The sequence below is a fragment of the Sus scrofa genome, chromosome 1 (genome assembly GCF_054392235.1).
Source record: "Sus scrofa isolate SSC_HxYL_T2T_F1_AM1 chromosome 1, Sscrofa_HxYL_maternal_Yorkshire_Landrace_v2.0, whole genome shotgun sequence".
NCBI lineage: Eukaryota > Metazoa > Chordata > Mammalia > Artiodactyla > Suidae > Sus > Sus scrofa.
The window spans coordinates 212,466,260-212,610,438 of record NC_139383.1 but is presented as its reverse complement, the minus strand read 5'-3'; the positions used below and the strand labels follow the sequence as shown (position 1 = coordinate 212,610,438).

The 144,179-nt window shown below is 39.8% G+C and overlaps 11 protein-coding genes, 1 long non-coding RNA gene and 2 pseudogenes across 18 annotated transcripts; 1 reads left to right on the top strand and 13 right to left on the bottom strand.

Moving 5' to 3' along the window:
* Positions 1–15,374: 15,374 nt before the first annotated feature.
* LOC100155323 (interferon alpha-17-like) lies at positions 15,375–15,886 on the bottom strand. The gene is given in 3 exon segments (XM_003353506.3): positions 15,375–15,413; positions 15,415–15,853; positions 15,855–15,886. Coding segments are annotated over 3 exon segments (510 nt in total).
* Positions 15,887–38,858: 22,972 nt separating this feature from the next.
* IFN-OMEGA-5 (interferon omega 7) lies at positions 38,859–39,431 on the bottom strand. The gene has a single exon (NM_001130533.1). It carries the CDS (start codon positions 39,429–39,431, stop codon positions 38,859–38,861), a length of 573 nt encoding a protein of 190 aa, NP_001124005.1.
* A 9,753-nt stretch (positions 39,432–49,184) lies between these two features.
* Positions 49,185–49,754, bottom strand: IFN-ALPHA-13 (interferon-alpha-13). The gene is given in 1 exon segment (NM_001164843.1): positions 49,185–49,754. A coding segment is annotated over 1 exon segment (570 nt).
* Positions 49,755–62,620: 12,866 nt separating this feature from the next.
* On the bottom strand, positions 62,621–63,136 carry IFN-DELTA-4 (interferon-delta-4). The gene is given in 1 exon segment (NM_001164846.1): positions 62,621–63,136. A coding segment is annotated over 1 exon segment (516 nt).
* A 7,352-nt stretch (positions 63,137–70,488) lies between these two features.
* Positions 70,489–71,058, bottom strand: IFN-ALPHA-14 (interferon-alpha-14). Its single transcript, NM_001166318.1, is given in 1 exon segment — positions 70,489–71,058. A coding segment is annotated over 1 exon segment (570 nt).
* Positions 71,059–83,454: 12,396 nt separating this feature from the next.
* On the bottom strand, positions 83,455–84,024 carry LOC100153661 (interferon alpha-14). Its single transcript, NM_001130230.1, is given in 1 exon segment — positions 83,455–84,024. A coding segment is annotated over 1 exon segment (570 nt).
* Positions 84,025–87,110: 3,086 nt separating this feature from the next.
* LOC146406988 (uncharacterized) lies at positions 87,111–104,431 on the top strand. Of its 7 annotated transcripts, none has more exons than XR_014820853.1 (4): positions 87,111–87,241; positions 93,753–94,293; positions 95,435–95,509; positions 102,721–104,431. It is a non-coding gene; the product is annotated as an uncharacterized LOC146406988 (long non-coding RNA). The 7 variants fall into 7 exon arrangements; XR_014820854.1 differs by lacking the exon at positions 87,111–87,241 and adding an exon at positions 88,751–88,956 and having other exon boundaries at positions 94,124–94,293; XR_014820847.1 differs by lacking the exon at positions 87,111–87,241 and adding an exon at positions 88,751–88,956.
* IFN-DELTA-11 (interferon-delta-11) lies at positions 88,103–88,657 on the bottom strand. Its single transcript, NM_001164851.1, is given in 1 exon segment — positions 88,103–88,657. A coding segment is annotated over 1 exon segment (555 nt).
* Positions 104,432–104,733: 302 nt separating the features above from the next.
* Positions 104,734–105,306, bottom strand: IFN-OMEGA-6 (interferon omega 6). The gene has a single exon (NM_001164850.1). It carries the CDS (start codon positions 105,304–105,306, stop codon positions 104,734–104,736), a length of 573 nt encoding a protein of 190 aa, NP_001158322.1.
* A 7,611-nt stretch (positions 105,307–112,917) lies between these two features.
* On the bottom strand, positions 112,918–114,061 carry LOC110255451 (interferon alpha-1-like; annotated as a pseudogene).
* A 3,370-nt stretch (positions 114,062–117,431) lies between these two features.
* Positions 117,432–117,946, bottom strand: IFN-DELTA-10 (interferon-delta-10). Its single transcript, NM_001165907.1, is given in 2 exon segments — positions 117,432–117,873; positions 117,876–117,946. Coding segments are annotated over 2 exon segments (513 nt in total).
* A 7,989-nt stretch (positions 117,947–125,935) lies between these two features.
* Positions 125,936–126,502, bottom strand: IFN-ALPHA-15 (interferon-alpha-15). The gene has a single exon (NM_001164845.1). It carries the CDS (start codon positions 126,500–126,502, stop codon positions 125,936–125,938), a length of 567 nt encoding a protein of 188 aa, NP_001158317.1.
* Positions 126,503–130,944: 4,442 nt separating this feature from the next.
* On the bottom strand, positions 130,945–138,072 carry LOC106509149 (interferon alpha-8-like; annotated as a pseudogene).
* A 3,755-nt stretch (positions 138,073–141,827) lies between these two features.
* On the bottom strand, positions 141,828–142,397 carry IFN-ALPHA-16 (interferon-alpha-16). Its single transcript, NM_001164855.1, is given in 1 exon segment — positions 141,828–142,397. A coding segment is annotated over 1 exon segment (570 nt).
* Between the last annotated feature and the right edge of the window lie 1,782 nt (positions 142,398–144,179).

Here is a 144,179-nt window from a genome sequence, read left to right as displayed (position 1 = left end):
TTCATAGTTGGTTCATCAGGTTAAGGATCTGGCTTTATCACTGCTGTGGCTCCAGTCACTGCTGTGGTGTGAGATTGATTCCTGGCCCTGTAACTTCTGCATGCTGCTGTGTGGCAAAAAAGATACATCTTGATAGAAAGTTGCTGCTAGCCAGGTAGCCAGGAGTAGCTTTTTTAATGATTCTAGTGCTTTTCTAGTTATGAGAAGATGTTAAGAAAGAGGGTTCATAAAATCTTTCCCGTAAATTACCTGACTAAACTGAAGTCCTGTTCTGCCAGTTTTCCTGAAGCACAGAGTGCCTCATTCCTGATGTCCACCCTGAGCGCCTTTCAGGGTGTGTTCAAGGTCAGCGACCACAATGACTTCATTCTTGAGGAATCAGATGATGAGTGACATTTTTTCTGTTGTCACAAGAATCCCTTTAACTATCCCTCAGTTGATTTTACCATAGTCAGTGTTCCTTTTCAGGGAAGATAAAAAGCAAATAGTATTAGAAGGTACTTACTGTTTACCTTAAGACATATTTCTTCTGGACCTTTCCAGTGGGGGGGGGAGGTTCAGAATAGGGAAATGACTTCAGAGAAAAACTGGACCAAGCCTCTTATTTTCTCACACCCAGCCAACATCACATTGCTGAATTACATGAGACCATCAGGAGCTAAATATTTATAATAACCGAGGTCTGCCAGCCAGTTTTTTTTACACTACATCAGATTCCAATTTTCTCTTAACTAATTAAAATTTTTCCTTTCTTCCTTTGCAGGAAATGTATCTGACCAAAAATTAGAATTTGCCAAATACTACCTGAAACCCCAGCTCTATTCTTCTACCTCTCAATGTTTCCATTTAGAAGTTGAATCTGTACACTCAAAACAGTTCTCCTATCACTGAGAAGGGACAGGCAGATGTCAATTCTTAAAAAAAAAATCTCAATTAGTGTAGATTTGGCAGAATGTGTAAGAGGCAGTCTTTATGGCTTAGAACCTTAGTGAATGACATGTGTTTGCAAAGAAATGAGAAATTATGCTGTACAGTAGGCTGGAATTGTGTATAATAATCTGTGAGCACTTACTTTATACCATACGCTATGCTGTTGTTTTTTGAATTTTAATAAATACTAATCATTTCACAATAAAAATATTTATCAAATCTTTATGGTGTACACTTTTCTACAAAGTTAAATTATATGTTGATAAAACTGAGGGGGAAGGCATTCTCATTGTGGCACAGCAGAAATGAATCCAACTAGCAGATTAATCCCTGGCCTCACTCAGTGGGTTAAGGATCTGGGGCTGCTGTGAGCTGTGGTATTGCTAGGGATAGAGTAGGCACAGGTGGTTGTAGGAATCACAATAGGCTATCATAGATAAAAAGGGAAACCTGGGGGATGTTGGGAGACCACTCAAGAAAGCCATCAGAACAATGCAGGTTTACTGAACTAGTGGAGGTGTGAGAATTGCCTCAGGTCATTGGGTGGGGGATGGGATGAGGCCTGCATTCAGATTCAGACCAAGAGCAAGAGTTTCAAGACCACTCTTCAGCTGATTTGAATACACACCCTAAGGATACTAAGGAGGAACTACTACTTCCGGAAAGGAAGAGGCGGGCCTTTCCAACCCCCACTCCCCTGAGGAGGATAAAATTGTGGCCCACCAGCTACTCGGCCAGAGGTTTCTTGCCTGCATCTCTTATAAGCCTCCTATCTTAGTATAATCTGTTTCTTACGTATCACTTCGTCTCTTGCTGAATTCCTTCTGCGCAGAGGGATAAAGAACCTGAAACTTAGTGAGTCCAGACACAGGGTGAGTAATTCAAATTTAAAACAATGAGTTTAAGTCCCAATCTGGGTTTTGGCTGAGTTTGAGTCCTGTCACATGGGTTCAAGTCCCAATCTGTGTTTTGGCTAGGTTCAGGCGTTTAATGCTGTCAGTTTCAGTGTAGGTCACAGATGCAGCTTGGATCTGGCATTGCTGTGGCTGTGGCATAGGCTGGCAGCTGTGGCTCTGACTCTGATTTGACCCCTAGCCTGGGAACCTCCATATGCTGCACCTACAGCCCTAAAAAGCAAAAAACAAAACAAAACAAAAATCAACCAAACAAAAAACCGACAAAACTGAGGAGTTTGAATGCACTCAGATCTTGAATGCACTCATGCTAGTGACAGAAGATTTGCTCATGACCCAGATGGATGACTTAGGAGGTTGAGAGGAGAATCAGGGGAAGGAGTGAGTTACAGGGTGATCAGGGCAGAGGCTTTCTGAACATAGGGCTTCAGCAGAAGTGACTTGTGGGCAACTGACCTATCCTGAGAGCCACTGCCATTTGTAGGGAGGGAAGCATGACAGTCACTCAGTACTGCCAGAAATGTCTCCATCAGCACACCTCCAATTGTAGCCCTGCTGACTCACTAGCTATGCATCCTGGATGGGTCGCTTCATCTTTCAAGGTTATGCTTTATTTCTGAAATGGACTTGATCTTGATAGTATTACTGTTTCACCAAAGTGACAGAGGATTTAATAAGGTCATATAAAATTTACCTTGTGGATAGTACATCAGTGGACAGATATATTTTTGTTTCTCTTCCCTATGTTCTGTCTTTGCTGAACTCTCTTCTCCTTGATACTGATCTTGAGTAAGCATCAATGAGCTTAATCACTTGCAAAAGAGAAATGGACTGAAAAATAAAATTTCTTTTAAGTCTTATTAGTGTTGAGGGTCTTTATCAATCTTGCATGACTATGACAAGTTGGAATATAGATGGATTCAATATGGCAGAAAGAGAACTAGCTCTTTATTCAAAATGGGCTGTGAGTCTAGCTCTGCCACTCACCACAGGCTGGATGGAAGGTATCACTTCCCATCTCTGATTTCCGCATTGCTCCTTATATCGTCCCCAAAGAGATTCTGGATAAGGGAAAACTTTGCAAACTGCTGCCCAAGGACGAGTGGGATTTATAAGTAGGTAGTGGAAATGGGGATCCAGTGGCCTTGAGCAACTCACAACATAGAGGTTTGCTAACATTCTCTGCTAGCAGCTGACTACACTTCCCCCAAAGGATCCTATGTTGTCAGGATGCCACACAGCAATTTACTGAGATGCCCATCTTAGTTTAGCCCATGTGGAAGACCCATCCCTTGGTAGAATGAGACCTGGATGTCTGAGGCTGAAATGAGGGGAGTATGATGAATGAACAATTTACCCTTTGTCCATGGTTCTCCCAACTAGAGTACAGAGTCATCTCAGGATTTTATCAGACTTTTATTTCAGGTAAAAGATGGTGACCTGTTGCATAAGAGGGATACTGAGGGATAGCAGTGATATTTCCAGCTTGGAAGATGGTGGCAAGATGAAACCTTTGACCTACTGAGTGACCTCAACTGGAGAAACTCGATTAGGCTTTCATTTTGTCCCACCTGAGCCACATTCATGATTGCTGTTAAGCTGGAAGAATCAGGCATAATAAGCCCCATGTCAAGTATCTTCATTAGTTCTAAACCCCAGATCGGTCCCTGTTGTGACTCCAAGGCCACAGCTCACATTGAACAAGATGCCTGCACTGAAAGCTGTCATGCACATCATCCAAAGTACAGGAGATTTGCTTGTAACAGTGTTGTCCATTGTGGGAAGGCAGCAGATCAAGGGGCAAGATTGTTCTGGATTTGAAATCAGAAAGACCTGGATTCAATTCCAGGTATTCTTTGAGCCATTTGAGCTCTAAGAAAAAGTACTTATCCTGAGTCTGTATTTTCTTATCAGTAAAAATTTCCTACCCAGTTTTTACATTTCATCTCTTAGATACTATTGGTCCTGTTTTTTGAGATCAAAGGCAGATTAAGAACATACTCATAGCCCTAAAGATAAGAACACCAGCAAAAATTTCCATCAACCTTGTCCAGTTCCTAAAGCCCCCATCCTTTGGAACAACCAGAACAGGAACACTGGTGACACCAACTTTGGAAAGCTCCAAAAGTGTCCAAATTTCTATTTTCATTTCTCATCTGATTGTAAATTCATCTGCTCTTAAAGTATATGAAGTCAACTTCTGTAGTGTAAGTTTATCATTTTTATTGGGCACACTTTCCAGTAAGGACAGTGAGCTTTAGAAACACTAAATGATTTGTCCAAGGTCACCAGTTACCAAGTGATGAAGTCAAGATTTAAACCCAAAGTAGTAGAGCTTAGCTAACCCCTTCTACCCTACAAGCTACCCAAGGAGCAGAGTCAAATGAATAAGGTCTCTCAGCCCAAAGCTTCCAAGGAGTTAATAACAGGGCAGCAGCTCTCTGTCAGGGGCTTGCTGAGAGGAGGAATGGGGTAGGAGGGCATAGGCTAATCAACATGGCCCCAAGCAGGCAGAGAAGGATTTGTAAGAAGGCTCCAAATGTACCTCCAATCCGGAAGCAGGTGTGTTTTAACTTTAACCTCTGCCCTGGGAATCCATGTGAATCTCCCTTTGAAAGGGCCAGTTATGTTATGAACACCTGTGCACTCTCCTCTCACATTCCTTGTCTGGTTATAATGTGTGGAATCAGATTTGCAGTCAGAATTTTTTGGTTAAGATGTACGCAAGCAAGAAAATTGTTTCTTTGAAAAATAGTGCTCTAGAGCACATAGTTTAAAAATAAACAGTGTTTTTTTTAATATTTTTTTTTATTTTCCCACTGTACAGCAAGGGGGTCAGGTTATCCTTACATGTATACATTACATTTACATTTTTTCCCCCAGCCTTTCTTCTGTTGCAACTTGAGTATCTAGACAAAGTTCTCAATGCTATTCAGCAGGATCTCCTTGTAAATCTATTCTAAGTTGTGTCTGATAAGCCCAAGCTCCCGATCCCTCCCACTCCCTCCCCCTCCCATCAGGCAGCCACAAGTCTCTTCTCCAAGTCCATGATTTTCTTTTCTGAGGAGATGTCCATTTGTGCTGGCTATTAGATTCCAGTTATAAGTGATATCATATGGTATTTGTCTTTGTCTTTCTGGCTCATTTCACTTAGTATGAGATTCTCTAGTTCCATCCATGTTGCTGCAAATGGCACTATGTCATTCTTTTTTATGGCTGAGTAGTATTCCATTGTGTATATATACCACCTCTTCCGAATCCAATCATCTGTCGATGGACATTTGGATTGTTTCCATGTCCTGGCTATTGTGAATAGTGCTGCAATGAACATGCGGGTGCTCGTGCCTCTTTTAAGTAGAGTTTTGTCTGGATATATGCCCAAGAGTGGGATTGCAGGGTCATATGGAAGTTCTATATATAGATTTCTAAGGTATCTCCAAACTGTTCTCCATAGTGGCTGTACCAGTTTATATTCCCACCAACAGTGCAAGAGGGTTCCCTTTTCTCCACAGCCCCTCCAGCACTTGTTATTTGTGGATTTATTAATGATGGCCATTCTGACTGGTGTGAGGTGGTATCTTGTGGTAGTTTTGATTTGCATTTCTCTTATAATCAGTGATGTTGAGCATTTTTTCATGTGTTTGCTGGCCATCTGTATATCTTCTTTGGAGAAATGTCTATTCAGGTCTTTTGCCCATTTTTCTATTGATTGATTGGCTTTTTTGCTGTTGGGTTGTATAAGTTGTTTATATATTCTAGAGATTAAGCCCTTGTCAGTTGCATCATTTGAAACTATTTTCTCCCATTCTGTAAGTTGTCTTTTTGTTTTCTTTTGGGTTTCCTTTGCTGTGCAAAAGCTTTTCAGTTTGATGAGGTCCCATGCATTTATTTTTGCTCTAATTGCTATTGCTTTGGGAGACTGACCTGAGAAAATATTCATGATGTTGATGTCAGAGAGTGTTTTGCTTATGTTTTCTTCTATGAGTTTGATGGTGTCCTGTCTTATATTTAAGTCTTACAGCCATTTGGAGTTTATTTTTGTGCATGGTGTGAGAGTGTGTTCTAGTTTCATTGCTTTGCATGCAGCTGTCCAGGTTTCCCAGCAATGCTTGCTGAATAGACTTTCTTTTTCCCATTTTATGTTCTTGCCTTCCTTGTCAAAGATTAATTGACCATAGGTGTCAGGGTTTATTTCTGGATTCTCTATTCTGTTCCATTGGTCTGTCTGTCTGTTTTGGTACCAGTACCACACTGTTTTGATGACTGTGGCTTTGTAGTATTTCTTGAAGTCTGGGAGAAACAGTGGTTTTTTTCTTTAGCACTCTTGAATCTTCTTCCCAGTGGTCACAATCTAGACTCCCTTCCCAGACTCTTTATTGAGTTAGGTGTGGCCGTGTGAATGAAAGCTGGCTGGTTGATCATGGTTAGAGGTCATGTTTTCCCTGCACAGGTCTGGCCTGTGAAAATACGGCCATGTAATCCACCATGCTTTTCCTTTTACAACAAAAAGGGATAAACCCAAGCACCACAGTCACATTTATAGTCACATAGATGATGGCAAAGGCACTTTGCCAAAGGCACCTGGGTCCCTGAATCACCATTTGGGAGAGAACCATCTGATCAGGAATACTTGCCCTGAGGTGTTACATGTAGGGAGGAGACATTTTTGTCATGTTCAAAATACTGATATTTTCATGTGTATCTGTCTAAGATTACCTTGACAGAAGTCTCTAACAAAATAATATAATGAAGGTTTTCCATGAGAAGTTCTATCAGATTCTAGGGGCAGCTTATACCCTCAAAAAGTTGAAAAGATCAATAAAATATGTATGATCATAAGCTTATTTATTGAAGAAATGGAGATCATTTATTTTTCTGAACATTTTTGGGAAACTAGATACATTTTAAATATAAACCTTGATTTTGATTTCAGATATTTTATAGCCGGTGCAGAAAATACAATGCAGATTTCTTGTTTGGATTTGACAGACAACACTATAACTGACTAAAAAGTAGTGAGAATCATTTTCTTATTTCCTAATTTTTCTTTGGAATGTATTAAATGGGGGAAAGCACACTTCGCTCAAAATCCCTCTGACAATCTCCAAGGCAAGGCAGTCATACTCCTTCTCCTTCAGATAGCTGCCCCCTCCTTGGAGGTAGTTTTGGACAACATTCCCAAGTAGGGACAAACCAAAAGATTGCCTCCTTTCAGCTTCTGCTCCAGTTCCAGACTGGCTAGAGAGAAATTTAACCAGCAGATCTCACTCCAAGCTGTACTGTAGTTGTCTTTGTGGAATGGGTTGAAGATCTGTACTGCAGTCTTTTTTTTTTTTTTTTTTTTTTTGGTCTTATTGCCTTTTCTATGGCTGCTCACGCAGCATGTGGAGGTTCCCAGGCTAGGGGTCTAAATGGAGCTGTAGCCGCCGGCCTACACCAGAGCCACAGCAACGCGAGATCCGAGCCGCGTCTGCGACCTACACCACAGCTCATGGCAACGCCAGACCCTTAATCCACTGAGCAAGGTCAGGGATCGAACCCGCAACCTCATGGTTCCTAGTCGGATTCGTTACAGCTGCGCAATGGCGGAAACTCCTGTACTGTAGTCTTTGAGGAACATATTGAGAATCTGATGACAGAAAATGGTGGCTTGTGTCTTCTGGAGGTAAATATCTCCTTCATGTAACGAAGTTAAAGCAGCTCCTGTCATTCTGGCGTGACTGAAAAGAGATGTTTTTCAGATATCGCAAAAGCCTGAATATTTCCTGCTTTTCACAGCCTTGAGACCAGGAGGCGCAGGAGCAAAGCATCCCCAGCACCATTCTCCAACAGATCATGCCATTCAGTTCAATGAAGTACAGGACCACAGAGAAACTGTGAGTTGGTCCTCCACTCAGACGGTGTGCCCAAAGCTGCCTTCGTTGCGCCCCAGCGGCCGGCAGGGGATGGCCAACTCGCTGTCACGGAACCGCCCACCAGGTGGAACCCACTTCCTGGTCCAGCGTCCACGCGGAGAACCCGGGCGTCACGGTCAGAGGGACCTCTGGTTCGCGGAAGGGGCCGCTGCGACCTGGGGAGCCCCTGAGGTCTTGAGTGTGTCAACTTCCTTTTCTGACTTGACTTCCGCGGGGATCTCTGCTTCTGCTTCGCACAGAACCTTTCATTTTCTGCACCTGCCCTTGTGTCCATCCTTCCCTTTCTGGTGGGAGATTTCAGCCAGTTGACACCAGTGCCCACTTCTGCAGGAATTGACAGCTCGAAGTCAGAGCATGTTGTGCTGTGTTTTCAGATTCAGGGTTGTTTCTGAGGAAGAAGATGAATTTAGGGAAGGAGGTCTACAATCTGCAATCTGGACCGGGTTCTGCAGCTCTCCAAATGGAATGACTTTGGGACCCCGTGATCAGTGCCTGGCTGAAACTAACTGGAGGCATAAGGTAAAGTACATTCTCCTTTATGCTTGCGTTTATGATTTTGTTTTAATGGTTAAATTTTTCGAAGTAGTTGAAAAAAATTGGAAACACTGAAAAGCGGTTGTATTAAAATTTACAAGACTATTTTAAATTTAAATGCTTTCTTTATACCCAAATTAGAATTTGTTAGAATTTTACTTTCTTTGCTCTAAGAAAAGGAAACTAATCAATTTTCAAAATACACATCTGTGATTATCTTATTTTTCAGTGCAAGAATGGCTGTTTTGAACATTTTTGGTGGTCTTAAATAATTTCTAATTATTTTCAGCTCACCAAAATGTTTTTTTGCACTATGACTCATTTTTTTCTATAAAATTTTCAAAGCTACTTCCAATCTGGATGAGATTGCACTAAATCATATTGGTAAATCATTTTAGAACATCCAAAGACAAAGCGGATTTTGTATTACAAATTACTGTCATTGAATCTTGCTTAAAAACACTTAAATTGAATTTAAACAGTACTTAAATCATCAAAATATGTAAGCCAAGTCAGTGGCTGCTTTTTGCAATTCAATGTATTCACTGAAAATAAATATTCTCTTGTTAAATATTTAAAATTTGAATGCAATTGGTTTAAATTTGTATATCTCCATTTCATCATTGAAATTAGGATGTCTATAAACAGCTAATTCTAAAAATATGCTTGTATTATAGCCCATAACATTTTCATATTTTTATATGAATGTTTTGTGATTTTTCATATCATAAAATATGATTATAGCCCATAATCAAATGTAGTGATTCCTACATTTCCAGTTTTGTAACTTTGTTCCATTTATTTTCAAATTTGGGAAGTGCACGTATATCCATTCCTAGCATTTTACATCTATCAACTTACTTTCAAAGTTACTTTCTCCCATTGGCTGAAAGTAGAAGTGTAGGCCTTCTAGGAAGGAAGCTGCTTTATATCAAGATGGGTTTATGGGGCGATTGGTATAGCTTTGTTAACTTTTTACACTTGATTCAAAATATCATTTGCCAAATTAAATTGCCAAAAAATACATAATCTATTTGTGCCATAATGCTTTAGATTTCAGCATCATCATGTATGTTGTCACTTGATATTATATCTTTTCATGTGTGGTAGACATCTTGAGTTTGTGTATGAAGGGACGTGACTGCTTTTGACCTTGATACTCATCAGGTGTGTTTTTAGTGTAGTTTTGAGGGCAGGTAAAAGTTTTGTAAAAAAAAAATAAATTATTGTTTGTACAGTATTAAAAAATTATCAATTTTCAAGTCACAAAAGCAACATCGTTGCAGATTAAACTGACATGAGTTGAATTAGGCACAAATTCAGCATAATTATTTTTGAGGGAAATAATGGATTGTTCACCATTTAGGCACTTGCTATCTTTATTTTCATATCCTTGGCCATGAGTATTTTTATTTCAATATCATATTTATCCAATATATTAATTTTATATGTTAAGTATACCTGGTTTTTCTTCATTTCAATAAAGTCAATAAATAATTTTCCTACTGTTTGGTGGTTATTCTAGATGAAAACATTCCTGACTCTGATACATTTGTTCATGATGACCTCCAAATGGTATATGATCAAAAAATAAGGTAAAATATTTGTTTTATGTTCTTTGTAGTGTTTCAGATATAACATGGTTTCCTTGTAGCATTATAAATTCTTTTGAATTGTATTACACAAATAAGACACAGATTCCTTTTGATGATTATGTTTTAACTAAATTTAGAACATTTTAGCATTCAGACTTCCAGTGATGTTTTGTGATCTTCCAAAATGTCAATTTGTTTTTCACATGAAGCATAGCAACATATAAAATCACATGCCAAATTTCCAGTTTGGTTTCTCTGGTTTTATAGCTTTCTGCCTAGCTTCATCTATTAAATCCTAAGTTCAAATATAGTTCAGTTACTTCTGTTGTAGAGAAGCATTAACATGAAACATAGAATTTTTGTAGTCGCAAATTCTGTTTACATGTTCTAATCTTTGAAATTTTTGTAATATTTAAAATGTTTTATTCTGTGTTATTATTGTTTAAATTGTATGCATGGAAAACAAAATACAGACAAGGATTCTTTGGAATAAATATACCAATCTTAATCAATGGATTCTCCACTGGAATATTTATTTTAGGAGTTCCCATTGTGGCTCAGAAGTTTAAGAACCCAAATATTATCTATGAGGATTTGAGCATGATCCCTGGCCTTGCTAAGTGGGTCAAGGATCCAGCGTTGCTGCCAGACCCTAACCTGGGAACTTCCATGTGCCCTTAAAAAAAAAAGAATATTTATTTTGAAACTATAGATTTTGATATTATTCAGGGATCACGTGAAATAGATTCTCTAAAACTTCTGCCTTGTCCCTAGTCTAAGATCACCATCTATTTAGAGAACCAATGTGAGAGACGGCTACACCAAAAAAAAAAAAAAATACACACACACACATATTTATATGTACATACACACAGAGATGAAAAGTTCATTTTGAGGTGCTTCTCTGCTCTTATCAAATCCACATTATACTGATTTCTGGGGTCAGTCCCATGTGATGACACCCACCTAAATTTCCTCTTGAAAAAAAAAAAGTTTGAGCATGGAATATTTACAGCAGCATTCATTTCATTTCTACTGTTCACAGAGTGGCCATTTTTGGTCAGGCAGCTGTTCAGAGGCTAATTGCCCAGAAGAAAGCTTTCCTTTTGCTCTGCAATTTCTTTCTCTTCTGAGTCTGGCTGGACTTTAACCACATACCTGCTCCTGAGCTCTGCCCCTTCAGAGTCCTTCAGACAAACCCCTGTCCCAGAGTTTCCACCTGGGGGGCACCAGTGTGTCCAACTCTGAGAGTGTTAGGGGGGCTGCAATCATAGTTCTTCTTGGCATGACTTGGTTCCACATGGACCACACAGGTGATGTGCTTTGTATCATTAATATTAGGGCAGATATCTTGTACTATGTTCAGAGTCTCAGTAATGTACAAATATTTTTTTCTTTCATTGATAAATTTCCTATGTGATAGTTACTACAATAATCTTTTTTTTTTAAGGTGAGAAAGCAGAAAACTGTGATGATTTAGTTTCTTAAGAACCTCTACTTTTTTCTTCAAAAGGTAGGATTTTCTGCTGCCTCCAGATTCCCCATCTTAACTGGCATTAAGTACTTCCAGTTAGCTACACTGTCCATGCTGAGGTTTAATGAGACACAATTATTTGTTTAATGTCTGTCTTCCCTGCTACCTAGAAATGACCTTAAGTGCATGCAGGAAAATTTCAATATTCAAGAGAAGGCATGGGACAAAGCAGAAATGTCTGGGTTGCATGCAGACAGTCTGGTTTTCTAAACCTTACTTTTAATAATGATGACCTTTCTGGAAAATTACCTAACCAATTTAGTAATAATAATACAGAAAATATGATCTAACTTACAGGTTACAAATGCATTGAAAAGAAACAATCAGATACTGTATGTAAAGCATGAACAAACTTAAAATCATCAATGATAATAATAGCCAGAAATTCGAGAGTTTGTGGGGAAACACCACTGGTAAGTTTTTTCATTTAATTTAAAAAATTGTTTTGACTTATAACACTAAGTCTATATCTTACATTGTTACATATGTACAATATCCAGATAAATATAGAGCACATTTTTAGAATCTCAGAAATTTAGCTTGTGCCTCTTTTCCACTGAATAACCTCATGCCAAAGTAAACCATGCATCTAGGTTCTCTATCATCACAGGCCTGTTTATTAGTTTCCTACAAATTGCATTGTACATTAGGCATGTTAACCAAAATGTCAGAAATGGAGACCTGATAGAAATAAAGAGGCACTTGTTGGGGGTTCCTAAGAACTGCAGCCCAGGAGACAGAGATCCAAGAAGCAGTTGGATTGCATTCTGCTAGAATTCAGAATGAAAGAGGCTTATAAAGGCAAAAAGCCCCAAGGTTACAGACATTGTCACGAATTAGGATTGGAGCTGGCAAGAAGTAAGGCTGTTTATTAGGCAATGATTGGTTGGGGTTTAAAATGATTATGTAGTTGCAAAGTTGGGGGTAACTTTGAAATGACAAGTTTGCCACTCTCAACTGCTAGCAGGTATGTTTTTTGAATGGCTGCTGATGTCCTTGAATTTGACACAATTTAGAAAACTCCAAAAAAAAAAAAAAAATGGAGTTCCCATCGTAGCACAGTGGTTAATGAATCCGACTGGGAACCATGAGGTTGCGGGTTCGGTCCCTGCCCTTGCTCAGTGGGTTAACGATTCGGCGTTGCCGTGAGCTGTGGTGTAGGTCGCAGATGCGGCTTGGATCCCATGTTGCTGTGGTTCTGGCGTAGGCCAGTGGCTACAGCTCCGATTTGACCCCTAGCCTGGGAACCTCCATATGCCGCAGGAGCAGCCCGAGGAAATAGCAAAAAGACAAAAAAAAAAAAAAAAAAAAAAAAAAAAAAAAGAAAACTCAAGTTCTCTGCGATGCAAGAACTTGTCTGAAACCAGGTCCACAGTGGACACTGGACTCCAGTTTTGAAGCCTGAACCATACTTACTACATTTTTATTTTTAAATGACTTTAAATATGTCATTAGGTAACTCATTTATATCCACCTTTTTAATTTCATTGTTGTATCTGTAACCACTTGACTCTGATGAAAACTACGTGATTTCTGTTATCATACCTCTTAGCCAGAACTTCTTTTATATTTTATGCTGCTTGTTTTTGATTTGCATTTCCTCAGTAAATAATGATGGTGAAAACCCTTTTCATGTACTTATTAACCCCTTGGTGAAGAGTCTGTTAAAGTCTTTCTCCATTGTACTATTTTTAGATGTCTTTTCAATTAATGTTTTAGAAATCCTTAATGTATTTAGGATGTGAGTCTGTTAAGTTTATTTTATAGATTTCTTCTTGCACTCTATGGTGGGCCTTTCATTCCCTTAGTCATTCAATGAAGAGAAGCTCTTAATATTTCTTAGTAGAGATCAGTGTGTCAGTCTTTTCTGTAATCGTTGGGGCTTTTGTGTCCTGTAAAAGGAAATTGTTTGCTTACGCTAAGATCAAAAAGATATATTTATATGTACTCTTCTGAAATATTTATTATGTTAGCTTTTACATTTAGTTCTGTGGTCATCTCATTAATCTCTAGGTAAGCTTCATCAACTGAGAAAAAATGCACAACGTACCAGTTGTGAGTTAAGTGAGGGGGAGGTCAGGCTGTATGCAAATGACTGGGTTCATAAAGTCTTCCCCTGAAAATATCTAACTGGAAGGCTCATTCTGCCAGGTATTCCCAGAGCACAGAGTGCATCATGCCTGGTCTCTGCCCTGAAGTCCTTTCAGGGCATTTTGAAGGTCATTGCTGCTATGGTTAGTGATGTGCTTCCTGTAGAACCAGATGGTGGGTGATCATTTTTAGTCCACCAGTTCGTGGTATGACTCAAAGTTCTTTTTTGTTCTGTACTGGTAGAGATTTGTCCAAGCTCCATTTATTGAAAAGGCTATTCCAAATTCCGCTGCAATTAACTGACACAATAATAACGAATGGGTTGATAATACTTGGATAGGCCCATTCTCTATTCTGCACCATTATTCTCTATTTGTTATTCTCACATCACCACTGTTATATTATAGCTTTAAAGTAATTATTGCAGTTTGGCCTATACTTCTGATTGACAAAGAGGGGAGAGAGCAGAGTGCAATCTTTAAAAAAAAAATAACAAAGACAAAAAAAGCAAAGACAAAACCGGTCAGATCCAACTAGGTTCAAGACAGTGAAATGTTCAACTCCCAGCAGACCTTGATCCTCATTACATGCTCATTGTAATACATTAGCTAAGTGCATGTCTGCAGGTGCCATGACAGTTCTGAGGCCAACCATAAAAGACCTAAAAGTGGGCAGTGGCCCAATTCTTAGAATTCCCCACCCCTTCCTGCAATCATTGGAATAATCCCTCAACTCATTAGCCTATGAAATTACACAGGCATTAAACTAACCACCCCATATATTGGAACCATACTCTCACCTTTTGAGATGGGTGGTGATGTCTGTATGGAATGAGTATCTTCTAGGCCACCTGCCCTTCTGAGATGCCCCACACTCTCTCTCTGAATAAATATACTTCTTATCTATCACTGTGCCTCTTGCTGAATTCCTTCTGCACTGGGACTGAACTGCAGTAAGTCCTGAGTCCAGGTGTGTAATTTTAATTAAAAGACAGTGGGTTCAAGTCCCTATCTGAGTCTTGCCCGGGTTAGAGGAGCAGCCCCTTGGTTCAAGACCCAGACTGAGTTGTGCTGTTTCACAATGACTAGCTCTAAATTAGAGGTTCCCATGACCCCCTCCCAGGGTGGTGGTAATTTGCTAGAGCAGCTCACAGGACTTAGGGAAACATCTCACTTACTAGATCATTGATTTATTATAAAAGACTATACCTCAGGATCAGCCAGCTGGAAAGGATGCTGAGGGCCAAGTATGGGGAATGGGCCAGGAACTTCCATGCCCTCTCCAGGCTCCCTACTCTGCACAAATCTCAATATGTTCACCAAACTAGAAGTTCATTGACAAATGGAAGACAAATTGGGGATCACATGTCAATGATGTAAAAGTCCACAAAAGACAGGGTACCCCTGTCCTGAATCACTCTCTGGAGGAGAGGAAAGCAAAAGTTTCTCATGATCACAAATGCCTGCTTGGTGCTCTTAAAAGAAGGAAAGATAAATTTCTGTTAGGATCAAATTCCTGACAGTTTTCTTTTTACCTAGCATTAGGGTAACTGCCAAATATCTTTAACAGCAGACTGTCCTTTCCAAAAGAAAGAAACTTCATATGTTGAAAATAGCAAATAACCTTCCCAAACTTCCCCAGATCTTTTTAATTATGTTATGCAATTATTGATACCAGTAAAGAGGTTGCATTTTTCTATCTAAATGTATTTTGTAAAAGCAGAGATTTGAGAAATTTCTCAGCTTGTGAGGAAACATGGGTTGAGAATGCTTTGGAGAGCGAAGCAAACAGTAACACAATTGATTAGAGAGGGACATAATTATAAAAATATTTTTATTTGTTGACAGTTCTTTGAAGATTCTTACATGAGGGAAAGGCACCTTTTAATTTCCACTCTGACAAACCTCCCAGGCACAGGGGCTGTATTTCTTGTCTTTCAGATAGTCATGCATTCTTTGGAAATATCTTTGAACAACAATCGCCAAAGAGGGACAAGCCAGATTGTCTTCTTCCATTTGCTTCCCCAGTTGTTCCAGGCTGTGATCAAGGCTAGAGAGTAGTTGATCAAGGAGGGCGTTGTTCCAAGCGGTTCGGCTGCCCTCCGTTTTGAGGAGGTTGACCATCTGCTGGAACATAAGATGATGGTAACACGTCCCTTAAGTCATCTGGATTTGCGTGATATTCTCTCTTTTCCAAGGAAGTTGGAATTCAGTTCTGTCCTTTAGTCATGTCAGAGAGGGGATCCTTTTCATCTTCTTCAAATATGTGGAGATTTCTGTCTTTTCTTGGCTAGGGATCCCAGACAAGTTCTGGCTAAGAGAGTGAGCAGGGATGGAGCAGAACTCCTGCCACTAGCAAATAGATCTGGGCCATTGAGAATGTCAGTGGTTCTCTGGAAGGCCGCCAGGGGGCGCGCGGACACCCCCTAAACAATTAGCACAAAGTGGCTTCTCAGGGTGGTAAGACAGAGTGCTGCTGTAGGTGGCCTCAAGAGGGCACAGGATAGGTTCTTTGTTGGATAAAGGCTGACTGGAGTTGACCTCTTCAGTGATCCCTGCAGCAGGAGAACCAAGGCTCTGAGGCCTGAGCAACTTGGTGCTGCCTTTAATAGTGCGCTGAACTCCTGAGCGACTTAGGACATCACCGACTTCCCAGTTTGCAGGAGTGTGGAGCAAAGTGTCCTCCTCTCCTCACCAGGCAAGTTTATACTGATTTAAGCGTGCACGTAAAAAGACGCCAAGGCACCTGAAACCTTCCTTTTCTGGTTCTGAGTGTTGAGGGATTTTTTTTGTCTCACATTGGTCCGGGGCGTTTTTGCCTGGTAAGGGAGGGGAACCTTGGCATTCTCTGGGCTTTCCCCTGAGTTTTGTGCTGTAATTTCTCACAGAAACTTTAGCAAGGCCATTTTTAGGAAAGAATCTCTTTTCTGACGGGTCTGAGGCTGGGAATTAGAGCCAGATTATAGTGGATTTTACAGATTGGAGCAATGCAGGGACAGCTCAGAGAAAGGGGGTTGCAGCAGGAATGGGATGACTGGGCAGTGTTGGGGTTGTCCTGGGAATGAGTTGGGGTGTGGTCACCACTGGGGCCAGAGGACAGGGAAGCTGTGCTCCTGGATGCCCTGTGACTTCGTGGTGTCTTTCAAGGCTATAGCTTTAAAGTGGAGGAGAAAGAACTGAAGAACTGAAAAGTAGGAATATGATTCAAACTCACCTCATTTTATAATTTACATTTTACTTAACTTTATCTTTTATTTAATTCATATTCTATTCCACTTCAATGTTTTTAATATTTTATACTTTTACAATGTATTTGTTAAAATATTTGAAACATTAAGTGTAGAATATTAAGATATATCTTAATATTGAAACATAGTATTTTAATCAACTTTAACCTCTATTTTCTTTACATTAATACAGGTATTTCATATCATTTTTACATTTGTAACTTTAATGGAAGCAAAGCCAGTTATATTTTCAAGATTACTCCTTACTTGTTTTTAATTGAGGGAATTCCCATGTTTGATCATTTTCTAATGACTCTGTGACAGTCTTAAGTAATTTTTTACTCCCAGGCCTGCACTGTCACTCCCAGGACCACACCTTGAATTTTTTCTTAGAAATAAGAGTTGGCATGTACACAAAATTGAGGACATTTCGTAGGTCAGAGTTTTTCGTTTTCTCTAGTAAGAATTTTATAAACTCAGTAGAATTTGCCCTAATTTCCTTTGCATTGTGAAGGCTTCCTTTGTAAGATTCTTAGGAACAAGCAAATGTAGGGTGACTCCATTTCTTTATTGAAAATTTTGATATTTCATTCCTTGTGCATGTTTTGATATTCATTTTCAATATTACACTAAAACATTCTTTATCTTGACGACTTAGATTTGTACCTCCATCCATTCCTGCTTAAAGGAAATATTCCCTTCCTTTACCCTATTACTGAGGCAGGACCTAGGTGGGCTCCAGGATAGACATTTACGAAGAGCCACATCTCTATACTTTAAGATAGAAATCACATCAGGTGCAAAGAGAATAACTGGACTCTGTCTTGTGTGGACACATGAAGTAATGGTAATGACAAGAGCAGAGAGTGTCTCAGCCCTGCTTGGGCAAAAGACCAGGAGGTCCCATACTTCCCATCCTCAGGGAGAAGGAGGCCCTAACTTCACATGCCCAAAAAGACCCTCTGAGTCAAAAAAACGAGGGGGTGCCAGGCCATAATAAATCCTGATACCGTCACATAATACTTTGATCTGGAATCCCTCTTGGCCAAAAGATGTGAAGGCAAGATGGGAGGGCCCTGGGTCCAGACAGATATGAGAAATAACACAAGAGAATTGGCTAAAGGGAAACAAAGTCCTTGAAGAACTGCATTATATAAGTGATTTACATCACCTCTCTGGCATGCTCCTCATTTAGGGGGACACCCACACCCACATTCCTCCTTTGGGTGTGTATTACTGCTTTGCTTCTGCCTTAGGTAAATGGATGACTTCTCTGTGTCCTCTCCCACATGTTGTACTTACTGTGTTTCTAACAACTCTCTACCTGTTTTGACAGTCTTTGCCTCCTTGAAACATTCTTGCTTTCAGCAGGGGGTAAGAATCAGGAAGGTTCTGCTTTTAGCCTCTCTCTAGTCTAGTGCATAGGATTCCGGATTTTCACCCCGGCTACCCAGATTAAATTCCTGAGCAGAGATGTAGGTCTCCTTCAAGCTGTCCCTCACTGCTGTCTCTCTCAGGTCACTTGGTGCCGAAACCCAGAAACTTCAAGGTAAATGGCACATCTCACCCAGCTGCCTGTGGCCTGAGACCTCCTGGCTTTTCTCTAACTCTCTCTCTCTCTCCTTCTTTCTCCTGCTGTCACATGTACTCCTGCCTCTCACTCTCTGCTTCACTTTCATTCTAAGACTCACAAGGCATAATCTTGGTCTGCTCATTGTGTTATGGCTTCTTTAAAGTTTAAGGGGGGCAGAGTTATTCCCCCAGCCATACAGATTCAAATAACACTTGGGTGGCAGCCGATGCTGTCCTGGGGACTTAGTAGAAACACAATTTCCAAACATGAAGGAGCTGAAGCGGTCTTCTCTCATTCTCCCTCCTTCTCCTTCTGGGTCTGCTGTCTTACAATTAGATCTTTATTGCCACATTTATGAGAAAATGGAATGAGGCTCCCTATATTTAGGCCTTTCTGACCCTTTATCAGACTCTCACACTGTGTGGCTCCTATCATCAAATGCCAGAAGAATCAAAACTCTCCTGACATTCCAAACAAGGCCCGTCTACCTACCCCCAACTCTCAAGGGGATGGCTGATCTTCTCCTACACCTATGGTAACTCTTATTATGTCCCTAAAATATAAACACATAGCCTTCTTTGCTTGAGGCTTTGGCCTTGTGTTAGTTAATAGAACTTCAAGTTAAGAAGGAATAAATAGAAAGAGGCTTTTAAACTCAAGCAAGTACATGTAACTTACTCTGTTAATTTTGGTTTTGCATTTGTCTGGTAAATTGCCATGACAAGTGCATGACAGTGCAATTCTGATTCTCCCTCTTTCCTTTTACCTGTTGTGTGTTGTTAAAAAGAGAGTTCCGTGTCTAGAAAATTGGAAGGAAAGTTGTTGGACTTCACCCTTTTTTTCTCCTGCAGGAATCAGATTTTGTTCTTGTTATGTTATGTTCTCAGTTGTCTCATGTGTACATGTGCTGGGCTGTGGGAAACTCCAATTCGTTTCCTAAATACAGCCCCATTCTCCAGAGTTGGACTTCTTTCAATTATAAACCAATGAAATATTAAGATACTGAGATATCAGTTTATAACAGAGAAACTAAAAGTATTTGGGACTTTTGATGAATATGTTTGGTGCCACCTATATGAAAAGCACATGTTTTTAAAAAGTATTGGTGTTTATGTTTTGCCAGTCTGCGAAATGCTAGTGTAAAAGTCAATTCATGGTTTCTGAGGAAAGTAGGATGTGTGTTTGAATAAATGGTATGAGGAGTGATGTTGCATTTTATTAAAGGAAAAGAAAGTGAGTCTGTCCTCTTAAAGCTGGTTGTTTTGGATGGAAAAATAAGGGACAGTCTAATATGGATACAGAGAGTTGTAGAAAGTTTGTGGAAAAGGGAAGTTTGGTCGGGTACCTGGCTTTTTTTGGAAGTGGGCTGAGGAAAGACCTAGATTTGGTCTCTTTGTTAAGAAAATGAGGTTTTCTTAAAATGCTGTCTTTGGTGATTGCATGGGTTTCTTAGTTTTAAGTGATTTGCGTTTGCTTTTCAGATCTTTTGTTTATTTTGAGTGAATAAGTCATCTTTCGTAATGATCTCTAATTCTATTTGACAAGATATTTTATTTTCTATTTTAAAAACTAATAATTGTGGCATCACCATTTAATCACTCTATCTTTGTAAGCAATCCATTTATTTTTTGAATGATTTTTATTTTTTCCATTATAGCTGGTTTACAATGTTATGTCAATTTTCTACTGTACAGCAAAGACCCAGTTACAAGTACATATATGTATTCTTTTTATCACATTATCCTCTATCATGCTCCATTGTAAGTGACTACATATAGTTGCCAGTGGTATACAACCAGATCCCATTGCTTATCCATTCCAAAGGCAATAGTTTGCATCTATTAACCCCAAATTCCCAGTCCATCCCCCTCCCTCTCTCACCTGCTTGGCAACCACAAGTCTGTTCTCCATGAGTTTCTATTCTGTGGAAAGGTTCATCTGTGCCATATATTAGATTCCAGATATAAGTGATATCATATGGTACTTGTCTTTTTCTTTATGGCTTACTTCAGTTATTATGAGTCTCTAATTCCATCCATGTTGCTGGAAATGGCGTTAGTTCAACTTTTTTATGGCTCTGTAATATTCCATTATATATATGCACATCTTTTTTCTTTTTCTTTTTTTGTCTTTTTAGGGCCATACCCATGGCATATATAGGTTCCCAGAATAGGGGTCAAATCAGAGTTGTAGCTGCCAGCCTATGCCATAGCCACAGCACTGCTATATCTGAGCCATATCTGCAATCTACACCACAGCTCATGGCAATACCGGATCCTTAACCCACTGAGTGAGGCCGGGGATCAAACCCATGTCCTCATGTATTCTAGTTGAGTTCATTAACTGCTGAGCTATAATGGGAACTGCCCCACATATTCTTAATCCATTCATCTGTCAATGGACATTTATGTTGTTTTCATGCCTTGAATATTGTGAATAGTCCTGCTATGAACATAGGGGTGCAGGGTGTCTTTTTCAATGAAAGCTTTGTCTGGATATGCCCAGCAGTGGAATTGCAGGATCATATGATAGCTCTATGTTTAGTTTCCTGAGGTACCTCCATACTGTTTTCCATAGTGGTTGTACCAATTTACATCACCACCAAGAGTGAAGAATGGTACCTTTTTCTCCATGCCTCCAGCATTTATTATTTATTGTCTTGGTAATGATGGTCATTCTGACTGATGTGAGGTGGTACCTCATTGTACTTTTGATTTACATTTTTCTAATAATTAGGGATATTGAACATTTTTTCATATGCCTGTTGACCATCCAGATGTCTTCTTTGGAGAAATGTCTATTTAGGTCTTCTGCCCATTTTTCATTTGGGTTGTTTGTTTTTTTGTTGTTGAGTTGCATGAGTTTTTTGTATATTTTAGAGATTAGACCCTTGTCTGTTGCATCATTGGCAAAGATTTTCTCCCATTCTGTAGATTGTCTTTTTGTTTTTTTAATGATTTCCTTTGCTGTGAAAAAGGTTTTGAGTTTGATTAGGTCCCTTTGGTTTATTTGTGGCAAAGTTGCAGGCTACAAAATTAATACACAGAAATCAATTGCATTTCTATATACTAATAATGAAAGGTCAGAATGAGAAATCAGAGAAACCATCACATTTACAATTGCATCAAAAAAAAAAATAAAATACCTAGGAATAAACCTGCCTAAAGAGACAAAAGAACTATGCTCCAAAAACTGTAAAATGTTGATGAAAGAAATCAAAGACAACACAAACAGTTGGAAAGATATACCATGCTCTTGGATTGGAAGAATAAATATTGTTGAAAAGAGTATACTACCCAAGACAATCTACAGATTCAATGCAATCCCTATCAAAACACCAAAGACATTCTTCACAGAACTAGAACAGAATATTTTAAAATTCATATGGAAACACAAGAGACCCTTCAGGGGTTTCAATATAGCCAAAGCAATATTGAAAAAAAAAAATGAAAATGGAGGAATCAAAGCCTCCTGTTAGACAATACTACAAAGATACAGTCATTAAAACGATATGGTACTGGCACAAAAACAGAAATATAGAACAATAGACCAGGATAGAATAGGATAGAAAGCCCAGATATAAAGAGTAAAGAACATAAGTGGAAGAAAAATAGCCCCTTCAATAAACGGTGCTGGGTGGAGTTCCTGTTGTGGTGCAGAGGTTAACGAATCCGACTAGGAACCATGAGGTTTAGGGTTCAATCCCTGGTCTTGCTCAGTGGGTTAAGGATCTGGCATTGCCGTAAGCTGTGGTATGGGTCACAGACGTGGCTCGGATCCCGCATTGCTGTGGCTCTGGCGTAGGCCGGTGGCTACAGCTCTGATTAGACCCCTAGCCTGGGAATCTCCATACGCCACGGGAGTGCCTCAAGAAAAGGCAAAAAGACCAAAATAAATAAATAAATAAATGGTGCTGGGAAAACTGAAAAGCTACATGTAAAATAATGAACGTAGAGCACTGTCTAACATCTTATACAAAAATAAACTCAAAATGGATTAAAGACCTAAACATAAGGCCAGGCACTATAAAACTCTAGAGGAAACAATAGGCAGAATGTTCTTTGACATATATCATGGCAACATCTTGTTTGAGCCATCTCCTAGAATAATGACAATAAAGACACAAAGAAACCAAAGGGACCTAATCAAATTCAATTTTCAAAATATATTTCTATGATTATCTTGTTTTCATTGTTAAGAATTGCTATTTTGACATTTTTGGTGGTCTTAAGTAGCTTTTAATTTAGCTCACTGAAATTTCCTTTCATCATCCCACTGTGACTAATATGTTCTATAAAATTTTTGAGGTCACTTCAAAATTCAGATAAGATTTCACTAAACCAAATTTGTGAATCATTTTAGAATATCCAAAGACAAAGGTGATTTTATATATTACTCATATTACAAATTCAAGCAAGCTGCATCTTGCTTTAAACAACTTAATATGAATTTCTGCACAACTTAAATCATCAAAATACATAAGACCCAAGTCAATGGCTGCTTTTTGCAATTTGATATAGTCACTGAAAGTAAATTTTCTCTGTTAAATCTGAATGCACTTGGTTTAAACTTTACATTTTTATTTATTCAGTTGTCAGACCGTTCACCACCATCATTGCTTTAATCTGTGAACTACTTGGTATATATGATGAAAGGAACTTTAGCTTTTCTAATGCTTGAATTTACTTGGTTATAATGAACAATAGTCAAGTTGCTCACCATGTATTTTCTCCTAATATTTTATAAAATAGTGAAGGAAGAACTGAGTCCAGCTCAACCTGATGACAGGTTTCCATGTGTAAATCTGGTAGTTTTTGTTTCTTTTTGATTTGGCATTTACATTTTCCTAATATAGGCAAGCAGTAGTTACTGCTTTGTTGGTAAAAGTTGGCATTATTTCTGGAAAGCATACATGGGAATGGTGAACTCTAGAAGCTGTGGCCACAGGACTCTAGGATTTTATTATCTGTATTGAGATGTTCTTTGTTTCTATTGCTCATCACTGCACTTGCTTGTGTAAACTGTATGTCCAAGAAGCAGAAGAGGGCTCATGCTTTGATTCCTTTTCTGCAATGTGGAGTGTTTCAGATCTGAGGGATAATACTTCTGAGCTAGTAAAGCATGTTGGAAGGATAGCCATGGGACATCCTAGGAAAAAAATTTTTCCTGATGACCAAAATGAAAGTGAACATACAAGCTTGTTATCATCATCATCACAAGATGCAATTTCCAGCGCCTCTTCTGTGCCAATTTCACCCATGGGTCATCATCAAGGGTTTGGACACATTGTGACTCCCCACACTACACCTACTTGAGCTCGTGTGTCAGATGAAATATGTAATGATACTACAGGAGAAAAAAAGAACATTCAGAAAAGTCCATGGCCTCCTGAACAGTATGCAAAAACAAACCATGCTACAGCCATGTTATTTCATTACCTGGTATCCCATTGCTCAGGATTTTGTACCTGGGACAGCCATTAATGATGGAAAATTTCATTAAAATATAGGTAAAAACTAGGTACAACTACTAGATTTGTACAACTAAGTTTTGTATATCACAAATAATCAGTCTAAATATCCTAGACTTATGGGAGTTTTCTGGTGGCTCAGCAGGTTAAGGATCTGGTGTTGTCACTGCTATGTCTCAGGTTACTCATGTGGTGTGGGTTCATTTCCTGGCCTTAGAAATTCCACATGCCAATGGGTGTAGCCAAAAAAAAAAAAATTCTAGACTATGACTGACTTCTTTTTTTTTTTTTTGTCTTTGTCTTTTTGAGAGCTGCACCCATGACATATGGAGGTTCCCAGGCTAGGGGTCTAATCAGAACTGTAGCCTCTGGCCTACGCCACAGCCACAGCAACACCAGGTCCAAACTGCCTCTGTGACCTACACCACAGCTCATGGCAATGCTGTATCGTTAACCCACTGAGCGAGACCAGGGATGGAACCTGCAATCTCATGGTTCCTAGTTGGATTCGTTTCTGCTGCACCATGATGGGTACTCCTAGACTGACTTCTTAAAAACATAGAGTATCATATACTCAAATGGTAGGAAATGACTACTAAACATTCCTGATGTTACAATGTTTTATCATGAGGATGGGCATTAAAAAAAAAATCAATGCTTCCTACCACTGAATATATGGTACCACATATAATAATACCACATGAATGAGCATGAAAATAATGATCTGGAATTAGTAGAAAGTATAATTCAGAAATACAAATTAGTGGAAGAAAATCATAATCATGTGGCATATATGCTTATCTAACAAGTATTTCTCTATTTTTCAACTGAATGTCTTTCAATAAATAAGAATCATTTTAAAAAGGAAACCTAGGAGACAGGATTAAGATGGCAGAATAGAAGGACTGGAGCTCACCTTCTCTCATAAAAACAACAAAATTACAACCAAATGCTGAACAACCTTCAACCAAATAGACTGGAAACTTTTAAAAAGATATCCTAGTCCAGAAGACAAAGACAAAGCCACATCAAGATGGTAGGATGGATGATTACATGATATAAGCAACCCTATAGCTGCTGGGTAGGCAGCCCACAGACTGGAAAGTAACTATATCACAGAGACTCATCAACAGGAGCGAGAGTTCTGAGCCCCATGTCAGGTCCCCATGCCTGGGAATCTGGCATTGGGAGAAAGCCCTGGAGCATCCGGCATTGAAGGCCAGTAGGACTTGTGCACAGGAGCTCCATGAGACTGGGGGAAACAGAGACCCCATTCTAAAAGGTGCAAACAGGCTTTCATATGCACTGTGTACCAGGTCAAAGCAGAGAATCCATTGGAATCTGGGTTGTATCTGACTGCAGTTCTTGGAGGCTCTCCTGGGTAAATGGAATGACTGTGGCTCGTTGTGGGGGAAGGATATTGGAGGCAAAGTTCTCAGGAATATACATCAGCCTGTGTTCCTCTAGAGGTGGCCATTTTGGGAAAATCTGGCCCCACCCATCAGTGGTGAGAAGCTCCAGGCCAAACAATAATCCAGATGGGAACAAAGCTGCTTAAAGACACCCCCAGGCACACAACCACATCTAATCTCACCCAGATACAAAGCCCCACCCACCAGAGGGATAGGAATCAGCTCCACCTACCAGTGGGCAGGCACCAGTCCCTCCCAGCAGGAAGCCTACAGCAAGCCCCCATACCAAATTCAGTCAGAAGGGCGGGCAGACATCAGAAGTAAGAGAGACTACAACACTATTGTCTGCAAAATTGAGACCACACCAAAAACCTATAAAAATGAAAAGACAGAGAACTATAACTCCGAAAAGGGAGCAAGAAAAAAACCCCAGAAAAACAGTTAAGTGATCTGGAGATTAACAGCCTCCAGGAAAAAGACTTTAGACTGATGATGGTGAAGATGATGCAAGACATTGGAAATAAACTGGAGGCAAAGATTGATAATTTAAAGAAAACACTGAGCAAAGAAATACAAGATTTAAACCTTAAGCATGCAGAGATGCAAAATAAAATACCTGAAATAAAAAATTCATTAGAAGCAGCCAGCAGCTGAATACAGGAGAGAGAAGAATGAATAAGTGAGGTGGACGATAGACTAGTGGAAATCACAGATGTGGAATAGAATAGAGAAAAAAGATTGAAAATAAATGAAGACAGTCTCAGAGTAATCTGGGACAAAGTTAAACTCACCAACATGCATATTACAGGGGTACCAGAAGGAGAAGAGAGAGAGAAGGGGACAGAACAAATATTCAAAGAGATAATACCTGAAAACTTCCTTAACATGGGAAAGGACCCACTCATTCAAATCCAGGAAATACAACAAATACCACATAAAATAAACCCAAGGAGGAACACCCCGAGACACCTATTAATCACACTGACCAAAATTAGAGACAAAGAGAAAATCTTGAAAGCAGCCAGGGAAAAGAAACAAATAACATACAAGGGAACCCTGATAAGGCTATCGGCAGATTTTTCAGCAGAAACTCTGCAGGCCAGAAGGGAGTGGCATGACATACCTAACGTGATGAAAGGAAAAAACCTCCAACCAAGATTACTTTACCCAGCAAGGCTCTCATTCAGATTTGAAGGAGAAATCAAAAGCTTTACAGATAAGAAAAAGCTAAAAGAATTCAGCAACACTAGACCAGCTTTACAACAAATACAACTTTTCTAGGCAGAAAAAGCCACAACAGGAAACAAAAATACCACAAATGACAAGGATCACCAGGAAAGGCATACATACAGTAAAGGTAGGAAATCATCCGTGTACAAATATGCTACCGAAATCAGAAATCATGAGAAGAGTTGGGTACAAATGCAGGACACTGGAGATGCACTTGCAATTAAGAGACCAACAACTTAAAACAATCTCATTTGTATACAGACTCCATTATCAAAACTTAAGAGTAACTTCAAGCCAAAAATCTACAATTGATACACAAATAAGAAAAATCAACTCAACTACAACTAAAGATAGTCATCAAACCATAAGAGGAGAGAAAAAGAGAAGGGGAGGGGGAGAGCAACAAAACCAAATCCAAAACAGTTAATGAAATGGCAATAAAAACATACATATCAATGATTTCCTTAAATGCAAATGAACTAAATGCCCCAACCTAAAGGCACAGACTGGCTGAATGGATACAAAAACAAGATCCATAAATATGCTGTCTTCAAGAGACCCACTTTACTTCTAGGGACACATAGAAATTGAAAGTGAGAAGATGGAAGAAAATATTCCATGCAAACGGGAATCATAAGAAAGGTGCAGTAGCAATACTCATATCAGATAAAATTGACCTTAAAATTCAGAATATTATGAGAGAAAGAAAGATACTACATAATGATCAAAGGATCAAACCAAGAAGAAGATATAACAATTGTAAATATATATGCACCCAACATGGGATCACCTCAATATATAAGGCAACTGCTAACAACCTTAAGAGGTGAAATGGATAATAACACAAGAATAGCGGGAGACTTTAACACCCACTTAAAACATGGACAGATCATCCAGTGAGAAAATCAACAGGGAAACACAGCCTAAATGAAGCATTAGATCAGATGGACTTAATAGATATTTATAGGACATTCCATCCAAAAGCAGCAGAATGCACATTCTTCTTCTGTTTTGTTTTTGTTTGTCTTTTGTCTTTTTACAGCCACGCCCACAGCATATGGAGGTTCCCAGGCTATGGGTCTAATTGGAGCTGTTGCTGGCAGCCTATGCCAGAGCCACAGCAACTTGGGATCTGAGCCGCGTCTGTGAACTACATGAAAGCTCACAGCAACACCAGATCCTTAACCCACTGACTGAGGCCAGGGATCGAAGCTGCAACCTCATGGTTCCTAGTCATATTCATTTCTGCTGCACCACTATGGGAACTCCGCAGAATACACACTCATAAGTGCACATGAAATGTTTTCTAGGATTGATCACATTCTGGGCCACAAACCAAGCCTTGGTAACTTTAGGAAAATTGAAATCATATCAAGCATCTTTTCCAGCCACAATACTCTATGACTGGAAATCAACAATAAAAAAAAAGTTCAAAAAATACAAAAATGTGGAGACTAAACAACATGCTACTAAACAACCAATGAATCACTGAAGAAATCAAAGAGGAAATTTAAAAATACCTAGAAGCAAGTGACAACAAAGATATGACACTCCAGAAACCTATGGGATGCAGCAAAAGCCGTTCTAAGAGGGAGGGTTGTAACAGTAAAAGCCTACCTCAGGAAATAAGAAAAAGTTCAAATAACCTAATTTTGCATGTAAATCAGCTAGATAGAGAAGAATAAGCAAAACCCAAAGTTAGCAGAAGGAAAGGAATCATAAAGATCTGAGGAGAAATCAATTAAATAGAAATGAAGAAAACCATAGAAAAGATCAATGAAACCGAAACTGGTTCTTTGAAGACGGCAACAAAATTGATAAACCCTTAGCCAGACTCATCAAGAGAAAAAGAAGACTCAAATAAATAAAAATAGGAATGAAAAAGGAGAAGTTACACGGACATCACAGACATACAAAGAATCGTAAGAGACTACTACATGTAACTATATGCCTAGAAGAAATGGACACATTCTTAGAAAAGTACAATCTTCCAAGACTAAACCAAGATGAAATAGAAAAGATGAATGGACCAAGCACAAGTACTGAAATTGAGCTGTGGTTTAAAAACTTCCAACAAACAAAAGTTCAGGACCAGATGGCTTCACAGGTGAATTCTAGCAAACATTTAGAGAAGAGCTAACACCTATCCTTCTAAAACTATTTCAAAAAATTTCAGAGGAAGGGGCACTTCCAAACTCATTCTGTGAGGCCACCATCACCATGATACCAAAACCAGACAAAGATACCACAAAAAAATAAAACTACAGGCCAATTTCGCTGATGAACGTAGATGCAAAAATCCTCAACAAAACACTAACAAACCAAATCCAACAATATATTAAAAGGATTGTACATCATGATCAAGTGGGATTTATCCCAGGGATGCAAGGGTTGTTCAATATCTGCAAATCAATCAGTGTGATACACCACATTAACAGACTGAAAAATAAAAACCATATGATCCTCTCAATAGATGCAGAAAAAGCCTTTGACAAAATCCAACACCCATTTCTGATAAAAACCCTTCAGAAAGTGGGCATAGAGGGAACCTACTTCAACATAATAAAGGCCATATATGACAAACCCACAGCTGATGTCATTCTCAATGGTGAAAAGCTAAAAGAATTCCCACTGAGATCAGGAACAAGACAGGGATGTGTGCTCTCACCACTACTATTCAACATAGTTTTGGGGTCCTAGCTATGGCAATCAGAGAGGAAAAAGAAATAAAAGGAATCCAAATTGGAAAGGAAGAAGTAAAACTATCACTGTTTGCAGACGACATGATACTATACCTAGAGAATCCTAAAGACTCTACCAGAAAACTGTTAGAGCTCATCAATGAATCTGGCAAAGTTGGAGGATACAAAATTAATACACAGAAATAGACTGAATTTCTATATACTAACAATGAAAGATCAGAAAGATAAATTAGGGAAATGATGTCCTTTACCACCACATCAAAAAGAATAAAATACTGAGGAATAAACCTACATAAAGAGACAAAAGACCTTTACTCTGAAAACTATAAGACACTGATGAAAGAAATCAAAGATGACAGAAACAGATGGAAAGACATACCATGCTCTTGAATTGGAAGAGTCAATGTTATCAAAATGACTATACTACCTAAGGCAATCTACAGATTCAGTGCAATCCCTATCAAATTACCAAGGCAATTTTTTTCACAGAACTAGAACAAAATATTTTAAAGTTTGTTTGGAAGCACAAAAGACCCAGAATAGCCAAAGCCATCCTGAGAAAGAAAAATGACCTGGATGAATCAGGGTCCCTGACCTCAGACTATGCTACAAAGCTTACAGTCATCAAAACCATATGGTAGTGGCACAAAGACAGAAATATAGATCAGTGGAACAGGATAGAAAGCCCAGAATTAGATCCATGCACCTACAGCCAACTAATCTATGACAAAGGAGGCAAGAATATACAATGGAGAAAAGACAGCACCTTCAATAAGCAGTGCTGGGAAAACTGGACAGTCACATGTAAAATAATGAGATTAGAACACTTCCTATCACCAAACACAAAAATAAACTCAAAATGGATTAAAGACCTAGATATAAGACCAGACATTATAAAACTCTTAGAGGAAAACATAGGCCAAACACTCTCTGACATAAACCACAGCAATATCTTCTCAGATCCACCTCCTAGAGTAATGACAATAAAAACCAAAATAAACAAATGGGACTTAATTAAAAATGGGCAGAAGGTCTAAACAGACAGTTCTCCAAAGAAGACATACAGATGGCCAAAAAACACATGAAAAGATGTTCAACATCACTAATTTTTAGAGAAATGCAAATCAAAACCACTATGAGGTACCACCTTACACCAGCCAGAATGGCCATCATTGAAAAGTCTACAAACATAAATGCTGGAGAGGGTGTGGAGGAAAGGAAACCCTCTTACACTGTTGGTGGAATGTAAATTGGTGCAACCACTGTGGAAAACAGTATGGAGATTCCTCAGAAAACTAAAAATAGAATTACCATTTGATTCAGCAATCCCACTCCTGGGCATCTATCCAGAGAAAAGCATGACTCAAAAAGATGCATGTTCTCCAATGTTCTTTGCAGCACTATATACAACAGCCAAGAAATGGAAACAACCTAAATATCCATTGACAGAGGAGTGGATAAAGATGTGGTACCTGGGGAGTTCCCGCAGTGGTTAACGAACCCGACTAAGAACCATGAGGTTGCGTGTTCGATCCCTGGCCTTGCTCAGTGGGTTAAGGATCCGGCGTTGCTGTGAGCTGTAGAGTGTAGGTTGCAGACGCAGCTCGGATCCCGTGTTGCTGTGGCTCTGGCATAGACCGGTGGCTACAGCTCCGATTGGACCCCTAGCCTGGGAACCTCCGTATGCTGCAGGAGTGGCCCAAGAAATGGCAAAAAGACAAAAAAAAAAAAAAAAAAAAAAAAAAAAAAAGATGTGGTACCTAACACCATGAAATATTACTCCGCCAATAAAAGGAAAGAATAAAGTCCTTTGCAGCAACATGGATGGACCTAGAAATTATCACACTAAGTGAAATCAGTCAGACAGTGAGACACCAACATCATATGCTATCATTTTCATGTGGAATCTAAAAAAAGGACACAATGAACTTCTTTGCAGAACAGATACTGACTCACAGACTTTGAAAAACTTATGATTTCCGAAGGAGACAGGTTGGGAGTGGGGGGATGTGCTGGGGGTTTGGGATGGAAATGCTATAAAATTGGGTTGTGATGATTGTCGTACATGTGTAAATGTAATAAAATTTTTTAAAAAGGGGGACCTAAATACAGTAGGATTAAGCCACTGATTATCTATAGTTAATAAAAACAGTGACGTCTATCTTTTTGTTCTGTGATACAGTAGTACATTTTTATTCTTTTCCAGTAATATTTCCCTGAATGGCCTACCTTTTGAGGGACATGCTTCTTTTCTATTATGGAGTGGAAAATGGGAGAAAGTCAAATGCAAAGTTAATTCTGAGTTGCTGCTCTGCTATTGTCAAGTCCACATTATACTGATTTCCAGGGTCAATCTAATATGATGACATCAAGCTAAATTTCTTTCCCCAAAAATGTTTGAACATGGCCTATTTATAGCAGCATTTATTTATGCTGTTCACATAGCAGCCATTTTTGGTTAGATATCTGCTCAGGAGCTAATTGCCCAGGAACTTACATGTCTTCAATTACAGTTTAAATGTTCCTATGATACTAGTTCTAGCTATCAAGCAGTGGCTTGCCCTCTGTCCACAATTTTTGATGGATCTCAGAAGAGTTGTTGCTTTTCAGTTTATTCTGCATTTGGTTGTTTTGAGGTCAGGAATGATGACTTCCAAGCTGGTTACATGTTAAATCAGAAACCAGAAGTTCCCCCAATATGTGAATACATACACAACATCAGTGTAGCTCTCTCTTCAAGAGTGATGCCTGGAGAGACATTCATTTGAACAAAAGCATGTTAAAGACAATTTTGAACAGTTTAATTCAGTGGCTTTAATGACTAGAGCAGAAATGAGAGCCCTGAAAATGATTGGACATATGGGCATATGACTATATTAGGTAAACAGAATCATTTTTGGGTGCAATTCCTCACTTATGCATCTCTCCTTCCAATTTTAGGTGAAAAGAATGATCTCATGATTCTACTCTGATGATTTCCCAGAGGCATATTTCCTTTATTTCTTATCTTCAGATGGAGAGTGGTTGTTCACAGCCAGTGTAGGGCTCTCCAGTTCCAAGACACATTCTTCCTCTTCCATTACCTGCATCAGTTGTCCAGGTCTTCCAACTGCTGATGGGATCCAGTGAGAGTTTATGCAGGAGGGTTGTGTTTCAGGAGCACTCTGGGTGTAAGAGGTTGAAGATCAGCTGGAACATCTCATGGAGGGCAGAGGTATCCTGGTATTTTGAAACTTGCTGCCATCCATTATCTCCCAGAGGAGATGTCCTTGAGTTGGAATAAGAGAGAGATCCTTCTCACTTGACTCAGAAGCATCACGTCTTCCTGTGAACTAGTCCATGGCTCTGAGGCAGGTCCCAGCCCAGGGATCAGATAATGATGCAGCTAACTACAAGGAGGACCATTAGAGGTAGTGAGAATTATAAATCTTGGGGGTGCTGGTAGCCTGGAGGATGTGTGAGTCTGTCTGAGCGTTGACGTCTAGTTTCTTTGAAGTGCTTTTTATATATGTCTCTTAAATTCAGAATTCATTACTTTTAATTTCCTGGATGTTCCCATACACTTTTAATCTTTTTTCCTCTTTGTAAATGCTCTAGATTATAAGACATCAACATTTATATCATTATTTCATTTTCGTTGTTTACATTTAATATTCCCTAAGTTTTTGAGTGGCATCCATATGAGTATCTTGATAGGCAAGGGAGACAGAGGAATGCAGCCTGGATTTAAAGGTAAAATTTACATAGATAAACTTGAAAATGTGTGTGGAGGAAAGAGTTTTCACAATAATTAAAAGTCTTCTCACTCTTTCTTAGGGTCACTTTCAGCTGTAGCTTATAAAATGAACAGGAAAAATTTTCAGGGAAGTATCTTTTCCCACCTCAAATTTCACTGAAGTATAGTTGATTTACAGAGATTATACAATGTTGTAATAATTTCTGCCATACAACAAAGTGATTCAGTTATACACATACATGTGTCCATTCTTTCTCAGATTCTTTTCCCACATAGGTTATCACAGAATATTGGGTAGAGTTCCCTGAGCTGTATGGCAGGTCCTCATTGACTATCCATTCCATATACAATAGTATGTGCATGCCAATCCCAAATCCCCAGTCCATCCCTCCTCTCCACCTGTCCCCTTTGGTAACCATAAGTTTGCTTTTAAAGTCTGTGAGTCTGTTTCTGTTATATAAGTAAGTTCACTTGTATCCTTTTTATAATATGCTGTTTGTCTTTCTCTGACTTACTTCACTTAGTATGATAATCTTTAGGTCCATCCTTGTTGTTACAAATGATATGGTTTCATTATTTTTTATGGATCAATAATATTCCATTGTATATATACCATATAGTCTTTATCCAATACTCTGTTGATGGACATTTAGGTTACTTCCATGCCTTGGTTATTGTTAATGGTGCTGCAGTAAACATTGGGGTGAATGTATCTTTTCAAATTATAGTTTTCTCTAGATATATGCCCAGGAATGAGATTGCTGGGTCATATGGTAGTTCTATTTTCAGCTTTTGGAGGAACCTCTATACTGTTTTCCACAGTGGTTGCACCAAGTTACATTCCCACCAACAATGCTGGAGGCTTCTATTTTCTCTGCAACCTCTCTAGCATTTATTGTTTGTAGACTTTTTGATGATTGCCATTCTGACTAGTGTGACATAATACTTCATTGTAGTTTTGATTTGCATTTCTCTAATAATTAGTAAGGTTGAGCATATTTTCATTTGTTTTTTGTGGCCATCAGTATGTCTTCTATAGAGAAATGTCTATTTCTTATGCCCATTTTTTTTCTTTTTTTTCCTTTTTTTTTTTTATTTTCCCACTGTACAGCAAGGGGGTCAGGTTATCCTTACATGTATACATTACAATTACATTTTCCCCCCACCCTTTCTTCTGTTGCAACTTGAGTATCTAGACAAAGTTATCAATGCTATTCAGCAGGATCTCCTTGTAAATCTATTCTAAGTTGTGTCTGATAAGCCCAAGCTCCCGATCCCTCCCACTCCCTCCCCCTCCCATCAGGCAGCCACAAGTCTCTTCTCCAAGTCCATGATTTTCTTTTCTGAGGAGATGTCCATTTGTGCTGGCTATTAGATTCCAGTTATAAGTGATATCATATGGTATTTGTCTTTGTCTTTCTGGCTCATTTCACTTAGTATGAGATTCTCTAGCTCCATCCATGTTGCTGCAAATGGCATTATGTCATTCTTTTTTATGGCTGAGTAGTATTCCATTGTGTATATATACCACTTCTTCCGAATCCAATCATCTGTCGATGGACATTTGGATTGTTTCCATGTTCTGGCTATTGTGAATAGTGCTGCAATGAACATGCAGGTGCACATGTCTCTTTTAAGGAGAGTTTTATCCGGATAGATGCCCAAGAGTGGGATTGTGGGGTCATATGGAAGTTCTATGTATAGATTTCTAAGGTCTCTCCAAACTGTTCTCCATAGTGGCTGTACCAGTTTACATTCCCACCAGCAGTGCAGGAGGGTTCCTTTTTCTCCACAGCCCCTCCAGCACTTGTTATTTGTGGATTTATTAATGATGGCCATTCTGACTGGTGTGAGGTGATATCTCGTGGTAGTTTTGATTTGCATTTCTCTTATAGCCAGCGATGTTGAGCATTTTTTCATGTGTTTGTTGGCCATCTGTATATCTTCTCTGGAGAAATGTCTATTCAGGTCTTTTGCCCATTTTTCCATTGATTGATTGGCTTTTTTGCTGTTGGGTTGTATAAGTTGTTTATATATTCTAGAGATTAAGCCCATGTCAGTTGTTATGCCCATTTTTTGATTAGGTTGTTTGTTTTTTGATACTGAGCTGTATGAGTAGTATGTATATTTTGGAGATTAATCCCTTGTCAGTCACCTGATATGCAAATATTTTCTCCCATGCTGTGGGTTGTCTTTTTGTTTTGTTTATGGTTTCCTATATATGCAAAAGTTTTTAAGTTTAATTAGGTCCCATTTATTTATTTTTGTTTTTATTTTCATTTACTCTAGGAGGTGGATCAGAAAAGATACTGCTGTAATTTATGTCTAAGAGTGTTCTGCCTATGTTTTCGCCTAGGAGTTTTATAGTATCTGCTCTAGCATTTAGATCTTTGATCCATTTTGTGTTTATTTTTTCTGTGGTTTTAGAGTGTTCTGATTTCATTTTTTACCTGAAGCTGCCCAGTTTTCCCAGCACCACTTATTGAAGAGACTTTCTTTTCTCCTTTGTATATAATTGCCTCCTTTGTTATAGATTAGGTACTTGGGTTTATTTCTGAGCTTTCCATTCTGTTCCACTGATCTATATGGCTGTTTTTGTGCCAGTACCATACTGTTTTGGTGACTGTAACTTTGTAGTAGAGTCTGAAGTCAGGAAGCCTGATTCCTCTAGCTGTGTTTTGTTTTTGTTTTTGTTTTTTCTCCTAAGGATTGTTTTGGCTCTTCAGGGTGTTTTGTTTCCACACAAATTAAAAGTTTTTTGTTCTAGAACTATCTTAAAGAACTTTTAGAATATAAGTAGATCAGAAAACACTAGCAACTATATTTTAATATATTTATTAAAATATAGTTGATTTACAATGTTTTGCCAATTTCTGCTGTACAGCAAAATGCCCCATCATGCATATTAATACATTCCCTTTCTTATATTATCTTCTGTCATGGTCTGTCCCAAGAGACTGGATATAGTTCCCCGTGCTATAGAGTAGTATCACATTGCATATCCACTCTAAATATAATAATTTGCATCTATTAACCCCAAACTCCTCGTCTATCCCATACCCTTCCTCCTCCCTCATGGCAACAAGTCTGTTCTCTATGTCTGTGAATCTGTTTATGTTCTGTAGATAAGTTCATTTGCGCAATATCTTAGATTCCACATGTAAGTGATATGCAGTATTTGTCTTTCTATTTCTGACTTACTTCACCTAGTATGATAATGTCTCATTACTTCTGTGTTGCTGGTTAAAATTATTTTTAATACATCATGGGGGAAAAATGAAATGTCATCCACCTTCTTTTTTGAGAATAATAAACTTCAGGTTCCATATAATAAATAGGTTAAATATGAAAAAACTCAAGTTTTTTTTTTTAGAAAAATTTTGCAAGGAGCAAGTAAAATATCAGTTAAATAATCAAGAGGCATGTTAATGATTAATAAATCATATAAATGGAATTTGCCTAATAATTTAAGAATGCTAACAGCAGAGCTATTAATATAATTTAGTATATTGTGGAAGTCTTGTGCACATATTGAAGAATTTTGCCAAATTCTTGCATGAAAACCGCAAGGTGGTATAAAACTTTGCTTACATTCAAACTGGATGCAGAATGTGAGAGAGAGGAGTGGAGAATCACATCAGGTATTTTAACCTGAGAACCTGGAAATACAGAGTTGCCATTAACTGAATAGGGGACACAGAGGAAGGGCAGCTTTTTCCCAGTTAGTTTGATTTGGCCTTTTGGTTTTTTAAAAGGAGATTTTCATTTTGAATAACCTAAATTCAAGATGTTTAGTAGACTCCAACTATCAAATAGGCAGTTGAGTACTTGATTTCAGAATTTATCTTTGAAATACACTGGCATCAAGATTGTTTTTAAATCCCTGAAAACTAGATTAGGACAGAACACAAACTAGTTCATTAGCTTGAACTGAAAAGAGTTATGGGCCCTGAGCACAGGAAAACCACATTATATGTCACAAACGAAACTCAGAATGGACAGCCAGTGAGGTGGGAAAGATGCAGTGTAAGTGTGGGATCTGGAACCCAGTTGACACAGACTATGTGTCTTCTACCTGGATAACATGGAGTTTTATGAAAAATGATAATGGAGTTTTGTTTTTTTTTTTGTTTTGTTTTGTTTTTGACCAAACCTGAAGCATGTGGAAGTTTCTGGACCCATAATCAAAACTGCACAGCAGCAGTGTCAACACTGGATCCTTAACCCACTGAAGCCACAGGGAACTTTGGTAATGGAGTCTTAAGTAAGTATGAAAATGACAGCACAAGAGAAGTAGGAACATTCTGTATGGAGAGGAAATTCACAGGAGAAACTTGAATTTCCAAGGAATGTGATGGGAACAGCTTTCACCTGACCTAGAGTGCTTGTCTTAAAGCTTCAGTCTCAGCCCCGCATCTGATCTTCTCAGCTCTGCTCTGTGATACTGGGGCTCTGGTTCCACCACATTTCTCCTTTGCCAGAAGATTTATTTTATTTTAAGGTTCTTCCATACTGTTCACAAGAAGTGGACTAGAAAGCTAGAACACAATTAACTGTGTTCCTGACTGAACTGTGACTGAAAATAACCACTGTCAATTGGGAAAAGGATAACTAACGGGCCTCCTAGATGCTATTTGTCACTGTCAGTTTGGCAAAAACTAAAAAGAATGATAAGATTTTGCTTTTGTCAATGCTTGGAAACATTTAAACCTATACACTCTTGAATATGAATTAATATAGACATTTTTATTGTGGAAAGTTGGCAATATATATTGACAATGTGTATATATTTTGACCAAGAAATTTTACTTCATGGCACCTCTTCAGAGAAAGACTCTTTGTTGGATATAAGTCACCTGCTTATATCCAACAAAGACACTTATAGCAACATATTTTTTAAACTTAAAGACAGCCTAGAAGATGTCAAATTGTCAATGTTTGCAATGGTTAGAGAAAGGGAAACAGAATGAGAAGCAGAGCTAACATAGGAGTTCCTTCTGTGCCCACCTCATGTGGGGCAGATCTCTTAGCCCCTTCGTGTGTTCATTTTCTGTCTGATTGCCTTACCCCATGTGTGTCTCTGGAGAAAAGATCAGATCTGGGAGCCAGATATGACTTCTTATGTGACCAGTCATGTAGCTGTTCTAAGTCACTAGCTCCCTTAGGGTGAGCATAGTTGGCCATGGGAGCATAGGAAGGTCCCTGTCCTGAGAGTCACTCCTCTGGGTTCTCTAGTCCTAGATTTACACCTATTTGGTTATTCATCCTCTCTTAACCTAAAATCGAGAATCTCACATATAAAGATGACCATGCAGCTTATTATGAAATTTGTAATGAAAAGCAGCCAGGTGAGCCCATCGACACCATATGTCACCAGCCTCCCTGAAGAAGATGACTCCTTCCCTCAGATATTTTACACAGACCACTCTTTGCTGATGAATATAAGTCAGGTCCTCCTATGACAGAAGGACTAACAATTTTCCATAATTTCTAGAACTCCTATCAATTCCATGGAGTTCCACCTTTTGACAAGCATTTCCTGAAAAGTGGTAGAACTGTTTCATAGGACAAAATGGACAAATATCATCCTGAGACATATTTATATAGAGAAAATAAGGATTTAGGTTTTCAGAATAAAAAAACTCCAAAAGACTGCTTTCATAACGATTTAACAAATAAAATGAAAATTTAATGATATAAATAGGTTAATGTGTTTTCTAAATTTTAATACAATGTAAGCATATTTTATATTAAAATATAAATATATAGGAAAAATAAATATAAATAAGTAAACAATAAATAAATAACATCAGGGCAATCATTGCTTAGGGTCTGATGCCCCTGGAGTTGAATAATTTTAAAATATGAATGTTTATTGTTATTGACAATATAAAACCTGAATTAATTCAATAAATTTTGTGGTTAAAGCAGAAATAGGAGTTTTTTGAACAAAAGATGAGTGTGCAAAGGTGAGATGGCATCTTATTGAAATCATGTCAAGGTGACCCCAGGTGTTCATCCATAATTCTTAACCTTTCTTGCAAGTTGGTTGAGAAAGACAAGGCTCTCATGATTTCCACTCTGACAATCTCCCAGGCACAGTCACTGTATTTCTTTTCTTTCAGGTAGAGATGGATTCCCTGGAAGTACTTCTTCATGGCCATTCCCAGGGCAGATGCCTGCTCTCCCATCTCCTGCACCAAGCAGGGGTCCAGGTCTTCCAGCTGCTGATGGAGTCCAGAGTGGAGCTTGTCCAGGAGGATGGAGTCCCAGGCAGCAGAGGAGCGCTTTATGTGGAAGAGGAGGAAGGTCTGCTGGAGCATCTCGTGGAGGACAGAGATGGCTTGGGCCTTCTGCAGGTGGCTGCCGTCCACCATCTCCTGGGGGAGCCCGAAGTCTTTTCTGTCCTTCAGACAGAAAGAAGGAGAGATTCTCCTCATCTGATGCAGAAGCACCAGGTTCTTCCTGCTGATGTGCACGTGGTTCTGAGACAGGTCACAGCCTAGAGATCCCCCAGAGCTGTAGCTGAACACCACCAGGGCTGTCAGTAGAGAGAGCATGAAGGCCATGGGGAAATGAGGGTGCTGTTGGCCTGGCTGAGATGGGTGTCTAGGAGAACCTTGTGGGTAGGTTCTCTGATGCTATTCTTTCTAAGCAAGGCCATTAAATAGGGAACACAGTAATTTTCATTTTCTAAACATTTCTCTACACTTTCACTTCTTTTTTGGTTTTCATTTATGTATCCTCCCTATGGTCTTAGATGATGTCATCACTCTAAGCCATTAATTTTGGTTTTTTGGTTGTTTGTTTGTCTTGTCCCCCCCCCTTTTTTTTTTTTTTTTTTTAGGTCCACTCCCACTACATATGTAGATTCCCAAGCTAGGTGTCAAATTGGAGCTGTAGCTGTAGCTGCCAGCCTATACCACAGCCATAGCAATGCCAGATCTTTAACCCACTAAGTGAGGCCAGGGATGTTACCCGCATCCTCATGGATACTAATCAGATTTGTTTCTGCTGTGCCATGACGGGAACTCCGAAGCCATTAATTTTGTCACAGAAATTTAATTTTCCCAGTAAATTTCAGATATATCCATCCAAAAGGATATTTACCAATCACATGAGAAATGTCTTTGTCTCAAAGTCAGAAGTGATGTATATGTGTAAATATATCCTCTGTCTGTGCATATCCCACTTTCATGCATAGATGATGCTCTTCTCTGTTCTAGGAACAGAGTTCTAGTGACCTTAGGCTCCATTTTCCCCACTTTCTTTACATAGGAGGTAGGTTCCTTCAGTACTGTGGTTTCTGTATTTATTTATAGATTTACTAGACCACCTCTGGCAATTAAGCTCTTTAAAAGAAAAGAGGGGTTCCATGTAGTTTATATTTACAGGAGAGGCTGATGTTTATGACTGAATGAACTTCTATGTTTCTCTTTTTTCTAGAACACATTCATGCAGGTCCAAGTGGTTCTGCTTCAGAGGATCACGAGGTCAGGACTATTGCAGACATAGCTGTTTTTTCCACCATTTTCTTCCTGGGAACCTATCGTCCTGCACAGCCTGGGCTAATACCCCCACAAGGAATCTTGATTCTTTTTAAGAGAATATCAGTGTGGGATTCTAACTCACAGATAATTGTGTTTTCCCATCAGCATCTCACTCTACAAGGGGGATGTCACATCTGGTAACACCCTGTCCTCTAGAGGGACAGAGTCCCCTTCCTAAACTCTTGGACCCACTCCCTGAGGCAGGCTCACTACATCCTAAGGACTTTAAAATCTCCTCTCTGTGGAGGGGCTTGTTTATTTGTTGGGAAAAAAATTCGTCTCCTGGGACACCCACCCTTGTCCCCAGTGTTTGCCTAAAGGACTCTAGTTCTCAGTGGTGACCTCCTCCTCTCCTGACCCATGTCCTCAGATATCAAAGGTGTCAGCAGTCCTCGGATACTGAGAGCAAATGTTTGTTCTGTCTTAGGAAGTGGAGGAATTATCCAACTGATATCATTTCACCTTGAGAAGACAAATAATTTTTATGTTCCAAATACAAATTATATTATTGAATACTTTTACTTAAACAGTTGAACATAAGTTATGCTCTAAGTTTTGAAGCTGAGGCAGGAGATTCACTGATGTTGTCTCTCATGAGAAGCTCATATCACAGAAACTAGTGGCCTTCAGTTGTTCATTCACTTGGTTGATCCCACTGGGCTTTTCTCTCCCTCTGTCTCTGGGAGAAGTTGCCTTCTTTCCTTTATTTGTGTGTGATTCTTCACTTAAAGTTTTTTTAAATTATGTTCACTGAGGGGCTTATTGGGCAAGATTAGTCCTGCTGCTGCTACAGTAATTTGGATTCATGATGAGGTAAGAGCAATAAAGGGAAGTAAAAGAAAGGCAAAGGAACTACAATCACATTTTCAATACTTTAGACTTTTTTTTTCTTTCTTGTTGCTGCTTTCCTAGAAAGTAAAATCTTACACCTGTTTTTTTCTGGCAAAAAGAAAACAAACATAAGTCTGAATGTCATCAATGTGAAAGAAGGGAAGTGGTTTTCCCCTCACACGATGACATATTTGAAGTTAGCAGACTTCAGTGCAGCACAGATGGGGACAAGGCTATGCAGAGGGCAAGAGTGAGGCCAATAAGAATAACAGGAAGGCAGAAACTTGGCTCCTTCTGCTACAAACTCCAAGAAGACCCACTTCTCAGTCAGCTGACTGCCTTCAAATTTGCAAGACAAGCCACCTGATTTTTTAAAATATCTATCGCACATGTGATTAATTTTGAAGAGAGAAGGAAGCAGTCAGCTCACAAGAGACTAGAAACCAAAACCCTAGTTGGGAGAAAGCTAACCCACTTTGGCAGGATTTTGGAGATCAGGCTTGATGAGCATCTGTCTAGTTGATAAATCCACTTGGGCAATGAAAAGAGTGCTTAGAGAAAACTAGAATTATAAGGAAGGGAATTAGTTGATTCTGGAAGATCCCAATCTTAATCTGGATCAGAGTAATCGTGACATTAAAAACTAACTGAATTTCATTATTTCTTTGTCATGAACTAACCACTTTGTAAGTTATTTAAAATGTTAACTCACTCCTTTCAGTAATCCTATTTGGATCACACTTACTTTGACAGCTGGAAAGATGTATAAATCTAGGCAGATGAACCCTTTCTTGTGTACCAGAGAGGGGCAAACCTGAGTGAGGGCTTTACAATGATCTGTCTGGAAGAGCGCATTAAATAAAGTGAAGGGTGGAAAAGAACATGATCTTTAGGAACCAACAAAGTAATTAGAGGTGTTGCCAAAAAGTTGCTCTCTATTATTTTGTACGGCAACGGGGTGTGATCTAAGTCAACTGAATTGACTTTAATTTCTAATGAAAAATAAACAAAATATCTGTTAAATAGAAGGGAGTAGATATCTCTACCAATTTCAAAAAAAGTACTCTAAGATGTTATGAGTGATTTCATAAGTAAAACACAGTAAAATAACTTTATTAACCCTCCAACAGCAAACCTGTGGAATTTCTTTTTCTTCCTTCCTTCTGTCCTTCCTTCCTTCCTTCCTTCCTTCCTTCCTTCCTTCCTTCCACTGGAGTATTGTTGACTTACAATGTTGTATTTGTTTCAGGTGTACATCAGAGTGAATTGGTCATAGATACAAATATATCCATTCTTTTTTCCTATGTAGTTTATTACAAACTACTGAGCAGATTTTCCTGTGCTATTCAGTAGGTTCTCATTAATCATCTATCTTATACAGCAGTATGTTTATGTTGTTTCCAGCCTCCTAATTCTTCCCTCCCACTAATGGTTTCACCTCTGGTGACTATTAGATTGGCTTTGAAATCTGTGAGTTTTTTTCTGTTATAAACGGAATTTATTTATTTTTAACACTTTTTCTTGTGAATTTAAGAACAAAGAGGAAGCACCTAACAATTTCTACCTGTATGAGCTCTGATGTTTCTTCCTCAGGATGACCCTAGTCCTCAGTAGTCACTTTCCATGTGGTTCCACAGGGATGAAGTCACTGAACTTTAATACACCTGAAAGGAGGTCAGGGTGGGGATCAGGAAGGCGGCACTCTGTGCTCAGGGAAAATGGACAGATCAGGCCTTCAGATAGTAGATCATTTCAGGAGAAAATTTTATGAACCCAATTTTTTGCCTCTTCTTGTACCTAGAAAAGCGATAAAGTCAATAACAGAGACATTTGCTCCTCATGATGAGCAACAACCTTCTACCAAGGTTGTGTCCTTGATGACAGGTACCCCTTTTGCCAAAATTATATATATACTGACTGTCCCTACCTCCTGGAGCAGATCCTTACAGCTGTCTGAGAGGCTGTTCTCCAGGCTATAGTCCTCAGGAAGTCCTTCCAAATGACTGACTCCCAGCTCTCATGTTGTCCATTGTTTGTTCAGTCAACAAGGACCTCACTCTTCCCAGGGTACTCTTCAGGTCAGCCTGCTATTCTCATTCTCAAAGACGACAAGCCTGTCTCTAACCTCCAGCCTAGACTGGACCTTCTGTTGTCAATGGAGAGTCCAATGGAAAAGCCCTTCTCTTTGTTGTTCCAACTAGTGGTTAAGATGTGGGTTCTTATGAGGCTTTCATATGGCCATGGAGGAAGAGCATATGCGCTTCCTAGACAGAAGCAGTGGAGGTTTTTTTAAAAGGGCTACTTAGCAGAGAGAGTCTAGCTTGAATGCCCAATCAGCCACCTGCTTAAAATAGTTGTCTTGATTTATGTTTCTAGCCACAACCTATGAAGAAACATAAAACAATACTGGAGGATTGAAATAAAATGTTATTTAAAACAACATTCATTGGAGTTCCTCCCATTGTGGCATGGCAGAAATGAATCTGACTAGTAACCATGAGGTTTCAGGTTTGATCCCTGGCCTCACTTAGTGGGTTGAGGATCCAATATTGCTGTAAGCTGTGGTTTAGGTCACAGATGCAGCTCAGATCCTGCATTGCTGTGGCTGTGGTGTAGGCTGGCAGCTGTAGCTCCAATTCGACCCCTAGCCTGGGAACATCCATATGCCTCTGTTGTGGCCCTAAAAAGCAAAATAGTAGTAATAATAATAAATAAAATAACATTCATTGATAAATGACATTTTTAGCAGTAATATAGGACTGGTTTTTGCCTATTGTTTAGACCCTAATTTTCAGGAAGTTTTCTAAACATCTGAATATACTTAAAATGTCTCTCTCACTCTAAATGTACCTACTCAGTGTACTATGCACCAAGTGCAAAGAAAAGAGAGTTGGTTGATCCATTAATGTCCCCTTTCTAAGTTGCCTAAATTAAAGGAATGAATTTCCACCAAGGTCTTTGATGCTTTGAGAAGTTGTTATCTTCCAGAGTGCACATTGCTGATACATGTCCTGCTGGGAAGGCTCTATCCCAATTGGTTCCTAAATGGATCATAATCCCTGCCTGTGTCCCTTCTGTTCAGCTTTATTGCTTTATTTTGTTCATCTTTCGAAGAGGCCACATCATGATGGAATGTAAGAAATTCCTTGAATGGCATTGTTCCCAGGAATATCCTTCTCTGCTCTGTGACAACTTGCTGGATCCTAAGGAGGAAACAGCTTTGCAGCTGGCACTGGAAGACCCTCATCCATTTTGATGCTTTGCAGGCTGCTGTGATATCAGTGTCACCCATGCCTAGGACACGTATTTGTGTGATAACTCTGTGCTCTCAGCATCCATTTCAGTCTTCTAGTTCTCTGAAAAGATGTGCTTCCCTCAGTGCAGCTCTTCCATGTTGTTCATTGTCCGGAGAACCTGCTGCTGTTCCAGTGAAGGCTTTAAATGTCTCTGTTCTCATTCCAAGTTCTCCAGCTACTGCTGATTTTCACCTCCATATTTCCTAAGCTTTGGGCTTTTTGAGCCAATGAAGAGTCCTGAGCCAGGGGAGCACCTCCTGGTTCCATCAGCATGTGGGAGCACCCAGGAGAGGCACAGCTGATCTCCTGGGTTCCCCTGCAGTTCAGTGTTGGTCAGGGTTCCCTCTTACTTCCTGTATTTCTCTGAGAGGCTGGACAGTCTGGATCTGCAGTACTTGGCTCACAGAGAGCATGGAGTCATCTGAGAATTTCTGACAAAACTAGAACTTTCACTCAACAACTTCTGCTTCCAGTTGGTGGCTTTGTCATCTTAAGGGAAAACTGACAGACAGAAACCCTAATGAAAAAGGAAACAGTTGTATTAATGAGCAGTACCACTTAATGCAGAGTGAATGAGGATTTTCTACATGAAGGAAAGGATTGTAGTATTAGAGTGAAAGAATGGGGTACAGGAAAGCAGAGAGGAAGAGGGAAGTGTGCCAGGTATCAGAGTCATCAGATATATGTTATGTTACAAATGTAGTATAAATATATATGTGTAGTACATTTATATATGTGTGTACCATATATGCATATGTATTATATAAATACATGCAGTTGAGGAGACACTGTTTGCCAATTCTGTTTTGGAGATTGTTGGTGTTGTGCAGTCACAGACAGTAGTAGGACAATTCATTATTTCCATTTCTATTTATATGAAAACAAGAAATAGCCACTACCTGTTTTTTTGATCACACAGTGGATTATACATTTCTAAGTGTTCCTAAATGTTCTGCATTTTTTGCTACTCATGAGTCTAGAAATAATTTCACTTACTTTTTATATGAGGAAACTGAGGCTCAGAGAATTAAGTGATTCCCGAGATCACACATGTGTCCTGGCAGAATCTAGATTCAGTGAAGAATCCTATATCACATAGAAATAATTATATAAATTTCATCTTATGCAATTCTCCATCCTTTTGTTTTGTTTTCTTTTTTCTTTTTTGGCCACATTTGTGTTATATGGACATTCCTGTTTGAGGGGTCAAGTTGGAGATGTAGCTGCCACCCATGCCACAGCCATAACACTGTATCCAAGCCGCTATACCACAGCTTGTGACAGAACTGGATCTTAACCCACTGTGCGCGGTCAGGGATCAAATCTGCATCCTCACAGAGACCAACATCAGGTCCTTAACCCTCTGAGCCACAAAAGAAACACAATCTCTTTGTTTACTTCTTCAGTTCTTTCTGAAAGCTGTTCTTCTCTGGTTGACTCCTAACTGCACTAACTACTCCTTCTCTATGCCCTTTGCAGTATCTCCTTCTCTGTCTCAGGCTTAAAAGTTCAAGGTTCTCATAAGCTTCAGGTCTTCTTCTCATTATAAGGAACAGCATCTGTTACCATGTCCTTATTTCCACATATGCAGCAGTTGCAAATTAATATTTCCAGGATGTACATTTTGGCAGATCCAGATCAACATATTGTCTACCATTGGGAAGCCTGTCTTCAGATGTTTCTTGGGCACTTTTTGGAGCACATCTGCTCTATCCCCCTCTTGAGATGCCTCATTCAAGATGTTGGTGAGAGAATGCCTTTGCCTCTCATTGTAACAGGAAACTTAATTGAAATAATTTAACATAACTATTGCTTTTATATCTCTTTCTCTACCAACCCGAAATCTCCAAAAGAAGAGCTTTGCTTTATTCACCTCTGGGTTCTTGGAAATATCACATATCTGATGTAGTAATATGAAGTTCTAATATATAACCAACTGAAAGAAATGAATGATGAGTACAGTTCATCATCCAATTTTTAGTATGGGTTGCAAATTTCTTTTGTTAAAAAAAACCCTCCAAGATAGCTTCTGGGAAAAAATTTCATAAAGACAATTTGATAAAGGATAAATGTAATTATGTTTTGTTAGATTTCAATACATTATAAATTTGAAGGTGATGTTGTAAGAACAAAGGAAATTTAAATACCATACATATTATGACAGATGAAGTAGATGAATAAGCAGACAGATACCTTAGAGGTCTTTGCACATTAATCACTGTTATTTTAAACTCCTGATAATTCCTAACTCTCTACTCTGTCCAAGTCTAGTTTAATACTTGCTTTATCTCTTCAAACTGTGTGTTTCCCCTGTGAGTATGGTAAGTTTCTGTTGAGAGTTGAACATGGTGTATGGGGTAAAAAGAATTGAGGTAAATTGGCGTTTAAGGCAAGGATTAACATTTATCTTGTTAAAATTTGACTGTATTTACCCCTGGTCCTGGGCTCTGTTTCTTTCCTCTTTATTCTGCATATCAACCAAGCTGCCTCATCCTTCTGGACTGGTCTTCTTGAAAATGACTTTATTAGAACTGTTTGACAAGTAACCACCATAGGTGTATCTTGTGCACCATTGTATCATGAGCAAAGATTTCATTATAATTTCTCAAAATAATGATTAACAAAGAGTATTCTTAGGTTTTCCAGCAGACCTCACACCACAAGCTTCTATTAACCTCATATTAGAACCTTATATTGAGGAGTTCCCATTGTGGCTCAGTGATAATGAACCCAACTAATATCCATGAGGATGTGGGTTACATGCCTGGACTTACTCAGTGGGTCAGTGATCTAGCATTGACATGAGCTGTGGTGTAGGTCTCATGGGTTCCATCCCTGGACTTACTCAGTGGGTCGGTGATCTGGCATTGACATGAGCTGCTCAGATCTGGCCTTTCCGTGGCTGTGCGTAGGCCAACAGCTGCAGCTGCAGTTGGACCCAGCCTGGGAACCTCCATGTGCTCCAGGTATGGCCCTAAAAAAAAAAAAAAAAAAAAAAGAACCTTATATTTAAGTAATGAATACTAATGAATATGCATCATTAGATCATTCAGTACATTCCCATGGAGCCTCTTGATTCAAGATTCTCCATCTCACAGTCAAGGTGCGGGCAGGGAGGATGTAAGGCATGTGATGCTTGAAAACAATAGCTTTTTCACTACTGATTTCATAGTTTTAACTTTATATATGCTGTTTTTCAGTCAGTATTTTTCTGGGCAAGTGTTGTCTTGCAGCTTCTGAATTACTCTATGTTTCATCTTGAAACAAATCAAAATAGAGAAGTAAAAAGGGAAACACAGACGGTCCATATCATTAGTTTCCATAATTTTCAATATGTCATAGTTTTCTTTCCTCCCTCAACTTTCTTAGAAAGCTCTCATTGCCTTTGGATGCACTGAGGTCAGAGGAAAGCAAATGCAAATCTGACCAGGATGAGAGTGAAAGTAACAAAATGACTCCCCAAGTGAAAAAAACAAGGGGAGTTCTCATCTGTCATCACCCTTCCAGCTTCTCCAGGTTTGTTTCTGCTGATGAATCCCACCCCGTCAGCTCTCCCTAAGGTGACCAGTGCCATGTATTTTCTCAAGTAGGGGCAGTTTCCATCTCCAGTTTAAATGAACACATTGAGTCTTCTAAGAAGTTTCAGACTTTTAAACACAGTCTTCTCACTGTTCTCCTTTATCCTGTTAATCTATGGCCATTCCACCTCATTTTTCCCTTGCAACTCTTCCCTCCTTCTTAAAGTTAAGGTCATACAACTCAACTTTAAGTCCTTTTCTCATTCTATGCCCTTTTCCCATTTGATTACTTCTGTTCCCATGGTATACAGTTCAGGGAATTGCTTGGAAATTGCCAACTCCAGTACCCACTAGACACTGGCAGTTAGATGCCCACCAGGCAATGATAGAGAATAACTTCTTTGGTTTTTGAATCCTCAAATGGCTTGATTCACCTTCTCCTTGGAGCATTTCATGTTTTCTCCCTTATTCTTCTTATGGCATTAAATCTATATGATATTAATTTCTAATATTAGTATTAGTTTTAAACATAATTGGTATTTAATTTTCAATTAACTGCTTATTGTTTTCAGGTTACTTTCCCTACAAAAATCAAAGAAACAAGAAAGCAGGATTGGATTTCTTATGTTCACCTCAGGCAATATATAACCTGTCATAGGGGATGTTTAAATTTTCTTCAAAGTTTAATGTCATTGTGATGGGAAAATGAATTATACCATACATTTTAAAATTCAGGTCACACATTTGGCTTGGGTGTTTTCTTTTTTAAGAATAAACAAATACAAGAAGTTTCCTGTAGTAAAAATTTAATGAACAAAGAAAAATAATAAGCAGACTATATACAAAGTTGTTTTATAAGGTGCACATATCAAATGAACAAAAAATAAATCAAATCTTACAGATAAATATTTAAATAGATAAATAAATAGTTCAGCAAGTCCATCTATAAGGAACCAGTGCCTGTAGATCAGACATGATGTTGCTTAATACTTCTGAAAACCTTTGACAAATTGATTCAGTTCACGGCAGGATGACAGAAGAAATGAGGGGCTGTGACATGGCAGCACAGAAGGAAGTGTGGACTTGTTAGTCAGTGAGAAGCATTTCCGAGATGAACCAGGTGTCTGTCACTCCTTCCTCCTGAGTCTGTCTTGCAGGTTTGTGGAGGAAGAGAAGGCTCTCATGACTTCTGCCCTGACGATCTCCCAGGCACAGGGGCTGTAGCTCTTCTCTTGCAGATAGAGGGTGAGTCTGTGGAAGTATTTCCTCACAGCCAGGATGGAGTCCTCCTCCAGCAGGGGGGTGCCTTCCAGCCCCGCCTCCTGCATGACACAGGCTTCCAGGTCCCTGAGCTGCTGATCCAGTCCAGTGCAGAACTGGTGCAGGAGGCTCTCATCCCAGGCAGCAGCTGAGCCCTCTGTGCTGAAGAGCTGGAAGGTCTGCTGGAGCATCTCATGCACCAGAGCCATGGCTTGAGCCTTCTGGACCTGGTTGCCCCCAAAGGCCTCATGAGGGGATCCAAAGTCCCTTCTGTGGTCCAGGCAGGAGAAGGGAGAGATTCTCCTCATTTGTGCCAGGAGCCTCAGGGCCCTGGTGTGAGCCAGGCTGTGGGTCTGAGGCAGGTTGCAGCCCAGAGAGCAGATGGCATTGCAACTGAGCAGCACCAGGGCTGTGAGGAGGGCTGAGGATGGGGCCATTGGGGACCTTGCAGATGCTGCTGTCCTGGCTGAGGTGGGTGACTCTGTGACCCTGCTCTCTAGGATGTCTGAAGACCTTCCCTCAGGCCTGTGTCTTAAATAGGAACAAATTCATTTCCATTTTCTGAATGTTTCTTTCTAGTTCTGCTTCTGCTTTTCACTTTTCACTCCACAAATGGATTAGGCAGCATTTCTCAACTTTTTTTTTCATTATTACCTGCCTTTCTTCTGCCCCAGACTCTTTTAAAATGTCTTTTACTAATTACCCCAGCATCAAATTTTGATAACCAGATATACTATGTATCTATTTAGGTAATCATAAATTACTCTATACATAGAAAGTCTAAAGCTTACTCTTCATATTTAAAGCAGAGTTAACAATATCAAAAATTTTTAAACTATGAACTAAATGTAAAAGTTATTGAATTGAAATTTAAGTTCATAACTAAGGTGGCAGAATGACTTTTAATGTAATATACATTTACTTATATAGTTAAAAATGAATCAAATTGCATATACAAAGAAAATTTCTATTCATACCTTATAATAATATCAATTTATAGACATAATTTTCAAAATGGCTCAAAATCATTGCAAAACCAATTGTTTTATGAACATTTATTTTTAGGTATTTACCTTTTCATTGTACTTCATATCAGAAAATAGTTTTGTTTTTTTTGTTTTGTTTTGTTTTTTCCCACTGTACAGCAAGGGGATCAAGTTATCCTTACATGTATACATTACAATTACATTTTTTTCCCCACACTTTGTTCTGTTGCAACATGAGTATCTAGACATATTTCTCAATGCTATTCAGCAGGATCTCCTTGTAAATCTATTCTAAGATGTGTCTGATAAGCCCAAGCTCCCGATCCCTCCCACTCCCTCCCCCTCCCATCAGGCAGCCACAAGTCTTTTCTCCAAGTCCATGATTTTCTTTTCTGAGGAGATGTTCATTTGTGCTGGATATTAGATTCCAGTTATAAGTGATATCATATGGTGTTTGTCTCTTTCTGGCTCATTTCACTCAGTATGAGATTCTCTAGTTCCATCCATGTTGCTGCAAATGGCATTATGTCATTCTTTTTATGGCTGAGTAGTATTCCATTGTGTATATATACCACCTCTTCCGAATCCAATCATCTGTCGATGGACATTTGGATTGTTTCCATGTCCTGGCTATTGTGAATAGTGCTGCAATGAACATGCAGGTGCACATGTCTCTTTTAAGGAGAGTTTTGTCCGGATAGATGCCCAAGAGTGGGATTGTGGGGTCATATGGAAGTTCTATGTATAGATTTCTAAGGTATCTCCAAACTGTTCTCCATAGTGGCTGTACCAGTTTACATTCCCACCAACAGTGCAGGAGGGTTCCCTTTTCTCCACAGCCCCTCCAGCACTTGTTATTTGTGGATTTATTAATGATGGCCATTCTGACTGGTGTGAGGTGGTATCTTGTGGTAGTTTTGATTTGCATTTCTCTTATAATCAGTGATGTTGAGCATTTTTTCATGTGTTTGCTGGCCATCTGTATATCTTCTTTGGAGAAATGTCTGTTCAGGTCTTTTGCCCATTTTTCCATTGATTGATTGGCTTTTTTGCTGTTGGGTTGTGTAAGTTGTTTATATATTCTAGAGATTAAGCCCTTGTCAGTTGCATCATTTGAAACTGTTTTCTCCCATTCTGTAAGTTGTCTTTTTGTTTTCTTTTGGGTTTCCTTTGCTGTGCAAAAGCTTTTCAGTTTGATGAGGTCCCATGGGTTTATTTTTGCTCTAATTTCTATTGCTTTGGGAGACTGACCTGAGAAAATATTCATGATGTTGATGTCAGAGAGTGTTTTGCCTATGTTTTCTTCTAGGAGTTTGATGGTGTCCTGTCTTATATTTAAGTCTTTCAGCCATTTGGAGTTTATTTTTTTGCATGGTGTGAGAGTGTGTTCTAGTTTCATTGCTTTGCATGCAGCTGTCCAGGTTTCCCAGCAATGCTTGCTGAATAGACTTTCTTTTTCCCATGTTATGTTCTTGCCTCCCTTGTCAAAGATTAATTGACCATAGGTGTCAGGGTTTATTTCCGGGTTCTCTATTCTGTTCCATTGGTCTGTCTGTCTGTTTTGATACCAGTACCACACTGTTCTGATGACTGTGGCTTTGTAGTATTTCTTGAAGTCTGGAAGAGTTATGCCTCCTGCTTGGTTTTTGTTTCTCAAGATTGCTTTGGTGATTCTGGGTCTTTTGTGATTCCATATAAATGTTTGGATTGTTTGTTCTAGTTCTGTGAAAAATGTCATGGGTAATTTGATAGGGATTGCATTGAATCTGTAGATTGCTTTGGGTAGTATGGCCATTTTTACAATATTGATTTTTCCAACACAGGAACATGGAATATCTTTCCATTTCTTTACGTCTTCTTTGATTTCTTTGATTAAAGTTTTATAGTTCTCAGCATATAAGTCCTTTACCTCCTTGGTCAGGTGTATTCTGAGGTATTTGATTTTGTGAGGTGCAAGTTTAAAAGGTATTGTATTTTTGTATTCCTTTTCTAATCTTTCATTGCTGGTATACAGAAATGCAACTGACTTCTGAATGTTAATCTTATATCCTGCTACTTTGCTGAATTTATTAATCAGTTCAAGGAGTTTTGGGGTTGAGTCCTTAGGGTTTTCTATGTATAATATCATGCATACAGTGACAGTTTTATCTCTTCTCTTCCTATATGGATGCCTTTTATTTCTTTTGTTTGTCTAATTGCTGTGGCAGAAAATAGTTTTTAATTTCACTAGCTGCTAGGTATTCATATAGATTCTGGCCACATTTTTTTTTGTTTAGCACAACCATAATTATTAATGTGTTGAACAGCTTACTAGAATTAAATAATAAAATGTAATCTTATTTAATTTACAGATACAGTTTTCTATTTGTATTCAATTCCTATTGCCTGACTCACACTGAGGCTCAAACCTAAGCAACATCCACAAGACAGCCAATGGCAGCTTGTAAGTAAGTAAAGGACACCTCTCAGAATAGGAGTTTGAAATCAAGCACATGATGCAGAGAAGGTCCTCCAATGTAGCACTGATCATTTATAAAGTTTGCCTATCTTCCATAAAGTCAGTGTGAGTCTTTCCACGATACGCAAGAAAACCCAAAGAGAAAAATGAATACCAATAAATATTAAGAACTAAGATTTTGTTGGATAGGGTTGAGTTTGGAGTGTCACAAACCATGGTAATAGCCAAGATTTGTTCATAGCCCTAAAACTTCATGTTTGCACCCATGAGAGCAATATCATTTCCAATGAGAGTGTATCATTTAGGAATCATCATCAATTTACATCTTTCTCTGTATTTTTGCATTGAATTTCAAATTTTCCAAAGACCTTTAATTCTGTGATCATCTTGCAAATCAGTTCTGTAGTAACTGTATTCTGTTTTGGTTTTGTTTTTTTGTTTTGTTTTTTTTTTTTTACTTTTTTTTTGGTTACTCAATGAATTTCTTACATTTATAGTTGTACAATGATTATCACAACCCAATTTTATAGGATTTCCATCCCACATCCCCAGTGCATCTCCCCACCCCACAAACTGTCTCCTTTGGAAATAAGTTTTTCAAAGTCTGTGAGTCAGTATCTGTTCTGCAAAGAAGTTCATTGGAACCTTTTTTCAGCTTCCACATGTCAGTGATAGGATTTTATGTTGGTGTCTCATTGTCTGACTGACTTCATTTAACATGATAATTTCTAAATCCATCAATGTTGCTAAAAATGTCGGTATTTCGTTCCTTTTACTGGCTGAGTCATATTCCATGTGTATATGTACCACATCTTCTTGATCAACTCCTCTGTCGATGGACATTTAGGTTGTTTCCATGTCTTGGCTATTGCAAATAGTGCTGCAATGAACATTGGAGTACATGTGTCTTTGTGAGTCATGGTTTTCTCTGGATAGATGCCCAGGAGTGGGATTGCTGGATCAAATGGTAGTTCTATATTTAGTTTTCTGAGGAATTTCCATACTGTTTTCCACAGTGGTTGAACTAACTTGCAATCCTACCAACAGTGTAACAGGGTTCCTTTTTCTCCATACCCTCTCCAGCACTTATTGTTTATAGACTTTTTGTTGATGGCCATTCTGGCTAGTGTAAGATGGTACCTCATAGTGGTTTTGATTTGCATTTCTCTAAAAATTAGTGATGTTGAACATCTTTTCATGTGTTGAACATGTTTTCATGTGTTTCATGGCCAATCTGTTCTCTTCTTGGAGAATCATCTGCTTATATCTTCTGCCCATTTTTGGATGGGGTTGTTTGTTTGGTATTGAGGGGTAGGAGGTGTTTATAAATTTTGGAGATTAATCTCTTGTCAGTCGATTCATTTGCAAAGATTTTCTCCTATTCTGTGTGTTGTCTTTTCATTTTGTTTAGGGTTTCCTTTGCTGTGCAGAAACTTTTAAGTTTAATTAAGTCCCATTTGTTTATTTTTGTTTTTACTGTCATTACTTGAAGAGGTGGATCTGAGAAGATGTTGCTGTCATCATCAGAGAGTGTGAATGTTTGGCCTATGTTTTCCTCTAAGAGTTTTATAATGTCTGGTCTTATATCTGGGTCTTTAATCCATTTTGAGTTTATTTTTGTGTATGGTGTTAGGAAGTGTTCTAATCTCATTATTTTACATGTGACTGTCCAGTTTTCCCAGCACCATTTATTGAAAAGGCTGTCTTTTCTCCATTGTCTGTTCTTGGCTCCTTTGTCACAGATTAGTTGGCTGTAGGTTCATGGGTTTAATTCTGGGCTTTCTATCCTGTTCCACTGATCTATATTTCTGTCTTTGTGCCACTACCATATGGTTTTGATGATTATTGCTTTGTAGTATAGTTTGAAGTCCAGGAATCTGACTCCTCCAGTTCCATTTTTCTTTTTCAGGATGTCTTTGGCCATTCTGGGTCTTTTGTGCTTCCAAACAAACTTTAAAATATTTTGTTTTAGTTCTGTGAAAATTTGCCTTGGTAATTTGATAGGGATTGCATTGAATCTGTAGATTGCATTGGGTAGTATAGTCATTTTGAAAATGTTGACTCTTCCAATCCATGGTTTGTCTTTCCATCTGTTTCTGTCATCTTTGATTTCCTTCATCGGCATCTTATAGTTTTCAGAGTAAAGGTCTTTTGTCTCTTTATGTAGGTTTATTCCTCAGTATTTTATTCTTTTTGATGTGGTGGTAAAGGACATCATTTCCCTAATTTATCTTTCTGATCTTTCATTGTTAGTATATAGAAATGCAGTCTATTTCTGTGTATTAATTTCGTATCCTCCGACTTTGCCAAATTCATTGATGAACTCTAACAGTTTTCTGGTAGAGTCTTTAGGATTCTCTAGGTATAGTATCATGTCTCTGCAAATAGTGGTAGTTTTACTTCTTCCTTTACAATTTGGATTCCTTTTTTTTCTTTTTCTTTCCTTATTGCTGTGGCTAGGACTTCCAAAACTATGTTGAAGAGTAGTGGTGAGAGTGGACATCCTCGTCTTGTTCCTGATCTCAGTGGGAATTCTTTTAGCTTTTCACCATTGAGAATGATGTTCGCTGTGGGTTTGTCATATATGGCCTTTATTATGTTGAGGTAGGTTCCCTCTATGCCCACTTTCTGAAGGGCTTTTATCAGAAATGGGTGTTGGATTTTGTCAAAGGCTTTTTCTGCATCTATTGAGAAGATCATATGGTTTTTATTCTTCAGCCTGTTAATGTGGTGAATCACACTGATTGATTTTTGGATATTGAAGAACACTTGCATCCCTGGGATAAATCCCACTTTAGTGTAATTTGCAATCCTTTTAATGTATTATTGGATCATTTTGCTAATATTTTGTTGAGGATTTTTGTATCTACGTTCATCAACAAAACTGGCCTGTAGTTTTATTTTTTTGTGCTATCTTTGACTTTTTTGGTATCAGAGTGGTGGTGGCCTCATAGAAAGAGTTTAGGAGTATTCCTTCCTCTGTAATTTTTTGAAATAGTTTTAGAAGGATAGGTGTTAGCTCTTCTCTTAATGTTTGATAGATTTCACTCATGAAGCCATCTGGTCCTGAACTTTTGTTTGTTGGAAGTTTTTAAATCACAGTTTCAATTTCAGTACTTGTGCTTGGTCCATTTGTCTTTTCTATTTCATCTTGGTTTAGTCTTGGAAGATTGTACTTTTCTAAGAATTTGTCCATTTCTTCTAGGTTTTCTGTTTTATTAGCCTAAAGTTGCATGTAATAGTCTGTTATGATCCTTTCTATTTCTGTGATGTCTGTTGTTACTTCTCCTTTTTCATTTCTAATTTTATTGATTTGAGTCCTCTCTTTTTTTTGTTGATAAGTCTGGCTAAGGGTTTATCAGTTTTGTTGATCTTTTCAAAAAACCAGCTTTTCATTTCATTGATCTTTTCTATGGTTTTCTTCATTTCTTTTTTTTTTTTTTTTTTTTTGTCTTTTTGCTATTTCTTGGGCCGCTCCCACGGCATATGGAGATTCCCAGGCTAGGGGTCTAATCGGAGCTGTAGCCACCGGCCTACACCAGAGCCACAGCAACACGGGATCTGAGCCGCATCTGCAACCTACACTGCAGGTCACGGCAACGCCAGATCGTTAACCCACTGAGCAAGGGCAGGGACCGAACCCGAAACCTTATGGTTCCTAGTCGGATTCGTTAACCACTGCACCACGATGGGAACTCCGGTTTTCTTCATTTCTATTTCATTGATTTCTGCTCAGATCTCTATGATTTCTTTCCTTCTACTAACTTTAGATCTTGTCTGTTCTTCTCCCTAAAGCTGCTTTAGATGTAAGTTAGCTTGTTTATTTGAGCTTTTTCCTGTTTCCTGAGGTGGACTTGTGTTGCTATAAACTTTCCTCTTAAAACAGCTTTTTCTTCATCCCATAGGTTTTGGAGTGTTGTATCTTTGTTGTCATTTGCTTCTAGGTATTTTTTAATTTCCTCTTTGATTTCTTCAGTGATCCACTGGTTGTTTAGTAGCATGTTGTTGAGTCTCCAAGTGTTTGCGTTTTTTCAGTTTTTTTCTTGTTGTCAATTTCCTGTCATATAGCATTGTGGTTGCAAAAGATGCTTGATATGATTTCAATTTTCTTAAAGTTACCAAGTCTTGGAGTTCTTGTTGTGGCGCAGTGGTTAATGAATCCAACTAGGAACCATGAGGTTGCAGGTTCGATCCCTGGCCTTGCTGAGTGGGTTAAGGATCTGGCATTGCCATGAGCTGTGGTGTAGGTTGCAGATGTGGCTTGGATCCTGCATTGCTGTCACTGTGGCATAGGCTGGCAGCTACAACTCTGATTAGACCCCTAGCCTGGGAACCGCCATATGCCATGGGAAGTGGCCCTAGAAATGGCAAAAGACAAAAAAAAAAAAATTTACCAAGGCTTGATTTGTGGCCCAGGATGTGATCAATCCTAGAGAATGTTTCATGTGCGCTTGAGAAGAATGTGTATTCTGTTCCTTTTGGATGGAATGTCCTTAAATATCTATTAAGTCCATCTGGTCTAATGCTTTATTTAGGGCATGTATTTCCTTGTTGATTTTCTGTCTGGTTGACTGTCCATTGCTGTAAGTGGGGTGTTAAAGTCCCCCACTATTATTGTGTTGTTGTCAATCTGTCCTTTTAAGGTTGTTAGCAGTTTCCTTATATATTGAGGTGATCCCATGTTGGGTGCATAGATATTTAAAATTGTTACATCTTCTTGGATTGATCCTTTGATCATTATGTAGTGACCTTTTTGTCCCTTAAAATATTTTTCATTTTAAAGTCTATTTTGTCTGATATGAGTATTGCTACTCCAGGTTTCTTTTGATTCCCATTTGCATGGAATATTTTCTTCTACTCTCTCACTTTCAGTTTGTATGTGTCCCTAGAAGTGAAGTGAGTCTCTTGAAGACAACATATATATAGATTGTATTTTTGTATCCATTCAGCCAGTCTATGTCTTTTGGTTGGGGCGTTTAGTCCATTAATATTTAAGGTAATTATTGATATGTATGTTTTTATTGCCATTTTATTAATTGCTTTGGATTTGTTTTTGTTGCTCTGTTTTCTTCCCGTCTTCTCTTATTCTCTCCTCTTCTGGTTTGATGACTATCTTTAGTGTTGTATTTGAGTTGATTTTTCTTATTTATTTGTGTATCAATTGTAGATTTTTGGTTTGCAGTTATTCTGAAGTTTTGATATAGGAGTCTATATATATGCAAGATTGTTTTAAATTGTTGGTCTCTTAATTGCAAGTGCATCTCCAGTGTTCTGCATTTGTACCCAACTCTTCTCATGATTTCTGATTTCAGTAGCATATTTGTACATGGATGATTTTGTATCTCTACTGTATATATACCTTTACTGGTGAGCCTTGTCATTTGTGGTATTTTTGTTTTCTGTTGTGGCCTTTTCTTGTCTGTCTAGAGAAGTTCCTATAGTATGTGTTGTAAAGCTGGTCTAGTGTTGCTGAATTCTTTTAGCTTTTGCTTATCTGTAAAGCTTTTGATTTCTCCTTCAAATCTGAATGAGAGCCTTGCTGGGTAAAGTAATCTTGGTTGGAGGTTTTTTCCTTTCATCACGTTAGGTATGTCATGCTACTCCCTTCTGGCCTGCAGAGTTTCTGCTGAAAAATCTGCCGATAGCCTTATCAGGGTTCCCTCGTATGTTATTTGTTTCTTTTCCCTGGCTGCTTTCAAGATTTTCTCTTTGTCTCTAATTTTGGTCAGTGTGATTAATAGGTGTCTCGGGGTGTTCCTCCTTGGGTTTATTTTATGTGGTATTTGTTGTATTTCCTGGATTTGAATGAGCGGGTCCTTTCCCATGTTAAGGAAGTTTTCAGGTATTATCTCTTTGAATATTTGTTCTGTCCCCTTCTCTCTCTCTTCTCCTTCTGGTACCCCTGTAATATGCATGTTGGTGAGTTTAACTTTGTCCCAGATTTCTCTGAGACTGTCTTCATTTATTTTCAATCTTTTTTCTCCTTTCTTTTCCACATCTCTGATTTCCATTAATCTGTCCTCCACCTCGCTTATTCGTTCTTCTGCCTCCTGTATTCTGCTGTTAGCTGCTTCTAGTGAATTTTTTATTTCAGTTATTGTATTTTGCATCTCTTCTTAAGTTTTATATCTTGTATCTCTTTGGTCAGTGTTTCCTGTAAGTTATCCATCTTTGCCTCCAGTTTATTTCCAATGTCTTGCATCATCTTCAGCATCAACAATCTAAAGTCTTTTTCCTGGAGAAGTGAGAATCTCCTGATCACTTAACTGTTTTTCTGGGGTTTTTTTCTTGCTCCCTTTTCGGAGTCATAGTTCTCTGTCTTTTCATTTTTATAGGTTTTTGGTGTGGTGACCTTTTTACAGATAACAGAGTTGTAGCCTCTCTTACTTCTGATGTCTGCCCCACTTGTGTATGAACTTGGTACCAGGGCTTGCTGTAGGCTTCCTGCTGGGAGGGACTGATGCCTGCCCACTGGTAGGTGGAGCTGATTCCTATCCCTCTGGTGGGTGGGGCTTTGTATCTGGGTGAGATTAGAGGTGGCTGTGTGCCTGGGGGTCCTTAGGCATCCTGATGGGTGGGGCTTTGATCCCACCTGGATTGTTGTTTGGCCTGGGGCTTCTCACCACTGCTGGGGCCAGATTTTCCCAGAATGGCCACCTCCAGAGAAAGGCATGCTGATGAATATTTCCAAGAGCTTTTCTTCCAATGTCATTCCCCCACAACGAGCCACATTCACCCCTGTTTTCCCAGGAGGTCCTCCAAGAACTGCAGTCAGGTTTGACCCAGATTCCTATGGAGATTTTGCTTTGCCCTGGTACCCAGTGCAAGTGAAAGTCTGTGTGAGCCTTTTAAGAATGGGGTCTCCATTTCCTCCAGTCCTGTGGAGCTCCTGCACACAAGCTCCACTGGCCTTCAATACCAGATGCTCTGGGGACTCTTTCTCCCAGTGCCAGATCCCCACACTTGGGAGTTTGATGTGGGGCTAGTACTCTCACTCCTGTAGGTGAGTCTCTGTGATATAGTCACTTTCCAGTCTGTGGGGCTTCCCACTCGGGAGGTATGGGGTTGCTTATATCACGTAGTCACCCGTCATACCTCTTGATATGGCATCCTCTTTTTTTTTCTGGAGTAGGATATCTTTTTGAAAGTTTCTGGTCCATTTGGTTGATGATTGCTCAGTATTTGGTTTTAAGTTTTTTTGTTTTTAGGAGAGAAGTTGAACTCCAGTCCTTCTATTCCTCCATCCTAATCCAATCTCCAACTGGATTCTGTCTTATTCTCTGTGGTATCCTTGGCACCAGGCCCAGTGTACTCACTCAACAAGTAATTTTCATTAAAGCAGTTTCTCAGATTTTTCTTCTATGGGAAGGCATTTATGAATGACCAAATTATTTCCTTTTATCACAGCCATATTTGCTGTGACAATGGCTAATATTTCCATATTTCCTCTTCTGGTATTAATAATACCCACTGATTTTATTGCTCAAACCACCAGGATTCTCTTTCCTTTAAGCAGCATAGGGCTCTGGGGATTCAATTTGCAAGAACAGCACCATTTTCTGCCTTTGCTCAGCACCATATTAAACTCAGAAGAATGGCCTTATGTCCACCTTGCCCTCAGTTTGTCACAACAGAAAATTACTAGTCAGGTGTCTGTCATAAAGAGACACATACCTAGGCTCAAACTCCCCCTGATTCACACAGCTCACAGCCAGGAGACAATTTACTGCATAATCCTTGGTGGATCTTCAATGATGGAGAAGTTACTACCTTTATCAGGGAGCTACTTTGAAGACTCCTCATAAAGATGATGAATGATCATTTGCCTCCTGTATTATCTTTGTTCCATTCCATTTCAGTTTAATTTCCAAAAAATTGGCATGGAATAGAGCATTCCTTCAGTGAAAAGTGAGAATTTGGATTCTAGGTCCTTGGTCTGCTCTTTTGACATGCCAACCTGTTCTTTGTTCTTTATTTGCTCAGCCTGACTATATCCTCGCTTTCACGTGCTAGGCTTTTTTTTTTTTTTTTTTTTTTTTTTTAATGACCTTCATGCTATGAAGTTTTGAGTGCTCACAAAATTCATATGTTGAGGTCCAAACCACCAAAGTGGTGGTCATTGGAATCTGATTGTAGGATGAGGATGGAGGCCTTACAAGTGGATTTATTACCCTTATAAAAGAAGGCCAAGGTAAGCCCCTCACTCTTATGCCCTGTGACATTACAAGAGACTCTACAGTGTGAGATCTGGAGCAGGCTCTCACCAGAACCTGACCACGCTGACACCCTCATCTTGGATTTCCAGACTCTAGAACTGTGGTCAATGCATTTCTGCTCTTTACAAACTACCTAGTTCTTTGCTATTCTGTTGAAGAAGCAGGAGTAGTCTAAGACTTTACTTGGCCTATTGTTTCCTCAGAATACCTCCCAGGAGTCTGTAAAATAACCAAAGGCACAGAAACCATCTGACACAACCCTCTTTCCTAGTCTTCTAGTATAGTCCCTATCATTTCAGGACCTCAATAAATATTCATGAAGGGAACAATCAAGGTAATAATAGGAGAAGAAATAATACCAACATACATTAGTAGAAATGCTATAAGAGGACAATAAGTCAAAGATACTTTAGAAATTCTTCCTCCTTCTACTAGGGAAGTTATAATGTAATATTTGCGAGGGTTTTTTTTTTTTTTTTTTAAGATTATTTGCAGGACTATTTTCAAGTGTGAATATTGGGCGAGAATCAGGATTGGCCATAAATGGAGGTCTCACTCTCACGTTTAGTTCAATGATCCTCAAGTACCTGCAAGGAGCTGCCTGATCATACTTTTCTTGTCTCACTTAGGTAAGAAGGAAACAATTTTTAGTGTCTCCACACGTGTGGGTATTTTCCTCATTGGCCTATGCCTTTGGAAATCAACTTGAATGCTTCTTTCGAAGAGTCAATAATGCTGTTAACTCTGAATTACTTTCATCTCCCCTAAGCTGAAACCATGGAATCAGACTTTGGTTTAGATTGATTTTTTTAAAAAGTGTGTGCAAGCAAGAACATCGGTTAGTTTTTTTTTTTTTAATTCCAATCTAGAATTTCATTAGTGTAAATAGTGTAAAAGTGAAAGTTGGTCTTAGTCACTGAACTTGTGTCCTCTTCACAAGTTTGTCACTAAATAATTTCCCAACTTCTTTGCACTTGGATTCCCATGAGCATCAATTCAGACCAGCTAATGTGAGTAGAAGTGATATTGCCCTGTACTGTCTGTCCCTTGGAAACATCCCATGTGATCCACCATACTTTTACCATTTACCACAGACTGGAATAGACTGAACTACTACAGACAAATTTGAGTCATATGCTGAATATGCCAAAGCCACGCAACGGAGGGTACCTATGTCACTGAATCACTGTTTGGAAAAGAGCCAACTAGAAAAGTCATCTGATCAGTAATGCCAGCATTGTGCTCTGATGCAAAGGAAAGATAACGATATGTGTTATGATCAGAATCCTGACAGTTTTCTGTTACCTGTTGAGGAAGGTAGCATTAAGTTAACTAACAAATGTCTTTAACAACAGACTATTCTAATAACCTTTCCATTACAATAAACTTCACACATAGGAACAGCAAATGCCCCCATATGCTAACAAGATTTAAGATTAAATAAAATAGTTATCTAGGGAAATAGATCATATTCGTCTCTTTATATATATGTTTGTTAATTCATGATTTTCAGGTCAAATAGTTGTCAGCATTTGTGGAAATATGAGTCGGGGTTGCTTGGAGGCTAAAACAAGCAATCATATGACTCATTAGGGAGTGCCACAGTGTGATTTTTTTCTCTTTGGACATCTCTTTGAGGATTGTTACATGAGGGAGAGACACTCTCCAATTTTGACCCTGACAACCTCCCAGGCACAGAGGCTATATTCCTTTCCTTTCAGATAGCGATGGATGCCTTGGAAATATTTCCGGACAACAGTTTCCCAGTAGGGACAAGCCAGATTGTCTTTGTCCATTTGCTTCCACAGTTGTTCCAGGCTGTGATCAAGCCTAGAGAGCAGTTGATCAAGGAGAGTGTTGTTCCACGCAGCTCGGCTCTCCTCTGTGTTGAAGAGGTTGCTGATCTGCTGGAGTATCAGATGGTGGTAACAGGTGCCTTGAGTCATCTGGATTGGGGTGTTATTGTCTCGTTTCCAGGGAAATTTGAAATCAGTTCTTTCCTTTAGACACAACTGAGAGGGGATCCTTTTCATCCACCACAAATATGTGGAGATTTCCCTATTTTCTTGGCTAGGGATCCCAGACAAGTTCTGGCCAAGAGAGCAAGCAGGAGTGGAGCAGAGCATCACTCCTGCCACCAGCAAGTAGATTTGGGCCATTGAGAATTTCAGTGATTCTTCAAAAGGCCGCTGGGGAGCAAGCAGGCGCCGCTCAACAGTTAGCACAAATGTTCCTTCTCTGGAACCCCAGGCAAAGTGTTTCTCTGGGCGGCCGCCAGAGGGTGTAGGATGTCTTTTTATGGTATTAGGGAAACGCTGACTTGCCAGTTTTTGTTTTCAGTGTCCCTGGCAGCGGGAGAGAAGAGTCCCCAAGTCACTGAGCAATTTTGTGGTGATTTAATAGTGAGAAAAAAACCTGCGTTTTCGTGGTGCTGAGTGCTGAGAAGGGAGCCTTGTCACGGTCCTGCCAGCGAATTTTTTCTCCTATAGGGAGAACAGAAGCTTGGATTTTCTGGACTTTCCCCTGAGTTTTGTGCGTTGTTTTTGCCCAGAAATTTTAGCGGGGCCTTTTTAGGAAAGAATCCATCTTTTGATGGATCTGAGGCTCAGAATCAGAATAAATTGTAGCCAATTTTAGAGATTAGGACTCCTTTCTAGTGCTATGCAAACAGCTTAAGAGAAATTCGGACTCAGCAGCGATGGGGGGACTGGGCAGTGATGGGAATGCCCTGGGGGTGAGTTGGAGCTCGGCCACCGCCCAGGGCAAGGGCAAGCAAGCTGTGCCCCTAGATGTCTGTGACTTTCCTGTTATCTTTCAAAGATACAGGGTTGAAGTGGTTAAAGCGGTGGAGAAAATACTGAAGAACTGAAAAGGAGGAATGCTTAAAAACCCAAAACATTTTATTTTTTATATATTAAAATTAATATTTAATTTAATTTATCTTTATTTTACAGTAAACATTTTTTAATGTCTATTTTTCAAATAGTTTTATGGCAAGTTCCCTGGTGCCCTAGTAGTTAAATACTCAGCCTTGTTACTGCTGGGATTCAGAGTGGCTGCTGTGGCACAGGTTGGATCCCTGGCTGGGAACTTGCAATTGCCAAGAGCATGGCCCAAAATAATTTTTTAAAAAATGAAAATAGTTTTTTTGAAAATAATAAACATTAAACAAAGAAAATGACAGTATTTTATTAAAAACTATTTAAAATTTACTTTCTGTATACTAAAAGCATAATTTAGTTTTTCCTTCCTGACTTTAATGGAAGCAAACTCTACTATTTTCAAAATTATTTGCTTGTTTTTAATTGAGAGAATTACTATGTTTGATAATTTTTCTAGACTCAGTGACAGTCTAAAATAATTTGTACTCAACTCAGGTTACTGAAACCCCTTTCAGAGAACCTCAACTTGACTAGATTGTTAGAAAGAAGAGTTAGGCGTTCACATGGTGGGTCAGTGGTTAGTGAACCTGATTCATATCCGTGAGGATGCAGGTTCAATTCCAGGTCTTGCTCAGTGGGTTAAGGACTGGACGTTGCTGCAAGCTGTGGCTTGGGTGGCAGATGCGGCTCGGATCCTGTGTTGCAGTGGCTATAGTGTAGGCCAGATGCTGTAGCCCCAATATAACCCCTAGCCTGGGAACTCACATATACCTCGGGCGGGGGGGGTGGGGGGCGCTAAAAAAAAAAAAAAAAAAAGAGAGAGAGAGAGTGTTAAGAAAGCTTAGAAATAAGGACCCCAGTTGCTAGAAGGCTAACCCTCTCTGGCAGAATCTTGGAGATCAGCCTTGCTGAGCCTCTGTCTAGTTCATAAATCCACTCAGGCAATGTAAACAGTGCTTTGAGAAAACTAGAATTACAAGGAAGGAAAATGGTAGATTTCAGAAAATCCTGATCTTAATCTGGATAATCGTAATCATGTTGTTAAGGAGTAATAACAATTTTATTGCTTCCTTATCATGGACTGACCACTTTGTAAATTTTTTCAAATGTTAACTCTATTCTCTCATTAACTCTATTTGGATCACATTCACTTATACAACAGGAGAAAAATATAAATATGGACAGATGTACCTAATATACAGGGGCAAACCTGAGTGAGGAGGCTTCCAATGAATTGTCTGGAGGAGCCCATTAAAGAAGGGGAAAGTTGGAAAATAATATAATCTTTAGGAATGAATGAAATAATCAGAGGGAAGAGCATGTGATGACAAAAGATGCTTAATTGCACTTCAGATGCCAGAGTGTAGCTATGTGTTGCTTTGTAGGGCAACAGGCGTTGTGGTCTGAAGTGACTTTACATTGTAATGAAAAATAGACAAAATCTGTATTAGTTAGAAGAGAGTAAATATTTCTGCCAATTCAAAAAAGGGAAGATTTTATGACTGATTTCTTTAGTGATACATAGTAAAATAAGTTTATTAACCCTCCAATGCAGATTCCTGAAATCTATTTATTTTTAGGATTTGCTACTTTTTGTGACTTTAACAACAAAGAAAATACACATAACAGTTTCTACCATATGAGCTCTGATGTTTCTCCTTCGGGATGACAACTTAGGTGTCACTCTCCACCTGGTTCCACAGGAATGAAGTCACTGAACTTTCCTACACCCTGAAAGGAGGTCAGGGTGGGGATCAGGAAGGAGGCACTCTGTGCTCTGGGAAAACTGACAGTGCAGGCCTTCGGATAGTAGATCATTTCAGGAGCAAATTTTATGAAGCCAGTTTCTTGCCTCTTATACCTCGAAAAGCAGTAAAGTCATGAACAAAGACATCTGCTGCTCGTGATGATCAGCAACCTTCTACCAAGAGTGTCTTTGATGGCGGGTTCATCATTTACCAAAATCGTATATACACTGACCTCCCCCCAACCCCGCAGCCCCCTGGAGCAGTTCCTTAGAGCTGTCAGAGAAGCTGACCTCAGAAGGTCCTCCCAAATAACCGAACTCCAAGCTCTCATGTTGTCCATTGTTTGTTCAGTGGACAAGACCTCTTCGGGTCAGCCTGCTCTTGTCATTCCCAAAGAGGACAAGTCTGCCTCTCACCTCCAGCCCAGACTGGACCTTCTGTTGTCAATGGTGAGTCCGGGACATTCATCTGGGGGTTTTCTCACAAACCTAGAATTTCACTCAACTTCTGTTTGCAATTGGTGGAAGGTATTGGCAGCCATAAACCCTAATGGGAAAGGAAACAGCTGTATGAATGGGCAGTACAGCTTAATGCAGAGTGGATGAGGATTTCCTACCTGAAGAAAAGGATTGTGGTGATGGAGTGAAAGAATGGGATCCAGAAAAGCAGAGGGGAAGAGGGCAGTGTGCCAGGTGTCAGAATCAACACATAGATACATGCTTTATTATATATGCAGTATTATTTTATAGTATCTTTATATGCATGGATACTCTATACATACATTTATGTGGGTGTTTATTATATTTTGTATATAATTGCATATCATTGATGAGACACTGTTTCTCAATTCTGTTTTGCTGACTGTCGGTGTTTTGCAGTCAGTTACAGAGGGGTAGGTGAATTCATTATTTCCCTTTATATTTGTATGAAAACAAGAAAATAACCACTACCTATTTAGCTCTTAGTGAGTGATACTCTAAGTGCTCTTGAACGTTCTAGATTGGCTACTCGTCACAACACCTCTTGGAATAGTTTCACTTTATATTTGAGAAAGCTGAGGCTCAGGGAAGTTAACGTGGTCCCACAGGATCACCCATATGTCCTGGAAGAATATAGATTCAATGTGGAATCTTTTATCATATATGAATAATTGTTTCATCTCATGCAATTCTCCAGCCCTTTGTTTTCTTTTTCAGTGCTTTCTGAAGGTTGTTCTTCCACGGTTGACTCCTAACTGCACTGATTACTCCATCTCTGTGCCCTTTGCAGGCTCACCTTCCCTGTCTCAGGCTTAAAAGTTGAAGATCTTCATAAGCTGTAGGTCATCTTCTCATTCTACATTCTACTGCTAAGAAAGGACTCCTTACCATGTCCTGATTTCCAAATAATGCAACAAACAATTGCAAATTACTATCTCAGGATGTACATTGTTGCAGATTCTGAGTCCACATATGGACTTACCAATGGGAAATCTGTCTGTAGCTGTTTCTTGGGCACTTTCTAGAACACATCTGCTTTCTCCCCTTCTTGAGATGTGTCGTTCGAGATTCTGATGAGAGAATCCCTTTGCCTCTTTCTCTCATTGCAACAGGTAACTTAATTGAAATAATTTAGCATAATTATTGCTTTCATATCTCTTTCGCTTCCAAAGTGAAAGCTCCAAAAGAAGATATTTGGTATTTACTTTTTTCACCTCTGTGTTCTCAGAACTATCACATAACTGATGTAGGAATATAAAGTTCTAAAATATAATCAAGAACTCAAAGAAATGAATGAGGAGTATAATTCATCATCCAATTTTTACTATGGATGGTAAATTTTTGTTATTTCTTTTTGTAAGAATAAACAACACCAGATGTCTTTTGGGGAAGTGTTGGATAAATTAAACAGGAAAATAATATGATAAAATATAATGGTAAAAATACTTTGTTGGATTTGAACACATTATAAGTTTAACCATTATGTTGCATGAACAAAAGAATTTTAAATGACATGCATGTTATGACCGAAATGAAGTAGATGAATAAATAAATGGATGCTTTAGAACCCTTTGCTTATTAATCACTTTTATTTTAAACTCCTGGTCTGTTAATTCCTAACTCTCTACTCTGTCTGAGTCTACTGATACTTGCTCTCTCTTTTTTTTTTTTTTCTCTTTTTGGGCTGCACCCATGGATAATGGAAGTCTAATCCACCCAGGCTAGGAGTCGAATCCAAGCTGCAGCTTTGGCTTACCCCACAGCCACAGCAAGGCCAGATCCGAGCTGCATCTTCTACATACACCACAGTTCAGGGCAACTCCAGATCCTTAACCCACTGAGCCAGGCCAGGGGTCAATCCACATCCTCATGGATACTAGTCAGGTTCATAACCCACTGAGCCACAATGGGAACTCCCTGCTCTGTCCATTCAAATGTATTTTTCACCTGTTAGTATGCTAAGTTTCCACTGAATGTTGAACATTTTGTACAGAGTAAACAGAATTCTGGTAAATTGGCCTTTAGGATGAGCATTTACATTTACCTTCCTAGGAATCTGACTGTTTTTGCTCTGGTCATGGGCTCCGTTTCTTCTTTTTATTCTATATAGCAACCAAGCTGCCTTATCCTTCTGGAGTGGTCTTCTTGAAAATGGCCTTCTTAGACCTGTTTGGTAAGTACCCACCATAGGAGAAAGGCCTGCATCTTTTTCATTATTGTATCATGAGCACAGAGTTCTAATAATTATACAAAATAATTATTAACAAAGAATTTTTAGATTTTTATCAGATCTCACATCAGAAACTTCCACTGACCTCCCATCATATCCTCACATGGCAGTACTTTTTAAGCATCACTGTACGATTTAGTACCTTTCTTCTGAGCCTCTTGGTTCACCATATCTCATCTCATAGTGAATATGAACAACATATGATGCTAGACAAAATTAGCCTTCTTTGCTTTCCTGATTTCACAGAATTTATTTTTTTTATGTTCTTTTTCATTTAGTATTTTTCTGGGCAAAGTTTGTCTTGCTACTTCCAAATAACTTTCTCTATCATCTTGAGATTAGTAACTTAATAGGGACCTAAAAATGGAAACATAAAGGGCCTATGCTTTATTTCCCTTTATATATTGAATAAACCTTTATTTTCCCTTTCCATTCAACTTTCTTAGAAAGCTGCTATTGCATTTGAATGCACTGAGGCAAAAGGAAAACAAATACACATCTGACTATGCTGAGTGAAAGTAGTGAAGTGACTCCCCAAGTGAAGAACTGCCAGTGAGCGTTCTTGTCAACTCCTATCATCCTCTATCAGCTCTCACTGAGGTCAGGTCCATCTGTCTCCCGTGTGGCGGATGGTTTCAAGCACAGAGCAGCTTACGAACATTCAACATCATATTAATCAAAATAATGATAAATTATCATTGTAAGCAATTAAACATGTCATGATTTATGTAAATCAAATTTAAACATCAATATGAGTCATCAATTCATCAAATCCATGAACTCTCTTCTGAAGCAAACACATGTCAAAAATGAAAACAATGCAGAGAAAAAAAATCACCCATATTCTATTCTAGGTCCCACCCTATATCTGTCCTCCAATTTAGATGGCAAATGTCTCAAACCTATTTTCTATAAATATTGTCTTTGCCTTATCACCCTTCCACTTTCCCCACTATGGATTCTGCTGATTAATTCCATGGAACAAGCTCTCACTAAGGCTACCAGTTCCATCTACCATTGCAGTGTAGTGGGTGCTTTCCACATACATTTTCACGAGTGCTTAGAGTCTTCTAAGCAGGTTCAGTCTTTCAGTCATGGTGTCCTCACCCTTCTCCACTGTTCTCTTAACATATGACCATCCCCACTATTTCCTTTGTGGCATCCCCTCCCTTTTAAGGTTAAGGTCATAGGACTCAAATTTAAGCCCTTTTCTTGGGCTGAACTCTCTCTACATGTGATTCCCTTCTTCTGCCCCATGTTTTACAGTTCATGAAATTGCTTATAAATTTTCCAGTAGACATTTACACTCAAATGTGTACAAGTTAACTATAGATAACACCTAATGGTTTTATTTTTATATCATCACACAGCTTGATCCCTTTTTGGTGATGAAATTCTGTTTCTTCCCTTCTTCTCATTATAGCATTAAACATAATTGATATTCATGTCTAATACTAATTAGTATCATTTAAAAATAATTAATATTTAAAAATTTATAACATTGTTTTTTGGTTTATTTCCCTGAAAAAAATCAAAAATAGAAAAAAGCAGAGTTGGATTTATTATGTTCACTTCTGTGTCTTGAGGATAACATACAACCTGACTTAGAGGAAGTCTACTTTTACTTCTAAGGAGAATATATTTATACTGGGTAGATGAGTTATAGCAACCAGTGTTAGGCAGCTTACACATGCAGGCTTATTGTTTCTTTGATAAAGACAAAGCAAATACAAGAAGTTTTCTATAGTAAAAATTTAATCAACAAAAATTAATAAATACAAAGTACATATTTTTTCTATTAACTCTAATGTAAAAGTACATATAATACTTTATGAACCAAAATAATTTAAATCATATAAATAGTTAAATAAGTATTTAAATAGAAAAATAAATAGGCAGCAAGGGCATCTATAAGGATGAATCCATATAAATCTTTAGAGAAATAAATAAATATTTAAATAGATAAATACATAGAGCAGCAAGGGCATCTGTAATGAACCAGTGCCTGTAGAGCAGAACACGATGGTGCTCAATACTCCTGAAAACCTTTGACAAATTAATTCAGTTCACGGCAGGATGACAGAAGAAATAGGGGCCGTGACATGGCAGCACAGGAGGAAGTATGGGCTTGTTAGTCTGTGAGAAGCATTTCCGAGATGAACCAGGTGTCTGTCACTCCTTCTTCCTGAGTCTGTCTTGCAGGTTTGTGGAGGAAGAGAAGGCTCTCATGACTTCTGCCCTGATGATCTCCCAGGCACAGAGGCTGTAGTTCTTCTCCTGCAGATAGAGGGTGAGTCTGTGGAAGTATTTCCTCACAGCCAGGATGGAGTCCTCCTCCAGCAGGGGGGTCCCTTCCAGCCCCGCCTCCTGCATGACACAGGCTTCCAGGTCCCTGAGCTGCTGATCCAGTCCAGTGCAGAACTGGTGCAGGAGGCTCTCATCCCAGGCAGCAGCCGAGCCCTCTGTGCTGAAGAGCTGGAAGGTCTGCTGGAGCATCTCATGCACCAGAGCCATGGCTTGAGCCTTCTGGACCTGGTTGCCCCCAAAAGCCTCATGAGGGGATCCAAAGTCCCTTCTGTGGTCCAGGCAGGAGAAGGGAGAGATTCTCCTCATTTGTGCCAGGAGCCTCAGGGCCCTGGTGTGAGCCAGGCTGTGGGTCTGAGGCAGGTTGCAGCCCAGACAGCAGATGGCATTGCAGCTGAGCAGCACCAGGACCGTGAGGAGAGTTGAGGATGGGGCCATTGGGGACCTTGCAGATGCTGCTGTCCTGGCTGAGGGGGGTGACTCTGTGACCCTGCTCTCTAGGATGTCTGAAGACCTTCCCTCAGGCCTGTGTCTTAAATAGGAACACATTCATTTCCATTTTCTGAATGTCCCCTCTTACTTTCCACTTCTGTTTCTGCTTTTCACTTTGCACTCTCCAAATGGGTTAGGGCAACATTTTTCAGCCGTTTCTTTTTCATTATTGCCTTCCCTTCCTCTCTCTACAGAGCCTTTTTAGATTTTTTTTTTTCCTCATTGTGCCCCCATGAAATTTTGTAAACACAGGCATACTGTGTATCTATTTATATAGTCCATGGATATCTCTATTTTATCGATAGAAAAAGAAAGTACAAAGCTTACTGTTTATATTCAATGAACAGTTAGGAATGACACAAAGTTTTAAGCTATGAATGAAACATAATAGCTATTGAATTTTAATTTACCTTTATACTTAAATCTTGCAAACTAAGTTGGCAGAGTGACTTTTAGTGTAATATTTGACTTACATAAATAAAAACATTAAATTACATATTAAAATAAAATTTATATAATATAATAATACCAAAGTATGGATATATTTAAAAATGATTCAAGACTGGTCAAAATCATTGAAAGACTTAAATTATTCTCATCATATTTGTTCTACCTAACTTTTAACTTTACTTCATATTAGAAAATATTTTTTAATTTCACTGGCTAATAGTCATATAGATATTTTCAAATTTTTTCTATTTAGCACTTGACATAATTTTCTTTTTTTTCTTTTTGGGGCCGCACCAATGGCATATGAAGGTTCCCAAGCTAAGGGTCTAATTGGAGCTGCAGATGCCTGCCTACAGCACAGCCACATCATACCCGAGCGGCATCTGCGACCTACACCACAGCTCATGGCAACGCTGGATCCTTAATCCACTGAGTGAGGCCAGGTATCAAACCTCATGGTTCCTAGTTGGATTAGTTTCCACTCCCCAGTATGGGAACTCCTTGACATAATTATTGATGTGTTGAACAACCTTAGGAGAAATTCTGAAGAACTGAAAAGTAGGAATGTTTAAAAACTCGTAGCATCTTACTTTTTATATTTTTAACTTTATTTTTAATATAATTGATATCCATTTAATTTAAATTACCTTTAAATTATTTTTATCTTTTAATATTGTATTGAAATGTTTTAAAATATTAAAAATATTTGAATATTAAAACACACCATTATATCAAACTTTAATTTTTTTTTTTTTTTTTTTTTTTTTTTTGCTAAGCACATGGCAAGGGGAAGTTTTCAGGCCAGGGCCAGGGATGGGACCTCAGCCACAGCTATAATGCAACCCATGGCAGTAACAATGCCAAGATCCTTAAGCTCCTGCCCCACAAAGGAACTCCAGAACTTTGCTTATTTTAAACCAAAAGTGGAAGTTCCCATTGTGGCTCAGTGGTTAATTAATCTGACTAGGAACTATGAGGTTGCTAGTTCTATCCCTGGCTTTGCTTAGTGGATTAAGGAGCCAGCCTTACTGTGAGCCGTGGTGTGTGTAGGTCACACTCTGCTCAGATCCCGAGTTGCTATGGCTCTGGTATAGGCCTGTGGCTACCGCTCCAATTGTACCCGTAGGGAACCTCCATATGCCCCAGGTGTGGCCGTAGAAAAATACAAAAGACCAAAAAAAACAAAAAACAAAAGCAATCATTTACTATAATTTTTATTCTCTAGGCTTTATTGGAAGTGTTAAGTTAATATTAATATCTTCAAGATTGCTTTTTTAAACTTGTTATAATTGAGAGAGTTGCCATGTTTGACAAGTTCTCCTGGATCTGTGCCAGTTTTTAATACTACTTAAGTCAGGTTACTGAAACACTGTTTCTAGGACTCCACCTTCACTCTATGGTTTGAAAGAGTTCATTTCCTGTACAAGCTCTTGGGAAATTTAGTAGATCAGACCATTTTAAAACTTTTTAGTAAGAATTTAAAGGCAGTGGAATTTGCCATATTGTCACTGGCAACTAGGAAGCTCCCTTTGAATGATTCTCAGGGAGTTGCAAGTGCAGGGTCAATATCATCTTTAAAATTTTGGTATTTTTTTTCATGATGTGGGTTTAGAATTTTCCTTTTTTAAATATTGCATTTAAATGTTCTTTATCTTGGGAGTTCCCATTTTGGATCAGCAGTTAATTAACCCAACTAAGATCCATGAGGATACAAGTTCAATCCCTGGCTTCACTCAGTGGGTCAAAGAATTGACGTTACTGTGAGCTGTGGTGTAAGTCGCAGACTTGGCTCGGATCTGTCATTGCTTTGACTGTGGCTGTAGGCCAGCAGCTGTAGCTCTGCTTCCACCCCTAGCCTGGGAACTTCCACATGCCACAGGGTGGCCCTAAAAAGCAAAAAAAAAAAAAAAAAAAAAAAAAAAAAATTCTTACTCTTGATTTATAATTCATACTTGTGGAAAGTATTTGCTTACTTTACCCTAATACTCTCCCAGGAAATAGTTAAAATTAGTTTGGTGATCTTCCACAGCTGAAAGTACAGGAATGTCCTTTAACTTATCACCCTCGCCCGGATTCATATTTTTAACCCAAGTCCTGGTCTGTACAACTTTTTAAAAAAATCTGTGTCTTGATATCACCAGAGGTGGTCTGAGACTAACTAAGGATGAGAGAAGGACTATTCATCTCATTTCTATGATTAACAGAACAACCATGTTTTTTCAGACAACTATCCTAAATGTTGGTTCTCTGCAAAACCCTTCCAGTGCTCAAGGATTTCTCTCCAAAATGCCGCAGGCACTGCTCTAAGGGTGGAAACTTGTGCTCTGCTCTCTCACAGTCCTGCTAGCAATGCCTCTCCTAGAGTTTGTGTTTACATTTAGGGCCTCTCTGCAGAGGGGATTGTTTATTTCTTGGCAAAATAACTTATCCTCCAGGGCCTCCCCCACCTCTTGCCCCCAGAGTGTTTGCCTGAAGGACCCTGGTCCTCAGCAGTGACCTCCTCCTCTCCTGACCTGTGTCCTCTCAGGTATCAAACGTGTCAGCATCCCTCAGATGCTGAGAGCAAATGTTTATTCTCTCTAAGGAAGTGGAGTCATTATCCAATTGCTAACATTTTACCTTGAATAGAAACATAATTTGTATTTTGCCAAATACAAATTTTATTATTCCGTTTGTTACTTAGACTACTGAACACTTGTTAAGCTCAAAGTTTTGAAGCTGAGGCAAGAGATTCAATGATGATCTTGTCTCTCTTGAGAAGCTCATGGCACAGAATCCAGTGACCTTCAGTTGTTCAGTCAGTGGATCCCCCTGGGCTTCTCTCTCCCTCTGTGTCTGGGAGAAGTTGCCTTCTTTCCTTTACGTGTGTGTGACTCTTCACTTAAAGTTTTTATAAACTATGTTCACTGAGGGGCTGATTGGGCAAGATTAGTCCTGCTGCTGCTACAGTAGTTTGGATTCATGATGAGGTAAGAGCAGTAAAGGGAAGTAAAAGAAAGGCAAAGGGACTACAGTCTCTTTCATTTTCCAGACTTGAGGTTTTTTGTTTCTCATTGCACCTTTCCTAGAAAGTAATATCTGCGTTGTTTTGTGGGCAAAGAGAAAGCAAATGTAAGTCTGAACGTCATGACTATGAAAGAAGGGAAGTGGTTTTCCCCTGACCCAATGACATATTCTAAGTTGGCAAACTTCAGTGCAGTGCAGATGGGGACAAGGCTATGCAGAGGGGAAGGGTGAGGCCAGTATGTACAACAGGAAGGCAGGCATGTGGCTGCTTCTGCCAGAGGCTCAAAGAAGACACACTTCTTGGGTCACGTGACTGCCTTCAGACTTGTAGAATGAGCCACGTGAATTTTTTAAAATTTAATCCTCATGCGATCCGTTTTGAAGAGAGAAGGAAGAAGTCCGCTTACAATAAGCTGGAAACCAGAACCCCAGTTGGTAGAAGGCTAACCCTCTCTGGCAGGATCTTGGGTATCAGCCTTGCTGAGCATCTGTCTAGGTGAAAAATCCACTCAGGCAATGAAAAGAGTGCTTGGAGAAAACTAGAATTACAAGGAAGGGAATTAGATGATTCCAGAAGATCATGATCTTAATCTGGATAAGAGTAATTATGATATTAAAAAGTAATAACTGAACCTTATAACTCATTTATCATGGACTAAGAACTTTGGGTTTTTTGTTTGTTTTTGTTTTTATTTTATTTTTTGGTCTTTTGTCTTTTTAGGGCAGCACCCTCGGCATATGGAGATTCCCAGGCTAGGGGCCGAATTGGAGCTACTACCACTGGCCTATACCACAGCCACAGCAATGCCAGATCCAAGCAGAATCTGTAACCTATACCACAGCTCACGGCAACACCAATCCTTAACCCACTGAGCAAGGCTGGGGATTGAACCCGCATCCTCATCCATACTAGTCAGGTTCGTTAACCACTGAGCCACAAAGGGAACTCTGGACTAACCACTCTGAAAGTGCTTTAAAATGTTTCCACAGTCCTCTCATTGGCCCTGTTTTTGATCACATTCACTTAGACATCTGGAGGGAAATATAAATCTGGATGAATGGGCTCTTTCAAGTGTACTAAATGTATTAAGGACAAACCTGAGTGAGGGGCTTTGCAGTGATTTGTCCAAAAGAGACCATTAAAGAAGGTGAAGGGTGGAAAAACCATCTTTAGGAATGAAGGAAATAATTAGAAAGAAGACAATCCGGTGACAAAAGATGGTTAATTGCATTTCAGTTTCCAATGTTTGCTGTCTGTTGTTTTGTAGGGCAACAGGGAGTGTGGTCTGAGTCAAGAGAAGTGACTTTAAGTTCTAATGAAAAATATTGAAAATCTCTATTATCTCTATTAGTAGTTAGCAGTGAGTAGATTTTTGAAAATACAAGAAAATCTAAGTTTTCACGAGTGATATCTTCATCACAATATAGTAAAATAATTTTTTTTTGGTCTTTTTAGTGCCATGTCTACAGCATATGGAAGTTCCCAGGGTAGGGGTTGAATCAGAACAGTAGCCGCCAGCTCATGCACCAGCCACAACACCAGCAGATCCCTAGCCGCATCTGCGACGTAAGCCACACCTGCTGCAATACCAGATCCTTAACCCACTGAGAGAACAAGGATTGAACCCATGTCCTCATGGATAGTAGTTGGGTCTTAACCTACTGAACCACAATGGGAACTCCTGAAGTGAATTTTTTACCATTCCATTTTATTACCCCTCCAACAGCAGACACCTGCAGTTTATTTATTTATTTATCTTTAATTTTACTGGAGTCAGTTGTGTTACAAAGTTGTATTAGTTTCAGTTGTACAGCAGAGGGAATCAGTCATATGTAGAAATATATCCATTTTTTCAGTATACTTTATTACAAACTACTGAGCATATTTTCCTGTGCCATTCAGTATGTTCTCATTAATCATCTATCCTATACAGTAGTTGTGTATGTTTTTCCCATCCTCCCAATTCTTCCCTGCCTGCAATGGTTTCACCTATTTAATCCATAAGATTGGCTTTAAAATCTGTGAGTTTGTTTCTGTTTTATAAATAGATATTTATTTATTTATTTACTTTGGGGGGGATTTTTAACGTTCCCTTTATTTCTGAATGATTTTTGTCTTTATTGGCCTAGAATTCTCTGTCGGCATTCACTGGATCTAGAACATTGTAGCTTTCACCCCATTGATTTCTAGCTCTCATCATTTTTTGCCAAGATATTATCTGATCATATTATTCTTTACAAGTAATGTGTTTTCTTCTATGGCTACAGTTTTTAATGTATGGGTTTTTTTCATTTTTTAAAGTTTTATTTTAGTTGATTTACAATATTGTGATCATTTCTGCTGTACAAGAAAGTGGTTCCATTAAACATGTATATACATCTGTTCCCCTTCTGGTTCTTTTCCCACATAGATTATTACAAAGTGTTGGGTGGAGTTCTCTGTGCTTTACAGCAGGTCCTTGTTGGCCAGTCATTCCATACACCTCAGTGTGCGTATGCCAATACCCAATTCCCAGTCCAGCCCTCCCCCACCTGTCCCCTTTGGTAGCCATAAGTTTATTTTCAAAGACTGTGAGTCTGTTTAACACTTGATATTTATTATGACTTTAAGAATAAAGAAAAAGCAACTGACAGTTTTTGCCCATATGAGCTCTGAAGTTCCTCCTTCAGGGTGACAACTAAGAAGTCCCTCTCCATCTGGTTCCACAGGAATGGAGTCCCTGAACTTTAATACACCCTGAAAGGAGGTCAGGGTGGGGATCAGGAAGGAGACACTCTGTGCTCTGGGAAAACTGACAGATCAGGCCTTCAGATAGTTGATCATTTCAGCAGAAAATTTTATGAGCCCAATTTCTTACCTCTTCTTACACCTAGAAAAGCAGTAAAGTCATGAACAGAGACATCTTTTCCTGATGAGCAGCAGCATTGCCAAGATGTGTCCTTGATGGCAAGCATTTTACTTGCCAAAATCATATATATATACTGACCTCCCCCCACCCCCAGCTCCCTGGAGCAGATCCTTATAGTTGTCCTCCAGGCTATAGTCCTCAGGAAATCCTCCCAAATACCTGAACTCCCAGCTCGCATGATGTTCATTGTTTGTTCAGTCCACAAGGGCCTCACTGGTTTCCCAGGAGTCTTCTTCAGGTCAACCTGCTGTTTTCATTCCCAAAGAGGACAATTCTGCCTCTCACTCCAGCCCAGACTGGACCTTCTGTTGTCTACTGAGAGCCCAGTGAAGTCTCTTCTCTTTAGTTTTCCAACTAATGGTTAAGACATGGATCTTAATGAGAGTTTTGAATGACCAAGGTGGAAGAGCATATTCGATTCCTAGACAGAAGCAGTAGAGGTTTTTAAGGGTGCTTAGGACTTCCTGCTGTGGTGCAATTGGATCAGCCAGGACACAGGTTTGATCCCCCGCCCTGCATCTGCAGCTTAGGTGGAATAGCAGCTTTGATCTGATCCCTAGCCTGGGGAACACTGTATACCCCAGAGCAACCCAAAAGGAAAAAAAGAAAAATAAGGGGCTATTAAGGAGAAAGAGTCTGGCTTGAACTTAATAATCAGAAAAACTTCTTAGAATAGATGTCTTGATTCATGTTTCTAGTCTCAACCTTTTAAAGCATCACAAAACAATACTGCAGGATTGAAATAAAATATTATTTAAACAGCATTCATTGATAAGATGACATTTTTTGCAGTAATTTAGGACTGTTTGTTTGCTTATTGTTTGGATGCTAATTCTCTGGAAGGTTTCCAAACCTCTAAAAGACTTGAAATGTCCCTTTGACTTTATTATTTTTTCTTTTTTTGCTCTTCCACTTTATTTTATTTATTTATTTTTTAATTACTTTTTTTTAATTACTCAAATGAATTTATCACATCTGTAGTTGTATAATGATCGTAATAATCTGATTTCACAGGATTTCCATCCCACAGCCCAAGCAGATCCTCCCACCCTCCAGACTGTCTCCTCTGGAGACCATAGGTTTTTCAATGTCTGTGAGTAAGCATCTGTTCTGCAAAGAAGTTCAGTCCATCCTTTTTTTCAGATTCCACATGTCAATGAAAGCATTTTATGTTGGTGTCTCATGTATGGCTGACTTCACTTAGCGTGATAGTTTCTAGGTCCATCCATGTTGCTAAAAATGCCAGTATTTCGTGCTTTTTAATGGCTGAGTAATATTCCATCGTGTATATGAACCACATCTTCTTGAACCATTCCTCTGTCGATGGACATTTAGGTTGTTTCCATGTCCTGGCTATTGTAAATAGTGCTGCAGTGAACATTGGAGTACATGTGTCTTTGTGAGTCATGGTTTTCTCTGGATAGATGCCCAGGAGTGGGATTGCTGGATTGGTGCAACCACTATGGAAAGCAGTATGGAGAGTCCTCAGAAAACTAAAAATAGAACTACCATTTGATCCAGCAATCCCTTTGACTTTAAATGACCCTACCCAGTGCAGTATGCAGCAGCTGCAAAGAAAAGAGACTGATCCATTAATGTCCACTTTCCAAATTGCCTAAATTACATAAAGGTGTTTGTTGCTTTGAGAAGTTGTCATCTTCCAGTGTGCACATTGCTGAGCACAGCATGTCCTCCTGGGAGGGCTCTACCCCACTGGTTCCTAAGTGTATCAAAATCCCTGCCTGTATGCTTTCTGTTCAAGCATTGTTTTATTTTGTTCATCTTTCAGAGAGGCCACATCATGATGGAAAGTAAGAAATTCCCTGGATGGCATTGTCCCCTGGAATTAGTGTAATCGCTGTGCTCTCAGCATCCACTTCAGTCTTCTCATTCTCGGAAAAGGGAAGTTCCAGAAAAAATGTTGCCTTTGTGCAGCTCATCCATGTTGTTCCTTGTCCTGAGGATCTGCTGCTGTTCCAGTGAAAGCTTTAAACATCTCTGTTCTTGTTTCAAGTTCTCCAGCTGCTGCTGACTTTCACCTCCATAAATCCTGGGCTTTGGGCTTTTTGAGCTAATGAGAGTCCTGAGCCAGAGGAGACCCTCCTGATGCCATCAGCACATGGAAGCACCCAATAGAGGCACAGCTGAGCTCCCGGCTTCCTCTGAAGTTCAGTGTTGGGCAGGGTTCCCTCTATTTCTTGTGTTTCTTGGAGGCTGGACAGTCTGGACCTGCAGTGCTTGGCAGGCAGAGAATATGGAGTCACGCTCTAGTGAAACCTAGAACTTTCCCTCAACTTCTGCTTGCACTTGGTGACTTTCTTGTCTTAAGGGGAAATTGACAGCCAGAAACCCTGAGAAAGGAAACAGCTGTGTGAATGGACAGTACAGCTTAATGCAGCCTGTGAATGAGGATTTCCGCACTGGGAAGATGGAAAGTATTGTGATGTTGCAGTGCAAGAATGGGATCCAGGAAAGCAGAGAGGAAGAGGAAAGTGTTCCAGGTATGAGGATCAGCAGATAGATATGTGGTATAATTTATGTAGTATATTTTATGGTATATATGTTTTGTATGTGTATACCACATATGTATATGTATTATATTATTGTGTGTACAATTCTATATGGTTGATGAGACACTATTTCCCAATTCTGTTTTGCAGACTGTCAGTGTTGTGCAGTCAGTTACTGAGAAAGGGGTAGGAGAATTCATTACTTCCCTTTCTATTTATATGAAAACAAGATAATAGTCACTACCTGTTTACCTTCACTCAGTGGATGAAACGCTGCTAAGTGCTCTTGAATGTTTCATACTTTCTACTCCTCAGAACAGCTCTAGGAATAGTTTCACTTTACATTTGAGGAAACTGAGGCTCAAGGAAGTAAAGTGTCCCCCAGAATCCCATGTATGTCCTGGCAGCATCTAGATTCAATACAGAATCCACTATGCCCATTAAATAATTATTAAAGTTTCATCTTGTGCAATTTCCCTTTGTTTTCTTCTTCAGTGCTTTCTGAAGGTTCTTCTTCCCTGGCTGACTCCTAACTGCACTGGCTCCTCCATCTCTGTGCCCTTTGCAGAGTCTCCTTCTCTGTGTCAGGCTTAAAAGTTCAAGGTCCTCATAAGCTTTAGGTCATCTTTTCATTCTCCAGTCTGCTGATAAGGAAGGATATTCCTTACCATGTCCTTATTTCTAAACATACTTAAGTTGCAAATTAATATCTCCAGGATATCCATTGTTGCAGATTCCAGAGTCACATACCTGTCTACCAATGGGAAATCTGTCTTGTTTTTTTTGGGGGGGGGGGCACATCTGCTTTCTCCCCTTCTTGAGAGGCCTCATTCGAGATTATGGCAAGAGAATCTGTTTGCCTCTCTCATTCTCATTGAAACAGGAAGCTTAATTGAAATAATTTAGCATAATTATTGCTTTTATATCTTTTTCTCTGCCAAACTAAAAGCTCCAAAAGAAGAGTTTTGATATTTGTGTTCTTATAGCAGGTAAGTTAACTATCACCTATCTGATGTAAGAATGTGAAGCTTTAAAAATATAATCAACTGAAAGAATTGAGTAGAATACAATCATCCAATGTTTAGTGTAGATTGCAATTTTAAACTATTTCTTTATATGAGAATAAACAACTCCAAGATGTCTTCTAGGGAAAATTTCATAAATTAACCAAGAAAATAATTTGATAAAGATAAAGGTAAGCCTATTTGTTAGATTTGAATACAGTATAAAGTTGTTCATGATATTGTATGTACAAAAGAATTTTAAATAGCATACATGGTCTGACTGAGATGAAGTAGGTGAATAAATAAATAGGTAATTTAGAGCCCTTTGCACAAAAAGCACTGTTATTTTAAACTCCTGGTCTGATAATTCCTAACTCTATACTCTGTCTGGGTCTAGTTCTGATACATGCTCTATCTCTTCAAACTGTGTTTTTTCCCTTTCAGTGTGGCAAGTATCTGTTGGAAGTCAAACATGGTATATGGGTAAAAGGAATTATGGTAAATTGGCCTTCAGGGTGAGAATTTTCTAGGAATATGACTTTGTTTCCCTCTGGTCATTGGCTCTGTTTCGGTCCTCTTTATGAAATGTGAATGAGGCATGTCAGCCAAGCTGCCTTGTCATTCTTGAAAATGGCTTTATTAGACCTTTTTTTCAAGAAGCCAATATAGGAGAAAGGTCTATATCTTATTCACCATTGTATCATGAGCACAGAGTTCAAATTAGTCAAAATTATGATTAACAAAGGATATTCTTAGACTTTCCATCAGACCTCACACCACAAGCCTCTGTTAACCTCCATTCAGAACCTTATACTTAAATAATGAATAGTCATTAGATCATTGAGTACATTTCTACGGAGCCTCTTGATTCATGATTCTCCATGTCACAGTCAAGGTGCAGGGCAGGGAAGACGTAAGGCACATGATGCTAGAAAACAGTAGCCTTCCTTTCACTGCTGATTCCAGAGTCTTAACTTTATACATGTTCCCTTTTAGTAGTATTTTTCTGGCAAGGGCTGTCTTGCAGCTTCTGAATTATTTCTGTTTCACCTTGAAACAGAAAACAAAATAGAGAGGTAAAAGGGGAAACATAAAACAGTCCATACCATTAGTTTCCATAATTTTCACTATGTCATAGTTTTCTTTCTTCCCTCAACTTTCTTAGAAAGCTCTCATTGCCTTTGGATGCACTCAAGTCAAAGGAAAGCAAATGCAAATCTGACCATGAGGCGAGTGAAAGTAATAAAATGACTCCCCAGGTGAAGAAAACAGGGAGAGTTCTCATCTGTCATCATCCTTCCAGGTTCTCCAGGATGGTTTCTGCTGATGAATCCCACCCAGTCATCTCTCACTTAGGTGACCAGTGCCATCTAATTTCTCAAGGAGGTGCAGTTTCCATTTTCAGTTTAAATGAATATATAGCATCTTCTAAGCAGTGTCCGTCTTTTACACACAGTCTTCTCACCCTTCTCTCTTATCCTGTTAACCTATGACCATTCCATCTCATTTTCCTTTTCAGGTCTTCTCACCTTCTTAAGGTTAAGATCAAACAATTCAACTTCAAGTCCTTTGCTCATTCTTTGCCCTCTTCCCATTTGATCACTTTGGTTCCCATCCTTTACAATTCAGGGAATTGCTTGGAAATCACCAACTCCAATACCCAGTGGACATTGGCAGTTACTTGCCTACCAGTCATTGGTAGAGATTAACTTCTCCTTTTGCTTCTGAATCCTCACATGGCTTGATCCACCTTCTAATGACAGAATGACATTTTCTTCTCCTTTCTTCTCCTTATAGCAGTAAACCAACCCAATATTAAATTCTAACATTAGTTAGCATTGTAACAAACATAATTGGTATTTAATTTTCACTTAACTGATTATTGTTTTTAGGTTACTTTCCCTACAAAACTCAAAGATGCAAGAAAGCAGGTCTGGATTTCTTATGTTCAGCTCTTTATCCTGAGGAAAACCTACAACCTGGCTTTGAGGAAGTTTATATTCACTTCTAACTTGAATGTCACAATGATGGGGAAGAGAATTGCATCGTACAATTATTTAATCAGATTGCACATTCAGGCTTGGTATTTCTTTTTTTTGATGAACAAATACAAGATATTTCCTACAGTACAATTTTAATAAATAAAGATAATAAATAGACCAAATACAAGGATGTTTTATAAAATGCAAGTAATATTAAATATACAAAAAATAATTTAAATAATGTAGATAGATAAATAAATATTTAAATAGATAAATACATAGATCAGCAAGGGCATCTGTAAGGAACCAGTGCCTATAGAGCAGAACACGATGGTGCTCAATACTCCTGAAAACCTTTGACAAATTGATTCAGTTCATGGCAGGATGACAGAAGAAATGAGGGGCTGTGACATGGCAGCACAGGAGGAAGTGTGGGCTTGTTAGTCAGTGAGAAGCATTTCCATGATGAACCAAGTGTCTGTCACTCCTTCTTCCTGAGTCTGTCTTGCAGGTTTGTGGAGGAAGAGAAGACTCTCATGACTTCTGCCCTGATGATCTCCCAGGCACAGGGGCTGTAGCTCTTCTCTTGCAGATAGAGGGTGAGTCTGTGGAAGTATTTCCTCACAGCCAGGATGGAGTCCTCCTCCAGCAGGGGCATCCCTTCCAGCCCCGCCTCCTGCATGACACAGGCTTCCAGGTCCCTGAGCTGCTGATCCAGTCCAGTGCAGAACTGGTGCAGGAGGCTCTCATCCCAGGCAGCAGCCGAGCCCTCTGTGCTGAAGAGCTGGAAGGTCTGCTGGAGCATCTCATGCACCAGAGCCATGGCTTGAGCCTTCTGGACCTGGTTGCCCCCAAAGGCCTCATGAGGGGATCCAAAGTCCCTTCTGTGGTCCAGGCAGGAGAAGGGGGAGATTCTCCTCATTTGTGCCAGGAGCCTCAGGGCCCTGGTGTGAGCCAGGCTGTGGGTCTGAGGCAGGTCGCAGCCCAGACAGCAGATGGCATTGCAGCTGAGTAGCACCAGGACCGTGAGGAAGGCTGAGGTTGGGGCCATTGGGAACCTTGCAGATGCTGCTGTCCTGGCTGAGGTGGGTGACTCTGTGACCCTGCTCTCTAGGATGTCTGAAGACCTTCCCTCAGGCCTGTGTCTTAAATAGGAACACATTCATTTCCATTTTCTGAATGTCCCCTCTTACTTTCCACTTCTGTTTCTGCTTTTCACTTTGCACTCTCCAAATGGGTTAGGGCAACATTTTTCAGCCGTTTCTTTTTCATTATTGCCTTCCCTTCCTCTCTCTACAGAGCCTTTTTAGATTTTTTTTTTCCTCATTGTGCCCCCATGAAATTTTGTAAACACAGGCATACTGTGTATCTATTTATATAGTCCATGGATATCTCTATTTTATCAATAGAAAAAGAAAGTACAAAACTTACTCTTTGTATTCACTGGACAGTTAAAAATGACACAAAATTTGTAAACTACGAATGAAATGTAAAAGCTATTGAATTTTAATTTGCCTTTATACCTAAATCTTGCAAACTAAGTTGGCAGAGTGACTTTTAGGGTAATATATTGACTTACATATATAAGAATGTATTAAATTACGTACTCAACATTCATGTAGATGATAACACCAAAGTATGGATATATTTTTAAAAAATCATTCAAGACTGGTCAAAATCATTGAAAGACTTAAATTATTTTCTTAATATTTGTTTTTAGCCTTTAATTTTAATTTTGCTTCATATTAGAAAATATTTTTTAACTTCACTGGCTAATAGACATACAGATATTTTCAAATTTTTTCTGTTTAGCATTGACATAATTATTGATGTGTTGAATGACTTTAGAGGAATTAAATAATGAAATGTAACCATATTTGTATTTAATGTACAGATATAATTTGATGTTTGTATTTACCTCCCATAGCCTGAATCACACTGAGACTCAAACATAAGCCACATCTACAAGACAGCCAATGGAAGCTCATAAGTAAGTAAAAGCCACCCCTCACTGATTATATGTACAATTTGTTTATTTTCAGCAAACTCAGTGTCAGTACTGCTCTTGTGATAGGACAGAATAGCCAAAGAGAAAAGTCAATACTGAGGAATAAGATTTTGTTGGATAGGGTTGAATTTGGACTTCCACACAGCAGTCTAATAACACAATTTTTTCAAGGCCCTGAAAGCTAGTGTGTGCACCCCTTGGAGCCCAGAGAGGCATGATTTAGGAATCATCATCCCTTTGAGTCTTATTCTGTATTTTTTCACTAAATTTCAGATTTCTCAAAGGACTTTCAGCAGTTCCAATCCAAGGCTATTCTTTCCAAGCAAAAGGAAGCCACCACTGTAGTTAATTGAGAACTGAATGAATATTGAATATTATTGTGGAGTGAACTGACTTTCATCTCCATTCATGAGTTCCTTTGATTTTGCTGTGGATTTTGTGTTGCCTAAGCCGTCAACATTCCAACCTTTAAATAGTAGCTATGTGACCATCTTTGGCAAATCGGCTCTGTGGTGACTGGACTGTCTCTTATTCTCTGTGGAATTCTCAGCACCAGGCCCAGTGTAATCACCCAACAGATAATGTTTACCAAAGCAGTATCTCGGATTTTGCTTATCCTGTTGGAAGACATGTATGAATGACCAAACTATTTTGCTTCATCACTATTTTGCGCATCATTTTGCTGAGATTATAATAGACAATGGCCAATGTTTCCACTTTGCCCCTACTGGTGTCAATAATACCCACTGAGTTTATTGTTCAAACCACTACGATTTTCTTTGCTTTAAGTTGCATGGGGTTCTGGGGTTTCAAGTTGCAAGAGCAGCACATTTTTTTTTTTTCAGCCTTTGCCTAGCACCATATTAAACTCCCAAGGGTGGTCTCATCTCCAGTTTGCCCTCTCCTATGTCATAATAGAAAAGAATTAGCCTGGTGTCAGATACAGAGTCACATACCTAAACTCAGCTCAGGGCAACCAGATATTTACCCAGTTACTGTTGGTGGTTCTATTGATGGGGCCGTTACTACCTTTATCCTGAGATTCTTTGGAGACTCCTCACAAAGAGGATGCATGCCCATTTGCCCTCTGTATTTTCATTCCATTGCTTGGGATGATGGGCTCCATTTCAAGTTGATATACAAAATCTGTCATATAATAATTAGAGCATTACTTCAGGTCAAAACTCAAGAGTTTCTGTTCTGAGTCCTTGCTCTTCTTGTTTTGTCTGCAACCCTGTTCGTTCTTCTTTTTTACTCAACATGACTATAAGCTTACTTTTAGATGCCAGGTGTATAGTCTTTAAAGATCTCTATGTTTTGAATGTTTGAGACCCTGCAAAATTCCTATTTTGAACTCCAAACCCCCAATGTGATGGTATTAAGTGATTGGCCCTTTGGGAACTGATTAGGGCATGAGGATGGAGGCCCCACAAGGGGAATTAGTGCCTTTACGAAAGAGGTCTGAGGAAGAGCCCTCACTCTTCTGCCCTGTGACATTACAGGAGACTCTGCAACGTGAGATCTGAAGTAGGCTCTCGCCAGAATCCCACCACGCTGACACCCTCATCTTGGATTTCCTGGCTCTAGACCAGTGAGCCATACATTTCTGCTCTTTACAAACTACCCAGTCTTTGCTCTTCTGGGGACGAAGCAAGAATAGACCAAGACATGACCTGAACTATTTTCTCCTCAGACTACTACTCAGGAGTGTGTAAAATACCTAAATGGAGAGAAACCTTGTGACCCAGCCTCGTTTCCTAGATATGTAGGACAGCAGCTTTTGTGTCAAGAGCTCAATCAATAGTCAAGCAGGGAACCATCATGGCAATAATAGAAGGAATAATACCAACATGTATTATATAGATGTGGTGTGAGAGGACGACAATGTAAAGACACTTTATGAATTATTCATGGTTCTACAAGGGATGTTTTAAGGGAATATTGTGTGAGGCTTTTTTGAAGATTATCTGCAGGATTATTTTCTTCAAGTTTTCATTTTCAGTATGCAGAAGATGAGGATGAGGATCACAGGCCTGGATGTAACTTGAAGTCTCAGTCTCACTTTTAGTTCAGAGGGCCTCAAGAGGTTGCAAGGAGCTGCCTGATCATACTTTTTCTTTGCTCCTCAGGGAAAAAGGCAACAACTTGTAATGTGTCTACATATGTGGATACTTCCCTCCTTAGCCTATGCCTTTGGGGATCAACTTGAATCATTCTTTCAGAATCAGTGCCGCTAGAGCTCCTAATGAGAAGCAGCCAGGTAAACATACCTAAGTTGAAATTATGGAATAATTATTCCATAATCAACTCAGATTGTTTTTTTAAAACTGTGTGCAGACAAGAACACAAGAACATTGGTTGTTTTTTTCCCACCCAGAATGTCATCAGTACAAATAATGTACCAATGAAGGGTGTTCTTATTCACTACACTTTTCCCCTCTTCCTTTAGTCATGGAATCATTTCCCAACTTCTCTGCACTTAGATTCCTATAAGCATCAACTCAGGCCAACTAATGTGAGCAGAAGTGACATTGCCCTGTACTGACCTGGCCTTTGAAGACATCCCATGCTGTCCCCATACTTACTCCCTTTTCTGAGACTAGGAAAAAAAAAAACAAAACACCTGAACACTACTGAGAAATCTGAAGTCGTACATAGAATATGCCAAGGCCACACAATAGCAGGTTCCCATGTCATCGAATCACTGTTTGGAGCAGAGCAAATCAGAAGATTCATCTGATGAGGAGTGCCTGTGTGGTGCTCTGGTACAAAGGAAAGTTAAATTTCTCTTAGGATCAGATTGCTGACAGTTTGCTGTTCACTTGTTGCAGCAGCTAGCATTAAGTTAACTGACCAATGTCTGCAACAACAGACTGTCCTGAAAACCTTTCCATTAAAAATAAGCTTCCCACGTAGGAACAGCAAATGGCCCCCAATAACTTCATCAAATTTAAGAAATTACTCTACAAAACATTTATTCAGTGAAATAATCATAGTCTCCCGAAACATATTTTTGATACTTCATGATTTCCATTTCAAATATTTTTCAGCATGTGTGGAAATGTGAGGTGAGATTGCTTTGGGGGTCAAATCAAACAATAATGTTACTGATTAAGATGTGTCACAAGTGTGCCTTTTTTCTCTCTTGACTCTTTGTTGACGATTGTTGCATAAGGGAAAGGCACACTTCAGTTTCTACTCTGACAACCTCCCAGGCACAGGAACTGTATTCCTTCTTTTTGAGGTAGCGATGGATTCTTTGGAAATATTTCCGGACAACACTTCCCAAATAGGCACAAGCCAGATTGTCACCTTCCATCTGCTCTAGTCGGTCCAGGCCGTGATCAAGGCGAGAGAGTAGGTGATCGAGGAGGGCGTTGTTCCAAGCAGCCCGGCTGTTCTCTGTGTTGAAGAGGTTGATGATCTGCTGGAGCATCAGAGGGTGGAAACAGGTGCCTTGAGATGTCTGTGTTCTGGTGGTTTTGCCTCCTTTCCAAGGAAATTGGAAGTCAGTTCTGTCCTTTAGGCATGCCTGAGAGGAGGTCCTTTTCATCTGTCTTAAAAGCATGAAGATTTCCCTGTTCTCTAACCTATGGATCCCAGAGAATTGGCCAAGAGTGCCAGCAGCAGTGGAGGAGAGTATCACCCCTGCCAGGAGCAAATGGATGTGGGCCATTGAGAATTTCAGTCGATTCAGGAGAGGGCCACCAGGGGGCGCGCGGGCACTGCTAAACTGTGAGCGAGAAGGTTCCTTCCCCGAACTCAGGGCAGAGTGCTTCTCTAGGCGGTGTTTTGAACACACCGACTCTCAGAGGCTGTAGTTTCCGCGGGGCTGGCAGCGCGAGAGAAAGAGCTGATCGTCTGCACGGAGCAAGTTGGTGCTGCTTTAATAGTGCACGAAAAACCTTCCTTACTGAGTCCCTGACTGCTGAAGAGCGGGGCTAGTCCCGGCTTGGCCAGCGACATTTCTGTCTGGTAGGGATCTGGGAACCTTGCATTTTCTGAGCGTTCGCCTGAGTTTTCTGAGGTATTTTCGCACAGAAACTTTAGCGAGGCCATTTTTAATGGAAGAATCTGTTTCGGAATGAGAGCCAGTTGTAGCCAGTTTTACAGATTGGGGCTTTTTAGGAGCGGTGCTAGGACAGTTCCGAGAAGGGGGGGCATGGAGTTACCATTGTGGGTCTTTGGAAACGAATCTGACTAGGAACCACGAGATTGCTGGTTTGATCCCTGGCCTCATTCAGTGGGTTAAGGATCCAGCGTTGCCCTGAGCTATGGCGCTAGGTCGCGGAGGGGGCTTGGATCCTGCGTTGGTGTGGCTGTGTGTACTTTAGGCTGCCAGCTGTAGGTCCAATTCGACCCCTATCCCGGAACCTCCTTATGCCCTGGATGCAGCCCCAGCAAGAAAAAAAAGAGAGAAAGGCGGGACGCAGCGGGGCCGCGATGGGAGCACTGGGAGGTGTTGGGGACGCCCAGGGGGCGATTTGGCGCTTGTCCTCCTGAGGCCAGAAGACAGGAAAGCTGTGACTTTCCTGGTGTAATTCAAATCTCCAGTGTTAAAATGGAGGAGAAATTACCGAAGAACTGAAAAGCAGGAATGTTTAAAAACTCGTAGCATTTTACTTTTTATATTTTTAAATTAATTTTTAATTTAATTGATATCCGTTTAATTGAAATTACCTTTAACTTATTTTTATGTTTTATTTTATTGTATTGGACTGTTTTAAAATATAAAAAATAAAATATTAAAAATATTTGAATATTAAAACACACCATTATATCAAACTGTATTTAAACTTTTTTTTTTTTTTTTTTTTTTTTGCCAAGCCCATGGCAAGGGGAAGTTTCCAGGCCAGGGCGAGGGATGGAACCTCAGCCACAGCTATGATACAACCCATGGCAGTAACAATGCCAAGATCCTTAAGCTGCTGCCCCACAAAGGAACTCCAAAACTTTGCTTATTTTGAACCAAAATTGGAAGTTCCCGTTGTGGCTTGGTGATTGGTGACTCTGACTAGGAAGCATGAGGTTGCAGGTTCTATCCCTAGCCTCGCTCAGTGGGTTAAGGAGCCATCCTTGCTGTGAGCCCTGGTTTGTGTAGGTCTCAGCCTAGGCTCAGATCCCATTGTTCCTTCCCCAACCCAGGGCAAGGTGCTTCTCTAGGCGGCCGCAAGAGGGCGCAGGATGTCCTTTTATGGGGTTTGTTTTGGAAACACGGACTTTCAGAGGCTGTAGTTTCCGTGAGGCTGGCAGTGAGAGAGAGCTGATCTTTACGGAGCAAGTTGGTGCTGCTTTAATAGTGCACGAACAACCTTCCTTTCTGAGTCCCTGACTGCTGAAGAGCGAGGCTAGTCCCGGCTTGACCAGCGACATTTCTGTCTGGTAGGGATCTGGGAACCTTGCATTTTCTGAGCGTTCGCCTGAATTTTCTGTGTTATTTTTGCACAGAAAGTTTAGCGAGGCCGTTTTTACCCAAGAATCTGAGGGGTGTGCGGCTCAGAACGAGAGCGATTTGTAGCCGATTTTACTGATTCGGGCGCAGTGTAGGTGCAGCTCACAGAAACGGGAACGCGATGGCGGTGGGAGGGTTGGGGGGCGTTGGGGATGCCTTGGGTATGAGTTGGATCCTCTCCACAGTGGTGCTAAGGCTGGGGAAGCTGTGCCCCTAGATTCGCTGTGACTTTCCTGGTGTCTTTCAAGGCTACAACGTTAAAGTGGAGGAGAAAGTATTAAAGAACTGTAAAGTAGGAATGTTTAAAAACTCGTAGCATTTTACTTTTCATATTTTTAATTAAATTTATTTTTAATTCCATTTATATCTGCGTAATTTAAGTACTTCTACATTATTTTTGTATTTTAATATTTTATTGAAATATTTTAAAATATTAAACAGAATATTACAATATATTTGAATATTAAAACAGCATTATATCAAACTTTAAACTTTACTTTTTAAAATTTTTATTTCTTTAAATTTTTTTTCCATTATAGTTGGTTTACAGTGTTCTGTCAATTTTCTTCTGTACAGCAAAGTGACGCAATCACACATGCATAGGTACATTCTTTTTCTCACATGATCCTCCATCATGCTCCATCCTAAGTGACTTGATATTATCCAGTGCTATACTTTTTTTTATTGGCCATACCTATAGCATAGGGAATTTCCCAGGCCAGGGCCAGGGATGGAACTCAGCAATGACCCTAGCCACCACAGTGAGTGACAATGCTGGATCCTTAACCTGCTGTGCCACATAGGAACTCCAAAACTTTACTTATTTTAAACTAAAACAATCATTTAATGTAATTTTACCTTCCAGACTTTAATGGAAGCCTTAAATTAATATTAATATTTTCAAGATTTTTTAAAAACTTGGCATTAATTGAGAGAATTTCCATGTTTGACATGTTCTCCTGGCTCTGTGACAGTTTTTTAATGATATTTAAGTCAGGTTACTGAAAGACTGTTTCCAGGACTCCACCTTGACTGTATTGTTTGAAAAATGATTTCACTTCCTGTACAAGCTGTTGGGGCATGTAGTAGGTCAGACCTTTTAAAACATTTTTGGTAAGAATTTTATAGATTAAAAGGAATTTGCCCAAATGTCATTGACAACTTGAATGCTTCCTTTGAAAAACTCTCAGGGAGTTGCAAGTGCAGGGTCAATATTGTCTTTTTTTTTTTTTTTTTTGTCTTTTGTCTTTTTTGTTGTTGTTTTGTTGTTGTTATTGTTGCTATTTCTTGGGCCGCTCCCACGGCATATGGAGGTTCCCAGGCTAGGGGTTGAATCAGAGCTGTAGCCACCGGCCTACGCCAAAGCCACAGCAACTCAGGATCCGAGCTGCGTCTGCGACCTACACCACAGCTCACGGCAACGCCAGATCGTTAACCCACTGAGCAAGGGCAGGGACCGAACCCGCAACCTCATGGTTCCTAGTCGGATTCGTTAACCACTGCGCCACGACGGGAACTCCTTTTTTTTTTTTTTAATTTGAGATTTTGTTCCTCAAATTTAGAATCTTCTCTTTTTAAATATTGCATTAAAATATTCCTTATCTTGATTGCATAAACTTGGGGCATAATCCATGTTTGTGGAAAGTATTTGCTTACTTTACCCTAATACTCCCCCAGGAAATCGTTAGGATTAGTGTGATGATCTTTCACTGGTGAAAATACAGGAATGTCTTCTTTCTTACCACTCTTACCCCGATTTGTATTTTTAATCCAAGTCCTGGTCTGTACAACTTTAAAAGAAAAAAATCTGTTTCTTAACATCCCCAGAGGTGGTCTGTGACTAAGGATGAGGGGAGGACTATTCATCTCATTTCTATGATTCATGGAACAACCATATTTTTTCAGACAAGTGTCCTAAATGCTGGGTCTCAGCAGAGCACTTCAAGTGCTGCAGGATTTCTCTCCAGAATGCCACAGGCACTGCTCTGAGAGTGGAAACTTGTGCTCTGCTCCCTCACGGTGCAGCAGGCAATGTCTCTCCTAGAGTTTGCATTTGAGCTTCAACCTGCAGACCCTTGACAGTGGGTAAGGGAGCTGCAGTCATAGCTTCTCTGGGCTGGGCTGAGCATGGACTCTACAGGTTATCTTGTGTTATATTAATATAAAAGCTGCCAGCATTCACCGTGTTGAGATTCTCAGCCTGTACTTTGCAACTTTAATTTTACTTCAGCTTTACAAATCCCTGAGTGACCACTAGTTCAGTTGTTTCCATTTTTTAGAAGGTTAAATGAAAATCTGATGTCATTTGAGGTCAGAGACCACAGATTTGGTGCAAATGGAGGTTTCTGCTGCCCCCAGTCCCTCCTCTTTATTAGCTCTGAGTACTGGCCCTCAGCTGAACTGGGAATGTGTTGCTTCCTTCCTCCTAATCCTGCCTCTGATGTCTGTCTTCCCTGCTCCCTGCAGGGCAGACCGCATCCCTGCCTTACTTCTCTAGAATCCACACTGCCAAGCATATTGTCATGTTTGTGTGCAGTCAGCACATTTTGGTGACAGAAAGAAGAGAATGGTTTGAAGTAACCCTTCCCCCTTTTTGAGAGATGGGGGGAAGAGCTGCCTTAAAAGTAGAAAGTTCGCAGGCTAAGGGTCAAATCAGAGCTGCATCTACCAGCCTACAAGACAGCCAGAGTAACTGGGAATCTGAGAAGCACGGGCAGCCTACATCACAGCTCGCAGCAGTGCTGGATCCTTAACCCACTGAGCAAGGCTAGGGATCAAACCCACATCCTCATGGATGGCTAGGGATCAAACCCACATCCTCATGGATGGTATTGGGTTTCCACTGAGCCACAATGTGAATTCCTGAATTAACCCTTGATGTTAATGTTTGTGCATAGTTGTCCATAGACTATGTCAGGATGTATGAGCTGTGAGGCCTGAAAGTGATGTGAAGGAATTCAAACCGAATGTCTCTTAGCCTCTTAAAAAGGAAACAGATAGGCTAGTTGTATTTTGATGCATTCAGAAGTGTGGAAATGGAGAGCAATCTCAAGTCTGTAAGTCTTCTTATTAGAATTAAAAGAGGTACAGATTGAGACTCAGATTTTTATTTCAAGCTTGGGTCTCATTTAGATGGACACATCCTGCTGGATTGGTCCTCTGTCATATTCCACGAATGTGTTTAATTTCCAGTGTCATAACCAAATGAGGCATTGGAGTTGTCACATTACTTGGAAGAGGTATTGAGAAAAACGTGGAAACAACATTGAGATAGGAAGAGAAATGACAACCCCGGCCTGTATAACACTGTCCCTTGCAGGCAGGTATTCAGAGCATCTGGAGAACGTCTCCTATGGCCAGACATCTGCATCAGCAAGCTCACTGGGGACCTGCCAGGCTCTTCACTGGTGACATGGAGGATGATGGTCTCCAGCCCCGTCTGCAGACTTAGCTGTGACCTGGCCCAGATCCATGGCCTGCCAAAGCAGGAGACCCCCACAGTTCTTCACCTAATGGGGAGAGTCCTCCTTGTTTTCCTGCCTGAAGGACAGGAAGGCTTTGGGGTTCCCCAAAAGCTGAACAGCAGGCAGTTGCAAAAAGCTCAGGCCACCTCTTTCTCCATGAGATGATCCAGTCGAGCTTCAACTTGTTTGGCACAAACAGCTGAAATTCTTCACTGGGCTTGATCAGCAGGAGGAAGCTCTGCAGACCAGTTTGGTGCAGGAGCCTGGGGAAGAAAAGACCTTCCTGGAAATGAGGACTCTAGCCTGACTTTGAATAACTCCTTTTGAAGGACCAGGTTACATCTGAAAAGAAGGTATAGCCTCTGTGCGTGGGACATCGTCAGACTGGAAGTTAAGGTATGAAAATAGGCTGTGCTTTCCCTGTAGCATCAACCTCAGCGAAAACCCAGAAGTGGGCAAGGAGACTTGAAGCCAGTCATCCGCAATTGGGTTTTACCTACTTATAGGTGCCTCTTGTGTGTCAGTGTTCCCTCAGTTCAAAGACTTTTCTGCTTCGGTTGTAAATGCATTGAGTCATCTCAGCACATTGATTTTAGTTGTAACTGGAGGTGAGACTCTTGAATCCAGAGGAAATATATTTTAAGATTTGTAATAATTAGAATTTATCTTTCTATTATGATTGTTGCATTTACAAAATTTATACTTATTATAAACAAGTATGTGAGATCCCATGGATCAGGGAAAGCTTCTGGAAGAAGCAGCTGGTGAGCTGCCATCTCAAGGGTCTGCAGGGTTAGCCAGGTAATTGCATGATGGTCAGTTGTGGACATGTTGTGTGGAGATCATCTAGGGTAGCAGGTAGATAAAGGGTTTGGAGAGGAACAAGTGTTTTGAGATGTGACTCTGGGTAAAGTCATGCATGTGGAAGTTGTAATCTCAGAGATGACATTTGGAACCATTTGGGAGGTCGAGACTCTATGTGCAGAGAGGATAAGTGTGATGCCTAGTGTGGAATTTTGAGGAAAACCAAAGGTCCCTAAGATGAGAGGGAGGAATCAGCAAAAGAAGGAGAAGAGGAGGAGCAGAAAAGCAGAGGATGGTGGTGACATGGAAACCAGCTGAAGGCCCAACTTTAAAATGGTCAGTGTGTGAACAAGTGTTTGATGCTTCTGAAATGTCAGCTGGGGCTGCCTGACGGAGAACTGTGGCCTCATTAAGATGTAGTTTGTTACACACCTAGGCTGAGCAGAGTGATGGGCACCAGATTACAGCAATTTGAGAAATGGGCTGCATGTGAAGAGATATGGTCTCACATTGCAGAGAAGTTCTAGACGTTTGGGTATGACCAGAATAAGATCATACCTACAGGTGGTTGTAACGCTAAGGAATGGTCATATTCCTGATGTCGAAGATGAAAATTAAGCACTTTTAATGTTGATCAAAACCCAGCCTGTCCAAAGGAAGATGTGGATACAGCAGAGAGAGGAGCTCACTGATAAAGCATAAGCATCTCGCTAAAGCCTTTTCCACTTTGCAGCAAGGGAATCTCTCCCCAAAGCTATATCTTCTGAAACTGACCCTCCATGAGGAATTGGACCCTGGAACAGCCATGGTGAGTCTTGGGATGTCTAAGAGAGACTTTCTTTTATAAAATGATATAAGGTCTGAATGTGAGGATGGAGGTGGGAATGGGGATGGGCCAAAGGTCCATCTCTCTTCTCAGGCAGATCGGTTCTGTGCAAGTATGTGTATCAGTGTTGACCATGTTAAAAATTTGCTAAATGAAGTATTTATATAATTTGGACTTTTTAAAAAACATTAAAATGGATTACCTCTGAGTAATTAAAAATACAATTTTTTGACATTGGAAAAATGGAATTTTCCTAGTCATGTCAGTAGGAAATTTTACACAATTATTGATTTCATATTAGCACAATGAAATAATAAACTCAGATGACAAATTGAGATATACTTTCTCTTTGATACCTGTCACAATCACATAGTGATTAAATCAATATATGGCTAAACATTTCTAGTGATTTTTAAACAGGTACAGAAATATAATGTGCTAAGAAAACAGATCTTCAGATCAAAATATTACAAAGTATAAAATAATGTTGAATAGTTAATAAGTTTGAATTTATTAATAATCCTTTCTTATCAGCCCCTGTCACAGAGATATTACACACACCAACTTTTGTATTAAATTATATGTAGATTTACTTAGAAACCAGGCAAAATGACCTCCTTCCTTAAGGAGATTTGTCCCTGAGCATATTAAAAGAATAAAAGCCTAACTTCATTCTAGCCTATTTGAAGATATTATGGAAATAAAATGAAAATAATTCAGAACTTGGAATCGAGGAAGCTCTTTCTTATTAACAAGTTGAACAGAAAAATCAGGAATTAAAAATATTTTGGCTATCAAAACACTGAACCTCACCATCCCCCTTTCTGACTGGTTACTGATTAAAGTAATGATTGATGCTAAGTTTTGAGCAAGCCATGATTAGGGAAAAATTCTTTCAATGACTTCCAAAATGTTTTTGAAATTAAATTAGAAAAAGAGTTCTTTTAGAAATTACTTGGAATTATTTCTTGGGAGGAACAAAGCACCATTATTTTCGTTCTTATGGGTTCATCCTACTTCTTCCTTTCTCATTACTATTCATGCCTTTTAGGTGGCTGTCATTTCTCTCATTGTTTCATTGTCTTTGGGTTTCACCTGTGAGCACAGATATCTGTTCTTCTTTTCAGGAAAGGGATGGAGAATGATCGTATGTGACAGTTTCATCTCTGTCCGGTATAATTTGAACTGGAAATATTAAGGCACTATCTTAACTAATGTGTCATAGGAGCTAAATGAATGATGCCCTGTGTCTTAATTCAGGCTACTCTAACAAGGTACCTGAGACTGGGTGGCTTATAAGTGGCAGAAATGTATTTGTCACAGTTCTGGGGGCTGGAAGCTTGGGATCTGGTGGCAGCATGGTTGAGTTCTGGTGAGAGCCCTCTTCTGGGTTGCGACCTGCCAGCTTCTCTTTGTATCTTCACATGCTGGAGAGCAGAGAGAGAATGCAGGCTGTCTTGTGAGCCTCATGAAGGCACTAATCCTATTCCTCTGAGCCCCACCCTCATAACCTCATCAAATCTGAATGACTCCCAAACACTCTACCTCCTAATCCATCGCATAGGGGGTAGGGTTTCCATATATGAATTTGGGGGTCCATAACATGGTGATAGGATCCCAAGGTCTTGTGTTTATGGCAAGGGTCCTTAGGATAAATTTCATTCCTGACATTTATTTGAGGCAAAAAACACATTCCTTGATGCTGCCTTCATTTCTTAATGGCACATTAAACCTGAATTGATTACTAATGAAATGTTGCAGTTCTACTGGGAACAAGATCACCAAGCGCCTACCAGATAAATTCCAGTCTTTATCTAAAATGAGGGTGATAGGAAGTGTAGATTCCTTTGACTTTTGTAAGGGACTCATTTAATACTTCCACACCTCAACCCATCTAATAAGTAAATGGCCAATCCAGGTTTCAAAACCTGGTATGTCAGATTCCACAGTCCACCTCCCTGTACATGACATCAGATGCCTGTGCCAACTGCATGTATTGAACCATCACTTATTTTCAGGAAAGCCCTCTACTTCTAACCGACTGATATTGTTGTGTCTCTAAATATCTCACTGTTACAAATTCTCTATATTTTCATTAATCATCATCTATCTCTGGGTTTGTTGATGAGTTAATTTAATAACAATGTATTCTGATTATTGTATGTAATAAGAAATATAAAATTACCAACTGGCAATTATTTCTGAGTGCCTTAAATGTGAGCCACAAAATTACTCCTCCTAAGAATGATAAAATAACCATATTTAATTATCCCAGGTGGCTCAAATAGTTTGCTCAATTAATTTTCACCATAAAGTTAGGAGATGCATAATACGCAAGGCCCTTGAGAGTTGTGGCTCCTGCACCAAAGAGTGAAGAAATCACAAACATTTCAGTGAGTCCTCTGTAGAAAACACTAAGCTGATGGCTCTAGTGGATTCAAGGTAACAAACACTTATGCTACCAAATTACACGAGTATGGGAAGTGATTGGAAAAATATAAGAGGACATATACAAAGGGGTAAAATGTGAGGGATGGAGCAGATCATCGCCATTGCCATCAGCGGTCAGACCAGGAGTCTAGAAATTCAGCATTCACCTGGCAATCTGAACAACTTAGCTCCTTCCTCCACGGAGCTCTCTTCACTGCGCCCTGGCGGCTATGAGGGGGCTCTCAAACTCCCCAAAACAGGCTGACCAGCATCGCCCACCCAGCAGGACATGTCTCAGAGTCCCCAGTGCAAACTCGCCTTCAGCATCCACAGGAAGCACCCAGGAGACCCTGTCAGCAGGACCCTGCGAGGCAGTGCAGGTGAGGTGCTGCCAGGGGACCAGGGAGCTCATGGGACATTGAGAGAAGTGAGTCAACTTCCTTCTCCAGCCTGACTGCAGGGGGGAGCTCAGCCGCCGCTTTCACAGAGCCTTTCATTTCTGCACCTGCCCTTGTGTCCATCCTTCCCTTTGTGGTGGGAGATTTTAGCCAGGCCTGTTTACACCAGTGCCCGCTTCTGCAGGAATTGATGGCTCCAAACCAGAACATGTTGTGATATGTTTTCAGCTTCAGGATTGTTTCTGGGAAGAAAGTCAAATTCAGGGAAAGGGGAAAGGCCTTTAAAATCTGGACACCAATCTACTAATTATTGGGACCCTCCAGAGAGAAAATTTAGGAACATGTCTGGGACTTGAAAAAACCCAGCGGAAAGGAAAAATTGTATATCTTTTCCATTTTCATGGGGACATCCTGTGTTGGGGACGCCCTGGGGGTGAGTTAGAGCATGGCCACCACCAGGGCCAAGGACAGGGAAGCTGTGCCCCTAGCTGCTCTGACTTTATGGTATCTTTCAAGGCTACAACATTAAAGTGGAGGAGAAAGAATAGAAGAACTGAAAAGTAGGACTGTTTAAAAGCTCCCAGCATTTTATATATTAAAATTAATTTTAATCTAATTTTTATATGTTTGTTTTACTTAAATATTCTTAATTTTTTATTATTTAAAATTATTATAAAATAAAATTCTCTAGGTGGTTGCAGGAGGTTACAGGATGTCTTTTTATTGAGTTAGGAAAGGCTGACTGCTGAGTTTGCAGTTTCAGCATCTCTGACAGAGTGAGGGAAAGCTTCAGGTCCTCACAGAGTGATTTTGTGGTGTTTGAATAGTGTGGGAAAGACCTTCCATTTTCGCGGTGCTGAGTGCTGAGGAGGGAGGTTTGTGGTGGCCTTTCCAGTGACATTTTTCTCTGGTAGGGAGAGTGGAAGCTTGCATTTTCTGAGCTTTCCCCCGAGTTTTGTGTGTTATTTTCTCCCAGGAACTTTAGCTGGGCTTTTTAGTAAGGATTTCTTTTTTGGAGGGTGTGAGGCTTGGAATCAGAGCAAGTTGTAGCCAATTTTACAAATTCAGGGTTGTGGTACGCACGGACAGCTCAGATACAGGGGCAGTAGGAGTGATGGGAGGACTTGGCCACACTGGCGATGCCCTAGGCTCGAGTAGGGGAGCAGCCACCACCACTGAGGCCAGAGGATGGGGAAGCTGTGCCCCTAGATGCTCTGTGACTTTCCTGGTGTCGTTCACAACTCAAAAAGTCATGAGAAAGTACTGGAGAACTAAAAAGTAGGAATGTTTACAAACTCACAGCATTTTATTTTTCATACATTTAAGTTAAATTTATTTTAAAATCAGTTTATATTTATTTTAAATTAAGTAATTTAAAATCTTGTATTTTAAAAATAGTTTTATGGGAAGTTCCCTGGTGGCCTAGTGGTTAAGGATACAGCTTTTTTCGTTTGTGTGTTTGCTTGTTTTTTGTGGGTTTTTTTTGTTTTATCTTTTTAAGGGCTGTTCCTGTGGGAAATGGAAATTCCCAAGCTAAGGCTAGAATTGGAGCTTCAGCTGCCAGCCAAACCACAGCCACAGCAACGATGGACCCTTAACCCACTGAACTAGGCCAGGGATCAAACCCACATTGTCATGGAGACTAGTCAGGTTCATAACCTACTGAGCCACAACAGGAACTCCCAAGGATCCAGCATTGTTACCAGTGAGGTTCAGAGTCACTGTTGTGGCATTGATTGGTTCAGTCCCTGGCCTGAGAACTTAGACATGCCCAGGGCAGGGCCAAAAATAATAAGAAAAAAATAGTATCCATCTTTCAGGTAGATACGAAATGGTGGCTTTTACACCTTTGTGTACACCTGTCACAGTAACACCTGTCATATCTAGGCTTACTATGTCCCTGATGCTTTGTATAGTCTACTCAAGGATGATATAATTATACAGAGAATATAACAGAGATGGTGTATTGAATGGAATATAGTCTTCTCATTTTCCCTGTTTTAAAGCTCAGCAAAGCATTCTGTAGAAAAAACAAAATTGCCCTAAATTGAAGAGGGGTTAGAGAAAAAACTAAGGAGGTACCCAGTTAAATTTACTGGTCACCTGAGAAGGCAAGAATAACCCACAGAAGAAAATGCAGCCAGGCTGTAGTTTGCAAACAGTTTTTCTGGCACAGCTACTTTAAGCTTATTACATTAATCACTTTTACTAACAACCCTCAAGGCCAGTAATACCCCTAATATTGTTCAGGATACTGGGTGGGACTAAGAAATGTAGAAGTGCCCTTGCTCTGGGCAGTCAATTAATCACAAACATTTAAGTGGCCATCAGTTCTAAGGCCCTGGGTGAGTACATGTGGGGAAGGGTAAAATGTTGTTGACTTTTTGATGATGACCATTCTACTGATGTGAGGTGATGCCTCATTGTATGTTTGATTTGCTTTTCTCTAATAACTAGTGAAGTTGATCATCTTTTCATATGTTTTTTGGCTGACTTTATACCTTCTTTGAAGAAACATCCATCAATTAGGTCCTCTGCTCATTTTTTGATTGGTTTGTTTGCTCCTTAGTACTGAGTGTCATGAGTTTGCATGTTCCCTTGCTGGTCACTTAATTTGCAAATCTTGTCTCCCAGTGTGTGGGCTGGCTTTTCATTTTGTTTATGGTTTCCTTTGTTGTGGAAAAGCTTTTCTGTTTTCTATTTATGGCTGCACCTGAGGCATATAGAGTTCCTTGGGCTAGGTGTCAAATCAGAGCTGCAACCACAGCAACAGCAAAAACAGGTCTGAGCCTTTTCTGTGACCTACTGTGAAGCTTGTGGCACCTTCAGATCCTTAATCCACTGGGTGAGTCAGGGATCTAAACCACGAGGCCACAGTGGAAACTCCTTGTGCAAAATCTTTAAGTTTAATTAGTCCTATTTGTTTGTTTTTGATTTTATTTTCATTACTCTAGGAAGTGGATCTGAAAGGATATTGCTGCAATTGATGTCAAAGAGTGTTCTGTATGTTTTGTTCTAGGAGTTTTACAGTATCTGGTCTAACATGTAGGTCTTTAATTCATTTTGAGTTTATTTTTGTGTATGGTGTTAGAGAGTGTTTTGATTTCATTTGTTTACATGTAGCTGTCCAGTTTTCCCATCACCATTTCTTGAAGAGACTGTCTTTTCTCCATTTTAGAGTCTTGTCACCTTTGTTGTATATTAACAGACTGTAGGAGTGTAGGCTAACTTCTGGCCAATCTATCCTGTCCCATTAATCTATATTTCTGTTTTTGTGCCAGTAGCTTACTATTTTGGTGATTGTAGCTTTGTAGTATAGTCCGAGGTCAGAGAATCTGATTCTTCCAGTTCCATTTTTCTTCCTCATGATTGTTTTTTCTTTCTCATGATTTTTCTATTGAGGGTCTTTTGTATTTCCAAATAAATTTAATTTTTTGGTTCTAGAATTATCTTAACGAACTGGTGAAAAGGAAATAGATAAGAAAATACCAGCAAATATGTTAAAATTAATTTTAGCCCCTCGTGGGAAAGAGTGAAATATCATCCACCTTCTTTTCTGAGAATAAAAAACTTCTGGTTCAAGAATGTTAGGTGGGTAAAATAAGAAAAGATATTCAGGGATTTCCAAAAAGACTCTGCATGCGAAACAAGAAAAATATAAGTAAAACAACCAGGAGGCATGTTAATGATTAAAAAATCCTATAATATATTTATCTAATAACCAAGGATGCCTACTATAATTGGGTTGATTATAGAAGTCTTATGTACATAATGCAGAGCTTTAAGAATTATTGCATAAAAAGCCTCAGTGATGTAAAACTTTGATTACGTCGAGACTGGATGCAGGACGTGAGAGAGAGAAGTGGAGAATGATGTCAGGCACTTTACCCTGAGAACCTGGACATACAGAGTTGCCATTAACTGACTAAGGAACAGAGATAAAGGACAGGTTCTGCTGGTTGATTACATTTGCTTGTGTGTGTTTTTAAGGAGATTTTAAATTTTAATTACCTAAATTTGAGATGCTTACTAGATACCAACTGTCAAATAAGCATTTGAGTATATGATTCCAGAATTTGTCTTTGAAATATACTGGCATCAAGAGTGTTTTTAAACTAGGACAGAACACAAACTAGTTCATGAGTTTGAACTGAAAAGAGTTCTGGGCCCTGAACAGAGGAAAACCACATTTTATGTCACAAATGAAACTCAGAATGGGCACCAGGAAGGTTGGAGGGACACAGTGTGAGTGTGGGATCTGAGATCTAGTCGAGGACCTAAAGACTATGTGTCCTCTACCTGGACAACATGGATTTCATATAAAAATTGATAATGAAATTCTTTGGTTTTTTCCCATGCCCGCAGCATGCAGAATTTCCCATCCCAGGATCAAACCAACACCACAGCAGTGACAACACCAGATCCTAAATCCACTGAGACCATCAGGGAACTCCCAATAGTGGAGTTCTTTAAATAAGTAAGAAAGTGACAATGCAAAGCTGTAGCAGCATTTGTTGTGGAAAGGAAATTCAGAGAAGAAACTTGAATTTCCAGTGGATGTGATGGGAAAGGCTGTCTCCTGTCCTCATGAGCTGGTCTTGAAGCTAAAGTCTCAGCTCCACATCTGATCTCAGCTCTGCTCTGTGATGCTGGGGCTCCACTGCCATCCACCACATTTCTCCTCTGCCAGTAGGTTTATTTCCTTTTAAAGTGCTTCCATACAAGTCCCAAGAGATGGGCTAGAAGGCTTGAGGAAATTTTCTGTTTTCCTGACTGGGCTGTGACTGAAAACAGTGACCATCAATGGAAAAGGACAACTAGTGGATCTTCTAGATGCTATTTGTCACCTATCAGGTTGGCAGAAACTAAAAAGGAATGATGAGATCCTGTTTTGGTCAATGCCTAGAAACATATATAAACGTATACACTCTCAAATATGATTAATATAGTCATTGTCATCGTGGACAGTTGGCAGTATATGTTTGCAATATGTGTGTATTTTGACCAAGAAATTTTGCTTCATGACACCTTCTTCAGAGAAAGACTCTCCCTTGGATATAAGACACCTGCATGATAACTGTAGCAACTTATTTTTTAAACTTAAAAACAACTAAGAAAATGTCAACTAGACAATGTGGGCAAATGAAAGAGAAAGGAAAACAGAGCAAGAAGCAGACCAGTGAAAGAGTTTCTTGTTGCACCCATCTCATGTGGGGCAGATCTTGGCCCCTGTGTGTGTGTCTCTGGAGGAAAGATCAGATCTGGAAACCAGATGTGACTTGTTATGTGACCCAAGTCAGGACATTCTTCTCTTCTCAGCCACCAGCTCCCTTTGGGTGAGCGTTGTTGGCCACAGGAGTGTAAGGACGGCCCCTGTCCTGAAGGTCACCTCCTCTGGGTTCTCTAGTCCTGGATTTGCATCTATTTGGTTACTCATCTTCTCTTAACTTCATGTTGAGAATCTCGAATGAAAAGATGACTGTACATCTTATGTATTAATTTTGCAATGAAAAGCAACCAGGTTCCCCCATCACACCATATGTCACCAACTTCCCAGGAGGAGGTGAGTCTTTCCATCAGATATTTACATGGGCCACTCTTTGCTGACTGAATATAAATCAGGTCCACCCATGACAGAAGCACTAACAGTTTTCCATGATTTCCAAGGCTTCTCTCCATTCCATGGAGTTCCACTTTTTGACAAGCATTTCCTGTAAAATAGTGGGACTATTCCATAGGACTAAAGGAACAAATATTCTGAGATTTATATAAAAAATAAGGATTTTGTTTTGCAGAATTAAAAAAACTCAAGAAGTTTTCTTTGGTAACTATTTTATAAATAAAATGAAAGACTGGGAATCTGGGGGTTAATAGATGCAAACTATTGCCTTTGGAAGGGTAAGCAATGAGATGCTGTTGTATAGCACTAGGAACTATATCTAGTCACTTATGATGGAGGATAATGTGAGAAAAAGAATGTATGTATGACTGGGTCACTTTGCTGTACAGTACAAATTGACAGAGCACTGTAAACCAACTATAATGGAAAAAGTAAAGATCGTTTAAAAAGAAAAAAGAATATGAAAATTTAATGATATTTATATAACATATTTTATAAATTTAAATATAAGCTTAAATATTATTATATGAAAATATAACAACGATTACAGAATAAATAAATGAACATCAGGAAAATCATTGCTAGGGGACAGATACCACTGGAATTGAATAATTTTAAAATATTAATGCTTATTACTACTGAAAAGCTATAAGCTGAATTAATTCAATGAATTTTGTAGTGAAAGTGGAAATGAGAATTTTTTGAAATGATAGAAGATAAAGGTTCAAGGGTGAGATGGCAGCTCAGTGAGAATCATGTCAAGGTGACCCCAGGTCTGCATCCATAATTCTTAACCTTTCTTGCAAGTTTGTTGAGAAAGACAAGGCTCTCATGATTTCTACTCTAACAATCTCCCAGGAGCAGTTGCTGTGTTTCTTCTCCTTCAGGTAGAGATGGATTCCCTGGAAGTACTTCTTCATGGCCATTCCCAAGGAGGATGGCTGCTCTCCCATCTCCTGCACCAAGCAGAGGTCCAGGTCTTCCAGCTGCTGATAGAGTCCAGAGAAGAGCTTGTCCAGGAGGGTGGAGTCCCGGGCAACAGAGGAGCGCTCTGTTTGGAGGAGGAGGAAGGTCTGTTGGAGCGTCTCATGGAGGACAGAGATGGCCTGGGCCTTCTGCAGGTGGCTGCCATCCACCATCTCCTGGGGGAACCTGAAGTCTTTTCTGTCCTTCAGACAGAAAGAAGGAGAAATTCTCCTCATCTGACGCAGAAGCACCAGGTTCTTCCTGCTGACGTGCACATGGTTCTGAGACAGGTCACAGCCCAGAGATCCCCCAGGGCCGTAGTTGAACACCACCAGGGCCGTCAGTAGAGAGAACACAAAGGCCATGGGGAAATGAGGGCGCTGCTGGCCTGGCTGAGATGGGTGTCTGGGGGAACCTTGGGGGTAGGTTCTCTGATGCCATTCTCTCTAAGCATGGCCATTAAATAGGAAACACAGTAATTTTCATTTTCTAAACATTTCTCTACACTTTCACTTCTTTTTTGGTTTTCATTTATGTATTCTTGATATGGTTGGTCTAAGACACTGTCATCACTGTAAACCATTAGTTTTGTCATAGAAGTATAATTTCCCCAGTGAATTTAGATATATCCATGCAAATGGATATTTATCAATCTAATTAGAAACATTCTGTCTCAGAGTCAGAAGTGATGTAGGTGTATAAACACATCCTCTTTGTGTGTGTGAATCCCTTTCCTTCATAAATACTGCTCTTCTCCATTGTAGGAGCAAATTTCTACCTCGGATCTTTGGCTCCATTTGTCCGGCCTTCTTTACTTAGGAGACCAACTCTCTCAGCTCTATGGTGTCTGTCTGTATTCACTTAGGAATTTACGAGACCACCTCTGGAAATTAAGGTCTTTGAAATAGAAGAAGGGTTTTATTTAGGTGTTTGATTTCAGAAGACACCAATGACCTTGAGTGAATGATATTCTTTTATGTTTCTCTTGCTTCTAGAACAGGTCCATGCAGATCCATATGGTTCTGCTTCAGGGGACCAGGAGGTCAGGACAATTACAGACGTTGTCCTTTCTTTCCACCACGTTCTTCCTGAGGACCTATAGTCCTCCAATGCCTGGGCCAATACTCCCAACAGAAATCCTAGTTCTTTCAAGAGAATATGGGTGTGGAGATTCTAATTCCAAGATGATTGTGTTTTCCTGGCAGCATCTCCCTCACAAGGGGGGTGTCACATCTAGTAACACCCTGTCCTCTAGAGGAACAGAGTCCCCATCCTAACCTCCTGCACGCATTCCCTGAAGCAGACTCACCACATCCTGAGGACTTTAAAATCTCCTCACTGTGGAGGGCCCTATTTATTTGTTGGGAAGATAATTCTTCTCCCAGGATCTCTGCCTTTGCCCCCAGAGTGTTTGCTTGAAGGACCCTAGTCCTCAGTGGTGACCTCTTCCTCTCCTGACATGTGTCCTCAGGTATCAAAGGTGCCAGCAGCCCTCAGATGCTGAGAGCAAAGGTGTGTCCTGTCTTAGGATGTGGAGGAGTTATCCGGTTGAAATCATTTCAGTTTGACCTGACAGATAATTTGCGTTTTGTCAATACAAATTTGTTAGTCAACTCTTGTCCTTAAACAAATGAATGCTTGTTATGCTCAAAGTTTCTCAGCTGGAGACAGGTGATTTAGTGACAAAGTTGTCTCTCATGAGAAGCTTATGTCACAGAAACTAATGATCTTCAGTTGGTCATTCATTCAGTGGATCCCTCTGGGTTTCTCTCTTCCTCTGTCTCGGGGATGCAGGGCAGTGAGGCCTAGGCTATTCTCAGGGGAGAAATTGCCTTCTTTTCTTTACTTGTATGTGATTCTTCACTTAAGGTTTTTAGAAATTGCATTCACTAATGTTAGGGGTTTATAGGGCAAGTTTGAATTCCTGATGAGGTGAGAAAAATAAAGGAAGTAAAGGAAGGCAAATGGGCTGCAATTGCGATCATTTTCAAGACTTTAGATATTTTGTTCCTCATTGCAACTTTCCTGAAAGTAAAATTTGACAGTTGCTTTGTGGAAAAGAAAAGCAATGTAGGTCTGAATGTCTTGAATGTGAAATATGGAAGTGGTTTTCCACTGATACAATGACATATTCTAAGTTAGCAAACTTCAGTGTAGCACAGATGGGGACAAGGCAATGCAGAGGGGAAGGGTGAGGCCAGTATGAACAACAGGAAGGGACGAACATGGCTGCTTCATGGATGATCTTGAGGTACTGATGAAATAATTAGAGGGAGGGGAGTAAGATGACAAAAGATGCTTAATTCCACTTCCGATGCCAAAGTGTTACTGTCTGCTGTTTTATAGGGCACCACAGGGTATGGTCTGAGCCAACTAAAGTGACTTTAAGTTCTAATGAAAAATTAACAAAATCCCTATTAAGTGGTTAGAAGACAGTAGATGTTTCTGCCAATTCAGAAAAAAAAAAGATCTCTAAGATTTTTATGAGTAATTTCTTCAGTCAAATATAGTAAAGTAACTTTATTAACCCCACAACAGCAGACACCTGCAATATATTTGTCTTGATTTTTCTTGTGATTTTAAGAACAACAACAAAGCACCTAACAGTTTCTGTCCGTATGAGCTCTGACATTTCTCCTTCAGGATGACAACTAAGGTGTCACTCTCCACCTGGTTCCACAGGAATGAAGTCACTGAACTTTCCTACACCCTGAAAGGAGGTCAGGGTGGGGATCAGGAAGGCGGCACTCTGTGCTCTGGGAAAACTGACAGTGCAGGCCTTCAGATAGTAGATCATTTCAGGAGAAAATTTTATGAAAGCAATTTTTTGCCTCTTCTTACACCTAGAAAAGTAGTAAAATAATTACAAACTTCTACCGAGATGTGTCTTTGATGGCAGATACCCCATTTGCCAAAATCATATATGTGTATTGATCTCTCCCCCAACCACCTGGAGCAGATCCTTAGAGCTGTCGGAGCAGCTCTCCTCCAGGCTATAGTCCTCAGGAAATCCCCCAAGAACTGACTCCCAGCTCTCATGTTGTCCATTGTTTGTTCAGTGGACAAGGACCTCGCTGATGTCCCAGGAGTCCTCTTCAGGTCAGCCTGATGTTCTCATTCCCAAAGACAAGTGTGCCTCTCTCCTCCAGCCCAAACTGGACCTTCTGTTGTCTCCAGAGAGCCCAGTGAAGAGTCTTTTCTCTTTATTGTTCTAGCTAATGGTTAAGATGTGGTTTCTGATGAGGCTTTGGACTGACCAAGGGGGAAAAGCGTATGTGCTTCCTAGACAGAAGCAGTGAAGGTTTTTAAAGGGCTGCTTATCAGGGAGAGCCTGGTTTGAACTCCATAGTCAGCCACACTGCCTAGAGTAGTTGTCTTGATTTATGTCTTTAGTCACAACCTAGAAAGCAGCATAAAACAATACCATTATTTAAAACAATATTTATTAATAAGATGGCATTTTTAGAAGTAATATAGGACTGTTTTTTGCCTATTGTTTGGATCCTAATCCTCAGGAAGGTTTCCAGACATCTAAATGTACTTGAAAGGCCCCTCTGACTTAAATGTCCCTACTTAGTGCAGAATGTACCAGCTGCAAAGAGAAGAAAGATGATTGATCCATCAATGTTCTCTTTCCAAATTGCCTAAATTAAATAAATGGATTTCCACAAAGGTCTTTGATGCTTTGAGCAGTTCTCATCTTCTAGGGTGCGCAGTGCTGATACATGTCCTGCTGGGAAGGCTCTACCCCACTGGTTCCTAAATGGATCATAATCCCTGCCCATGTCCCTTCTGTTCAGCCTTGTTTTATTATGTTCGTCTTTCAAAGAGGCTCCATCAAGATGGAATGTAAGAAATTCCTTGGGTTTCATTGTCCCGGGAGTATCCTTCCCTGCTCTGTGGTAGCTTGCTGGGTTCTAAGGAGGAAACAGGTTTGCAGCTGGCACTGGACCCTCATCCCTTCTGATGCTCTGCAGGCTGCTGTGGTATCCGTGTCACCCATGCTGGGAACACTGTTAGTGTCCATATATTTGTGTGATAATTCTATGCTCTCAGTATGTACTACTATCATATGTAGTATAATTTATAGTATATATTTATATACATGTGTACCAAATGTGCACATGTATTATATAAATACATATAACTGAGAAGACACAGTTTCCCAATTCTACTTTGCAATGTTTTACTGTCAGTTACGGAGGAGGGTAGGAGAATTCATTATGTATGTTTATATTTGCATGCAAACAAGAAAATAGCCACTCAATGGATGATACTCTGCTAAGAGTTCTTAAATGTTCTGCACTGTCTACTACCTACCACTCTAGGAATAGTTTCACTTATTTTTTATATGAGGAAACTGAGGCTCAGAGAAGTTAGGTGATTCCCAAGATCACCCATGTTCCTGGAAGAATCTTGATTCAGTGCAGAATCCTATATCACTTAAAAATAATTGTTGAAGTTTCTTCTTATGCAATTCTCCATCCCTTTGTTTTTTCTTTTTCTTTTCCTGCTTGGCCTCACCTATGGCATGTGGACATTCCCGGATGAGGGGTCAAATTGGATCTGCAGCTGCTGCCCATGCCACAGCCACAACACCAGATCCAATCTGCCCCTGTGACATATGCCGCAGCTTGTGACGATGCTGGATCTTAACCCAGTTGGCGAAGCCAGGGATCAAACCCGGATCCACACAGAAACCAACATCAGGTCCTTCACCTGCTGAACCACAACAGGAAGTCCCATTCCTTTGTTTTTAGTTCTTTCTGAAAGTTGTTCTTCCCTGGTTGACTCCTAACTGCACTGACTACTCCATCTCTGTGCCCTTTTCAGGCTCTTCTTCTCTGTCTCAGGCTTAAAAGGTCAAGGTCCTCATAAGCTTCAAGTCATCTTCTCATTCTACACTGTACTCATAAGGAAGAACATTCCTTACCATGTCCTGATTTCCATATATTCAACTATTGCAAATTAATATCTCCAGGATGTATATTGTGGCAGATTCTAGATCCACACATGCATCTACTGATGGGAAGTCTGTCTTTAGATGTTGCTTGAGCACTTTCTAGATCACATCTGCTTTCTTCCTGTCTTGATATCCCCTCCATTGAGATTCTGGCGAGAGAATCCCTGTGCCTCTCTCTCTTATTGTAACAAGAAACCTAACTGAAATAATATAGCATCATTATTGCTTTTAAATCTCTTTATCTTTCCAACTGAAAGCTCCAAAGAAGAGGTTTGGCATTTGCTTTATTCACCTCCATGTTCTCAGAACTATCACATATCTGATGTAGGAAAATGAAGTTTTGAGATATAACCAACAGAAAGAAATGAATGATGAGTACAAATCATCATCCAGTTTTTAGTATGGGTTGCTACTTTTAGCTATTTCTTTTGTTTAAGAGAAAACTCAAGATATCCTCTGGGGAAGAATTTCATAAATTAAATGGAAAATAATTTGATAAAAGATAAAGGTAAGCATATTTTGTTAGATTTCAGCTAATTATAAATATGAACATGATGTTGTATGAACAAAAAAAAAATTTAAATACCATATGTAGTATGGCTGAGATGAGTAAATAGATGGGTACTTTAGAGGCCTTTGCACAATAATCACTGTTATTTGAAACTCCTGCTCTAATAATTCCTAACGCTCTACTTTGTCTGAGTCTAGTTCTGATCCTTGCTCTGTCTCTTCAAACAGTTTTTTTCCTCTTAGTATGGTAAGTTTCTATTGAGAGTTGAACATGGTGTATCGGGTAAAAGGAACCGAGGTAAATTGTCCTTTAGGGTAAGGATTTCCATTTATCTTGTTAGGAATTTGACTGTGTTTACCTCTGGTCCAGGGCTCTGTTTCTGCCCTCTTTATTCTGCATGTCAGCCAAGCTGCCTCATCCTTCTGGATTGGTCTTCTTCAAAAATGACTTTATTAGACCTATTTGGCAAGTAACCACCAAAGGAGAAAGGTCTGTATCTTGTACACCATTGTATTATGAGCACAGGGTTCATTATCATTACTCAAAATAATGAATAACAAAGAGTATTCTTAGATGTTCCATCACATGTTATACCGCAAGTTTCTATTAACCTGCCATCAGAACCTTATATTGAGGAGGTCCCATTGTGGCTCAGCAGTAATAAACCCACATATTAGCAATGAGGATGTGGGTTTGATCCCTGGTGTTGCTCAGTGGGCTGAGGATCCAGCATTACTGTGAGCTGCAGGGTAACTCGCAAATGTGGCTCAGATCTGGCCTTGCTGTGGCTGTGGAGTAGGCCAGCAGCTCTAATTCCTATTGGACCTGGAAACATACATATGCCCTGGGTGCGGCCCTCAAAAAAAAAAAAAAAAAAAGAACTTTATATTGAAGTAATAAATAAGCATCATTTGATCATTCATCATATTCCTATGGAGCCTCTTGATTCATGATTCTCCATGTCACAGTCAAGGTGCAGAGCAGGGAAGATGTAAGGCACATGATGCTAGAAAACAGTAGCCTTCTTTTCACTACTGATTCCAGAGTCTTAACTTTATACATGTTCCCTTTTAGTAGTATTTTTCTGGCAAGGGCTGTCTTGCAGCTTCTGAATTATTTCTGTTTCACCTTGAAACAGAAAACAAAATAGAGAGGTAAAAGGGGAAACATAAACATACCATTAGTTTCCATAATTTTCACTATGTCATAGTTTTCTTTCTTCCCTCAACTTTCTTAGAAAGCTCTCATGGCCTTTGGATGCACTCAAGTCAAAGGAAAGCAAATGCAAATCTGACCATGAGGCGAGTGAAAGTAATAAAATGACTCCCCAGGTGAAGAAAACAGGGAGAGTTCTCATCTGTCATCATCCTTCCAGGTTCTCCAGGATGGTTTCTGCTGATGAATCCCACCCAGTCATCTCTCACTTAGGTGACCAGTGCCATCTAATTTCTCAAGGAGGTGCAGTTTCCATTTTCAGTTTAAATGAATATATAGCATCTTCTAAGCAGTGTCCGTCTTTTACACACAGTCTTCTCACCCTTCTCTCTTGTCCTATTAATCTATGGCCATTCCATCTCATTTTCCCTTGCAGCTCTTCGCTCCCTCTTAAGGTTAAGGTCATTGACTCAACTTGAGTCCTTTGCTCATTCTGTGCCCTCTTCTGATTGGATCACTTCTGTTCCCATGCTTTACAGTCCAGGAGTTGCTTGGAAATCACCAGCTCCAGTACCCAATGGACATTGGCTGTTTGATGCCTACCCGTCAGTGGTAGAGAAGAACTTCTACTCTTGCTTTTGAATCCTCACATGGCTTCATTTACCTTCTGCTGAGAGCACTTCATGTTTTCTCCATTCTTCTCCTTACAGCATTAAACTTACCTGATATTAATTGCTAATATTAGTATTAGTTTTAAACATAATTGGCATTTAACTTTCACTTAACTGATTTTGTTTTCAAGTTACTTTCCCTACAAGAATCAAAGAAACAAGAAAGCAAGATTGGATTTCTTAAGTTCACTTCAGCCACATATAACCTTGTTTAGAGGAAGTTTATATTGTCTTCTAAATTTAATGTCATAATGATGGGGAGATGAATTACACCACACATTTTTCAGTTCAGGTTGCACGTTAGGCTTGGTGTTTCTTTTTTAAGAATAACAAATACAGGAAGTTTCCTATAGTGAAATTTTAATGAATGAAGAAAAATAGTAAACAGACTAAATACAGAGATTTTTATAAGGTGCACATATCAAATGGAGAAAAAATAATTTAAATCTTATAGATAAATAAATAAATATTGAAACATATAAATGCATAGATCAGCAAACGTATCTGTAAAGAACCGGTGCCTGTAGAATGGAACATGATGTTGCTAATAATCCTGAAAGCCTTTGACAAATTGAGTCACTTCATGGCAGGACAACAGCAGAAATGAGGGGCTGTGACATGGCAGCACAGGAGGAAGTGTGGGTTTGTTAGTCTGTGAGAAGCTTTTCCGAGATGAACCAGGTGTCTGTCACTCCTTCTTCCTGAGTCTGTCTTGCAGGTTTCTGGAGGAAGAGAAGACTCTCATGACTTCTGCCCTGACGATCTCCCAGGCACAGGGGCTGTAGTTCTTTTCTTGCAGATAGAGGGTGAGTCTGTGGAAGTATTTCCTCACAGCCAGGATGGAGTGCTCCTCCAGCAGGGGTGTCCCTTCCAGCCCCGCCTCCTGCATGACACAGGCTTCCAGATCCCTGAGCTGCTGATCCAGTCCAGTGCAGAACTGGTGCAGGAGGCTCTCATCCCAGGCAGCAGCCGAGCCCTCTGTGCTGAAGAGCTGGAAGGTCTGCTGGAGCATCTCATGCTTCAGCCTTCTGGACCTGGTTGCCCCCCAAGGCCTCTTGGGGGAATCCAAAGTCCCTTCTGTGGTCCAGGCAGGAGAAGGGGGAGATTCTCCTCATTTGCGCTAGGAGCTCAGGGCCCTGGTGTGAGCCAGGCTGTGGGTCTGAGGCAGGTTGTAGCCCAGAGAGCAGATGGCATTGCAGCTGAGCAGCACCAGAACCATGAGGAAGGCTGAGTTTGGGGACCTTGCAGATGCTTCTGTCCTGGCTGAGGTGGGTGACTCTGTGACCCTGCTCTCTAGGATGTCTGAAGACCTTCCCTCCGGCCTGTGTCTTAAATAGGAACAAATTCTTTTCCATTTTCTGAATGTTTCTTTCTACATCTGTTTCTGCTTTTTACATGAACTCTCCAAATGTGTAGGGCAGCATTTCTCAACCTTTTTTTCATTATCACCTGCCTTTCTCCTCCCCAGACTCCTTTAAAATATTTTTTCCTTATTGCCCCCACATTAAATTTTGATAACCAGCTGTACTATGTATCTATTTAGGTAATCCATAAATATTTCTACTCTATGCATAGGCAAAGAAAGTGTAATACTTACTCTTTGTATTCAGTGCAGAGTTAACAATATCGAAAAGTTTTAAGCTACCAACTAAATGTAAAAGCTATTGAATTGAAATTTAAGTTCATAACTAAGGTGGCAGAATGACTTTTAATGTAATATACATTTACTTATATAGTTAGAAATGGATCAAATTTCTTATACAAATAAAAATTTATATTCATACCTGATAATAATACCAATTTATTCAAAAAGGCTGAAAATCATTGCAAAACCAATTGTTTCCTGAACTTTGTTTAGGTATTCACCTTTTTGTTTTACTTCATATCAGAATAGAGTTTTTAATTTCACTAGCTGCTGGGTATTCATATAGATTCTGGCCACATTTTTTTCTTCTGTTTAGCACTACCATTATTGATGTGTTGAACAACTTGTTAGAATTAAATAATAAAATATTACCTTATTTAATTTACAAATACAATTTTCTATTTGTATTTAATTCCTCTAGCCTGATTCACACTGAGGCTCAAACCTAAGCAACATCCACGAGACAGCCAACGGCAGCTCGTAAGTACATAAAAGGCACCTCTCAGAATAGGACATTGAAATCAAGCACATGATGCAGAGAAACTCCTCCAGTGTAGCACTGATCATATGTAAAGTTTGCCTATCTTCCATAAAGTCAATGTGAGTCTTTTCATGATATGCAAGAAAACCAAAGAGAAAAATGAATCCTAGTAAATAGTAAGGACTAAGATTTTGTTGGATAGGGTTGAGTTTGGAGTGTCACAAACCATGGTAATAGCCAAGATTTGTTCATAGCCCTAAAAACTCAATGTTTGCACCCGTGAGAGCAATATCATCTCCAATGAGAATGCACCTTTTAGGAATCATCATCAATTTACATCTTTCTCCCTATTTTTGCATTAAATTTCTAATTTTCCAAAGACCTTTAATTCTGATCTTTAAATACTAGCTATGTGATCATCTTGGCAAATCAGCTCTGTAGTAACTGGATTCTGTCATATATTCTGTGGTATCCTTGGCACCAGGCCCAGTGTACTCACTCAACAAGTAATTTTCATTGAAGCAGTTTTGCTGATTTTTCTTCTACAGGAAGGCATTTATGAATGACCAAATTATTTTCCTTTATCACAGCCATATTTGCTGTGACAATGGCTAGTATTTCCACACTTCCCCTACTGGTATTAATAATAGCCACTACGTTTACTGCTCAAACCAGCAGGATTCTCTTTTCTTTAGGTGGCATGGGGCTCTGGGGATTCAATTTGCAGGAATAGCACCATTTTCTGCCTTTGCTCAGCACCATATTAAACTCAGAAGAATGGCCTTATGTCCACCTTGCCCTCAGTTTGTCACAACAGAAAATTACTAGTCAGGTGTCAGAAAGAGACGCATATCTAGACTCAAACTCTCCCTGATTCACACAGCTCACAGCCACCAGGCAATTTACCATATTATCCTTGGTGGGTCTTCAATGATGGGGCAGTTACCGCCTTTATCAGGGAGCTACTTTGAAGACTCCTCACAAAGACGATGAGTGATCATTTGCCTCCTGTATTATCTTCATTCCCTTCCATTTCAGTTTGATTTCCAAAAATGGGAATGAAACAGCACATTCCTTCAGATGAAAAGCAAGAGTTTGGATTCTAAGTCCTTGGTCTGCTCTTTTGACATGCCAACCTGCTCTTCTTCTTCTTCTTCTTCTTTTTTAATTTACTCCTCATGACTATGTCCTTGCTTTTATATGCTAGGCTTTTTTTTAAAGTGTCCTTTATGCTCCAAAGTTTAGAGTCCCCACAAAATTCATATATTGAAGCCCAAACCCCCAAAGTGGTGGTATTAAGTGCTGGGTCTTTTGGAAGCTGATTAGAGCATGAAGATGGAGGCCTCGCAAGAGGAATCAGTGCCCTTATGAAAGAGGTCTGAGATAAACCTCTCACTCTTCTGCCCTGTGAGGTTAGAGGATACTTTGCAGTGTGAGACCTGAAGCAGGCTCTCAACCAGAACCCTACCATGCTGACACCCTCATCTTGGATTTCCAGACTCCAGCACTGCGAGCAACACATTTCTACTCTTTACAAACTACCCAGTCTTTGCTCTTCTGTTGAAAAAGCAGGTATAGACTAAGACCTGACCTGACCTATTGTATCCTCAGAATACCTCCCAGGAGTCTGTGAAATAACCAAAGGCACAGAAACCATCTGACACAACCCTCTTTCCTAGACATACAGGCCAGCCCCTTTCATTTCAGGAGCTCAATCAATATCCATGAAGGGAACAATCATGGTAATAATAGGAGGAATAATACCAACATACATTAGTAGAAATGATCTGAGAGGACAATAAGTCCAAGATACTTTAGAAATTCTTCCTCATTCTACAAGGGGAGCTATAATATGATATTTGTGAGGTTTTTTTTTTTTTTGAAGACTTTTTGCAGGACTCTTTTCTTCAAGTTTGAATATTGAATATTTTCAGTATTCAGAAGGTCAGGATGAGAGTCAGGACTGGCCGTAAATGAAAGACTCCCTCTCACTTTTAGTTCAATGATCCTCAAGTACCTGCAAGGAGCTGCCTGATCATACTTTTCTTGTCTCCCTCAGGTAAGAAGGAAACACCTTTTAATGTCTCCACACATGTGCATGTTTTCCTCAGCCTATGCCTTTGGGAATCAATGTGAATGCTTCTTGCAAAGAGTCAATGATGCTGGGAATTACCCTCCTCTCCCCTAAGCTGAAACTGTGGAATCAGACTTTAGTCCAGATTGATTTTTTGAAAAAGTGTGTGCAAGCAAAAACGTCGGTTAGTTTTTTTTTTTTTTAATTCCAACCTAGAATGTCATTAGTGCAAATAGTGTAAAAGTGAAAGTTGGTCTTAGTCACTGAACTTGTGTCCTCTTCACAAGTTTGTCACTAAATAATTTCCCAACTTCTTTGCACTTGGATTCCCATGAGCATCAATTCAGACCAGCTAATGTGAGTAGAAGTGATATTGCCCTGTACTGTCTGTCCCTTGGAAACATCCCATGTGATCCACCATACTTTTACCATTTACCACAGACTGGAATAGACTGAACTACTACAGACAAATTTGAGTCATATGCTGAATATGCCAAAGCCACGCAACGGAGGGTACCTATGTCACTGAATCACTGTTTGGAAAAGAGCCAACTAGAAAAGTCATCTGATCAGTAATGCCAGCATTGTGCTCTGATGCAAAGGAAAGATAACGATATGTGTTATGATCAGAATCCTGACAGTTTTCTGTTACCTGTTGAGGAAGGTAGCATTAAGTTAACTAACAAATGTCTTTAACAACAGACTATTCTAATAACCTTTCCATTACAATAAACTTCACACATAGGAACAGCAAATGCCCCCATATGCTAACCAGATTTAAGATTAAATAAAATAGTTATCTAGGGAAACAGATCATATTTGTCTCTTTAAATATATGTTTGTTAATTCATGATTTTCAGGTCAAATAGTTGTCAGCATTTGTGGAAATATGAGTCGGGGTTGCTTGGAGGCTAAAACAAGCAATCATATGACTCATTAGGGAGTGCCACAGTGTGACTTTTTTCTCTTTGGACATCTCTTTGAGGATTGTTACATGAGGGAGAGACACTCTCCAATTTTGACCCTGACAACCTCCCAGGCACAGAGGCTATATTCCTTTCCTTTCAGATAGCGATGGATGCCTTGGAAATATTTCCGGACAACAGTTTCCCAGTAGGGACAAGCCAGATTGTCTTTGTCCATTTGCTTCCACAGTTGTTCCAGGCTGTGATGAAGCCTAGAGAGCAGTTGATCAAGGAGGGTGTTGTTCCACGCAGCTCGGCTCTCCTCTGTGTTGAAGAGGTTGCTGATCTGCTGGAGTATCAGATGGTGGTAACAGGTGCCTTGAGTCATCTGGATTGGGGTGTTATTGTCTCGTTTCCAGGGAAATTTGAAATCAGTTCTTTCCTTTAGACACAACTGAGAGGGGATCCTTTTCATCCACCACAAATATGTGGAGATTTCCCTATTTTCTTGGCTAGGGATCCCAGACAGTTCTGGCCAACAGAGCAAGCAGGAGTGGAGCAGAGCATCACTCCTGCCACCAGCAAGTAGACCTGGGCCATTGGGAATTTCAGTGATTCTTCGGACGGCCACCAGGAGGCGAGCGGGCACCGCTCAACAATTAGCACAAATGTTCCTTCCCTGGAACTTCGGGCGGTGTGTTTCTTTAGGTGGCCGCAAGAGGGCGCAGGAAGCATTTTTATAGGGTTTTGGAAAGGCAGACTTGCCAGGTGTGCTTTCAGCGTCCCTGGCAGCAGAAGAGAAGGAGAGTCCCCAAGTCGCTGAGCAATTTTGTGGTGATTTAATAGTGAGAAAAAAACCTTCGTTTTCTCGGTGCAGAATGCTGAGGAGGGAGCCTTGTCGCGGTCCTGCCAGCGACATTTTTCTCCGGTAGGGAGAATGGAAGCGTGCATTTTCTGGACTTGCCCCTGAGTTTTGTGTGTTATTTTCTCCTAGACACTTTAGCGAGGCCATTTTTAGGAAAGAATCCGTTTCCTGAGGGGGTCTGAGGTTCAGAATCGGAGTGAATTGTAGCCGATTTTACAGATTAGGACTCCTTTCTGGCGCGATGCAGGAGCAGCTCAGAGAAAGGGGGACGCGGCGGCGATGGGGGGACTGGGCGGTGTTGGGGACGCCCTGGGGGTGAGTTGGAGCGAGGCCACCACCCCGGTCTAGGGCGGGGAAGCTGGTGTCCCTGGAAGTCTGCCACTTTCCTGTTGTCTTTAAGGATACAGCGTTAAAGTGCTGGTGAAAGTATTGAAGAACTGAAAAGGAGGAATGTTTAAAAACCCACAGCATTTTATTTATATTATTAAATTATTAAAATTAATCTTTATATTTATTTTACATTAAATATGTTTAAATGTTTTCTACTTTTGAAATAGTTTTATGGCAAGTTCCGTGGTACACTAGTGGTTAAGGATCCAGTATTGTCACTGCTGGGGTTCAGGGTTGATGCTGTGGCACAGGTTGGATCCCTGGCCTGGGAACTTACAAGTGCAAAAGGCATAGCGCAAAAAAAATTTTTTTTTAATGAAAATAGTTTTTGAAAATAATAAATATTAAACAAAGAAAATAACAGTATTTTTATGAAGCATTGTTTAAAATTTACTTTCTGTATACTAAAAGCACAATTTAATTTTTCCTTCCTGGCTTTAATGGAAGCAAACCCTACTATTTTCAGAATTATCTCTTTACTTGTTTTTAATTGAGAGCATTACTGTGTTTGATAATTTCTCTTGACTCAGTGACAGTCTAAAATAATTTTTACTCAACTCGGGTTACTGAAACTCCTTTCACAGAACCTCCACTTGACTAGATTGTTAAAAAGAAGAGTTAGTGACCCATAGAAGCAGTTAAAGATATTTACCAGGTCAGACTTTTTCATTTTTTGGTAAAAAAAATTTACAGACGAAATGGAATGTGCCAAAGTTTAATAGTATCTTGAAGGCTTCCTTTGTAAGACTCTCAGGGACTTGCAAGAGAAGGGTTCCCATTGTGGCCCAGTGGATTAAAAATCTGACATAGTATGTGATAGTATGCAAGTTGATCCCTGGCCTTGCTCAGTGGGTTAAGGACTGGACATTGCTGTAACCTGTGGCTTAGGTGGCAGATGCGGCTCAGATCCCGTGTTGCTATGGCTGAGGTGGAGGCTGGTAGCTATAGCTCTGATTCAACCCCTAGTCTGGGAACTCACAAATACCACAGGTGGGGCCACAAAAAGAAAAAAGAGAGAGAGAGAAAGAGAGACTAGAAATCAGGACCTCAGTTGCTAACCCTCTCTGGCAGGATCTTGGAGATCGGCCTTGTTGAGCATCTGTCTAGTTGATAAATCCACTCAGGCAATGAAAAGAGTGCTTTGAGAAAAGTGGAATTATAAGGAAGGGAATTAGGGAGTTCCCCTTGGGCTCAGTGGTTTCAAACGCGACTAGTAACCATGAGGACGCCGGTTCTATCCCTGTCCTGGGTTAAGGATCCCTAGTTGCCATGAGCTGTGGTGTAGTTCACAGATGCAGCTCCCGAGCTGCTGCGCCTGTGGCATAGGCCAGCAGCTGTAGCTCAGATTTGACCCCTAGCCTAGGAACTTCCATATGTCACAGTTGCAGCCCTACCAAAACAAACAAACAAACAAGCAAACAAACAAACAAAACAAAACAAAACAAAACAAAACAAAAAAAACCAGGGAAGGAAATTAGTAGATTTCAGAAAATCCTGAATTTAATCTGGATAATAGTAATCACGATATTAAGGAGTAATAACTGAATATTATTGCTTGCTTATCATGCAAGTAGACTAGCCATTTTGTAAGGTTTTTCGTTAATATTAACTCAATTCTCTCATTAACCCTATTTGGATCACATTCACTTATACAATTGGAAAAAAATCTGAATCTGGACAGACATACCTAGTATACAGGGGCAAACCTGAGTGAGGAGCTTTACGATGATTTGTCTGGAGGAACCCATTAAAGAAAGTGAAAGCTGGGAAAGAACAGCATCTTTAGGAATAAAGAAAAAAATCAGAGGGAAGAGCATGTGATGACAAAAGATGCTTACTTGCACTTCAGATGCCAGAGTGTAGCTATGTGTTGCTTTGTAGGGCAACAGGCTGTGGGGTCTGAGTCAGCTGAAGTGACTTTATGTCGTAATGAAAAATAGACAAAATCTGTATTAAATAGAAGAGAGTAGATGTTTCTGCCAATTCAAAAAAATAAGGAAGACTTTATGACTTATTTCTTTAGTGATACATAGTAAAATAAGTTTATTAACCCTCCAATGCAGATTCCTAGGATCTGTTTTTTTTAAAACATTTTATATTTTGTGTGATTTTAGCAACAAAGAAAAAAACCCTATCAGTTTCTACCATATGAGCTCTGATGTTTCTCCTTCGGGATGACAACTAAGGTGTCACTCTCCATCTGGTTCCACAGGAATGAAGTCACTGAACTTTCCTACACCCTGAAAGGAGGTCAGGGTGGGGATCAGGAAGGCGGCACTCTGTGCTCTGGGAAAACTGACAGTGCAGGCCTTCGGATAGTAGATCATTTCAGGAGCAAATTTTATGAAGCCAGTTTCTTGCCTCTTATACCTCGAAAAGCAGTAAAGTCATGAACAAAGACATCTGCTGCTCGTGATGATCAGCAACCTTCTACCAAGTGTGTCTTTGATGGCGGGTTCATCATTTACCAAAATCGTATATATACTGACCTCCCCCCAACCCCGCAGCCCCCTGGAGCAGTTCCTTAGAGCTGTCAGAGAAGCTGACCTCAGAAGGTCCTCCCAAATAACCGAACTCCAAGCTCTCATGTTGTCCATTGTTTGTTCAGTGGACAAGACCTCTTCGGGTCAGCCTGCTCTTGTCATTCCCAAAGAGGACAAGTCTGCCTCTCACCTCCAGCCCAGACTGGACCTTCTGTTGTCAATGGTGAGTCCGGGATATTCATCTGGGGGTTTTCTCACAAACCTAGAATTTCACTCAACTTCTGTTTGCAGTTGGTGGAAGGTATTGGCAGCCATAAACCCTAATGGGAAAGGAAACAGCTGTATGAATGGGCAGTACAGCTTAATGCAGAGTGGATGAGGATTTCCTACCTGAAGAAAAGGATTGTGGTGATGGAGTGAAAGAATGGGATCCAGAAAAGCAGAGAGGGAGAGGGCAGTGTGCCAGGTGTCAGAATCAACACATAGATAAATGCTTTATTATATATGCAGTATTATTTTATAGTATCTGTTTATATGCATATGTACCATATATATATTTATTATATTTTGTATATAATTGCATATCATTGATGAGACACTGTTTTCCAATTCTGTTTTGCCGACTGTCGGTGTTTTGCAGTCAGTTACAGAGAGGGGTAGGTGAATTCATTATTTCCCTTTATATTTGTCTGAAAACAAGAAAATAGCCACTACCCATTTAGCTATTTCTCAGTGGGTGATACTCTAAGAGCTCTTGAATATTCTAGATTGTCTACTCGTCACAACAACTCTAGGAATCATTTCACTTACTTTATGTTTGCGGAAGCTGAGGCTCAGGGAAGTTAAGTGGTCCCACAGGATCACACATGTGTCCTGGCAGAGTGTAGATGCAATGTGGATCCTTTATCACATGTCAATAATTAAGTTTCATCTCATGCAATTCTCCAGCCCTTTGTTTTCTTTTTCAGTGCTTTTTGAAAGTTGGTCTTCCCTGGTTGACTCCTAACTGCACTGATTACTCCATCTCTGTGCCCTTTGCAGGCTCACCTTTCCTGTCTCAGGCTTAAAAGTTCAAGGTCCTCATAAGCTTTAGGTCATCTTCTCATTTTACATTGTATCAGTAAGGAAGGACATTCCTTACCATGTCCTGATTTCCACATATGCAACAAACAATTGCAAATTAATATCTCCAGGATGTTCATTGTTGCAGATTCTGGATCCATATGTGCTTCTACCAATGGGAAGTCTGTTTTTAGATGTTTCTTGGGCACTTTCTAGAGCACATCTGCTTTCTCCCCTTCTGGAGATGCCACATTCAAGATTCTGGTGAGAAAATCCCTTTGCCTTTCTCTCTCTCATTGTATCAGGAAATGTAATTGAGATAATTTAGCATCATTATTGCTTTTAGATCTCTTTCTCTTCCAAAGTGAAAGCTCCAAAAGAAGAGGTTTGGCCTTTGCTTTTTTCACCTTCGTGTTCTGAGAACTATCACATATCCAATGAGGAGTATGAAGTTTTGAGGGATAACCAACTGAAAAAAATGAATGAAGAGTACAGTTCATCATCCAATTTTTAGTATGGGTTGCAAGTTTCAGCTATTTCTTTTTGTAAGAATGAACAACACCAAGATTTTTTTTGGGGGGTGGGGTGGTCGCATAAATTAAACAAGAAAATAATATGATGAAAGATAGTGGTAAATTTATTTTGTTGATTTGAACACATTACAAATGTGCACATGATGTTGTGTGAACAAAAGAATTTTAAATACCATACATGGTATGACTGAGATGAAGTAGATGAATAAATAGATGGATGCTTTAGAACCCTTTGCATATTAATCACTGTTATTTTAAACCCCTGGTCTGATAATTCCTAACTCTCTACTCTGTCTGAGTCTACTTGTAATACTTGCTCTTTTTTAAATTTCTTTTTCTGGCAGCACTTGCAGCAACATATGGAAGTTCCCAGGCTAGGAGTTGAATCTGAGCTGGAGCTGCCAGCCTACCCTATAACCACAGCAAGGCCATATCTGAGCCACATCTGCTACGTACACCACGGGTCCGGGCAACTCCGGATCCTTAGCCCACTGAGTGAGTCCCAGGGTCAAACCCGTATCCTTGTGTATACTAGTCAGTACTAGTCAGGTTCCTAACCTGCTGAGCCACAACAGGAACTCCCTGCTCTGTCTCTTCAAGCTGTATTTTTACTTGTTAGTATGGTAAATTTCTGGTGATTGTTGAACTTGGTGTACAGAGTAAAAGGAATTGTGGTAAATTGGCCATTGGGACGAGGATTTACATTTATCTTGCTAGGAATTTGACTGTGTTTGCCTCTTTCATGGGCTCTGTGTCTTCTTTTTATTCCATATATCAGCCGAGCTCTCTTATCCTTCTGGATTGGTCTTCTTGAAAATGGCCTTCTTAGACCTATTTGATAAGTAACCACTGTAGGAGAAAGGTCTTTATGTTATTCATTACTTTATCATGAGCACAGAGTTCATAATAATTACCCAAAATAACTATTAACAAAGAGAATTAGATTTTTATCAGATCTCACATCAGAAACCTCCACTGACCTCCCATCAGATCCTCACATGGCAGTAATTTTTAAGCATCACTGTACAATTCAGTACATTTCTCCTGACCTCTTGGTTCACCATTTTCCATCTCATGGTGAAGATGAGCAACATATGATGCTAGACAAAATTAGCCTTCTTTGCTTTCCTGATTTCACAGAATTTATTTTTTTATGTTCTTTTTCATTTAGTATTTTTCTGGGCAAAGTTTGTCTTGCTACTTCCAAATAACTTTCTCTATCATCTTGAGATTAGTAACTTAATAGGGACCTAAAAATGGAAACATAAAGGGCCTATACTTTATTTTCCTTAATATATTGAATGAACCTTTATTTTCCCTTTCCATTCAACTTTCTTAGAAAGCTGCCATTGCATTTGGATGCACTGAGGCAAAAGGAAAACAAATATACATCTGACTATGCTGAGAGTGAAAATAGTGAAGTGACTCCCCAAGTGAAGTACTGCCAGTGAGAGTTCGTGTCAACTCCTATCATCCTCTATCAGCTCTCACTGAGGTCAGGTCCATCTGTCTCCCGTGTGGCAGATGGTTTCAAGCACAGAGCAGCTTACGAACATTCAACATCATATTAATCAAAATAATGATAAATTATCATTGTAAGCAATTAAACATGTCATGATTTAAGTAAGTCAAATTTAAACATCAATATGAGTTATCATTCATCAAATCCATGAACTCTCTTCAGAAGCAAACACATGTCAAAAATGAAAACAATGCAGACAACAAAATCATCCACATTCTATTCTAGGTCCCACCCTATATCTGTCCTCCAATTTAGATGGCAAATGTCTCAAACCTATTTTCTATAAATATTGTCTTTACCTTATCACCCTTCCACTTTCCCCACTCTGGATTCTGCTGATTAATTCCATGGAACAAGCTCTCACTAAGGCTACCAGTTCCATCTACCATTGCAGTGTAGTGGGTGCTTTCCACATACATTTTCACGAGTGCATGGAGTCTTCTAAGCAGGTTCAGTCTTTCAGTCATGGTGTCCTCACCCTTCTCCACTATTCTCTTAACATATGACCATCCCCACTATTTCCTTTGTGGCATCCCCTCCCTTTTTAGGTTAAGGCTGAACTCTCTCTACACGTGATCCCTTCTTCTGCCTCATGTTTTACAGTTCATGGAATTGCTTGAAAATTTGCCAGGAGGTATTTGTACTCAAATGTGTAAGAGTTAAGTATAGATAATACCTAATAATTTTACTTTTATATCAAAACATGGCTTGGAGTTCCCGTTGTGGCGCAGTGGTTAACGAATCCGACTAGGAACCATGAGGTTGCGGGTTCGGTCCCTGCCCTTGCTCAGTGGGTTAAGGATCCGGTGTTGCCGTGAGCTGTGGTGTAGGTTGCAGATGTGGCTCGGATCCCGCGTTGCTGTGGCTCTGGCGTAGGCCGATGCCTACAGCTCCGATTAGACCCCTAGCCTGGGAACCTCCATATGCCGCGGAAGCGGCCCAAAGAAATAGCAAAAAGACAAAAAAAAAAAAAATATGGCTTGATCCATTTTCTGTTGATGAAATTCCATTTTCTTAATTGTTTTCATTATAGCATCAAGCCTGATATTAATTTCTAATACTAAATAGCAACATTTAAAAATACTTACTATTTAATTACATATTAATTTATTATGGTTTTTAGGTTTATTTCCCTGAAAAAAATTCAAAGATATAAAAAAGCAGTGTTGGATTAGTTATGTTCACTTGTGTGTCTTGAGTGTAACATACAACCTGACTCAGAGGAAGTCTACTTTTACCTCTAGGGTGAATATAATTATATTGGGTAAATAAGTTATAATAGCCAGTGTTAGTCAGCTTACACATGCAGGCTTATTGTTTCTTTGTTACAGAAAAAGCAAATACAAGAAGTTTTCTATAGTAAAACTTTAATGAACAAAGAAAAATATAAAATAAATACAAAGGATATATTTTTTCTCTTAACAATGTAAAAGTACATATATATTTTATGAACAAAAATAATTTAAGTCTTATAGTAGATAAATAAATAAATATTTCAATAGATAAATAAATAGATGGCAAGGGCATCTGTAGAGAACCAGTGCCTGTAGAGCAGAACACGATGGTGCTCAATACTCCTGAGATTCCTTGACAAATTGAATCACAATTCAATTTCTGCTGTTTCTGCTGTCAATTCCTTGACAGCAGAAATGAGGGGCTGTGACATGGCAGCACAGGAGGAAGTGTGGGCTTGTTAGTCAGTGAGAAGCATTTCCGAGATGAACCAGGTGTCTATCACTCCTTCCTCCTGAGTCTGTCTTGCAGGTTTGTGGAGGAAGAGAAGGCTCTCATGACTTCTGCCCTGACGATCTCCCAGGCACAGGGGCTGTAGCTCTTCTCTTGCAGATAGAGGGTGAGTCTGTGGAAGTATTTCCTCACAGCCAGGATGGAGTCCTCCTCCAGCAGGGGGGTCCCTTCCAGCCCCGCCTCCTGCATGACACAGGCTTCCAGGTCCCTGAGCTGCTGATCCAGTCCAGTGCAGAACTGGTGCAGGAGGCTCTCATCCCAGGCAGCAGCCGAGCCCTCTGTGCTGAAGAGCTGGAAGGTCTGCTGGAGCATCTCATGCACCAGAGCCATGGCTTGAGCCTTCTGGACCTGGTTGCCCCCCAAGGCCTCTTGGGGGAATCCAAAGTCCCTTCTGTGGTCCAGGCAGGAGAAAGGGGAGATTCTCATTTGTGCCAGGAGCCTCAGGGCCCTGGTGTGAGCCAGGCTGTGGGTCTGAGGCAGGTCGCAGCCCAGAGAGCAGATGGCATTGCAGCTGAGTAGCACCAGGGCCATGAGGAAGGCTGAGGTTGGGGCCATTGGGGACCTTGCAGATGCTGCTGTCCTGGCTGAGGTGGGTGACTCTGTGACCCTGCTCTCTAGGATGTCTGAAGACCTTCCCTCAGGCCTGTGTCTTAAATAGGAACACATTCATTTCCATTTTCTGAATGTTCCCTCTTACTTTCCACTTTTGTTTCTGCTTTTCACCTTGCACTCTCCAAATGGGTTAGGGCAACATTTCTCAACCATTTCTTTTTCACTATTGCCTTCCCTTCCTCTCTCTTTTTAGATTTTTAGATTTTTTCCCTAACTATGACCCCATGAAATTTTGTAAACACAGGTATATTGTGTATCTATTTATGTAATCCATGGAGATCTCTATTTTATCCATGGAAAAAGAAAGTACAAGGATTACTCTTTGTATTCAATGCACGTTAAGAAGGACAAAAAATTTTAAGCTATGAATGAAATGTAAAATCTATTGAATTTTAATTTACCTTTATACCTAAATCTTGCAAACTAAGTTGGCAGAGTTACTTTTCGTGTGATACATTGACTTATGTAAGTAAGAATGTATTAAATTACATATTCAAATAAATGTATATAAATGTAATAATTATAAAGTTTGGATATATTTAAAAATCATTCAAAACTGGTCACAATCATTCAAAGACAAATTATTTTCTTAATATTTATTTTTGCTACTTAACTTTTAATTTTACTTCGTATTAGAAAATATTTTTTAACTTCACTGGCTAATAGATATATAGATATTTTCAAAATTTTTCTGTTTAGCCCTTGACATAATTATTGATGTATGGAACAACTTAGAAGAATTAAATAATAAAATATAACCATTTTTGTATTTAATGTACAAAAACAAATCTCTGTTTGTATTTAACTCCCATAGCCTGAATCACATTGAGGTTCAAACATAAGCAACATCCACAAGACAGCCAATTGCAGCTCATAAGTAAGTAAAAGCCACCCCTCACAATATGCCTTTGAGATCAAGCCAGTGATGGAGGAGACGTCTTCCAAGGAGCCATCATGTCACCATAGGTTGTAGTACTGATTGTGTATACAGTTTGTTGATTTTCAGTGAACTCAATGTCTGTACTGCTCTTGTAATAGAGAAGAAAACCCGAAGAGAAAATGAATACCAAAGACTAAGATTTTGTTGGATGGGGTTGAATTTTGGAGTGCTACACACCATTGTAGTAGTATGATTTTTTTGTAGCCCTAAAAGCTAATGTTTGCATCCATGGGAGCAAAGAAAAGGCATGATTTAGAAATCATCATCAATTTGAGTCTTTATTTTTGTGAAATATCAGATATCTCTAAGACTCAGAGAGATGTTCCAATCCAAGTCTATTTTTTGGTTTGTTTTGCTTTGCTTTTTCTGGCTGCATCTGCAGCATATGGAGGTTCCCAGGCTAGGGGTTGAATTGGAGCTACAGCTGCAGGCCTACAACACAGCCATAGCAATGTGGGGATCTGAGCCTCATCTGCAGCCTACACCAAAACTCATGGCAATGCCAGATCCTTAACCCACTGAGCAAGGCCAGGGATCAAACCCTCATCCTCAAGGATACTTGTCCCGTTCGTGACCACTGAGACATGTCAGGAACTCCCCAAGTCTATTCTTTACAAGCAAAGAACTGAATATTGATTATTATTTTGGAATGAAATACCTTTCAGCTCTATTCTAGAATTCTTTTGATTTTGCAGTGGATTTTAAGTTGCCTCAGCCCTCAACATTCCAATCTTTAAACAGTAGCATCTGTTTACCATCTTTGGCAAATCAGCTATGTAGTAACTGGATTCTGTCTTACTCTCTGTGGCATCCTCAGCACCAGGCCAGTGTAATCAACCAACAGATAATTTTCACTAAAGCAGTATCTCAGATTTTTCATAACCTGCTAGAAGGCATGTATGAATGACCAAGCTATTTTCCTTCATCACGGCCATACTTGCTGAGATTATAATAGACAATGGCTAATACTTCCACTTACTCTTACTGAGTTTATTGCTCAAATCACCAGGATTCTCTTTCCTTTAAGGGCTCTTAGTGGTTCAAGTTGCAAATGCAGTACATTTTTCACCTTTCCCTAGGACCATATTAAATTCCCAAGGATGGCCTTGTCTCTAGTTTGCCCTCTACTATGTCATAATAGACAAGAAATAGCTTGGTGTCAGATAAAGAGCCACATATCTAAACTCAGACTCACCATGATTCACACAGCTCACAGCAACCAGATGTTTACCCAGTTACTCTTGGTGGTTCTATAGATGAAGCTGTTACTACCTTTATCCTGAGATTCTTTGGAGACTCCTCACAAAAAAAAGATGAAAAATCATTTGCCTCCTATATTTTCATCCTCTTCCATGGGATGGTGGACTCCATTTCGGACTGATACACAAAATCTGTCATAATTATTAGAGCATTAGTTCAGGTCAAAAATCAAGAGTTTGGATTCTGAGTCCTTGGTCTTCCCTTTTTCCTGCCACCCTGCTCATTCTTCCTTTTTACTCACCAACACTCTACTCTTAATTCCAGATGCCAGGCATGTAGCTTTATGTTTTGAATGATTGAGAATCCACAAAATTCTTATTATGTTGTCCTAAACCCCAAAGCGATGGTATTATATGGGTTCTTGGCAGATGATTAGGGAGGAGGCCTCACAGGTAGAATTACTGCCCTTGCAAAAGAGGTCTGAGGTGAACCCCTCACTTGTCTACCCTGCAAGGTTACAGGAAACTCTGTAGTGTGAGACCTGAAGCAGGATCTCGCCAGAACCCGACCACACTGACACCCTGATCTTGGATTTCCTGACTGCAGTACTGTGAGAAATATAGTTCTACTCTTTACAAACTACCCAGTCTTTGCTATACTATAGAAGAAGTGGGAGTAGACTAAGACACGACCTGAACTATTTTCTCCTCAGAATATTTCCCAGGAATCTAGAAAATACCTAAAGGGAGAGAAACTCTCTGATGTCTGTCATCAAGCCAAGATGTCTGTCTTGATTCCTAGACATCTAGTCCAGCCCCTATCATTTCAGGAGCCCAGTCAGTATTCATGAAGGGAACAATCATGGTATAATAGGAGGAGTAATAATACTAACAGATATTGCATAGATGTGATGTGAGAGGACAACAATGTAAAGACTCTTTATGGATTAATTATTCATGGTTCTACAAGGGAAGTTATAATGCAATTTTGCACAAGGTATTTTTTTAAAGATTATTTGCAGGAGTATTTTCTTCAGGTTTGCATCTTCAATATTCAGAAGATCAGGATGAGAATCACAGGCCAGGATTTAAATGGAAGACTCACTCACTCTCACTTTTAGTTCAGTGATCCTCAAGAACTTGCAAGGAGCTGCCTGGTCATATTTTTCTTGTCTCCCCAGGGAAAAAGGAAACCAGTTGTAATGGGTCTACAGGTGGGGATATTTTCCTCAGTAGCCTATGCGTTTGGGAATCAACCTGAATCCTTCTCTCAGAACCAATGATGCTAGAACTCTAATGAGTGACAGCTATGTCACCATACCTAAGCTGATATCATGGACTCATACTTTGGCTCAGATTGTTTTTTAAAAACTGTGTGCAGACAAGAACATTGGTTGTTTTTTTCCCACCCAGAATGTCATTATTATAAATAGTGTAAAATGAAAGGTGGTCTCATTCAGTGAACTTTTCTCAACTAACACTAGTCACGGAGTCATTGCCCAACTTCTCTGCACTCAGATTCCTATGAGCATCAATTCAGGCCAACTAGTGTGAGCAGAAGTGATGTTGCCCTGTACTGATCTAGGCTTTGAAAACATCCTATGCTCTCCCCATGCTTACTCCCTTTATTGTGGACTAGATAAAACCTGAACAACTGCAGAGAAGTTTCAAGGCATATGTTGAATATGCCAAAGCCACAAAATAGCAGGTATTTATGACACTGAATCACTGTTTAGAGGAGAGCCAATCAGAACATTCACCTGATCAGGGGTGCCTGCATTGTGCGCTGATACACAGGAAAGATAAATTTCTCTTTATGATCAGATTGTTGACAGTTTTCTCTTTATTTGTTATAGCAGGTAGCATTAAGGCAACTGACAAATGTCTTTAACAATAGACTATGCTAAAAACCTTTCTGTTAAAAAGGTTTGGGAATCAACCTGAATCCTTCTCTCAGAACCTTCTCTCCCTGGGGAGAAATAAACCTCCCACATAGGAACAGCAAATGGCCTCAAATATCTTAATCAAATTTAAGAAATTACTCTATAAAACATTTATTCAAGAAAATAGTCATATTTTCTCTAAACATATTTTTGATACTTCATGATTTTCATTTCAAATATTTTTCAGCATGTATGGAAATCTGAGTTGACATTGTTTTGCAGGTCAAATCAAACAATAATGTTACTGATTAGGCTGTGTCACAAGTGTGACTTTTTTCTCTCTTGACTTTTCTTTGAGGATTGTTACATGAGGGAAAGATACACTTCAATTTCAACTCTGACAACCTCCCAGGCACAGAAGCTATATTCCTTTTCTTTCAGATAGCGATGGATTCTTTGGAAATACTTCCAGACAACAATTCCCAAATAGAGACAAGCCAGATTGTCTTCTTACATCTGCTCTAGTTTTTCCAGGTTGTGATCAAGGCTAGAGAGTAGTTGATCAAGGAGGGTGTTGTTCCAAGAAGCAAGGCTGTGCTCTGTGTTGAAGAGGTTGATGATCTGCTGGAGTGTCAGAGGGTGGTAACAGGTGCCTTGAGATGTCTGGTTTTGAGTGGTGTTCCCTCTTCCAAGGAAACTGGAAGTCAGTTCTGTCTTTTAGGCCTGACTGAGAGGAGATCCTTTTCATCTGTCACAAAAGCATGGCGATTTCCCTGTTCTCGAGGCTATGGATGCCAGGCAAGTTCTAGCCAAGAGAGCCAGCAGGGATGGAGGAGAGTGTCACTCCTGCCTGGAGCAAATAGATGTGGGCCACTGAGAATTTCCGTGATTCACGAGAGGGCCGCCAGAGGGCGGGCACCGCTAAACTGTAAACAGGAATGTCAGCTCTAACTTTCCTTTCGGGATCCCGGGCAGTGTGCTTCTACGGGCGGACGCAAGAGGCCGCAGGATGGATGTCTTCTTATCGCGTTTGGGAAACAGGACTTCTGAGTGTTTGCAGTTTCAGCGGATCTGGCAGCACGGGAGAAAGAGCTAACCGTCTCCACGGAGCAAGTTGGTGCTGCTGTAATAGTGCACGAAAACCCTTCCTTTCCGAGGCCTTAATGCTGAAGAGCGAGGCTAGTCCCGGCCTCACCAGCAACATTTTCGTCTGGTAGGGATCAGGGAACCTTGCCATTCATTTTCTGGGCTTCCGGCTGAGTTTTCTGCGTTTTTTTCTCACAGAAACTTTAGTGAGCCCATTTTTATGGAAGAATCTATTTTCTGAGGGGTGCGAGGCTCAGAATGAGAGCGAGTTGTAGCCGACTTTACAGAATCGGGCGTTTTAGGAGCGATGCAGGGGCAGCTGAGAGAAAGAGGCAAGCGGCGGCGGCGGCGGTGGCGGCGTTGGGAGGACCGCAGGGAGTTAGGGATGCCTTGGGGTGTGATTTGGGGCGTGTCCCCTTGAAGCTAGAGGACTGGGAAGCTGTGCCTCTAAATTCTCTGTGACTTGTCTGGTGTCTTTGAAGGCTACAGCGTTGAAGTGGAAGAGAAAGTATTGAAGAAGTGAAACGTAGGAATTTTTTAAAAGCTCATGGCATTTTACTTTTTAAATGTTTTAATTAAATTTATTTTAATTTAATGGATATCTTTAAATTACTTTTACATTAGATTAATATTTCATTGGAATATTTTAAAATATAAAAAGAATATTAAAATATATTTGAATATTAAACACATTATATCAAACTTTATTTAAACTTTATTATTTATTTATTCATTTATTTATTTATTTTGCCAAGCCTATGGCATGGGGAAATTCCCAGACCAGGGCCAGGGATGGAACCTCAGCCACTGCTATGTTGCAACCCCTGGCCGTGACAGTGCCAATGCCACCAGGATCCTCAAGCTAGATGTTGCCCGACAAAGGCATTCCAAAACTTTACTTATTTTAAATCAAAGTAATCATTTAATATACTTTTAATTTTACCTTCCAGGCTTTAATGGAAGTGTTAAAATAATATTAATGTTTTCGAGATTCCTTTTTTTTTTTTTTTGCTTGTTATTAATTGAGAGAATTTCCATGTTTGACAAGTTCTGGCTCTGTGCCAGTTTTTAATAATATTTAAGTCAGGTTACTGAAACACTGTTTCTAGGACTCCACCTTGACTATGTTGTGTGAAAAAGGAGTTCATTTTCCTGTACAAGCTGTTGGGACATATAGTACATCAGAACTTTGTAAAACTTTTTTGGTAAGAATTTTAGAGACTTAATGGAATTTGCTCAGATGTCATTGGCAACTTGAAAGCTCCCTTTGAAAGACTCTGAGGGAGTTGCAAGCGCAGGGTCAATGTTGCTTTATTTAAAATGTTGATATTTTGTTCATCACATCTAGGTTTTAGAATTTTTATTTTTTTAATATTGCATTAAAATATTCTTTATCTTGGTTACATAGATTTGGGGTCTCTTTATAATCCATGCTCTAGGAAAGTATTTGCTTACTTTACCCTAATACTCCTCCAGGAAATAGTTAGAATTAGTGTGGTGATCTTCCACAGCTGAAAATACAGGAATGTCCTCTAGCTTATCACCCTGGCCCTGATTTGTATTTTTAACCCAAGTCCTGGTCTATAAAACTTTTTTAAAAAATCTGTGTCTTGATATCACCAGAGGTGGTCTGAGACCATCTAAAGATGAGGGAAGGACTATTCATCTCATTTCTATGATTCACAGAGCAACCATATTTTTTCAGACAACCTTCCTAAATGCTGGTTCTGTGCAAAACACTTCAAGAGTTATAGGATTTCTCTCCAAATTGCCCCAGGCACCACTCTAAGGGTGGAAGCTTGTGCTCTGCTCCTTCACAGTCCTGTAGGCCATGCCTCTCCTAGAGTTTGTGTTTGCATTTAGGGCCTCTCTACAGAGGCGCTTGTTTATTTGTTGGGAATATAATTCATCCTCCTGGACTCCCAATCCCCTTGCCCCCAGAGTGTTTGCCTGAAGGCCCCTAGTCCTCAGTGGTAACCTCCTCCTCTCCTGACCTGTGTCCTCTCTCAGGTATCAAATGCGTCAGCAGCCCTCAGATGCTGAGAGCAAATGTTTGTTGTGTCTAAGGAGGTGGAGGAATTATCCAATTGCAAACACTTTACCTTGAATAGACACATAATTTGTATTTTGCCAAATACAAATTTTATCATTGCGTTTGTTACTTAGACTACTGAACACTTGTTAATCTCAAAGTTTTGAAGCTGAGGCAGGGGATTCAATGATGATCTTGTCTCTCTTGAGAAGCTCATGGCACAGAATCCAGTGACCTTCGGTTGTTCAGTTGGTCAGTGGAAACCACTGGGCTTCGCACGTCCTCTGTGTCTGGGAGAAGTTGCCTTCTTTCCTTTACGTGTGTGTGACTCTTCACTTAAAATTTTTATAAACTATGTTCACTGAGGGGCTGATTGGGCAAGATTAATCCTGCTGCTGCTACAGTAGTTTGGATTCATGATGAGGTAAGAGCAGTAAAGGGAAGTAAAAGAAAGGCAAAGGGACTACAGTCTCTTTCATTTTCCAGACTTTAGTTTTTTGTTTCTCTTTGCACCTCTCCTAGAAAGTAAAATCTGCATTGTTTTGTGGGCAAAGAGAAAACAAGTATAAGTCTGAACGTCATGACTGTGAAAGAAGGGAAGTGGTTTTCCCCTGACCCAATGACATATTCTAAGTTGGCAAACTTCAGTGCAGCACAGATGGGGACAAGGCTATGCAGGGGGGAAGGGTGAGGCCAGTATGTACAACAGGAAGGCAGGCATGTGGCTGCTTCTGCCAGAGGCTCAAAGAAGACACACTTCTTGGGTCACGTGACTGCCTTCAGACTTGTAGAATGAGCCACGTGAATTTTTTAAAATTTAATCCTCATGTGATCCGTTTTGAAGAGAGAAGGAAGAAGTCAGCTTACAATAAGCTGGAAACCAGAACCCCAGTTGGTAGAAGGCTAATCCTCTCTGGCGGGATCTTGGAGATCAGCCTTGCTGAGCATCTGTCTAGGTGAAAAATCCACTCAGGCAATGAAAAGAGTGCTTAGAGAAAACTAGAATTACAAGGAAGGGATTTAGATGATTCTAGATGGTGATCTCAATCTGGATATTAAAAAGTAATTGCTGAATATTATAACTTGTCTATCAGGAACTAACCACTTTGTAAGTGCTTTAAAATGTTTCCACAATCCTCTCATTGGCCGTGTTTTTGATCACATTCACCTAGACAGCTGGAGGGAAATACAAATCTGGATGGATAAACTCTTTCAAGTGTACTAGTGTACAAGGGCAAACGTGAGTGAGGGGCTTTACAGTGATTTGTCTGGAACAGCTTATTAAAGAAAGTGAAGGGTGGAAAAGAACATGATCTTTAGGAACGAAGGAAATAATTGGAAAGAAGAAAGTGTGATGACAGAAGACTGTTAATTGCATTTCAGTTTCCAATGTTTGCTGTTGTTGTTTTGTAGGACAGCAGGGAGTGTGGTCTGAGTCAACAGAAGTGACTTTAAGTTCTAATGAAAAATATTGAAAATCTCTATTATCTCTATTAAGTAGTTAGCAGTGAGTAGATTTTTGAAAACACAAGAAAAAAGCAATCTATGATTTCATGAGTAATATCTTCATCACAATATAGTAAAATAAATTTGTCTTTGTCTTTTCAGGGCATGCCTGCAGCATATGAAAGTTCCCAGTCTAGAGGATGAACCAGAGCCATAGAAGCCAGCCCATGCTCCAGCCTCAGATCGGAGCCACAGCTGTGACCTAAGCCACAGCTGTCAGCCATGCTGGATCCTTAACCCACTGAGTGAAGCCAAGGATTGAACCCACATCCTCATGGATACGAGTGGGATTCTTAGTCCACTGAGATACAATGGGAACTCCTAAAATGAATTTTTTTCCCATTCCATTTTATTAACCCCTAACAGCAGACAGCTGTAGTTTATTCATTTGTTATTTATTTATTTATTTATTTATATTGGAGTACAGTTGACTTACAAAGTTGTGTTAGTTTCATGTGTATAGCAGAGTACATCAGCCACATATAGAAATATATCCATTTTCTTTTCCTGTGTAGGTTATTACAAGCTATTGAGCAGATTTTACTCTGCCATTCTGTATGTTCTGGTTAATCATTATTTCATACAGTAGTGTGTGTATATGTTATTCCCAGCCTCCCAATTCTTCCAATGCCTCCAATGGTTTCACCTATTTTATCCATAAGATTGGTCTTAAAATGTGTGAGTTTGTTTCAGATTTATAAATAGGCATTTATTTTTGTAACACTTGCTATTTCTCATGACTTTAAGAATGAAGAGAAAGCACCTAACAGTGTCTAGCCACATAAACGCTGACATTTCTCCTTTAGGATGAAAACTAAGAAGTCACTCTTGGAGTTCCATTCGTGGCTCAGTGGTTAACGAATCTGACTAGGATCCATGAGGATACAGGTTTGACCCCTGGCCTCGCTCAGTGGGTTAAGGATCACAGTATTGCTGTGAGCTGTGGTGTAGGTTGCAGACGCAGCTCGGACCCTGCGTTGCTGTGGCTGTGGCATAGGCCAGCAACTGTAGCTCCAATTGGACCCCTGCTCTGGAAACTTCCATATGCTATGCCATGTGTGCGACCCTAAAAAGCAAAAACAAACAAACAAACAAAAAAAAGTCACTCAATCTGATTCCATAGGAATGAAGTCACTGGACTTTAATACACCCTGAAAGGAGGTCCAGGTAGGGATCAAGAAGGAGGCACTCTCTTTCTGGGAAAACTGACAGATCGGGCCTTCAGGTTCATTTAAGGGGAAAATTTTATGAACCCAATTTCTTACCTCTTCTCACACCTAGAAAAGAAGTAAAGTCCTTAGCAGAGACATCTGCTTCTCTTGACAAGCAGCAACCTTTCACCATGATGTGTCCTTGATGGGACATATCCTATTTGCCAAAATCATATATATACTGGCCCCCCCAACTCCCTGAAGCAGATCCTTAGAGCTGTCCTCCAGGCTATAGTCCTTAGAAAATCCTCCCAAATAACTGAACTCCCAGCTTGCATGGTGTCGGTTGTTTGTTCAGTCCACAAGGACCTCACTGGTTTCCCAGGAGTCCTCTTCAGTTCAGCCTGCTCTACTCATTCCCAAAGACAAGTCTGCCTCTCCCTCCAGCCCAGACTGGACCTTCTGTTGTCTACTGAGAGCCCAGTAAGGAGTCTCTTTTTATTGTTCTAACTAATGGTTAAGACATGGCTCCTGATTAGGGTTTTGAATGACCAAGTTGGAGGAGTATATGTGATTCCTAGACAGAGGCAGTGGAGGTTTTGAAGGGTGCTTAGGACTTCCTGCTGTGGTACAATTGGATCGGCCAGGACAGAGGTTTGATCCCCCACCCTGCATCTGCATCTTAGGTGGCATGGCAGCTTGGATCTGATCCTAGCCCCAGGAACACCATATATCCCAGAGGAGAGTCTGGTTTGAACTTAACAATCAGAAAAACTTCTTAGATTAGTTGTTTTTTTTTTGTTTTCTTTTGTTTTTGTTTTTGTTTTTTTTTTCTGCAGCATATGGGTGTTCCCAGGCTAAGGATCAAGTCAGAGCTGTTGCTGCTGGCCTAGCCACGTCTGTGACCTACACTACAGCTCACGTCAACACCGGATCCTTAACCCACTGAGCAAGGCCAGGGATCAAACCTGCTTCCTCATGGATGCAAATCAGATCTGTTAACTGCTGAGCCAAGAACTCCAGAATAGTTGTCTTAATTCATGTTTCTAGTCTCAAACTATTAAAGCATCACAAAACAATACTGCAGGATTGAAATAAAATATTATTTAAAACAGCATTCATTGATAAGAGGACATTTTTTTTGCAATTATTTAGGACTGTTTTGTTTTGTATTGTTTTGCTTTTGTTTTTGTTTTTTTGCTTACTGTTTGGTTGCTAATTCTGAGGATGTTTTCCAAACCTCTAAAAGACTTGAAATGTTCCTTTGACTTTAAATGTCCCTACTTAGTGCAGTATGCAGCAGCTACAAAGAAAACAGACTGATCCATTAATGTCCACTTTTCAAATTGCCTAAATTACATAAATGTGTTTCCAGAAAGGTCTTTGTTGCTTTGAGAAGTCGTCATCTTCCAGGGTGCACATTGCTGAGCACAGCATGTCCTCCTGGGAAGGCTGTACCCCACTGGTTGCTAAGGTATCAGAATCCCTGTCTGTGTGCCTTCTGTTCAGCATGGCTTTATTCTTTTCACCTTTCAAAGAGGCTGTATCATGATGCAAAGTGAGAAACTCCTTGGATGGCATTGTTCCCAGGAATATCCTTCTCCGCTCTGTGATGACTTGCTGGGTCCTAAGGAGGAAACAGGTTTTCAGCTGGCACTGGAGGAACCCTTGTCCCTTCTGATGCTCTGCAAGCTGCTGTGATATCAGTGTCCCCATGCTGGGGACACCGCTAGGGGCCATGTGTTTGTGTGCTCCCTGTGCTCTCAGCATCCACTTCAGTCTCGCATTTTCCGAAAAGGAATGTTCTGGAGAAAGTGTTGCTTCAGTGCAGCTCATGCATGTTGTTTTTGTCCCAAAGATCTGCTGCTGTTCTGGTGAAAGCTTAAAACATCTCTGTTCCTGTTCCAAGTTCTCCAGCTGCTGCTGACTTTCACCTCCATGAATCCTGGGCTTTGGGCTTTTTGAATCAGTGAGAGTCCTGAGCCAGGGGAGACCCTCCTGATGCCATCAGCATGTGGAAGCGCCCAATAGAGGCACAGCTGAGCTCCTGAGTTCCCCTAAAGTTCAGGTTGGGCAGGGTTCCCTCTATTTCTTGTGTTTCTTGGAGGCTGGACAGTCTGGACCTGCAGTGCTTGGCAGGCAGAGAGCCTGGAGTCACGCTCTAGTGAAACCTAGAACTTTCCCTCAACTTCTGCTTGCACTTGGTGGCTTTCTTGTCTTAAGGGGAAACTAACAGCCTGAAGCCCTAAAGAGAAAGGAAACAGCTGTGTGAATGGGCAGTACAGCTTAATGCAGCCTGTGAATGAGGATTTCTGTACTGGGAAGATGGAAAGTATTGTGATGTTGCAGTGCAAGAATGGGATCCAGGAAAGCAGAGAGGAAGAGGAAAGTGTTCCAGGTATGAGGATCAGCAGATAGATATGTAGTATATTAAATGTAGTATATCTTATGGTGTCTCTATTTTATATAAGTGTACCACAGACATGTATATGTATTATATTATTGTGTGTACAATTCTATATGGTTGATGAGACACTATTTCCCAATTCTGTTTTGCAGACTGTCAGTGTTGTGCAGTCAGTTACAGAGAGAGGGGTAGGAGAATTCATTTTTGCCATGTCTCTTTACATGAAAACAAGAAAATAGTCACTACCTGTTTAGCCTTCACTCAGGGGATGCAACGCTGCTAAGTGCTCTTGAATGTTTCATACTTTCTACTCCTCAGAACAGCTCTAGGAAGAGTTTCACTTTACATTTGAGGAAACTGAGGCTCAAGGAAGTAACGGGGTCCCCCAGAATTCCATGATTGTCCTGGCAGCATCTAGATTCAATACAGAATCCACTGTCCCCACTAAATAATTATTAAAGTTTCATCGTGTGCAGTTCTCCTTTGTTTTCTTCTTCAGTGCTTTCTGAAGGTTCTTCTTCCCTGGCTGACTCCTAACTGCACTGGCTCCTCCATCTCTGTGCCCTTTGCAGAGTCTCCTTCTCTGTGTCAGGCTTAAAAGTTCAAGGTCCTCATAAGCTTTAGGTCATCTTTTCATTCTACAGCCTGCTGATAAGAAGGACATTCCCTACCATGTCCTGATTTCTAAACATACTTAAGTTGCAAATTAATATCTCCAGGATATCCATTGTTGCAGATTCCAGAGCCACATACCTATCTACCAATGGGAAATCTGTCTTGTTTTTTTTTGGGGGGGGGGCACTTTCTAGAGCACATCTGCTTTCTCCCCTTCTTGAGAGGCCTCATTCGAGATTATGGCAAGAGAATCCCTCTGCCTCTCTCATTCTCATTGAAGCAGGCAACCTAATTGAAATAATTTAACATAATTATTGTTCTTATGTCTTTCTCTGCCAAACTAAAAGCTCCAGAAGAAGAGTTTTGATATTTGTTTTATCCACCTCTGTGTTCTTACAGCAGATAGGTGAACTATCACGTATCTGATGTAAGAATGTGAAGTTTTAAAAATATAATTAACTGAAAGAATTGAGTAGAATACAATCATCCAATGTTTAGTGTGGATTGCAATTTTAAACTATTTCTTTATATGAGAATAAACAACTCCAAGATGTCTTCTAGGGAAAATGTCATAAAATAACCAAAAATAATTTGATAAAAGATAAAGGTAAGCCTGTTTGTTAGTTTTGAATATGGTATAAAGTTGCTCATGATACTGTATGTACAAAAGAATTTTAAATAGCATACATGGTCTGACTGAGATGAAGCAGATGAATACATAAATAGGTAATTTAGAGCCCTTTGCACAAAAAGCACTGTTATTTTAAACTCCTGGTCTGATAATTCCTAACTCTGTACTCTCTCTGGTTCTAGTTCTGATACTTGCTCTGTCTCTTCAAACTGTTTATTCCCTTTCCGTTTCTGTTGAAAGTTGAATATGGTACATGGGGTAAAAGGAATTATGGTAAATTGGCCTTCAGGGTGAGAATTTTCTAGGAATTTGACTTTGTTTCCCTCTGGTCATTGGCTCTGTTTCTGTCCGCTTTATGAAATGCGGATGAGGCATGTCAGCCAAGCCACCTCATCCATCTTGATTTGCCTTCTTGAAAATGACTTTATTAGACCTTTTTTTCAAGAAGCCAATATAGGAGAAAGGTCTATGTCTTACTCACCATTGTATCATGAGCACAGAATTCATAATAATTAGTCAAAATTATGATTAACAAAGGATATTCTTAGATTATTTTTCCGTCACACCTCACACCACAAGCTTCTGTTAACCTCCCATCAGAACCTTATAATGAAGTAACAAATAATCATTAGATCATTGAGTACATTTCTGTGGAGCTTCTTGATTCATGATTCTCCATGTCACAGTCAAGGTGCAGGGCAGGGAAGATGTAAGGCACATGATGCTAGAAAACAGTAGCTTTCTTTTCACCGTTGATTTCAGAATCTTAACTTTATATATGTTCTCTTTTACTTGCTATTTCTCTGCATGGTTGTCTTGCAGCTTCTGAATTATTCTCTTTCTTCTTGAATCAGAAACCAAAATAGAGAGGTAAAAAGGGAAACACAGGTAGTCTATAACTTTAGTTTCCATAATTTTCACTATGTCATAGTTTTCTTTCCTCCCTCAACTTTCTTAGAAAGCTCTCATTGCCCTTGGATGCACTGGGGTCAAAAAAATCAAAAGCAAATGTGACCATGAGGAGAATGAAAGTAGTAAAATGAATCCCCAGGTGAAAAAAACAAGGGGCGTTCTCATCTGTCATCACCCTCCCGCCTTTTCCAGGATGGTTTCTGCTGGTGAATCCCACCCAGTCAGCTCTCACTAAGGTGACCAGTGCCATCTGTTTTCTCAAGTAGGGAGCACTCTCCACCTTCAGTTTAAGTGAACACATTGTGTTTTCTAAGCAGTTTCAGACTTTTACACACAGTCTTCTCTCCCTTCCCTCTTGTCCTGTTAACCCATGATCATTCCACCACATTTCCTTTGCAGGACTTCCCACCGTCTTAAGGTTAAGTTCATACAATTCGAGTTTATATTCACTTCTAACTTGAATGTCACAGTGATGGGGAAGTGAATTGCATCATACAATTATTTAATCAGGTTGCACATTCAGGCTTGGTATTTCTTTTTATTATTAAACAAATACAAGATGTTTCCTACAGTACAATTTTAATAAATAAAGGTAATAAATAGATCAAATACAAGGATGTTTTATAAGGTGCATGCAATGTTAAATGTACAAAAATACTTAAAATCTTATAGATAGATAAATAAATATTTAAATAGATAAATAAATAGATCAGCAAGGGATCTGTAGAGAACCAGTGCCTGAAGAGTAGAACAGGATTTTGCGTAATGCTTCTGAAAACCTTTGACAGATTGATTCATTTCATGGCAGGATGACAGCAGAAATGAGGGGCTGTGACATGGCAGCACAGGAGGAAGTGTGGGCTTGTTAGTCAGTGAGAAGCATTTCCGAGATGAACCAGGTGTCTGTCACTCCTTCCTCCTGAGTCTGTCTTGCAGGTTTGTGGAGGAAGAGAAGGCTCTCATGACTTCTGCCCTGATGATCTCCCAGGCACAGGGGCTGTAGCTCTTCTCTTGCAGATAGAGGGTGAGTCTGTGGAAGTATTTCCTCACAGCCAGGATGGAGTCCTCCTCCAGCAGGGGCGTCCCTTCCAGCCCCACCTCCTGCATGACACAGGCTTCCAGGTCCCTGAGCTGCTGATCCAGTCCAGTGCAGAACTGGTGCAGGAGGCTCTCATCCCAGGCAGCAGCCGAGCCCTCTGTGCTGAAGAGCTGGAAGGTCTGCTGGAGCATCTCATGCACCAGAGCCATGGCTTGAGCCTTCTGGACCTGGTTGCCCCCCAAGGCCTCTTGGGGGAATCCAAAGTCCCTTCTGTGGTCCAGGCAGGAGAAGGGGGAGATTCTCCTCATTTGTGCCAGGAGCCTCAGGGCCCTGGTGTGAGCCAGGCTGTGGGTCTGAACCGGGTCGCAGCCCAGAGAGCAGATGGCATTGCAGCTGAGCAGCACCAGGGCCGTGAAGAAGGCTGAGGTTGGGGCCATTGGGAACCTTGCAGATAGATGCTGCTGTCCTGGCTGAGGTGGGTGACTCTGTGACCCCGCTCTCTAGGATGTCTGAAGACCTTCCCTCAGGCCTGTGTCTTAAATAGGAACGAATTCATTTCCATTTTCTGAATGTTCCCTCTTACTTTCCACTTCTGTTTCTGCTTTTCACTTTGCACTCTCCAAATGGGTTAGGGCAACATTTCTCAGCCATATCTTTTTCACTATTGCCTTCCCTTCCTCTCTCTACAGAGCATTTTTAGATTTTTTTTTCCTTATTGTTCCCCCATGAAATTATGTAAACACAGGCATACTGTGTATCTATTTATATAGTCCATGGATATCTCTATTTTTTCAGTAAAAAAAAAAAGTACAAAACTTACTCTTTGTATTCACTGGACAGTTAAAAATGACACAAAATTTGTAAACTACGAATGAAATGTAAAAGCTATTGAATTTTAATTTGCCTTTATACCTAAATCTTGCAAACTAAGTTGGCAGAGTGACTTTTAGGGTAATATATTGACTTACATATATAAGAATGTATTAAATTATGTACTCAACATTCATGTAGATGATAACACCAAAGTATGGATATATTTTTAAAAAATCATTCAAGACTGGTCAAAATCATTGAAAGACTTAAATTATTTTCTTAATATTTGTTTTTAGCCTTTAATTTTAATTTTGCTTCATATTAGAAAATATTTTTTAACTTCACTGGCTAATAGACATACAGATATTTTCAAATTTTTTCTGTTTAGCATTGACATAATTATTGATGTGTTGAATGACTTTAGAGGAATTAAATAATGAAATGTAACCATATTTGTATTTAATGTACAGATATAATTTGATGTTTGTATTTACCTCCCATAGCCTGAATCACACTGAGACTCAAACATAAGCCACATCTACGAGACAGCCAATGGAAGCTCATAAGTAAGTAAAAGCCACCCCTCACTGATTATATGTACAATTTGTTTATTTTCAGCAAACTCAGTGTCAGTACTGCTCTTGTGATAGGACAGAATAGCCAAAGAGAAAAGTCAATACTGAGGAATAAGATTTTGTTGGATAGGGTTGAATTTGGACTTCCACACAGCAGTCTAATAACACAATTTTTTCAAGGCCCTGAAAGCTAGTGTGTGCACCCCTTGGAGCCCAGAGAGGCATGATTTAGGAATCATCATCCCTTTGAGTCTTATTCTGTATTTTTTCACTAAATTTCAGATTTCTCAAAGGACTTTCAGCGGTTCCAATGCAAGGCTATTCTTTCCAAGCAAAAGGAAGCCACCACTGTAGTTAATTGAGAACTGAATGAATATTGAATATTATTGTGGAGTGAACTGACTTTCATCTCCATTCATGAGTTCCTTTGATTTTGCTGTGGATTTTGTGTTGCCTAAGCTGTCAACATTCCAACCTTTAAATAGTAGCTATGTGACCATCTTTGGCAAATCAGCTCTGTGGTGACTGGACTGTCTCTTATTCTCTGTGGAATTCTCAGCACCAGGCCCAGTGTAATCACCCAACAGATAATGTTTACCAAAGCAGTATCTTGGATTTTGCTTATCCTGTTGGAAGACATGTATGAGTGACCAAACTATTTTGCTTCATCACTATTTTGCGCATCATTTTGCTGAGATTATAATAGACAATGGCTAATGTTTCCACTTTGCCCCTACTGGTGTCAATAATACCCACTGAGTTTATTGTTCAAACCACTACGATTTTCTTTGCTTTAAGTTGCATGGGGTTCTGGGGTTTCAAGTTGCAAGA

Excerpts from the sequence above, each read along its gene's own strand:
- IFN-OMEGA-5 (NM_001130533.1), bottom strand. The coding sequence starts at position 39,431 with ATGGCCTTCATGCTCTCTCTACTGACAGCCCTGGTGGTGTTCAGCTAC.
- IFN-OMEGA-6 (NM_001164850.1), bottom strand. The coding sequence starts at position 105,306 with ATGGCCTTTGTGTTCTCTCTACTGACGGCCCTGGTGGTGTTCAACTAC.
- IFN-ALPHA-15 (NM_001164845.1), bottom strand. The coding sequence starts at position 126,502 with ATGGCCCCAACCTCAGCCTTCCTCATGGCCCTGGTGCTACTCAGCTGC.